Source organism: Crinia signifera, chromosome 11, assembly GCF_055691185.1.
Source record: "Crinia signifera chromosome 11, ASM5569118v1, whole genome shotgun sequence".
Lineage (NCBI taxonomy): Eukaryota > Metazoa > Chordata > Amphibia > Anura > Myobatrachidae > Crinia > Crinia signifera.
The window spans coordinates 99,116,001-99,260,179 of record NC_139227.1 but is presented as its reverse complement, the minus strand read 5'-3'; the positions used below and the strand labels follow the sequence as shown (position 1 = coordinate 99,260,179).

The 144,179-nt window shown below is 47.6% G+C and overlaps 3 protein-coding genes across 3 annotated transcripts in view; 2 read left to right on the top strand and 1 right to left on the bottom strand.

Annotated features, from left to right (window-relative positions):
• Window positions 1-10,162, top strand: part of EHF (ETS homologous factor) — a 15,339-nt gene extending 5,177 nt beyond the window's left edge. Inside the window, exons 5-9 of the mRNA XM_083163893.1 lie at window positions 2,206-2,265; window positions 2,448-2,516; window positions 6,816-6,881; window positions 7,816-8,011; window positions 9,199-10,162. Coding sequence (XP_083020019.1) covers window positions 2,206-2,265; window positions 2,448-2,516; window positions 6,816-6,881; window positions 7,816-8,011; window positions 9,199-9,298 — 491 coding nt within the window. The 3' untranslated portion in view covers window positions 9,299-10,162. The remainder of the gene's footprint in view (window positions 1-2,205; window positions 2,266-2,447; window positions 2,517-6,815; window positions 6,882-7,815; window positions 8,012-9,198) is intronic.
• Window positions 10,163-57,501: 47,339 nt separating this feature from the next.
• On the bottom strand, window positions 57,502-70,724 carry APIP (APAF1 interacting protein). The gene is given in 8 exon segments (XM_083163892.1): window positions 57,502-60,242; window positions 63,229-63,339; window positions 63,341-63,394; window positions 63,488-63,623; window positions 64,079-64,196; window positions 67,132-67,180; window positions 69,767-69,867; window positions 70,180-70,724. Coding segments are annotated over 8 exon segments (708 nt in total). The 5' UTR covers window positions 70,219-70,724; the 3' UTR covers window positions 57,502-60,142.
• Window positions 70,387-128,291, top strand: PDHX (pyruvate dehydrogenase complex component X). Its single transcript, XM_083163891.1, has 11 exons — window positions 70,387-70,640; window positions 82,883-82,966; window positions 85,816-85,916; window positions 98,788-98,963; window positions 103,463-103,561; window positions 113,333-113,513; window positions 114,011-114,158; window positions 117,085-117,143; window positions 119,236-119,394; window positions 126,918-126,982; window positions 127,752-128,291. Exons 1-11 carry the CDS (start codon window positions 70,523-70,525, stop codon window positions 128,014-128,016), a joined length of 1,455 nt encoding a protein of 484 aa, XP_083020017.1. The 5' UTR covers window positions 70,387-70,522; the 3' UTR covers window positions 128,017-128,291.
• The last annotated feature ends 15,888 nt before the right edge of the window (window positions 128,292-144,179 follow it).

Below are 144,179 nucleotides of genomic sequence, written 5' to 3'. Positions count from 1 at the left end.
ATAAAAAATATCATACATAAAAGAAGAACAATGACTGTTGGTGAAACTGACATTCTAGAGGGAGATGACAATGCTTATAGGAGCTACTGGGGTAGACTTGACTTGGCACTGGTGATGGAACACCTGGATGGGGTAGGATAGTATACATACTCTATAGTGAAGTTTGGTTAAAAGGCTGAATGTTAAGGGAGAGTCTGGTCAGGCTACAAGGCTGGTCAAGAGTGAAAAGAGAAAAAAGGAGGTTGTAGGTGTTGGGCACACACCTAGAGAAAATTTACAATAATATTTAACTTTTATTTATTAGCCATTAAAAAATCCCTTTGTTTCTTTCTATTCCATGAAACAGTGGAGGGACTAATATAAGGGTGAAATATAATTGTTAAAATCACATACAGTACATAAACAACACACATATGTGCTCTAGAAGAAAAAGAAGTGTTAGTGTTAAAATCACTGGCTTTGGATCTACAAAAACGCCACTTTAATAAAATGATTGTCTTTAGCAGGGGATTCTTGCTACAGTGTCACCTGAGTTAATTATTGTGTTGCAATTTGCATTGCTCAGGATTTTTGGCACTGAGCCCAGAGAGCTTCTTTAGGTGGATACAGTTAAATTTCAGACTTTGAGTTCATTCAATTGTATTTGGAATGTGGGTTGAAATTAACAGTTGGAGTTTTACACAGATGAGCATGAGGGACTTGTGTCCTTATTTCTTCTTCAGGGTAAGGTTGGTTTCACTGTTTAGATCATGGGTCTTCAACCTATGGCCCTCCAGATGTTGTTAAACTACATGTTCCAACATGCATTGCCAAATTTTTTCCTATAACAGCATGCCAAACCTGTCAGGGCATGCTAGGACAGGTAGTTCCACAACATCTGGAGGGCCACAGGTTGAAGACCTGTGGTTTAGATCCTTATCCCCCACTGGGTTCTCCTTAGCCTGAGGTTCCTGTCTGGACCGGCAATCAACCAAGGACCAAGATCCCCCAAGCCTTGAAAAAGCCCTTATATGTGGTGAAACACGTGTCAGGCGGCTAGGATCTGCTAAACACCTTATAGAAATTTATATTTATTTAACCGAATGAAATGTGTCATGGGGATCGAAAAGTTACATGCAGCATAGCACTAACTGGGGGAGTGAGCGCCAATATTAGGAGCTAATAGGACTGAGCTGACTGATTGATATAAAGCCGATTGGGATTGGGATCTTGGTCCTTGGTTGATTGCCGGTCCAGGCAGAAACCTCAGGCTAAGGAGAACCCAGTGGGGGATATTGATCTAAACAGTGAAACCAATATTACCCTAAATAAGAAATAAGGACACAAGTCCCTCACCCACTTCTGGGGAGACACTGTAGCAAGAATCCCCTGCTAAACACAATCATTTAAAGTGGCATTTTTGCAGATCCAAAGCCAACGATTTTAACACTATCTAACACTTCTTTCTAGAGCACATATGTGTGTTTATGTATGTAATTTTAACCCTTATATTTCACCCTTATATTAGTCCCTCCACTGTTTCATGGAATAGAAAGAAACAAAGGGATTTTTTAATGGATAACCAATAAAAGTTAAATATTATTGTAAATTTTCTCTAGGTGTGCATCCAATACCTACAATCCCCTTTTATCTCTTTTCATTCTTGTATACATTTTTGGTTGTTCTGGACAGCACCTCCGCAATAAATATGATAAACTGCGGAACACAAGCTTAGATTATGAGGCAGAATAGAAAGTGTTCAGACTGATCCTATTTTTCTCTGCAAGGCTGGTCAGGATGCAAAGGAAGTTCCACAGGTGAGGAGCACAAGAGAAGTCTTGTAGGTGTAAGTGAGAGCAGGTTACCACAGAGGAGGAGAGGTGAAGGTAGATCGAAGACCACATGAAATGACCCATCTTGTAAATATCGGAGACAACATTTCATAGATTATGACTACTCAAGGAAATAGAAGAATCTCTTAGACGCAAGACCTGATTTAAGTTCCTGATGCACTTGTTATTCTAACAATGAACGCTTTGTCCTGTTTTTATGTAAATTTATGAAGAGCGGTAAATACTACCTGTCCTATTAGAAAACCCTCTGACTGGTGTATGATGACATTAGTTTGATATTTGAAGCGACACAATGAATGTAAGCTCTGTGAGCAAGTTTAGGTATTGGGAAATGCATATCGCTGATCATTGCTTGGTACCCAATCTGTCCTAGATCCCAGTTCTGTCACTCCCTGGAAAGAAGAAGCAATTCATTATGACAACAATTATGATGGTAAGGGCACGGCACCATCTCTATCATTTATTTGGCAATTATGGTTCCATTGTGTGGACTAAACCAATATGCCGGTGATGTACTAGTGACATCGCCATAGATGTTGATTCAGGCTCCACTGTCTCTATATACTGAGTGTACGTTACTGTACCTGACTCTGATACACAATTTTTGTGTTCTAGACTTGTATGATATTAAACCCTTCTGTCGGAATCCGCTGTCAGTGACGACTTCAAACCATTACACTACAGGTAAGTGTCTGTGGCATGGGCCATTGTGGACTATTATTCCACTGGCCTCAAGTAAATATATCGGGCTAGACATAATATATCCACATTTAGGTACAACTACAAAACCTCCACTTTCCTGAGAGCTAATCTAATGTAGGTTCAGGTTCCAGTGGGTTCCATCTTCCTAGGCCCTGTCCATTTGTAGCCTCTGCATTTATAGAGCTGTGTGGTTATCGTATCTCTTCCATCTCTCAGTTGTCTATTTCTGTGTATGGTGAAGTTGATGGGGATAAAAGTTCTTTATGGTTTGGAAAAACAACTTTCTATGGCCATAGGTACGCTACCCTTGGTGGGTCTGTAGAACTTGAGGGACTACTAAGTGCCGGAATGATACAGTATGTATTCTTCCAACTGAATGCTCACCCTAGTTCTGTCTTCCATGAGAATGGGACATTATGGGGACAGAGATGAAGATATTACACCAGAGATCTCTGATTTACCATGCAGCAGATGAAAACCACGCACAATGGCTGGTGCAGGTCTGTCATTGCGTGTTGCGATGTTCCATCAGCGTAGTCCTACATTATCCCTTCCATGACAATCATGACTTGAAAAGGGGCAGAAATATTCGGCATTATTGGCTCAATAGACCAACAATGGTCTACCTGTTATACATGGCTTCAATGTTAGTCCAGCAGGGGTCGCATCACTAAGGAGGAGATGTACCAATGTTACTCCAGCAGGGGTCCCATCACTAAGGATGAGATGTACCAATTTTACTCCAGCGCGGGTCCCATTACTAAGGATGAGATGTACCAATGTTAGTCCAGCAGGGGTCTCATCACTAAGGATGAGATGTACCAATGTTAGACCAGCAGAGGTCCCATCACTAAGGATGAGATGTACCAATGTTAGTCCAGCAGGGGTCCCATCACTAAGGATGAAATGTACCAATGTTAGTCCAGCACGGGTCCCATCACTAAGGATGAGATGTACCAATGTTACTCCAGCAGGGGTCCCATCACTAAGGATGAGATGTACCAATGTTACTCCAGCAGGGGTGCCATCACTAAGGATGAGATGTACCAATGTTAGTCCAGCAGGGGTCCCATCACTAAGGATGAGATGTACCAATGTTAGTCCAGCAGGGGTCCCATCACTAAGGATGAGATGTACCAATGTTATTCCAGCAGGGGTCCCATCACTGAGGATGAGATGTACCAATGTTACTCCAGCAGGGGTGCCATCACTAAGGATGAGATGTACCAATGTTAGTCCAGCAGGGGGGCCATCACTAAGGATGAGATGTACCAATGTTAGTCCAGCAGGGGTGCCATCACTAAGGATGAGATGTACCAATGTTAGTCCAGCAGGGGTCCCATCACTAAGGATGAGATGTACCAATGTTACTCCAGCAGGGGTCCCATCACTAAGGATGAGATGTACCAATGTTACACCAGCAGGGACAAGAAAAAATGTGAATATGATACAGCGCTAGGGTTTTTCTGAAATAAATGTATTTATTACAATACTAAAAAAGTAAAATGCAAGTCATAACAATACATTTCATATGAGAATTCTCACAAAAAAAATAGAATCAATGATAATAAAAGCTGGGTGTTTTAAAAGGATAATTTCCAGCTAGCATTCAATGTTGGAGCAAAAAAGATTTTTTTTGGGGTCCAAATCAACACCAAGGAGTATAATTACCATATGTTTGTGGATGACCTTATTTGGAAAAGGGTTTTCAATGTCCCGAAGATTTCCCAGTGGAGGATTCCCAAAAGTCACGTGAAATGGTGAAATATGCAGTCCTTAAGGTATGGCAGATACCAGATTTGATGGCTGCAGGTTTTGGGGATCCAAGGTGGTGATACAATAAAACTGGTCCGGGTGTGGTGACCTGTGGAATTCCGAGGTTTTGGATGGAAACAGGTGTGAGATGGAATGCTCTCACATGATATGCTAGGACAGGATGCAGTGGCTCAACGCGTTTCAACGTGTTCACACGCCTTCATCAGGAGCTGGACCCATCACTAAGGAGGAGATGTACCAATGTTAGTCCAGCAGGGGTCCCATCACTAAGGATGAGATGTACCAATGTTAGTCCAGCAGGGGTCCCATCACTAAGCATGAGATGTACCAATGTTAGTCCAGCAGGGGTCCCATCACTAAGGATGAGATGTACTAATGTTAGTCCAGCAGGGGTCCCTTCACACCTTCTATCATTTTATAGGATGTACATGATAAATTATAGCTAGGAGCTGATCAGTGGCTAGGGGTGACTTCTCCATTCATCCTGCTTAGAAGACTTGATACATTTCTCTCTAATGAGGAGAAAGGGGGTAGGGGTACTTTATAATAGGAGATGGAAAATTGTTATTCCCCCACCCAAGGTCAGTCTCACTTACCTGCATTTTCAGGTTCCTCCGATCTGGTGGGTCCCATGATGCATTTAAATATGTGGGAATCTTCTCTTCTGCTGAGGTTGGGGTGGGATTTTCCCCAAACTGTCAATGGGGCTCTCCCCATTCATGTGGAAAGCTAATGGGTATATTAGCCAATCAGAATGACACTGTTGGGCCCTATTCTGAATGTTGCAATAATATTAGCATGATACACAAAAATAAAGGGCAGTGAAGAGGGAGAGTCGGGGTAATCCAACTCCAAATTTCCACTGGTGATGACCATATGTTATCCCTTGAGCATAGGCCGGTACTGCAGCAAAAGGCACATATTTGTGGGAGGCACAAAAAATATTTAGCATTTTAGAATAAAGAGAACACAGCTGTTGCAGTCCTCTTATTGACCACCTATATCTTTGTTATAAGTGGAAGGTTTCGTACACACCAGGCAGACATGTCAATGGCCACGACAGAGGGTAGTATTCAATGCAGCCGGCGAGGGGGTTAAACAGTGAGGATTGCAGAAAACCAGCGATCCTCACTGTTTAACCCCCGCGCCAGCCGCTTGCTCTATTCAACGTTCTGGGGAAATCCTCACAGTCACAGGACGGCGAGAATTCCCCAAAACAGCGAGACCCGCGGCTAATGCAGAAAACTCACTTTATTTAGCCACGAGTCTCGCTGCTTCTGCAGCCGCATACGCCAATTCCCCCTCGCTCAAAAAATGGAGCGAGAGGAAATTGGCGTATGAGGGGGGTGCGTTGAATACTGTCAGGGTGAGTGGTGACAGCGAGCAGGAAGCCCTGCTCGCTGTCGCCACTCACCCACGGCATTGAATACACCCCAGTTGTTTAATAGTTGTTTTCAGTTTTGTTGTTAGCCTATGGGTGAGCATAGGGGCATGAGGTTAGGAGAGGGGTATATAGGCAGGTCCTGACAGGAAGTATTTCCTTTTGGAGAAGTTCTTTCAGCCCCACCCACCTTCCCTTGCCATTTCGGCATGTCAATGTATAGTCAATTATGGTGCATTTGCCATATCTCTGAAATTAGGCAGTATAGCGTCCTGGTCCAGCAATCACTTGTGGCATGAGCGTTGGGAGGCGCTGCCCCTGGAAAAGAGGGCGGGTGTGTCCTGCCTTTTGCGGGGGGACAATTTGGGCACTCCTTCACAGGAGTGTCCACACTGGCCAGATAAGGGGTGGTGAGACTTCCCAGCGTTAGGTTGTGCCTTAGTCAGATAGGACGTCTCAGTTGTCACCATGTTAATATCGCATAGTTGGGGCGTTTAAGTCACCGCCATTTTGATGTGACTAGAGCTGGACATCACGTGGTGCCTTATTGCCAGCCTTTTACGAAGAGGGGTCATACCACGTACATAAATATACATATGACCTTTAAATCTAATTCTTTGGTGTCCGTCGTGTCTTTATTGCGTCAGTGTGAGTTCTTTTTAGTTAAGCTAGCTGAAAGTGTTAAGGTTCAAACCTAATAAATGTATAGATGCCTTAAGGTATCTGGGCACTCAATGCCAGGACATGCAGTAGGGCGGGCAATTCATTTGCCCACCCAGCTGTGATGTCGTCCCCTGTAATAAGTGATTGGGCGGTCCGCTGTACACACAGCAAGATGCAACGTTATATCTTTGGATGGGCTTACGATATATCGGTCGTTAGCGTGAACAACCAATACATTGCCAAGTCTGTACCCAGCTATTGTATAGAATTCATGTACTTTTGTTATGACTTGTAATGCTGATCCTATGAGTGGCCCATGAAGAGGCTCCGGGAAGAGGGCGGCTTAGTGGGCACACCTGAAGCGGTCTATTGTTTGCATTCTATATGAAAGTATTCACAGTCACTATTGCACTATCGCTGGCACAGACCCATCTTACACAAATGCTGTTTTGTCTTCCCAGCTTATGTAGAATCAGAGGTGCACAAATCCCCGGAGCATCCCCCAAAAGCCAGCACAAAGAAACACAGTGAGTAGTTGGTGATGTGCCAGCAGCCGGGGAGAGGTTGTCAGCGCCGCGAGGGAACACCGCTTACAGCCCAAAGCTGTATTGGCTCAATAGCTCTCTACTCTCTAAACATCACTGATAGATCTTTCCTGTCCTGCTGTGGCATTCTGCCCATGAGGGGGAGATGTACCGGTTTATAATAACTCATGCTTATGATAACTAATTTGCCTAGGGATGGCCATCGACCATCGATGGTTTGAAATCATTGATGGTTTATGGGCGATGTGAAATACTTTTGCCATCGATGGTTCTCCCGCATTGATGGCATCAATGTTTTGCTTCTGTTTTTTGTTTTCAAAGTGCCGGGACACGGAGCATAGCTCCAACCCCGACACCGTGAAGCCCCGCCCCCATGTTTTGATTGGCCCATAGGCTAATCAGTCAAAGTAAATGGAAAACCATCGATAGGTAAAAATATTGATGGTCATCCATTGCATAGTTTAACACTATCGATGGCCAGTCGCACTATTGTCATCGATGGCAATGGCAACAATGGCCATCCCTACATTTGCCTAGCACAGTTTGGTAAATAAGAAGTGGAGGAGGTATGGCCAGTGCTATATGGGTGGGGCCGTTGCCATGTGGGCGTGTTCACTCCCCACACTATCATTTTCCCTGGGCCACCAAAATATGTAGATATTTATTTTATTGAAATAACATTGTAACGATTTATGGGCGGCCATGTGGCTAGTTGGGTGACTGGTGGCCACCAGACCATCATCGTGATGGGCCTAATTTTATCGCAGAAGGGAGATGAGTCACTGGAGATGCCCAATCCATGTGCTATTCTGGGAAAGATCAGGTGCTTCCGTCCTTAAACTCCCATCCTAAGACTAATGATCTATGTGCTAACGAGCTAAGCTGGGCAGGCCTGACTGTAAGTCCTTCCTTGCAGACCCACGCGGGACTCACCTGTGGGAGTTTATCAGGGATATCCTACTGACGCCTGAGAAGAACCCTGGCCTGATAAGATGGGAAGACCGGTCTGAGGGAGTCTTCCGGTTCCTCAAATCCGAGGCTGTAGCGCAGCTCTGGGGAAAGAAGAAGAACAACAGCAGCATGACCTATGAGAAGCTGAGTCGCGCCATGAGGTAACAACAGTATGAGAGTTCTGCTCCCATGTTTTGTTCACACAAGAAAGACTTTAATAATGAGAATCTAAGTGATCACAGCTGGTCTCGTGGATGTCCGGATAGTGCTCAGGATTGACAAAACATTTAACATGATAATCCCCTCTACTATAGGCAGCTGTCTAAGGGCTCCAGAATCCGGGTGGTACCCCTGGGTCTGGCTATCACAACATTAAGGCTGTGTACACACGGGGGCGACTATGTCTAATATCGGGGGCACTATGGTCGCTGAGCGACCATCTCTGGTCGCTGATGCAAACGGGACACTGAGCGATATATCGCTCATCACGAGCGATATATCGCTCAGCGATATATCCCCCCGTGTGTACGGGGCTTATCCCTTTGAGTGCCAAGTGAATTTGTGAAAATAGGTGTGAAAATTGCCAAGCAAACATTTGTATTCCCCATAATGACCTGTAATGATACCTTGTATAGGGAATAAAACTTTTTTACTGAACATTTTATATTTGAAGTTATATAACAAATGTGAGCGACGCTGGCAGATTTAGCTGATATTTTAAACATCTCTCACATAGATGTTGGCAATTAAAGGGTTAAGGATGACTCAGAAACGTTGAACTCAATGCAAGCGGCAGATGTTAAAGCTCCATACATTCACCTGAGGTTGTGGGAAGTCAGTATAACAGCTCGCATCCCAGTGATTACACATAAAATAAACTATACTGTATTTCCCCGGAGGTAATTCACCTGTAATACTACAACGATCATTTGCATATGTTGAAAGAGCTACACCTAATACTGTCACATGCGGTATTTAATCAGCCTAATCATTATTAGTCACCTGGTGACTCATACAGGTGCAGGAGACTTTATTGCAACAGTTACCTTACCAAATAGATCACTCACGTGCTTCTCTTATTAATATCATAAAGCCAAAGACATTGAGCTGTGGTAGCTTTAGATGCACTTGAACTTCAGGAGCAATGCGTTTGGTGTCGCCCTCTGCTGTGGTGCTTGCAGCACAGTCTGGTCTGCGTCTCAGTGCTGAGATACAGATCGGACTGTGCTAGAAGCATCACAGCAGAGGGTGACGCCACAGACAGGAATGAAGACTACATACATAGGATGTACTTCACGTCACAGCAGGTGCGTGTGGTCATTGTTACCTTTTGCTGTTTTCTTGGCAGATACTACTACAAGAGGGAGATCTTGGAGCGGGTAGATGGACGGAGGCTGGTGTACAAGTTTGGGAAGAATGCTCGCGGGTGGAAGGAAAACGACAGCTGAGGCCTAAGCTGGCGCACTGCCAGTAATGACTCCTTTATTTATATGACAATATAAGAAGACTCCGGATGAAGCCTGCAAGGCTCGGTGTCAATGAAGCAATTTCTCTTCTGTTTATGGGGGGAAAGAAGGATGTACACAGTTTTCTGTGACTTGCAGCTTTTTATATTAATTGTGCTGGCAGTTGCTGGTTATTTACCTTACCGCCTTACAGAGCAGAGCAATTGATTGCAATAACATTAGCACATAACCTGCATAATGGCGTTGGGTGCCATTGCGCAATGTCCAGAACACTAAGGGATATCCCCTCATTCTATATGACAGATAATACTATAGAATCCCAGGAAGCAGTGTCCTAACATATCAAAGGAAACATATGGAAACGATGATATATTGTTATGCGATAGAAATTCTGTTGTCCTTATCGATGTTAAAGATGCTTATCGGAAGATTGAAGTCTCAATCGATTTCCCTTGAACTCTCTGGCAGTTGGCGGGCGGCAGGGTCACATATGATACACTGTATGCGGTAATTTCGTATATGATGTATCGTATGCAATCCCAGTCATGACTGTGGGATCCGACAAATCCTTGTCTTAACGGTCTCCGGGTCCGATCCGATGTGCACGGGACATCGCATCGGTTCGGATTAGGAGGTAAAACACATATAATTTTTCATGTGATTTCTTGGTCCAGTCCCTCGAAATCGTGTGAAAAGGGCCCAAAACACACTAGTGTATGGACACCTTTAGCAGCGATCTGTGAATCCTGCCTGTGTAATTTAAGGTGCCACGAGTATCGTTCTGCTCAATGGTGATCAACAATGTCCGCCTATCGCCATTCAACATGATAAAAAAATACCCATCCAATTGAGGGATCCGATATGTAATGCCGGCGGTCGGAATCCCGGCGGTCGGAATCCCGACACTGGAATCCCGACCGCCGAAATCCCGACATGGGGGGGACGTGGAGCACCCCCCCCCCCCTTGCGGGCTCGCTACGCTCGGCACGCTATTTTATTCTCCCTCTATGGGTGTCGTGGACACCCACGGAGGGAGAAAGTTTCGGGATTTCGGCGGTCGGGATTCCAGTGTCGGGATTCCGACCGCCGGCAAATTGACTGCATCCCCAATTGAGATCCCCCGTACTTGGAATAATAGAGGCTCGGTGAAGGAGCCCCTTATGCCTTCCCCATTATAAGCACTGTCTGCAGACTGCAAAAAACAAAAACGACTGCAAATAAATTACATAAAAAATGTATAAATATATATAAAAAAGTTTTACTTTATTAATAGTTTATTTTTCTGGTACCATGCGCTATGAAGTAAATCTGGTCACCTTGCAGTAAACATCATTATTACTGACTAAGTGACGCCTACTCAGGGGACAGCGATTTCCATGCAGAACCAATGTAATAATTAATCAGCCATCCAGCTAACTAGAAACGAGCAACATTACGAATTCCGAGTGTACGGTTGCCGCTGGTGACAGTTACAGTTGTGATGATAAGCAGAAAGAATTATTCACTAGGAATAATCAGGCGCTTTGACAGTGAGCTGATCCTACAATGTAAGCAGCTGCCTGGGTGTGAGGGTAGTCACTCCCCACTGGTAGAAAAGGAAAAAATACTCGCACAAGGCGTGTTTAGGCAGCGCTTATATCAATGAACAAACCAAATTACTTATAAAGGTATAAATTTTTACTGTTAAAAATGCATATATATACAATGGTACAATCAAAAATGATACAATAAATACAACTTAATAAAATTGAGAAGGTGGGGAATAAAAGTAAACTGGAATTAATAAATCAAGTAAAAAGGGGATATCCCGCCTCAAACGACATTATATTGTGAACATATTTGTGTGATCACTTAATTGTGGAAAGCAGGTAAGTGCACTTTACCAACAAGGAGTTCTGGATCTTTCTGAAGAACAGATATTGTAGCTGGAAAATCCTCACGATGTGTGCGGCTGCTTTTTTGTGTGCCGCTGGAGGGGTCAGGGATCGCTAGATGGAATCAGTCCTCTGTAGTGAGGTGTGAGACGGATGGTGAGTGTCTCAAACACCGGAGGGATGTTACTGTGGCGATATGACCAAAAAAGTTCCAGAAATGGATAAGATGTGGCTTCCGTGCCCAAGAGTGTGACCTCACTGGTGTAGATGTGGTTACCAGCGGTGTCTAGGAGCACGGTGTCCGCCTTTAATATGATGTCCAGATAAGCAGTGATGAATGGATGTCCACAATGGAGTCGATCTCACAGCTTTGTCCTGAGGCAAGGATAGGGGTAGAAGTTCACCTAACGCGTTTCACTGCGTCCTGCAGCTTTATCAAAGGTGCAGGACGCAGGTGTCTCCTTGTTGGTAAAGTGCACTTACCTGCTTTCCACAATTAAGTGATCACACAAATATGTTCACAATATAATGTCCTTTGAGGCGGGATATCCCTTTTTACTTGATTTATTAATTCCAGTTTACTTTTATTCCCCACCTTCTCAATTTTATTAAGTTGTATTTATTGTATCATTTTTGATTGTACCATTGTATATAAATGCATTTTTAACAGTAAAAATTTATACCTTTATAAGTAATTCAGTTGTGATGATAATATACAAATATTTAAACTGTGAATGACAGAGAGAAGGGGGAGAGACCTGAGAGGTTACAGTAACCCCTGGTTCTGGTTGATAGATCTGTTGTGGTCAATAGGTCAACTCCAAAGGTCAACATCTACAAAAGGTCGACACACACTAAAGTTGACATCGAGCGAAGAAAGTCATGTGAGGGTATGCTCTATGTCCATGTCAACAGACACCAAGAACTCATAATGACCGTTTTGTGTGTTGGCCTTTTGCTCATGTTGATCGTTTGTCATTGTCGACCTTTTCTTGTCGACCTGTTCACTGTCGATCTTGACTCAGTAGACCTTTCCATCGTACAGAAAACATTTCTACACCAAAATTGGTCTACGGTCAAGAGAGTAATAAGAATCTTCACAGAAGCTATTGGTAAAATAATTATATATATGGTTTGTAAATATTGTTTTTCTTTTTTTTATATTAGCCGAGTAATGTGGTTACTGATTCTGTTATTATTATTATTATTATTATTATTATTATTATCATGACTTTGTTACACTTTTTTAATTTTAGTACATGGTAATGGAAACCCTGCAATGTTTTGCCATTGAGATAATATGGATAATTTCTACAGAGAGGCTATGGGGATTTATTTATTACGCATTAATTATTGTTTCTGTTTGAGCAATTAGAGATTAATCATTTTAAGGATACAAAAGGATACACCCACGGGGCATGGGCACCGCCTCTTACACCCTCGTGATCACTAATGTGATACCTACTCTTCACCCTCGGGAGCCGTGTGCACTACTGTGCATGTGTGATCTGCTGATCCAGGGAGGGATCCTGCAGATTCCTCTCCTTGATGGGCGGAGCTCTTCTTTCAGCTCACACAATATATTTGTAGCATAAATATCAGAGACTATTCAGCATGTAAATGCACAATGTATAACCTTTCATATCGTTCTATTCATTGGATAAGCTGGAAGCTGCGTTATCTAATCAGCAAGGGATGAAACTTCTCAGTATATTCCACCATGAAACAGGGATCAATGGGACCAGAGGAAATATACTGACTGTAATTACTGGAGCAGCAGATAATGCAATATAGAGATGTACACAGCTGTATCCTGCTTTATTTGGGTGAATAAAAAACAATTCACTGCCTGAAACTAATGAGAAAGATGCCACTTTTACATCCTTCCAAGCCAATGTTGTGATCAGCAGTTAACGAGTATTCAGCCCTTATACAGCAGCAATCGCATGAAAAATTCAGGCAGCTATTTACTCCTTATAAGTATATCCAACATCATTTGCTACCATAGCAACCACAGTCACATGGCTTATGATGTTTTTTTTTGGGCATGCTACTCTGAGCTCTGTCGCCAGTGCGACAACTTTCCTCTCACTCTCCCCCTGCTGAGAGTCTAAAGCTGGGTGCGCACTGGACGATAGGTCAGACATTCAAAGGAACAGCCAATAGATCGCTAGTGTGTAGGCGGGTGTATGCAAAGACATATCTGTAAACAACGTCACTCACAGATATATCGGTGCACATGTAATAGCGTCCAAATTTGTCTCAGGTGCGGGGCTGATATTTAAAAGTGAACATTAAATTAAAAAACAAAAAAAATATTTTGTACCCTTAAAACATATTTGTAGACTGTTAGTTTCTTTGCAATTAAAAAACAAACAAAAAATTTCAGAAAAAAACACTGTGAATATTAATGTGAACTGATCTCATGTTTCTAATGAGTAGCTTACTGCAATATCCCAATGGGTCAATACGTTTAAGCCAGTAAGTGTTCTCTGAGTGCCAACGTCATCCTGTATAATAACGCGGCTCCTCATCTCTACGTTGGGGAATTCAAGTGTTGTGTATACGGGCGGCCACAAGATGACGCCCAGCTGAGCAATTCAAGTCCTGCTCCATTCGGACGCGCATGGCTGACAACGCAGAGATTACTGTTACGTGGCTCTGTCATTTTGGATGGGCCGAGAACTAGTGAATTTATAAAGACAAAACTTTTAACTGTAATTTAAGTGTAGAGATGAATAATTATTTTGGGTTTGACGGGTTATTATTCAGATGTAGCAGTTATGTTATGATTGGGAAAACAGGGCTCATATGTTTCTACTTGTATGAATAAACTTTGAGATTTGTTATTTAATCCGTTGTCCTGAAAATGTTGTTTTACTAATATAATCGTGGGTCACATTTATCTGGAAATAGAGCGTTGGGTCACCTGTGTATTAATGCCAGGGCAGTAGAGAACCTTGTCGGGCCCAGGTACTTTTCAGGGTGTGTGGCCTAATAGCATGAGGCGTGGCCATGCACCCATAGAATAAAATACAAAAATAGTTGTACTTTAAGCACCTCTCCGGCTGGACAGCATCTCAGCACACAAGAGGGTCACCAGTGTATTGGGTTGAGAAGGGCTGAGTCAGCTGCTGTTACCAGGTAGCGGGGGCCTATCAGACATGGGCCCAAGTAATTAGTACCCCCTCTCTCTCGGCACCACTGATTAATGCTCCATCAGACCTGGGCCCGGGTAATTATTACTCACCCTCTCTCTCGGCACCACTCAGTAGCGCACGCAGGGGGGGTTTCCGAGTACCCAGAAACCCCCCCAGGAGTCTAAGGGCCCTAGGCTGAAAGCTGAGGGTCCCCTCTTTCCATGAGTACAAGAATTTTTAAAATCGGACCTTGGGAACCGGAGATATCTGACTTCAAAGCAGTGGTCCCCATCCAAGCCTGTTAATTGCTCTTCCCAGTCAGATATTTCAGGTTCTGTCTGACATAGGCCCTTATTCTGCTCTGTGCGGATTTTTCCGCATGCGGTCGGACCGCCGATGGTTTCCGACTGCGCATGTGCAGAGGTCACTCTGCGCATGTGCAGGCGGTTTCTCCGTACCTATTCTTTAGACGCCGCACAGGGGGCGGAGAGGGGCGTGAGGGGCTACTTTGCCTCATTACCCTATGCATACGCCCCGCGTTTCATGGGCGTTCCCATGCAAACGCGGGGCGTATGCATGGTAATGAAGCCGTGACGCTTGTGTAGGGGGCGGGCATCTGACATCGCCGGATGTCAGCTGCCCGCCCCCATACATGATTTCATACGGACAAGTGTCCGTGTGGTCTAGGGTGGCGGGAGCTGGTGGAGCGTGCGGCCCTGCATTCGATGTTCAGCGACCATCGAATGCAGGGGCTGCTCCCAAGATGGAGGAGGCGTATCCCCGTCCACTTTCATGCGGACCGCCACATATCCGCGTACGGACGGAGGTGGCGATCCGTATGGAAGGCGGGGATTCGCCTGCACGGTCCTGGCCGCATATCCTGATCGGGCCGCACCGATCAGAATAAGGGCCATAGAGTTTTTCTGAGGATATATTCCAAAAGCTGGGACTCTCCCCCTTTGATGAACACTAGAAGCTTGTCTCTACTGTTCCCAGAACCAGAGATATCAGCCTTCCAGCAGCTGGTTACTGCTCCAGCTCCACACACCTGGTATGTAGTTTTATATACTTGTTGGCAGATTGCTCTGCCTCCTGAACTCTGATCCCCTAGTCCCCAATACCATTTTGTAGGTGGGATTCTCTAGTTTTTAATTCCATTAAAATCTAAGAAATCTATTTCCAGGAACTGGAGATATCTGCAGTCAAGCAAGCTGTCCTCCCACCAGAAAATTATGAATAATAAGCCCACTCCACTATACACCCCTCCTCTGCGTATTAAACATCCTCTACCACCCTGGAAGTTATGTATCAGGGCACCTTCATTCAGCCCAATGCCCCCTTCTCCCACCCCATCTCCCACCATCTGTGCAGTAAAGGCGTAATTAGTGGAAATTACTGATCCAGTCCCTACATGCTGAGCAGTTGATATAATACCCCCTACCACCCGCGGGACATCAAAGCATATACTGGGTCACCTAAGTGTCCATTTCCGTGCTTTGCTCCGCCCCTCTGGAAACCCCCTTCTGAAAATCCTGCGTTTGCCCCTGCCACTGATTAATGCTCCATTAGACCTGGGCCCGGGTAATTAGTACTCACCCTCTCTCGGCGCCACTGATTAATGCTCCATCAGACCTGGGCCCGGGTAATTAGTGCCCCCCCCCCCCCTCTCTCTCTGCACCACTGATTAATTCTCCATCAAACCTGGACTCTTGTAATTAGTACTCACCCTCTCTCGGCGCCACTGATTAATGCTCCATCAGACCTGGGCCTGGGTAATTAGTGCCCCCCCCCCCTCTCTCTCTGCACCACTGATTAATGCTCCATCAAACCTGGGCCCTTGTAATTAGTACTCCCCCTCTCTCGGCGCCACTGTTTAATGCTCCATCAGACCTGGGCCCTTGTAATTAGTACTCCCCCTCTCTCGGCGCCATTGATTAATGCTCCATCAGACCTGGGCCCTTGTAATTAGTACTCCCCCTCTCTCTCTCTGCACCACTGATTAATTCTCCATCAAACCTGGACTCTTGTAATTAGTAGTTCCCCTCTCTCGGCGCCACTGATTAATGCTCCATCATACCTGGCCGGGCCCAAGTAATTAGTAACCCCCCCCCCCCCTTCTCTCTCGGCACCACTGATTAATACTTTTATACTCCATCAGACCTGGGCCCGGGTAATTAGTAATTAGTACCCCCCTCTCTCGGCGCCACTGATTAATGCTCCATCATACCTGGGCCCAAGTAATTAGTAAACCCCCCCCCCCCTCTCTCTCTCTCTCTGCACCACTTTATGGGGATTAATGGGGACTCTCGGGGAACAGACCCACCTGACGTCAGTATATTTTTTCTTATTGCAGCATTTCGTAAGATTTGTTATAAACATAAGCGACTTGATACAGGAATGGGGTTCTAGATTCCAAAAAACCCTTTACTGGGGAAAACCACCCCATAAGGACACAAAAGATGCCGTATCATTATAGATGATAGAATAGAATTATTTTATATATGATTACAGACCACTATAAATTATATTCATTATCATTATAAATTATATCTCAGAATTGAATCAGGGGCAAAGGGTTTTACCCAATAAATACCGCTCCAAAGTGAACCATATTGGGGATTAAGGTATCTGGATTACTGCCAGACTGGGCATGATTCTGGTTCACTTGCAAAAGCAAATGCTGTCTCTAATGGACAAAACCATGCTGCACTGCAGGTGGGGCAGATGTAACATGTGCAGAGAGAGTTAGCTCCTGTTGATCTTTTTCCAGTGTCGACCTTTTGAGGTCAATCTAGACTTTGTCTATCTAATATACCACTCCCACACTGGTGGGAGAAGAGCTGCCTTCAAATTGTGGGCAGAGGGAGTGGGGGTGGCATTGTCATGTCAGGGGGTGGGGTTGGACGGGTTAACAGAGGTTTCGCAAGGTGACCCACAATACTCAGATAAATGTAACATACAGGAAATGAACCCTCACAACGATCAACGTCACAAGAGCATGAGAAATCATATAACTACATGGCAAAGAGAGGCAGTAAGATTGGCAGTGAGAGGCATGAAATGGGCAGCAAGGGATATAATGAGACTGGGCAGTGACTGTGGCAGTGAGAAGTAGGGAGGGAGACCAACGGAGGCATGGAGTGGGCAGAGAGAGTGACAATTAAAGGAATAGAGTGGGCAGAGAAAGGGATAATGAGATTGGGCAGTAAGATTGGCAACGAGAGGCATGGAGTGGGCAGGGAGGTAGCATCGAGAGGCATGGAGAGGGCAGGTAGGTGGCATTGAGAGGAATGGAGAGGGCAGGGAGGTGGCAATGAGAGGCATGGAGTGGGCAGGGAGGTGGCAATGAGAGGAATGGAGAGGGCATGTAGGTGGCAATGAGAGGCCTGGAGTGGGCATGTAGGTGGCAATGAGAGGCATGGAGTGGGCAGAGAGGTGGCAATGAGAGACATGGAGTGGACAGGGAGGTGGCAATGAGAGGAATGGAGAGGTCAGGTAGGTGGGAATGAGAGGCATGGAGTGGGCAGTGAGGTGACAATGAGAGGAATGGAGAGGGCATGTAGGTGGCAATGAGAGGCCTGGAGTGGGCATGTAGGTGGCAATGAGAGGCATGGAGTGGGCAGGTAGGTGGCAATGAGAGGCATGGAGTAGGCAGGGATGTGGGAATGAGAGGCATGGAGAGGTCAGGGAGGTGGGAATGAGAGGCATGGAGTGGGCAGGGAGGTTGCAATGAGAGGCATGGAGTAGGCAGGGATGTGGGAATGAGAGGCATGGAGTGGGCAGGAATGTGGGAATGAGAGGCATGGAGTGGGCAGGGATGTGGGAATGAGAGGCATGGAGTGGGCAGGGAGGTGGCAATGAGAGGCATGGAGTGGGCAGGGATGTGGGAATGAGAGGCATGGAGTAGGCAGGGATGTGGGAATGAGAGGCATGGAGTGGACAGGGAGGTGGCAATGAGAGGCATGGAGTGGGCAGGGAGGTGGCAATGAGAGGCATAGAGTGGGCAGGAATGTGGGAATGAGAGGCATGGAGTGGGCAGGGAGGTGACAATGAGAGGAATGGAGAGGGCATGTAGGTGGCAATGAGAGGCCTGGAGTGGGCATGTAGGTGGCAATGAGAGGCATTGAGTGGGCAGGGAGGTGGCAATGAGAGGCATGGAGTGGACAGGGAGGTGGCAATGAGAGGAATGGAGAGGTCAGGTAGGTGGGAATGAGAGGCATGGAGTGGGCAGGGAGGTTGCAATGAGAGGCATGGAGTAGGCAGGGATGTGGGAATGAGAGGCATGGAGTGGGCAGGGTGGTGGCAATGAGAGGCATGGAGTGGGCAGGGATGTGGGAATGAGAGGCATGGAGTGGGCAGGGAGGTGGCAATGAGAGGCATGGAGTGGGCAGGGTCCAGGATGTGGGAATGAGAGGCATGGAGTAGGCAGGGATGTGGGAATGAGAGGCATGGAGTAGGCAGGGATGTGGGAATGAGAGGCATGGAGTGGACAGGGAGGTGGCAATGAGAGGCATGGAGTGGGCAGGGAGGTGGCAATGAGAGGCATAGAGTGGGCAGGAATGTGGGAATGAGAGGCATGGAGTGGGCAGGGAGGTGACAATGAGAGGAATGGAGAGGGCATGTAGGTGGCAATGAGAGGCCTGGAGTGGGCATGTAGGTGGCAATGAGAGGCATTGAGTGGGCAGGGAGGTGGCAATGAGAGGCATGGAGTGGACAGGGAGGTGGCAATGAGAGGAATGGAGAGGTCAGGTAGGTGGGAATGAGAGGCATGGAGTGGGCAGGGAGGTTGCAATGAGAGGCATGGAGTAGGCAGGGATGTGGGAATGAGAGGCATGGAGTGGGCAGGAATGTGGGAATGAGAGGCATGGAGTGGGCAGGGATGTGGGAATGAGAGGCATGGAGTGGGCAGGGTCCAGGATGTGGGAATGAGAGGCATGGAGTAGGCAGGGATGTGGGAATGAGAGGCATGGAGTAGGCAGGGATGTGGGAATGAGAGGCATGGAGTGGACAGGGAGGTGGCAATGAGAGGCATGGAGTGGGCAGAGAGAGTGACAATTAAAGGAATAGAGTGGGCAGAGAAAGGGAAAATGAGATTGGGCAGTAAGATTGGCAATGAGAGGCATGGAGTGGGCAGGGATGTGGGAATGAGAGGCATGGAGTGGGCAGGGTGGTGGCAATGAGAGGCATGGAGTGGGCAGGGATGTGGGAATGAGAGGCATGGAGTGGGCAGGGATGTGGGAATGAGAGGCATGGAGTGGGCAGGGAGGTGGCAATGAGAGGCATGGAGTGGGCAGGGTCCAGGATGTGGGAATGAGAGGCATGGAGTAGGCAGGGATGTGGGAATGAGAGGCATGGAGTAGGCAGGGATGTGGGAATGAGAGGCATGGAGTGGACAGGGAGGTGGCAATGAGAGGCATGGAGTGGGAATGTAGGTGGAAATGAGAGGCATGCAGTGGGTAGGGAGGTGGCAATGAGATTAGGTAGTGAGTTTGGCAATGGTATGCATGGGAATGGATGTTGAGGAGGATGGCAATGAGAACTGAAGAGAGGTGCCTTAGGTTTAGCATTGGGAGCCAATGGTAAATATTCAATTTGATTAATTTTCTGACATACTGTGCATATGACTGTGAGGCGCTACAGTGGTGTCTCCTGCGATCCCATAGGTCACAGTGATATACCACCACCTGTGGTCCCATAGGTCACAGAGATATGCCTCCTGCGGTCCCATAGGTCACGGTGATATACCACCTGCGGTCCCATAGGTCACAGTGATAAACCACCTGCGGTCCCATAGGTCACAGAGATATGCCTCCTGCGGTCCCATAGGTCACGTGATATACCACCTGCGATCCCATAGGTCAAAGAGATATACCAACTGCGGTCCCATAGGTCAAAGAGATATACCACCACCTGCGGTCCCATAGGTCACAGAGATATACCTCCTGCGGTCCCGTAGGTCACATCGAGATACCATGTGCGGTCCCATAGGTCACAGTGATATACCCCCTGCGGTCCCATAGGTCAAAGAAATATACCACCAGCGGTCCCATAGGTCAAAGAGATATACCACCTGCGGTCCCATAGGTCAAAGAGATATACCACCGGCGATCCCCGTCCCATTGGTCACAAAGATAAACCACCTGTGGTCCCATAGGTCACGGTAATATACCACCTGCGGTCCCATAGGTCACAGAGATATACCACCTGCGGTCCCATAGGTCACAGAGATATACCACCTGCGGTCCCATAGTTCACAGTGATATACCACCTGCGGTCCCATAGGTCAAAGAGATATACCACCTGCGGTCCCATAGGTCAAAGAGATATACCACCGGCGATCCCCGTCCCATTGGTCAAAAAGATAAACCACCTGTGGTCCCATAGGTCACGGTAATATACCACCTGCGGTCCCATAGGTCACAGAGATATACCACCTGTGGTCCCATAGGTCACAGAGATATACCACCTGCGGTCCCATAGGTCACAGAGATATACCACCACCTGCGGTCCCATAGGCCACAGAGATATACCACCACCTGCGGTCCCATAGGTCAAAGAGATATGCCACCTGTGGTCCCATAGGCCAGAGAGATATACCACCACCTGCGCTCCCATAGGTCACAGAGATATGCCACCAGCGGTCCCATAGGTCACAGAGATTTACCACCTGCGGTCCCATAGGTCACAGAGATATACCACCTGCAGTCCCATAGGTCACAGAGATATTCCACCTTCGGCCCCATAGGTCACAAAGATATACCCCCTGCGGTCCCATAGGTCACAGAGATATACCCCCTGCAGTCCCATAGGCCACAGAGATATACCGCCTGTGGTCCCATAGGTCACAGAGATATTCCCCTTCGACCCCATAAGGCACATAGAAATACCACCTGTGGTCCCATAGGTCATGGTAATATACCACCTGCGGTCCCATAGGTCACAGAGATATACCACCTGTGGTCCCATAGGTCACAGAGATATACCACCTGCAGTCCCATAGGTCACAGAGATATTCCACCTTCGGCCCCATAGGTCACAAAGATATACCCCCTGCAGTCCCATAGGTCACAGAGATATACCCGCTGCAGTCCCATAGGCCACTGAGATATACCGCCTGTGGTCCCATAGGTCACAGATATATTCACCCTTCGGCCCCATAGGGCACATAGAAATACCAAATGGAAAGGTTCAACCTGGGTTGAAAAATAGAGCGCTAGTACCAGAGTTGCCCTCCTAAGAAGCAGCTGCTAGGATAAGGGGTGGTCAACCCTTAGAAAATACAGAGAAACAACAGGAATTTTAGCAGCGCTTGACAGTGAGAGACACTAAATAGTAAAAAATGTAACAATTTATTACACAATTAAATACAGTCTGATAAAAACATATCCACATAATAATGGGGGCAAATGGGGGGGCAAGTGTTGGTAGGACTGAAATGGTGAGGAGGACCAAATGATAATATAACCTGCTCTGATCCGTGAAATGAGTCCCGATGGAGTATCGTCCAAGATTGTCTGGAAAATCGCTGGAGGGATCGGTCCTTATAGATGTTGAAGTAGGACCAATCTTAAACCTCAACCAATGGTGCGAAAAGTGGTTCCAGTGGGGATGTATACTTTCCAAATCGGGTGGTGGGATGAAATAAACGGCAATCAGAAGAGTAGGCAGGAGATGGTCCAAAGTGCATACAGAGTCCAAACCAAGGTGTGTGGGGGGTTGTTAGCACCAACGCGTTTCGCTGGGACTGAATTCCAGCTTTATCAAGGTGACTGTCCTTTATCTGGGCACCCATATATATACCCAGACTCCTTTGCATCAATTTGCATAATTGGGCAATGGATATGTGTTACATAACATAAAAACAATAAAATATGGTGGAGACAGACATATAATTCATTCTGACTAATCTATTGATCTAAAATGGAAACATTCATAAATACAATTTGACATAAAAAGAACGAAAAATTTAATATATATAAATTACTTCCGGGTCAGGCTATGATGGCTCAGTGTTTAAACCAGGTTTTTAGAATCATATTATCATCTTATATAGGGCCCTGGGTAACAGAGACATCTACAATATATTTTGATTGTATTAGTACATATTTATTAAGAAAAGGCAGAAAGGTAAATATGAAGAATTTCACTGAGACGTAAGACCGGATGTGTAAAGCCGATATTCGGCCAATGGGAATGAGCGTGTGGTGCTTCCTGCTTATTGGAACGCACTCACGTGTATATGGTTCCACCGGTTATGATGTCCAGGAAGTGTCACATCTATTCTCCCCTCTTGCCGGAAGTGACGTATCGTAGTCACCGGCATACTATCTGTACAACCCGGAGGGCAGGATGCGATGTGTGGTGTTACATCCATCTACATCCCCCTCCCGGAAGTGACGTATCGGCAGATTCTTAGTCGCGCACAGTCAAGAGGTAGTGCATAGTGTTACATACGTCTATGTTCCCCTACCGGAACTGACGTATCGGCATGTTTATTGACTGTGCACCATTTATAATAGCTTGTGAAGGTGTGGGAGAATAAAGTGAAATTTGTCAAACCGGATGTGACGTTACGTAATTGATACTTGTGGCACATTTGTTATTCAATTTTTCACCGCATATCGCGGGTCGGTGTAACCGGAAGTGATGTATTTCCACCTGGTTTCACTAAGGGGGAACTATTTCGATGGACACTAACTTCCTTTAAAAAGGAGGAGGTTTGGTACTTCAGAACAGGACTGATTATGTGCAGGAGGCCTTAAGACAGTTGGGAGACACAAGTATTTATCTCCCCCTTGATTCGGACCCCACTTCCAAATTTACTAAAGAGCTAAAATCATTGTTGCATAATGCCCTAGAAGCAAATATAATCTCCAAAGAGGAATATCTTTTTCTTTATGTTGAACATTCTATCACTCCCGTTTATTATCACCTCCCTAAAATCCACAAGTCCCTCACATCACCTCCAGGACGTCCTATTATTTCTGGTGTAGGTGCACTTTCTTCTAATTTGTCCCACTATGTTGACACTTATCTTCAACCACGGGTGCCCTCACTGAGATCCCATGTAAAAGATACTACACATTTTTTGAATTTGATCAGTGAAATTGAATGGAAAGAAACTTATGCCTTCCTTACATTGGATGTTCAGAGTCTTTACTCTAACATCCCGCACCATCTGGGTATGACCGCAATTGAGAAGAGACTAATAACGGATGGAGATCTCAGTGAGGCTCACATTAAATTCCTTTTAGACTCTATTTCCTTTATTCTCAAACACAATTACTTTCAATTTTTAGGCCAACACTATTTACAGGTGATGGGGACGGCCATGGGAACCAGATTCGCGCCCAGTTATGCCAACCTCTACATGGTGGAGGTCGAAGACCTCCTAGTGTGGGGGGGCGACTGGAGCGCGAATCTGGTTCTCTATGGCTGTTACATTGATGATCTTTTTATTATTTGGGATGGGGATAGCACTTCGGCACATTCTTTTGTCACTCACTTGAATTCCAATTTATTTAATTTAAAATTCACCCATGTCTATAATGTTGAACGTATCGATTTTTTGGATATCAGTTTAACAATTGAAGAAGGTCAAATTCAGACCTCAAACTTTCGTAAAGAAGTAAATACTGATTCTTATCTCCACTATACGAGTGCACATCATCCGTCCTGGATTAAAAATATACCGAAAGGCCAAATGTTAAGGCTAAGACGAAACTGCTCTAAAATAGAAACGTTCGAGGAACAAGCTAGGGGTTTGGGACATTCCTTTAAAGTACGGGGATACCCAGACGGTCTAATAGAGGGTGCTATCAAAGAAGTTCGAGCCTGTGAGAGAACAGCACTACTAAAGGAAAAAAGGAAACCACATTCCCAGGCTCCTTCTGAGAGTGAAAATAAGAAACACCTTTCCTTCATCTCGACCTATAACTCACAATATGTAGAGATCAAAAAGATTGTCCAAAAAAACTTCCCCATTCTTAAACAGGATCCAACATTAAGGAGTATTTTACCCTCACATCCGACGTTCATATTTAAGAAAAATAAATCTTTCAAAACAATGTTAGCTCCTAGTGCCCTCAGGGAGGAAACTAAGATCAAAAAGAGTGTACATTCAGGAGACTCAACCCTGCCCACCATGTGGTTATCGCAAAGGGTGAATGGTTGCTACAAGTGTGGCAGAACTTCATGCATAACCTGTAGATTTATCGATAATAGGACTACAACGTTTACAATTGAGGGGGAGAGTAAACCGATTGAAATTAGGGGTCTAATTAATTGCAACACAGACTTCGTAATTTACGTTTTGTCTTGTAGTTGCAATCTCAAGTACGTTGGGAGAACAACAAGAGCGCTAAGAACGCGTTTCTTAGAGCACAGAAAAAATATTAAAAATAGAAACATGCTACATAGTGTATCTAGGCACTTTGCGGAACACCATAATGGTGACTCAGAGTGCTTAAAAGTACTGGGAATAGAACATATAAATACCAGCAAACGAGGAGGAAATAGATACAAAATATTATGTAGACAAGAGATCTACTGGATATTTAAATTCGACTCGTTGTTCCCCAAAGGACTGAACGAGTCCCTGGAGTTAAACACTGTCCTTTAAGTATAGTCTCATCAAAATATATAATTCTTATAATGAAGAATAACCCTTCGATATAGTTGTGCTTTTAGATTATTATCTGTATTTGCGTAGGATGGTTTTCTGAGAATACCCAACTGAGAGTTATTACTGATATTATGAACCATCACTAATAATGAATTATTATTGCGATATTACCTTTCCTGATCAGTATTGCCACCACTACCTATATGGTGATGAATGATATTATGTGTATCTAATAAGCCAGTTGAATGTCCTATATTTACTCTATATACTAATTGTCCAGTTATTATTAATTATAAAATTCTTCTAAAAATTAGTATTTTTCATTATTTATTATTTATTATTATTATTTTTTATATTTAGTACATTTAATTGTTTATTCATAGTTTCCATTATATAAATATTCTGACCATCATCATTTATTATATATTATATTCTATTGCTGTTGTGTTTTATATATATATTTTTATATATATATTTGTGTTCGAATGAGGTATATAATATTATTATTTATTATTTTTTTAAAGGAAGTTAGTGTCCATCGAAATAGTTCCCCCTTAGTGAAACCAGGTGGAAATACATCACTTCCGGTTACACCGACCCGCGATATGCGGTGAAAAATTGAATAACAAATGTGCCACAAGTATCAATTACGTAACGTCACATCCGGTTTGACAAATTTCACTTTATTCTCCCACACCTTCACAAGCTATTATAAATGGTGCACAGTCAATAAACATGCCGATACGTCAGTTCCGGTAGGGGAACATAGACGTATGTAACACTATGCACTACCTCTTGACTGTGCGCGACTAAGAATCTGCCGATACGTCACTTCCGGGAGGGGGATGTAGATGGATGTAACACCACACATCGCATCCTGCCCTCCGGGTTGTACAGATAGTATGCCGGTGACTACGATACGTCACTTCCGGCAAGAGGGGAGAATAGATGTGACACTTCCTGGACATCATAACCGGTGGAACCATATACACGTGAGTGCGTTCCAATAAGCAGGAAGCACCACACGCTCATTCCCATTGGCCGAATATCGTCTTTACACATCCGGTCTTACGTCTCAGTGAAATTCTTCATATTTACCTTTCTGCCTTTTCTTAATAAATATGTACTAATACAATCAAAATATATTGTAGATGTCTCTGTTACCCAGGGCCCTATATAAGATGATAATATGATTCTAAAAACCTGGTTTAAACACTGAGCCATCATAGCCTGACCCGGAAGTAATTTATATATATTAAATTTTTCGTTCTTTTTATGTCAAATTGTATTTATGAATGTTTCCATTTTAGATCAATAGATTAGTCAGAATGAATAATATGTCTGTCTCCACCATATTTTATTGTTTTTATGTTATGTAACACATATCCATTGCCCAATTATGCAAATTGATGCAAAGGAGTCTGGGTATATATATGGGTGCCCAGATAAAGGACAGTCACCTTGATAAAGCTGGAATTCAGTCCCAGCGAAACGCGTTGGTGCTAACAAACCCCCCCCCCACACCTTGGTTTGGACTCTGTATGCACTTTGGACCATCTCCTGCCTACTCTTCTGATTGCCGTTTATTTCATCCCACCACCCGATTTGGAAAGTATACATCCCCACTGGAACCACTTTTCGCACCATTGGTTGAGGTTTAAGATTGGTCCTACTTCAACATCTATAAGGACCGATCCCTCCAGCGATTTTCCAGACAATCTTGGACGATACTCCATCGGGACTCATTTCACGGATCAGAGCAGGTTATATTATCATTTGGTCCTCCTCACCATTTCAGTCCTACCAACACTTGCCCCCCCATTTGCCCCCATTATTATGTGGATATGTTTTTATCAGACTGTATTTAATTGTGTAATAAATTGTTACATTTTTTACTATTTAGTGTCTCTCACTGTCAAGCGCTGCTAAAATTCCTGTTGTTTCACATAGAAATACCACCTGCGGTCCCATAGGTCACAGAAATATACCACCTGTGGTCCCATAGGTCACAGATATATACCACCTGCGGTCCCATAGGTCACAGAGATAAACCCCCTGCGGCCCCATAGGTCACATAGAAATACCACCTGCGGTCCCATAGGTCACAGAGATATACCACATGTGGTCCCATAGGTCACAGAGATATATCCCCTGCGGTAACATAGGTCACAGAGATATACCCCCTGCGGCCCCATAGGTCACAGAGATATACCACCTGCTGCCCCATAGGTCACAGAGATATACCCCCTGCAGTCCCATAGGTCACAGAGATATACCACCTGCGGTCCCATAGATCACAGCGATATGCCACCTGTGGTCCCATAGGCCACAGAGATATACCACCACCTGCGGTCCCATAGGTCACAGAGATATGCCACCTGCGGTCCCATAGGTCACAGAGATATACCACCTGCGGTCCCATAGGTCACAGAGAAATACCCCCTGCGGTCCTATAGGTCACAGAGATATATCCCCTGCGGTAACATAGGTCACAGAGATATACCACCTGCGGTCCCATAGGTCACAGAGATTTACCACCTGCGGCCCCATAGGTCACAGAGATATACCACGTGCGGTCATATAGGTCACGGTAATATACCGCCTGCGATCAGACACACACCGGACCGTTGAGGTCACACAGTAATACCGTACCACAGAATTGGCATCACAGCACAATAAACATTAAGCCTTTCCGCAGAACTAAACCTTTCCATCACATCTTCCGAGGAGTCAGTCCTGTCTTGTGCCAAACCCACTGAACATGCCCAAAGGAAAATTCATAATAACAATGTTATCTGACAGCGTGTAATAACGGATGACACATAGCATGTTATCAAATACAATAACCGCCAGAGTGGGCAGGATAAACAGTGGCGCAGTATCGATCCACAGAATACATTTATTCTCAGGTGTCCTGTAGGACAAAGGGCTGTTATTCATCTGCATATTGAGAAGCTAAGTCCATTCCAAACAGTGACAGATGGTATAAATATAATCAGACCCATGCTGTAATGTGTGACAACAGGACTACATGGAGCTATATCTGCAAGTCCTTAGGGAAGAGGGATACAGCGCCCAAAGTAACGAATAAGCTTCTAACTGTCAAATTTCAAAGACTGTGCTAGATAAATGACAGAAGCTGATTGGTTGCAGCCACAGTAGGACCATAGACAAGTAGATCTGCAGGTCCTGGTTCTACAGTAATATATATATATATATATATATATATATATATATATATATATATATGACCTGACGGAAGTGGTACCTAAATAATAAATGGGCATTGAAACGTTGTCGCTATCATCTGTCGGAGCACCGGCAGTCGGGATCCCGATGACGGGATACTGACTGTCGGGATCCCCCCTGTCGGAGCGTCATCTGGCACCCAAGTATAACAGTTGTACAAAGGCGAGTTCTAAAAACAGAAACCATTATCAATACTCTTATCAGAGCCATGCGAATCTTGTACATTCTGCTTAGTCACATTGTCTATTGGATGATAGTACAAAGTAGTAGTAGTAGTAGTACGTTTATTTATAAGGCGCCACAAAGTGTCCGCAGCGCCGTACATAGCAAACAAAAAAAAACAAATTACAAGGTAACGTACAGGGTGTGTAGGAAGATACAGTATAAATAGGGGTATAGCTGGTAGTACTAAAATCAGCATCAGTTCAGAAGTAGGTGTCAAAATAGTCAAGGAGACCGAAGATGAAGTAGAGGAAGGGAAGAACAGGACAGGAGCACAGGTGAGGTAATGAGGTAGGGTGAGTACGTGAGGAAGGAGGGCCCTGCTCATAAGAGTTAACATACTAAAAATAGGTGGGTGGACGAACGAAATACAATAGGATAAGTAGGAACGGAGGGGAACGGAGGCAGGATAGGAGGATCAAAAGAGGTTAGGAGGAGGGATAGGCTAGTCGAAAAAAGTGGGTTTTGAGGGAGCGCTTGAAGGAGGTAAGGGAATCAGATAGCCTGATGGGTGGCGGGAGGTTGTTCCAGTGCAGGGGGGCAGCTCGAGAGAAATCTTGGACACGGGAGTGGGAGGAGGTGATTAGGTGAGAGGTCAGTCGGCGGTCAGCGATGGAGCGAAGAGGACGGGAGGGAGTGTGGATAGAGATCAGTGAAGAGAGGTAGGGAGCTGTGGAGGAGGAGAGAGCCTTGTAGGTGGTGGTGAGGAGTTTAAAGAGAACTCGGAAAGGAATGGGGAGCCAGTGAAGAGATAAACAGAGGGGGGAGGCAGAGGTAGAGCGGCGGGAGAGGAAGATGAGCCTAGCAGCAGCGTTAAGAATGGATTGGAGAGGTGCGAGGTGGGTGAGAGGTAGCCCAGAGAGAAGGATGTTGCAGTAGTCAAGGCGGGAGATGACAAGAGAGTGAATGAGAATTTTGGTCGCGTCAGTGGAGAGGAATGGTCTGATGCGTGAGATGTTGCGTAGGTGAAAGCGGCAAGACTGTGAGAGAGCACGAATGTGGGGGGTGAAAGAGAGGGAGGAGTCAATGATGACACCGTGACTCCATACAGACTACCGTGAGAACAGAGCTAAGTCTGCAAAGGTTTGCGAAATAATGTTTCCGGTTTCCGCAGCAGCCGGCAGTGAAAGAGTTACCAGGGAGAATAACATTATTACCTGCCCACATTACAGCTCTGCAGGACAGCATGTCAGGGTCCCAGACAAACAAAACTACACAACTAGCGGATCCTATGTACATTGTCTCTGTTTACTTATATAGGATTGTGTACAGTACACAGTGTTCCTTGCGAATATGAATTGAGATTGCTATGGCACAGTTCCACACCACACGTTGCGCAATTTCATAACTGAAAGTGACAATAATACCATGATAGCTTTGTATCCGTGCCAAGAGACTCTGAGTGACGATCTGGCACTGGCGGGAATAGGGAACTTCATATGGAGTTCTAACGTTAAAGTCAAAATCATGTATAGCTAAGGGAATATAAGGTGTCAGCAACATATTCCACAGGACCATTCAACCTTGTAGTCGCCTGGTTCCAAAATTATTACTGCTTGTATACGAAGAAGATTCCTGGACCCCTTAACAATGTCTATAACCACTATTAGTTATTAAAAGTGGCGTACAAGTGTGACATAAAATAAAATGGAGGCACCATAGTGTGGTATTAAATGAAGTGGAGGCATTATAGTGTGGAATACAATGAAGTAGGGGCACTATAGAGTAGTATAACATGAACTGGGGCACTATAGTCTGGCATAGTATGAAGTGAAGGCACTATTGTGTGGCATAAGATGAACTAGGGCACTATAGTGTAGCATATTATGAACTGGGACACTGTAGTGTGGCATAATATGAACTGGGACACTATAGTGTGGCATAACATGAACTGGGGCACTAAAGTCTGGCATAATATGAAGTGGAGGCACTATAGTGTGGCATAAGATGAACTAGGGCACTATAGTGTAGCATAATATGAACTGGGACACTATAGTGTGGCATAATATGAACTGGGACACTATAGTGTGGCATAACATGAACTGGGGCACTATAGTCTGGCATAATATGAAGTGGAGGCACTATAGTGTGGCATAAGATGAACTAGGGCACTATAGTGTAGCATAATATGAACTGGGACACTATAATGTAGCATAATATGAACTGGGACACTAAAGTGTGGCATAATATGAACTGGGGCACTATAATGTAGCAAAATATGAACTAGGGCACTATAGTGCGACATAACATCAAGTGAAGGCACTATAGTGTGGCATCATTTGAAGTGGAGCACTATAGTGTAGCATAATATGAACTAGTGACATAAAATAAAATTGAGACACTACAATGTGGCATAAAATGAACTGGGGCAATATAGTGTGACATATTATGAAGTGGAGTCACTATAGAGTGGCATAACATGAAGTAGAGGCATAATAGTGTGGCAAAATTTGAAGTGAAGGCACTATAGTGTTGCGTAATATGAAGTGGAGGCACAATAGTGTGGCATAATTTGAAGCAAAGGCACTATAGTGTGGCATAATTTAAAGTGAAGGCACTATAGTGTGGCATAGTTTGAGGTGAAGGCACTATAGTGTGGCATAATTTGAACTGAAGGCACTATAGTGTAGGCTAATATGAACTGGAACACTATAGTGTTGCATAATAATCTTCGGCAGCAGTCCAAAGAAGTTAAATCCGATACAGATGACAGGCACTGGGACTGGCACATGCACAGTAACAAACTAGGTACTTGGCATACCCCTGGTTCTATGGACTGCACACTATAGTTTGGCATAACGTGAAGTGGAGGCACTATATTGTGGCATAACGTGAAGTGGAGGCGCTATAATGTGGCATAACGTGAAGTGGAGGCACTATATTGTGGCATATCGTGAAATGGAGGCGCTATAATGTGGCATAACGTGAAGTGGAGGCACTATAGTGTGGCATTACGTGAAGAGGAGGCGCTATAGTGAGGCATAACGTAAAGTAAAGGCACTATAGTGTGGCATTACATGAAGTGGAGGCGCTATAATAGTGTGGCATAACGTGAAGTGGATACACTATAGTGTGGCATTACATGAAGTGGAGGCACTATAGTGTGTCGTAACTGAAGTAGAGGCACTATAGGGAGGTTAAGGTTGGGCTGTGGGGAGGGATATTTAGGTGTAGGCACTTGGAGGGGGTTAGGCTGTGAGGCAGGGGACTTAGGTGGTGGTTATTGGGGATAGGAACTAGCAGAGATGGTTAGGGTCAGGCTGTGGAGGTAGGGGGAAATTAGGGTTAGGCTGCAAGCAGGGAAGGTTATGGTTAGGGGTATAGGGGGAGAGCTTTAGGGTACATACAGTGTCAGTATTTTCTGTATCGGGATGCCGGGGTTGGTCTTTTGACCACTGACATGGTCACCAACACGCTATTGTACGTATCCCGGTAAAACTCTTTCGCCACAACTGCTTCTAAGTCTCCGGCATTTACCAACTTTTTTGTAAAGCCAAATCTCATTTTTAAACAAATGGGGATGAGCCTGTTTCCTACTGTATGCCAATGACTCTTCTATAATACAATAAGCCCCATACAGGGAACGCAGCGCGGATCCTGGAGCAGCCTCTTCCTTTGTGTGAGCTCTTGTTTGTTTCCGCTCACTCACATAATCTCCCAGTGTCTTGTTTGCACTTTGGTTTTGCAGAATAAGGGCCTGGGTTCCATTTGCTTTGGGTGTCCCATTATTTGTGTGCCTGAGGATTAGCTTAATTCTTTTTTAATTAAACTTTTATATCACGTAATCACCATGATTAGTAGTTTATATTAGCGGTTTTCAGTAATAAAGCAGAAGTCCATGTTAGACTTACTATCAATGCCGAAAATACATATACATAAAGCAGGGGTGGGGAACCTTTTTTGTGCCAAAGGCCGTTTGTATGGGGAAAAAAATCCTTCAGGGATATATGTATTGTATTGTTCTTACAAATTGTCCTGCTGCAGCCGTCCCACGCTCCGGCGGCTGCTGCTGAATAGGACTGACAGTCTCCGGCTGCTGTTGATTAAGAGGAATCTCGCGACAATTGGGTGCCGGACGGGTTCCCGACAGTCGGGATCCCGACAATCATTTACCCGACGTCGGGATCCTGACTGTCAAAACGCTGACAGCCGGGTGCCCGACGGCCACCCGCTATTTTCCCTCGTGGGGGTCCACGACCCCCATCGAGGGAGAATAGAATAGGTGGCTCGCGTAGCGAGCCACCGTGCCCGCAGCGTGGCGAGTGCAGCGAGCCCGCAAGGGTCTTTTTTGCACTCGCCATGCTGTCTGACTCTGGCCAGTCGGGATCCCGAAGTCGGGATAATGACTGTCGGGATCCCGACTGTCGGAGTCCCATACCACACCCGCGAGAATTCCCCTGTGCTTGACTCCCGGCAAAGCCACCGGGTGGGTGATAGGGCCACTCAGACTGGCTGCGGGGGCCGCATACGGCCCCCAGGCCTGAGGTTCCCCACCCCTGACATAAAGGGATGTGTAATGGGCTTTTAATAAATGATTTTAAGACATTTTGCCTACATCGCATTTCCCCCATAGAGGCTTATTCGCGCATAGTAATCCACAAGCAACGACGATGCTAGTTAAGAGGGGTATGGGCAATTACTGTAGGTCGACCAAATGAAGGTTGACATACATGCATTGAACTCTGAAGGTCAACAGGCCTTCGGTCGACACAGACAAAAAGTCAAAAGTGGTTATTTCCCAGTGGTGTTGTTATCAGGTCTGACAATATAAGAAATATGGTGGAAAAGCGATGGGCATTCTGCGGTAAATAGGAGGTGGCTAGTAGCGCACGTGGGTGAGTGTCTGGGGTGTGTTAGTGCCACCGGCTGCATTCCCTGACACACAGAAAGAACACTCCGGGCCGACCTGAGTGAGTCAACATTGGGCCCCGTTCCCAATACATTGGCTCGCAGTCTAACGGGAGCGTTTAAAATAGCCGGCACAGCTCTCCGCCAGGCTGTCACAGCTTAACAATGTGTGCGGCTGGCGGCTGTCTAATTTCCAGAAGCGGATGGCACTAGTTCTGCAGAACCAATAGCACATTAGCTATCGGCTGTGCAGAACTAGTGCAGACCGGCTGAAACCCACCACTGCCCAAATCTCCAGCACACTCCAGTACATATTATAAAACCTTCCCTTCCCAAAAGCTGACACAAGCCACCAGTTATATCGTGTGCAAATCCTCTTCATATACGGAGGTGATAAATGCATTTCTTATGAGTATGGCTCATTTCTCTCAGAACTGTGGCCTAATGTAATGATTAAACGTCACAGGAACAAACACTATAGGGAACGTTACTCAATGAATACCTGTTCTGTATCTGGAATATTTCCCAATCTGCGCACTTAAACAACTGACTATTGTGCTGCACTGAGTACACTCAGCACCTTGGGCCTAATTCAGACATGACTGCAGTCCTGCAAATACCACGGCCAGCATTCAGCTCAGCCACCGCCCCACTAGAGTGAAATTCTGCCTTGCGCATTACTGTGATCGCTGCACGAATGGTTGTGTACAGCGATACATCCATTCGCAGACGTGCAAATATGCATAACTCCTAACGGTCCCGATTTTCCTGTGACCGTCCCGTTTTCTTTTTTGGGATGGTCCCGCGTCCTGCCCGGGGCCCGGCACTGTCCTGTGGTGGGGACAGTTGGGAGACCCCACTTCCTGGTGCTGCTCTGCGGTGAATAGACGCTGTGCGCATGCACACAGTGTATATTCCTGGAGACAGAGGGGCTGGGGGTATGGCCCCAAAGTGGCAAAAATGGGGGTGTGGTCTCACGGGATCGTTGCAAGCAGGATTGCCTACCTTTCCAGAATGGCCGGGAGGGTCCCGGAAATAGGTCATGCCCCAAAAATGTTGGGGTGTGCTGCAATGTATGGGTCTAATTCAGACCTGCATACAAGACACCCCTCCCCCCACCTGCGCATTTGCAGAATCCCCCCAATTGGACGGGGCCGAATTCAGCATCATCCGGTCAATCTTGAATCACCCCCTATGTGTTCTGTATTACAAGGCATGTGGCAGCAGCCTCTCCCCCGGCCCAGCGCATGCTGCTCTGTAGTGTCCTAGAGGGCGCAGAATGTGGGCGAGTGCGGCAGGTGCACAGTAAGCGGCTGGCACACGTTTGCATCACTCAGCAATTTCAATACACACATTACAACACAACAGCAGCAAACACATGGAACTAATTAATTGTGCAGGCAGTAATTAGAGGATGTCATGTGACGGATGCAGTATGATTTGCAGGAACAGGAAGCAGCACAGCTGTCAGTCAGCTCATCCCTGAGGGACATAGTTACCTACCCTCCTGAATTCTGCAGGAGACTCCCTGAAATAGCAGCAATCTCCCTCTCTCCCTCATGTCACCTAGCCCACATTACACTGTTACATCATAGTTACCTCCCCTCCTGCATTCTACAGGAGACTCCCTGACATGGCAGCAATCTCCCTCTCTCCTTCATTAATCTAGCAATCTCCCTCATGTCACCTAGCTCACATTACACTGTTACATTTTTGGGGAAAAAAGGAATGAGAGTCAGATACATTTATATTGAATCATCAGCGCCATTTCCCAGCACTTTACCAAGTATAGTAGCTCTCACTAACTGCTTTGGGGATCATGTACATTTGGACATAAGTGATTTTACAAGATTCCCCTCAGATGTAGCAGTACACACCCACGCTTCTAGGTGCCACGTTCACAATCTCTTTTCACAATCTCTCCATATATGGAACTAGACACGCCCTTTGGGTGGAGCATGACACGCCCCCTCAGTGGGGCACTGTGCAAAATTCTGTTACCAATTATAATCTCTCTGAAACTAGCTTTCAAAAGAAGGCAAGTATTCAGAGGGACGTTGGCGGATTCAGTGGGCACCCGGGCACATGCCCCCCCTGTCATTTCAGACATAGCTCATTTTGTAGCTGAGGACCAGGGCTTTCCAATGAATCTTGTGTCGCTAGCCCCCCAGGAACTGGAGATACCAACGTTTTCCCCATAGGATAACATTTGACCTGCTAATTCCAAACCCCCACCCAGTTCCGACGGCTGCCAGTTCTCACTCTGGCATCACAGAAGTTTGTATCATTCGAATCCAAATTGCTGGGCCTTCAATTTGATACCAGGCTGGTCCATATGAGTCCATTGGTTCTGGAGATATTGCGGGTAAACCAATTTTATTTCTGAAATGTAATTTCATGGCTGTTCATGTTCTTTGAGGGCAGATTACTCTGGAACCAAACGGACCAGTTTCACGTGACCAAGATCATTCAAAGGCCACACAAAAGTTCTTCAATATAACACTGAACTCATGTTAATGGGTCAGTTGGTTCCGAATATATAGCTGGTTAAACAATATAGCCGGTTAATGGGGCAGAGGAGAAGGGGGTGGTTTTCTTTCCCCTTCACACCAGAAAACGCAGGGACTAGGCTGGTGTGAAAGGGGCCAACCCGGAAATTATCCTGGGACCATATTCCCAGGTAAATCCCTGCATTTTCTGGTGTGAAAGGGGTATTATTTCAAATAGACGGGACCTGCAATGCTCTGAATACAGCTGGTCAGCCTCCCAAATTATGCTCGGCTGTCAATGGCTGTCACGTCTGCCTGGCGGCGGCTGTCCCCCAGTAACCATGAGCATGTATTCCCCCTTGGCAATGAACATGTAATCCCACATGGCAACGAGCATGGAACCCTGCAATGAGCATGTAGGTAAGCATCACTTATGTAGCATAATTTTTAATAGGCATTATGGTGTTTGGCATAATGTGTAATGGACATTATGATGTGTGGCTTAACAAGTATTGACATTATGGTGTAAATTTTTAATGTGCGCCTTGTCCCTGTTTATGAAGCATATTGTGAATTTTGGCTTAATCTGTGTGGCATTATGTGAATTTTGGCTCTATCCGTGTAGCATTATGTTAATTTTGGCACAATCTGTGTGGCATTATGTGAATTTTGGCAAAATTCGTGTGGCATTATATGAATTTTGCCGAGAGACTGCATCTGGACTTCAATGATGATCGTTTCAACTGAAGAGGCTTTCTCAAGGTGTGCATCGCAGTCCAGATGCAGTCTCTCTGCATTTTTCGCATCCTTCGCACTCTTCTGCTTCTCCTCCCCGCTCTCTCCCCCAGCTGCTGTTTTCCTCTCCTTTTAGGATGGGCACCAACCTCGATCTCTCCTGCATACTCCACTGTCCCTGTCCTCCTTCACAGCCGGGCTGCTGGCCATGTGCCGCTCATCCCCCACCACTACGACATTGTTGTATGTGGAGGACAGCAGCGCACATTTGACCACCAAAAGGGCTGTACCTGCGCTATTTAAGCTTTGCTATTTGGAAACACTCATCCACCCTGATCTGTGCAAACCAACCCTGTGCTGGAGATTCCTCTATTCAGGGGGCAGCCAGACCAGAGGGGACAGCAGTTTTTCATAACTTTCCTCCTAATAATTCCCCCTGCAAATAGAGCACGCTCACCCACAATACCTAATTGGGTGACCTCTCAAAGGGGTGTGGTATGGGGTTCCAACAGTCGGGATCCCGACAGTCATTAGCCCAATGTCAGGATCCCGACTGCCCAGACTCAGACAGCATGGCGAGCGCAAAAAAGCCCCTTGCGGGCACAGTGGCTCGCTACGCGAGCCACCTATTCTATTCTCCCTCTATGGGGGTCGTGGACCCCCACAAGAGAAAATAGCGGGTGGCCGTCGGGCAGCCGGCTGTCAGCGTTTTGACAGTTGGGATCCCAACGTTGGGTAAATGACTGTCGGGATCCCGACTGTAGGGAACGCGTCCGGCACCCCTCTCTTAGATGGAATGCTAATCCCCTACTTTTTGTTACAGGTATATATAGTCGGGCAGTAGCAGCTCTATTAGGGAAGAACAGGATTTTTTTTTTTACTTTCATATCCCCCCCAAATCCTAAATAAAATGTGTTTTCCCACAATACCTCAGAAGCCCACTGATTGACAGTGGAAGCCGACAAGTCTTATTAAGGGTATTTGACTAAAGAAACAGGCAAGGGGACTTCCCTGTAATACATCAAATAACCCTTTCTTGCCATAGGTATATAAAGTAGGATAGAAAACACACATCCAGGACCAACAGGGATATTTCGACCTATACTTTATCTCTCTCCTGTACTATCTCTCTCCCACTCTCTCCTTTCTTCTCCTTTTTCTCTCTCTGACCTCCTTTTTCTCTTTTTTCTTTTCCGTCTTGAGGGTAGGAGAAAGAGCAACCCTTACTTTATGATTTCAGAATTATTCAAGTTTTATATACCTGTACCTGTACATGCACCAAGATTCTTTAATAATGGTTTTCATATAAATTATTTGATTATCCTCTGCTGCGGAACAAAACAATGGTATATTTTAAGAGCCATAGACATTAATTTAAAACTGTCTCACTTGAACTAAACATGGTAAACTGTAGATATCGCTTCATATAGGGTTAAAGTATACTTTGTGCTTAATTATTGCTCTAATAAACACATCTAAATAATATATTTTCTTTGCCTCATTAAATTCAAACAACAGGCTGCAGTTTTATCTCTCATCAGACGCAGTGTTTCTTCACAATAAACTCTGTGGTAGCCGCTATTTGATACATTTGTTATTCATACCTTGTGGAAAACTGATTTGTTGTTACATTTGTTACAGTCCTCTAGGCTGAACCAGACACCTATGAGAAAAAACTTACTCTAGCTAATAACTTAATATTAGCATAGAGATTGGAGGCAGAACCACTTAGAACCCTATATTTGTGGCATCCCAACGTAACAAGTGTTTTTGATTTATATTTAACTTTTGTGTGTTTAATATATATGGGGGAGATTCTCTAAAGCAGAAATGCGATAAAAACCCCGTTATCTGGGTTTTTACCGCATTTCTGTATGCTCTATGGCCCCTCCGCAGTGGTAGCGCTGCGGAGGGAATCGCCAGCAAAAGCTAGCGATTCCCTGCAGAAGCCTATGGGCTTCTTACCACAGCGCTACTGTGAGGGATCCGTCACGGATCCCTCCCAGCATGCACCCTGCCGTCCCCGTCACTCTGCACATGTGCAGATGGAGTCCCGAGTCACAGACCTGGAAGTTCAGTGCCGGCACCAAGAGCTGTTCCTTTGCGTTAATAACCGCATATGTTACAGCATATGCCGTTATTATTAATGCGGTGGCCGGCGAAGGGGGGCGATAATGGGCAGCAGATGTTAGAACATCCCGCTATATGTCTGTCTAATAATAAAAGTTAATTCTTAATACACTTAACTCTTATCCTAACACATTCCCATTCCCTTATGTTGTGATACTAGCATTGACTGCTGAATCAGGGGCATTGACAGAGTCTTTTGCGTAACCCTACCTACCTCCAATTATTTCTCATAAATTAGAAATTACGTTACATAATTTCCATATAAGAGTGCCCCAACAATAAAAGAGTATTTTTCTTCTTTCTTTGCAAGTATAATGGGGTCTAGTATTTTGTTGCATAATGTGTAGATATGTGTTGTATATGGTTTGGTACACTACACTCAAGGGCATGCCCCTTTTGAGTGACCACGCCCCATTTTGAGTGGCCACACCCCTTTTCCGGAGCGCGCCTTCAGCCATGGCCTATTATTAATCCCATTCCCGCCCTCTCTCTGCTTTCCTCTGTCTCGCCACTTTCTTAGCATGTACACTGGCACCACAATTGCCAGTCCCCCCTGTCCCCCGAGAATAGACGCTGTGAGCATTCATGGGGTACAAACTGCGACCATTGGGGCAGGGGCCTAATTCGGTGAACCATAATCAGCCCCTTTGTGGCACCTGAGATGGAAAGATCAGGACAGCGTTGGGTGCTTCTTCTTCTGTGGCAATGCACAGGGTGACACAGTGACATGGGCTTCCATATTCTGTGCCTGATTCTGTGAGGGATGCAGCTCTGTGTATGTGCGCAAATACCGCGCTGTATCAAAATGCTCTTAAGGCCCCCATACATCGAGGCTATTTGGTCCGATTTCGGCCGATTGCGACCAATCGGCCTGTTAAATCGGACCAAATCGCCTCTCCTTGACATGCAGTCGGGTCCGATGCGCGGTCCCGTGCGCATCGGACCTGACTAGGTGGTCGGACTGGCTGGCCGTCCGACCACCCGTTCTGGGGCGGGCGGGAAGCAGGGACGCATGCGATCCATCACAACGGATTGCATGTGTCCCTGCCACCGGGAAGGTTCCGGCGGCTAGCACTCTGTCGGGTGTCCGTACACTGCTGCGAGACGTCGCAGGCAGTGTATGGGCACCTTTAGTTTATACAGACAGATGGTGGCTGCATAAAACTGGGTTTTCAGTACGGGGTGGGCAGCGGCCCCACGCAATAGTCCCAGCACACAGGAGGTTGTGGGCGGGTAGCCTGAGTTTTGAGTTGTGTGGTCATTATGTCAGCAGTGTCTACAGGTAAACACATGCATTAGGGTGACATGAGATTTCATGGTTTTTTTTTAAACCAACTTGGACATAGAGGGAGAATATAATATTGTGCCAAGGGCAACGAGCCATGCGTGGGACACGCTATATGGACTATTACAATGTCCATGTTGACCTATGCCGCCATAAACACACACACAAAAAAAAAAATGAAAAATGAATGTCAACCTTTTGTCCATGTCGACCAAATCATGTTGTCCTCTTTCATGTGTTGACCCTCTGCCTGTCGACTAATAGTGGCTGACCTCTGCTCCAGCCAATTATCTCCCAACTGACATGTTTAATAATAGACAATTGTCTGGAGATGATTGGCAGGAGCATCATCTGTCATACATGTTCTAAGTAGCTTTGCAATCACGGACATTACTGCAAAGCCACGCCCCTTTATCTGCGGCCACACCTACTTTTATGGAGTCCCAGCTGTGGCCCCTACAAAGTTCTGATTATAAATTACACCCAATCAGAGCACAGCATTCTCTACCTGCCTTCCAGCCTGCAGCCAGACAGCGAATGGCTGGCAGCATGCTGATTGGTGGATTGCCAGATCTATGCACCAATCAGAGTGAGTGCTGACAGCCATTCAATGTATGAAAGCATGCGGGAAGGCGGTGCAGGGCTGTGTGTAGATGCAGCAGTGCATGGCCCTGTATATAGAGTTCTCCTCTCGTTCTAGCATGTAGTGCTCAGTACATTAACCTAGTTATGCCATATGTGAGAACAATTGCACAGGAGCATTTGTATTGTTCTGCAGGCTGAATGCCAGTCTCATATTTCCTTATCCTGTACGCTGTATGAAATGTTTTCCAGGAAATAGTTTACATACAATAGGCTGGTGCTTGGCTGTTGTGCCTGGCGGTGGTACACTGCTCTTAAGCAAACGTGTCACGGAATTTACTATTTCCAATACTGACAGATGCAGATAGAGGAGACTATGTTATTGCCCCAGTAGGAGCTTTCCTATTGCACCCTAGGTAATATGGCTGTATGTTAGTTTGCAGGTGACAAACTGCATCATGGGTGTACTATTTATAATTGCAGTGAAGCAATGTAATGTAATGGGGGGACACAGGCCCCCCTTTATGTGCCTACATCAGTATGCTGATTGGTTCTTGCATGGCCTTATGTTTTCTAGAGGTGAAACAAGGGGAAGAACGAGTGCGCAAGCCCAGGCGGTATAGTAAGGGGATGCCTGTGTGATTGTGACTGACGGAGATGCATGTAGACCACTCAGTAGCTGTGTCACTCGCAGACACTTCTGATTGGTTATTTAAGGATGGTTGATTGCGGATTAATCTCTTTGTGGGCACATAAATAAATAGCATCTGTCATTCATCGCCATGAAGGTAGATTATGCTTTACAGTGAAGATGGAGGGGGAGGTTCTGACATCCTTAGGCCACACCCTTAGTCATGCCTCCAGATGGCCTGACCGGCCCAGAGATGGCCATGGGAGTGGTCACCATCGACGGTTGACATCGCTGCGGATATTGAAAGGGGTGCTTTCAATGTTAAATGGGTTGATTTTAGATAGTGTGGGCTGCGAGCGCGGTGAGGGGACATGGAATACATGTAAAGTAATACACGGCCCCTCATGGGGCTCGCTGCGCTTGCCACACTTCGGGCTCGGTGGCTCGCTGCACTCGCCACACTATATAAAATCAACTCCACGCCGACGTGGATAGTGGGGGTATGAAAAGGTCGGAGGACGCACTCGCTATGCTTCGGGTTGGCGTTGATAGTGGGGGTGGCGTGGGGGTGCATTTAACATTGTAAGCAATCATTGCCTCTGATCCCAGGTCCCAGCACTTGTTTGTGACCCGATGACAAAATCCTAAATAATCACAGAAATCTTTTTTATAAATTCTATTTTAATCTTTCACATCATTTCCTACTCCCTGTGTAATCAGGCCTTGCCTTATAAAGCCTTTGCCTTCACATTCAATCAATATCATTTAAGAATTAGTGAGCAGAAGCTGTCAAATTTAATTTCCCGTACAATACCGCAGCCGTATCTATGTAAATCCCAAAGTACATATTTGCTAGACAGAATAATTCATCAAAAATAACAGTGAGGGTCATCATAAATAAGAGAGATACGATTTGGAGAAAATATAATGCTGCTGTTTGTAATCGCTGAATAGTGGCTCATATTCCAGGAAAGGTTAAATAAATCAGAGGTGACAGATAATTGGCCCTCAGACACTGCCCTCTGCTGCCCTTTTTACAGAGTGCTAGTCACCTACTGTACATATATTCTACATCATGGTTTCCAACCACTGTGCCGTGGCACACTACTGTGCCTTGTGCTGTTCTCAAGTGTGCCCCCAGATCTAGAGATACCCAAACCAGTTTATAGCCACCACCAGTTCAACTGTTATTTCTTGGTCTCTTCTTTTCATGTAAAGGGCCAATGTATTTTTTTTGTTACCCGTGGGGACCCGTGTGATTTTTTTTATATGGGAGCCAATAAGTTTGGTTTTTATCCTGTGGGGGCCAATGTCTTTTGCCCTGTGGGGATCTCATGGTGTGCCTTGACAATTTTTAAATCTTATTTAGTGTGCCACAAGGTAAAAAGTTTGAAAATCACTGTTCTACATTATGGTTCCCTACACTTAAACTAATTGTGTTTCACTTGTTTACTGAAAAGTAAATGCTTTGTTAATATATCGTATATACTCGAGTATAAGTCGACCTGAATATAAGCCGAGGCACCTAATTTTACAACAAAAAACTGGGAAAACTTATTGACTCAAGTGGGACCCTCACTCGAGTATAAGCCGAGCGGGGCTTTTTCAGCATAAAAAATGTTCTGAAAAAGTAGGCTTATACTCGAGTATATATGGTATATGTGTAATCATTTGAAAGCCGGATAACAGAATTTATCTCAGATATCTGCTGCGGTAACCTCTTAGTACTTAATATTTGCAGATACCCATAAAGAAAGGTGTTTTCAGTGGATATCTCAAAATTATTTATTGATGAATATGCTGTTATTTATTGATGAAGATGCTTTTATTTAATAAAAAATATGTGTCACACCAGGGGTCTGAGTCGCAGAGACAAAGACCTCTGGTGGGGACCTGGACCGATACCGAAATCGAGGAGGCTGTAGAGGACACTTACACATATTCTATGCGGGACAGTGGGCGGATTGGCCATTATAACTACCGGGAACTTTCCCGGGAGGCCGACACTAGTGAGGCCGCCGAGCACGCTGACACAACTTGACAGGGGCTGAGGGCGGGGCTGCTCAGCCGCTCAGCGGCAGGCGGCGTCATTGGAGGTGGGTGGCCGCAGTCAGATCTAATGGCCCCGCCTCCTCCTGCCCGCTGTTCTATAATCTGAGCCTCTCCTAATGCTGGGGCGGGAGGTGCGCAGGCACTAGTGGGCACAGCAAGGAACCGCCTGCGCAATGCACCCTTTTCAACACCGCTGCGGCTGGGAAGGCGAGTGCGCCGGGCTTAGCAGCTAGGAGAATAGGAAGTTGAAACTGCCCTGTCTCCTGCTGTTCCGGACCCCTCCGTCGCCACCAGCGGGGACTGCAGCGGCTGCAGGCTATAAACACAGCCTCTCTGTGTAACCGCGCCTCCTCCCACAGGCCGAGACAGGAGCGCACGGCGCTTAGCTAAAATGGCGCTGTGCTGAGCGGCACCACAGAATCACACAGAGGAGAGTACCCCCCAGCTACATGGCCCGGCCGCCAGCAGCTTCAAGGATCCGTCAGCAGCGGTATAGTAAGTGCGCTGGGAGGTGCTGGGGGGAGGGGGGAGGGGGGGGGTGTAGGGGATTGGGGCTACGGGCTACTTTCTGCCATAAAACCTTTTTAGCATGGGGTGGGGGGTGGTATGGTACTGTTTGCCATGGGAATCTGCCACTGTGTTCCCCATACACTTTTGGTCATGTTAATGCATATGTATATGTATGTAATGTGACTGAGACCCCATGTCTGTCTCTGTATGTCTCCATATGGTGCTCTTTTGAACCATCTATGCTGCCCCCTGTCTGACTGTCTCTCCTACTCTCCCTCCCCAACACTGTCTCTCTCCCTTCCCAACACTCTCTCTCCCTCCTCAACACTGTCTCTCTCTGACTTTGCATCTCACTGTCCCTGTCCCTCATTGTCTCATTCTCCTGCTCTCCTTCTCTCGGCCTTAGGGGGGTATACAATCTCCGGTGGCATCTCCCGTTGGGGAGATGCCCGCCGGGCCCTATTCAATGCTGTCTTCCCCCGACAGCATTGAGCAGGGTATCTCGGCAGAACGAGCTGTCAGGCCGGGAAGTGACGAGGAAGACGCCTCTTCCCTGCTGCAACACGCGGCCACGCCCCCTTCTCGCTCCACGGCAGGCAAGACATTGAATCCCGCCTGCATGTTCCAGTCGAGCTGACCGAGAACAGGACTGGGTCACGGCGGTCGAGCAAGCTCGACTGCTGTGACCCTCACATTGAATACCCCCCTTATTCTCTTGTGCCCCTCTATTTCTCTCTCTGTCCCTTATGCACTTGCTCCCGCTCACTTCCCTCCCTCTCTCCCGTGCTCCTCCCCACTCTCTTTGACACCCTCTCTGTTTCCTTGATGTCCTCTCTCTCTCACCACCCTATCTCTCTCTTTATATTCTCCATCTTTTTCCATGAAATTCCCTCTCACTTTCTGAACCACCCCTTTCCCTTTCTTACTCCTCTATCTCTCTCTCCACCTGATACCCTTTTTGTCTCTCACTCCCCTCACTCTCTCTCCTGCCCTGTTTAGCGACATTGTAATGGGGGTGGCCCTGAATGTTCTAGTTACGCCCCTGCCTGCTACTGCCTGTAGCTCCCGCCACCGGACTCGCGGCCTCATCTTCCATGGAACATGCCGCCTCAGTCTTCTCTATGTGACCCACTGCTGCTCCCTCCACACAGAACAAGCCGCCACTACCACGGGACCTGCCGCCTCTGCCTCCTCTACAGGACCTGCCACCTCAGCCTCCCACAAAGGACCCACCACCTCAACCTCCTCTATGGTACCCGCTGTTGCCCTGACCATCGAAACACCTGATGTTGACCTGCTGCCAGGTACACTATATTGCCTTGTATATTGAAAGTGAAGAAGGAAGGGGGGGGGGGGGGGTTGCTGGGTTATGTACAGGGGGGGAGGGGGGGGGCACACATACCATTTTCAACCCTCTCCCTTTCCCCCACTATTCCCTCTCTTTCTTTCTCTCCCTCTCTGCTCTATCTCCCCTCCTTTTATTTTTCTCACTTTGCTCTCCTCTCTCCCTGTACTCCTCTCTCTCTCTGCCCTGTCCTGGTCTCTCTCAGTGCTCTGCCTGGTCTCTTTCTCTCTGTGCTCCCCTGGTCTCTCTCTCTCTCTCTCTGCGCTTTACTGGTCTCTCTCTCTCTGCGCTTTCCTGGTCTCTCTCTCTGTGCTTTCCTTTTCTCTCTATCTCTGCGCTTTCCTTTTCTCTCTATCTCTCTCTCTCTGCACTCTCCTGGTCTCTCTCTCTCTGCGCTCTCCTGGTCTCTCTCTCTCTGTGCTCTCCTGGTCTCTCTCTCTACGCTCTCCTGGTCCCACTCTCTCTCTCTCTGCGCTCTCCTGGTCTCTCTCTCTGCGCTCTCCTGGTCTCTCTCTCTGCGCTCTCCTGGTCTCTCTCTCTCTCTGCGCTCTCCTGGTCTCTCTCTCTGCGCTCTCCTGGTCTCTCTCTCTCTCTCTGCTCTCTTCTGGTCTCGCTCTCTTCTGGTCTCTCTCTCTCTGCTCTCTCCTGGTCTATCTCTCTCTCTGCTCTCTCCTGGTCTATCTCTCTCTGCTCTCTCCTGGTCTCTCTCTCTGTGCTCTCCTGGTCTCTCTCTCTCTCTCTGTGCTCTCCTGGTCGCTCTCTCTCTCTCTCTGTGCTCTCCTGGTCTCTCTCTCTCTCTCTCTGTGCTCTCCTGGCCTCTCTCTCTCTCTCTCTCTCTCTGTGCTCTCCTGGTCTCTCTCTCTCTCTCTCTTTCTCTCTGTGCTCTCCTGGTCTCTCTCTCTCTCTATGCTCTCCTGGTCTCTTTCTCTCTGTGCTCTCCTGGTCGCTCTCTCTCTCTCTCTGTGCTCTCCTGGTCTCTCTCTCTCTCTCTCTGTGCTCTCCTGGCCTCTCTCTCTCTCTCTCTCTCTCTGTGCTCTCCTGGTCTCTCTCTCTCTCTCTCTTTCTCTCTGTGCTCTCCTGGTCTCTCTCTCTCTCTGTGCTCTCCTGGTCTCTCTCTCTGTGCTCTCCTGGTCTCTCTCTCTCTCTCTATGCTCTCCTGGTCTCTTTCTCTCTGTGCTCTCCTGGTCTCTCTCTCTCTCTCTGCGCTCTCCTGGTCTCTCTCCCTCTGCTCTCCTGGTCTCTCTGCTCTCTCTGCTCTCTCTGTGCTCTCCTGGTCTCTCTCTCTCTGCGCTTTCATGGTATCTCTCGCTCTCTCTGCGCTTTCATGGTCTCTCTCTCTGCGCTCTCCTGGTCTCTCTCTCTGCTCTCTACTGGTCTCTCTCTCTTCTCTCTCCTTTTCTTTCTCTCTCTCTGCTCTCTCCTGGTCGCTCTCATTCTCTCTATCCTTTTTCTCTCTCCCTTTGGTGTATGTATGAGCGGTGGTGTATGTATGTATGAGAGCGATATATGTTTTAATACAGGATTACGGTAAAAAAAAGTCTGCAGTAAATTGCTTTGTGGGCTAGCAATACACTAACAACGGTTCTTGCACGGCACTGCTGTAGTGTAGTCATTATTTGGGGGGGCCCGGCACCAGCAAGCCTGGCAGGCCATTGTTGCAATTGGTATACTATGTAATGGGTGTGCGACGTGTAATAGGCATTACAGTGTGGATTTGCGGCGCGCGCCTGCGGCGCGCACTATCCCTGTTGTCGCTATTTTACAAAAATGTGTAAAGCCCTGACATGATGTGTAATAGACATTACAGTGTGAGGCATTAGTTTTGCCTTGCAGCAATGTATCTAAGTATAGTGATGTAATAATCTCGCCTACTGTAATGTTGGCTCCTCCCTTTATTGATTTGTCGCCGCCCACATGAGGCCACTTTCAGAAATTTTCCAGGGCCACTTTTAGTCCCCAATCCGCCCCTGAGTGCACCCAGAGACAGGAAACAGTTGATGATAAAATACAACCTGATTTATTGAATATCAGGAGGGTTGTATAACGGCAGGCAAAAAAGTATGCAGATGAAGTCTCTGGATAAAAGTCAATACAGTTTTTCAATACTTCACTGAGATGGGAATATGAGTTGATGTTGGAACATTGGAGTCCTGAAGAATATCGGAAACAGAATGGAACAATGGATACTTGGAAACTTGGAATCACAAATGATGACGGAACATCGGAATCACAATCGATGATGGAACATCGGACTCACAATCGATGACGGAACATCGGACGGGATCGATGACGGAACACCGGACAGGATTGGAATCCTGGAGCTAGGCTGGAACCGGTACTGGTGAGTCTGGCAGCGGACACTGGATCACAGGAGATGTTAAACCTGGATGGTCACAGGAGATGGAATTCCCGGATAGCCTCAGGAGCTGGACACCTGGAGGATCACACTGCAGCAGGGAGAGACATACACCAGCAGGCAACACTTGCATGTGAGAATGACAATTGAAGCACTAGCAATGAGACAGTGAACTCCCAGCATACTCATACCCACTGCAGGACCAGGATTGGGCGGGTAGGTATGATAGGGAGTTCAAACTGTGCATGATTGGTCCGGATTGACATGTGAATGGGAAGAACATGGCAGCCCCCATGTCAGGCTTAGGCGGGAAAGACTGTTTGTAGTTGCCATGCTTGTGGCCAGAAGCAATGGCGCCGAACTGGGAGATAACTGCGGGAGAGCCGCACTGCACACAGGACACCGGCTGCATTGGGACTTGAAGCGCAAACTCAGCCAGCGCAGACAATTAGCCGGTAAGAGAACTTGCTTCAGTACTCGGATCGTGACAGCACCTTTAGAGGTGGCCCCAGGACACCTCTTTGGCTTGCGTGGAAACTTGGCATGGAACGCTCATATGAGTCTTGGAATGAAAGCCATTCAGAGAAACCACAGTAACAAAAGTTCAGAGTAGGAACTTCCTTTCCTAGAATTCTTCCTGATCTTCGTCGTCAGAAGCAAAACTTTGACTATTAGATTGAGTAGACCACTCTGTATCACTGGAACCCCGACTCACCCCAGCGCTGAAGACAGAATGGCCAATTGCTGGATTTCTGACTTTATGGATAGAAACAGATCATGTCCAGAAACGGAGGAATTGGATGGATCCGAAGGAATCTTTGAATAGTTGGCTGAAACCGGCAGAGACTGGGATGGACCAACCGAATTGGGTCCAGACAAGCTTGGTCCGACTGGAATCAGTGAAATCTGTGGATCTACGGGTGACACCGGACCAAATCCATAGACTGATGCGTGTTCAGATAAACCAACTGGGGGTTGGACTATGCTAAATGCACTTGGAGTCGTTGACAAGCAAGAGTTCATATCTTTGTTTGCAACACTGAATACCCAACATGGGAACTTGATCCTGGATACTCCTTTTGGGGAACACTTGCTGGAAGTCCTTTTAGGGGTTTGTGAGTCCAGTACCACTTTTGGAGGACTATTGGTAAAGATTCCCTTAAGATTGTAACTCCAGTAACCCACTTGAGGTTAACAAACTGGATGGCTCTGATGCAACTTCTCGAATCTGAACCATATCACTCTCCTTGTCCAGGAGGCGAGACCTAGGAGAATAGACCATTTTCGGGGCTTGCGAGTAGGGCAACCTTCAATAAGATGCTCTGGACTTCCGCAATAGATGCAGAGATGGTGCCTTCTGCAAAGTTCTCGTTCCTCCTTAGAGAGCCTGCAGCACCACATGGTTCGAATCCCTCATTCGAAACAGGGGGCAAGACGTCGGCTCTGGATTTGCTGAAGACATCTTTATACCCTATATGCTGAGGGAACAGGAGATCTACTGCTTCCGTGACAGCTTTGCGAACTGGGAGTGTCCTTTGGCGACAGGTGTCAGAGCAGGAAGGACCCCAGGCGAGAATCTGCGAAGTCTTCCAATCAATTCGAGGATTATGCAGATGGAGCCAGGGCAGGCCCAGAACCAGAGGGTGAGAGGCTCTAGATAACACAAGGAAAGACAACTGTTCTTGGTGCCAACCTCCCACTTTGACTTGAAGGGGCAATGTTCTGCAGGAAACCGTTGCATCGGAAATCCTACTGCCATCCACAGCAGTAAGATGGACAGCGTTAGAAAGGGGTTCAGTGGGTTACGCCCACTGCTGGACCAGTTCAGCTGTTACAATGTTCCCAGCAGCACCGGAATCAAGTGCAGAAACTGTTTTGAAATGCTGGCCAACTTGTAATGACACTGGTAGTACACAATCGGACAAAGATGAAGCGGTTTTGATTACTCCTAGCCGACCATCTTCTTGATTGCCTAGGAGATGGAGTCTTTCCTTAAGGCAGGCAGATATCATGTGGGAAGGAGCTGCACAGTAAAAGCATAACTGCGACTCACGGCAAAGTCGATGTTCTTCTGGAGTCAGGTGAAAGTGATTAACCTCCATGGGTTCTTCCTCTGTCTGAGGTATCGGAGAAGGAAGTATAAGGAATGTAGAAGACGGCGTCTTGACATGATCATTTTTACCTCGTTCAACTGCCCTTTCTCTAAAACATAAGTCCACTTTGATACATAAAGAGATGAGATCATCAAACTTAGACGGTAGATCACGGGTAGCAAGTTCATCTTTGAGTCGCTCGGATAGACCATGCCAGAATTCTGCATATAGGGCCTCGTCACTCCAGGAAAGTTCAGAAGCCAATATTTGGAACTGAACTAGATACTGTTCAACGGAATGGGATCCTTGCCGGAGACGGAGAATCTCAGTGGAAGCAGAGGTTACACGCCCAGGCTCATCGAAGACAGGAGCGCATCAGACCTCTCCCATAACGGTGAAGCCCAATCCAGGGCAGATCCAGACAGGAGAGATATAATGTAGGCAGCTTTAGTTCTTTCTGTAGGAAAGTTGCTGGGCTGTAACTCAAATTGGATTTTGCACTGGTTCAGGAAACCTCTGCAAGCTTTTGGGTTACCATCAAACTTGGTAGGAGTGAATATGCCGCTATGTACAGTATTGATGAATATGCCGCTATATTGATGAATATTTGGAACTATGGGGCTAATTCTAAATCAGACGCAAGTGGAAATATCAATCTAACCTCCAGACATTGTTTTCATACAAATCACAACAAAATGCCACAGCGCAGATGGCAATGTCTCGTGCTTTACCAAGACTTTGCAGCTGTGCCAGAACTATTAGATTTGCATTGTGTTTGCTGCTGCAGGATATATTCGATGCCTCGAAGGGATCCAGGTATCAGGAAGTAATGGACTGTACAATAAATACATTTTTAGAATAGTAATTGTTTTTCCTCTCTCCTGGACAGCTGCAATTAGTCTATGCAAATCCCTGGCCCTGTGTCTGAGGGTCCGTAACTGTGCCCGGATCCCCGCCACTGTGTCTGAGGGTCCGTAGCTGTGCCCTGATCCCGTCCCTGTGTCTGAGGATCTGTAACTGTGCCCTGATCCCTGTCCCTGTGTCTGAGGGTCCGTAACTCTGCCCTGATCCCCGTCCCTGTGTCTGAGGATCTGTAACTGTGCCCCGATCCCCGTCCCTGTGTCTGAGGGTCCGTAACTGTGCCCTGATCCCCGTCCCTGTGTCTGAGGGTCCGAATCTGTTCCTTGATCCCCGTTCCTGTGTCTGAGGGTCTGTATCTGTTCCTTGATCCCCGTCCCTGTGTCTGAGGGTCCGTAACTGTGTACTGATCCCTGTCCCTGTGTCTGAGGGTCCGTAACTGTGCCCTGATCACCATCCCTGTGTCTGAGGGTCCGTATCTGTTCCTTGATCCCCGTCCCTGTGTCTGAGGGTCCGTAACTGTGTACTGATCTATGTCCCTGTGTCTGAGGGTGCATAACTGTGCCCTGATCCCCAGTGGCGTAGCTTTGTTTGGGGCGCCCCCCCGCCGTTAATGGGGGGGCGCCCCCCCCTCGGCTGCCCGTGCCCCCCATGCCCCCTCCCCCCATTGCTGCAGGCTTACCTGTCCGCCGCGCGCCCCGGCTCCCCTCCTGGCTTCAATTAATTCTATGCAGACGGACCACGATAAAATGGCCGCCCCCATACCGCAGACAGTTTCAGAGAACAGTCTGCTATATAGGGCGGCCATTTTATCGTGGTCCGTCTCCATAGCATTGATTGAAGCCAGGAGGGGAGCCGGGACGCGCGGACACTGGACAGGTAAGCCTGCGGGGGATGGGGGGCGGGGGGATTACTATAGCACCGCAGCCCCCTCGGCGCCCCCATATGCACAGCGCCCCCCCGCGACCGCCCTGCGGTGCTATAGCTACGCCACTGCTGATCCCCATCCCGGTGTCTTAGGGTCTGTAAATGTGCCCTGGTCCCCGTCCCTTTGTCTGAGGGTCCGTAACCATGCCTTGATCCCCGCCACTGTGTCTGAGGGTCCGTAACTGTGCCCGGATCCCCGCCACTGTGTCTGAGGGTCCGTAGCTGTGCTCTGAAGCTCTCGCTGGGTATTGCTGGCAATCCTGTGTGTGCCGTATTTTATATTGCATCCCCAGCATTATTGTTATGCTATAATGGTTTTATAGCCATTTATGAGATGTTTATATAATAACTAACTTGTGTTTTATAAATAAAGTTACAATTTTGTGATCTGCTTAATGCCCCTTTCCCTTTAGCTAAAAAACGGTAAATTGCCGATTTTCAGCGCAATTTACCGTTTTAAGGCTGCAGTGGGAAAGTGCCAGAGTTGAAATACCGTTTAAAGCTAAATGGTATTTCAACTACGGGGGTTAGGCACTCTTTACACTTGGGAGGGGGAGGGATTAGGCACTCTTTACACTGGGGGGGGGGGGGGTTAGGCACTCTACATTTTACACGGTTCACTGCAATGGGAATGGTACTTAAATGGTATTTAAAACGGTAATCTGCTGCAGTGGGAATGCTAATACCGTTTTAAATACCATTTAAGATTACCAGTACTTTAAACTGGTCTGCAGTGGGAAAGCAGCATGAGTGTGTCAGAACTCACAGCAACAGTCCCTGTAATGCTATTGGTGCGTCTGAGGGGGCAATGGCGTACAGTAAGCATCTGCTAGGGCATGTAGAATGGACATTGCCACTATACCAGTTGTATTAGCCAGTTAGGAATTCTATTAATGATTTCCATCAGTGGTAGCAGTGACCGGTGAGAGGGAGCGGGAACTCGCAGGGGGCCTGTCTGAGAAGCCTTTCCTAGGATGGAGGCTGGGACCAATGACAGGTTAGAAGGAGCCCAGGACATGGAGGCTTTGAGAGGGCCTGTGTTAGGAAGGAGGCTGGGAGCAATGACAGGTGAGAAGGATCCAGGACATGGAGGCTGAGAGGGCCTGGACTAGGAAGGAGGCTGGGAGCAATGACAGGTGAGAAGGAGCCCGAGACAATAAGGCTGAGAGGGCCCGTCATAGGATGTAGGTTGGGAGCAAAGACAGGTGAGAAAGAGTCAGGGACATGGAGGCTGAGAGGGCCCGTCCTAGGAAGGAGGCTGGCAGCAATGACTGGTGAAAAGGAGCCCAGGACACAGAGGCTGAGAGGGCCCATCCTAGGAAGGAGGCTGGGAGCAATGCCAGGTGAGAAGGAGCCCAGGACACAGAGGCTGAAAGGGCCTGTGCTAGAAAGGAGGCTGGGAGCAATGCCAGGTGAGAAGGAGCCCAGGACACAGAGGCTGAGAGGGCCCGTCCTAGGAAGGAGGCTGGGAGCAATGCCAGGTGAGAAGGAACCCAGGACACAGAGGCTGAGAGGGCCCATCCTAGGAAGGAGGCTGGCAGCAATGACTGGTGAGAAGGAGCCCAGGACACAGAGGCTGAGAGGGCCCATCCTAGGAAGGAGGCTGGCAGCAATGACTGGTGAGAAGGAGCCCAGGACACAGAGGCTGAGAGGGCCCATCCTAGGAAGGAGGCTGGGAGCAATGCCAGGTGAGAAGGAGCCCAGGACACAGAGGCTGAAAGGGCCTGTGCTAGGAAGGAGGCTGGGAGCAATGCCAGGTGAGAAGGAACCCAGGACACAGAGGCTGAGAGGGCCCGTCCTAGGAAGGAGGCTGGGAGCAATGACATGTGAGAAGGAGCCCAGGACACAGAGGCTGAGAGGGCCCATCCTAGGAAGGAGGCTGGGAGCCTGCCACCACCTGCCAGTAGCCACCCAATTAATGAATGAAAGTTCCGGGCTGCTGATAGCACTATTCGCACTGAATTGCATCATCCTTGCCCCGCCCCCACTTGGCATTGCCAGTAACCACTGCTTTCTGTGGCAGGAGTGCAGCCATGGTGAAGCAATCACGTCACCACTGGTCCCACCCTCTGTCCAACAACACGTCCCCTGCTGAGCTGGCATTGCTGCTCCGTCCTGGAAGTTGGCAAGTATGCCGGCAAATCATAAATGTGACACCATGTAATGGATAGACCTGAGCACCAACAGAGAGGTGCGGAAAACATGCACTGTTAGAAGCACAGTGCTAAAGCCCACCCATATTGTTCATTATTCATTCTGAGTGAGATACACTACCCAGCGTATAAGGAGATCAATGTGTAAATATCTTTCCAGGTTCTTCTGCTCCTCCCCCAGACTTGTGCCACCAGCAGGGACTCGGATTGTGGGGCAAAGTGTAATCTTGTGAGCAGGGCCCTCTTACCTCTCTGGCTGCTCTGCCTGTAATTAACCTGCCCCATCTTATTAATGGCATGCTCCCTATTGCACAGCGCCATGGAATATGCTGGCGATATATAAGTGCATGTTTGTTACACCATGTTACAGTGACGGACCCGCTAATAGGACCCTTGTGGCTGGATGCATGGTGCAGCATTAATGCTATTATCTGCCCGGGTTGGGATGTGCTGGCCGCACTCATCTCCTGCACCTGTCTGCTTGCTGCCTTGTTGACACTGAGGGAGATGACAGCCCTGGCTGAGCTCCGGTTTGTATAGTTAGGTGGAGCTGACAGCACGATGGAGATTTATGTCTGTGTAGGGTCAGTGCCAAAACTTGTAGACCCAGAGGCCTCCAATGGTCTGAGCCTGTGCCAGCAGCCTGAAGACATTTCCTATGGGAGGGTTCTGTCAGCTTGTCACACACACAACCCTACTAATGTCCTGGTACATCTCCACTCACCACCACCCAGGGCAGGGACGGGGGGCAATAGATGTATGGTACCTTACACAAGTGACTGTCCTGCCTCCTGTGTGTGTGGACACCACGGGACAGACTTATCGGGGTAACTGGTGCTGTGTGCATTTGTATTTCAGGGTCACTACACCTGTATGTCACCGGTGAGGTACAATATTCCGACATGCTGAAAGCAGCACCCCGACAGCTGAAATATAGACTGATATAAGAGCTACCTGCGCTGCCCTTAGACATCAGCGTTCATCTGCCCCACGCTGGCACGGGTGGAGAAAGCAGCAGCATTAAGCCTACAGGGGTTAGCGGGAACCCTGGAGACAGTACACTGCCAGCGGCCAGACAAAAAGGGGCCCGATTCCTGACTGCACACTACTCCTCCGCTTAATATAAGGACATGCATATCCCGACCACTTACTCGACTAGTAAATACTAGTGGTACTAGGTGATTCATCGTACCCTACGGGCGCTCTTTACACCGTCGCATGGGGCTGCACCCCCTTAATTTGTGAACGTTTGTATAGTGAGAAATACAGTATGGTTAGAATTGTATGTAAGATGCCTGTATTGCAACTTGAGTTATAGGTGAAATGTGTTAAATAAAGAGCATATGATTTGGAAGGGGGTGTGTATTGTTTTGTTTTGTTTAATTAAAAAGCGGTTGTTTAGGTGTGTGTGTGTGTGTGCATGTTGTTTAGGTGTGTGTGTGTGCAATAGTATAGTAGGGTGTTTTTGAGTCAGCGGCTCCCCACTGGCGGAGGTCACGACACAGGAAAACAGGAGGCTGGGTAGTGATAGGGGTGTGTGGGCATAAGGGGACTAAAGAGGAGGGTGGGGGACACTGTGCAGCTTCTGCCAGTGGGTGGGGGTCCAGCGTGGCAGCATAGGAGTACAGGACGGTGGCCCTGAGTCAGTGTCTCCTCCTACTGGGTGGGAGTTAGGGTGCATGAGAGCAGGAGGCTGGGTGGTAAAGCATGATAAGGGAATGTGGGCAACACAGGGTGCGAGGGTCCCCACTGGTGGAAGTTACGGGGCAGGAGAACAGGAGGCAGGGCAGTGATAGAGGTGTGTGGGCATGAGGGGTGGTAAAGGTTTTTGGCTGTTGCAGAGTAGGGATGGGCATTGGTGCAGACGCCATCGATGGTTAGCATTGATGGCGATTTTGCACCCTGCCATCGATAGTAATAACATATTACTTGGATAACCATCGATTGTTGTAGCTATCGATGGTCATCCATTATATCTGACTGAATAGGCCGTGGGTCAATCAGAACTCAGTGGCGGGACTTCCGGGTGTGGGGGGCGGAGCTATGCTGTGTCCCGGCACCTTAAAAAAATTTGAAACTTGATCGGTTGTCCTTTGCCATTGATGTAGGGAAACTATCTGGTCCTCTCACATCGATGGCAAAAGTATTCAACATCGGCCATAAACCATCGATGATTTGAAATCATTGATGGTCGATGGGCATCCCTAGAACTGGAGGAGGGTGAAGGACAGTATGCAGCTCCCGGCATGGGTGAGTGTCTCCTCCCACTGGGAGGGAGGGTACATGAGAGCAGGAGGCTGTATAATAGTGGTAAGTGGGCAAGACATTGATAAAAGTTGTGGCGCTGGTGCAGAGGACCGTGGGGACACTTCTGGCAGTGGGGGAACCTGCAGCGTGGCAGCTAGGGCCGGATATCCCAACTAGGGGCGGCACCTGCCTGTGGCGGTACAGGATCCCCCATTCTCACAGGGATATGTGAAATGCTGGAGCGGGGTCGCGGGGGTCCGCTGGGGGGGGGAATTGCCGGAAGGGAGTCAGGGGGGTCTGCAAATTGCAAGGGGGGGGGGGGGTGCGGGGATCTGTGATTAGCGGGAGGGGGTCCGCAAATCGCGGGGGGGGCTTGAATCGCGGGAAGGGGGGGTCCGCAAATTGCGGGAGGGGGGTTGTGGGGGTCAGTGAATTGCGGGAGAAGGGGTTATGGGGGTCCATGAATCGCGGGAAGGGCGCAGGGGGTGCCGTGAATCGAGGGGGGGGGGGTGCAGGGGTCTGCAAATTGTGGGAGGGGGGTGCCACAAATCGCAGGAGGGGGGGGGGCGTGAATCGTGGGAGGGGGTCTGCAAATTGTGGGAGGGGGAAATCTCGGGGGAGATGTGTCACAAATCGCGGGAGGGGGGCGCCGGAGGTGCCGTGGGGGTCCGTGAATCGCGGGAGGGGGCGTGGGGGTGCTGTGAATCGCGGAAGGGGCGGGAGTCCGCAAATCTCGGGGGTGCCGCGAATCGCATGAGGGGGGCGCGCGGGGTTGCCATGAACCGCGGGGGGGGGGGGGGTGCCGCGAATCGCGGGAGGGGGGCGCGGGGGACCCGCAAATCGCGGAAGTTCGCGGGAGCCCCGCGAATTGCAGGAGGTCGCGGGGGCACACCAATCGCGGGAGGAGGGGGGTCCCACGAATCGCGGGAGGGGGGTTGCGGGGTCCCGTTAATCGCAGGGGTCTGGCGAATCGCGGGTGTCTGGGAGGGTTGCTGGAGAGAGGGGGGTGTGGGAGTAATGATGGATGGTGGCTGTGGAGAAATGGTAAATGGTGGGCGTGTACTGTAGCCCTGGCTGGGCAGGGGGAGGTGATGTCAAGGGGGTGGGGTGAGTAGAACACTGGTCTTTGCCTTAGGGGGGTGGGTTTGTGTATAAAACTGGGCGGGAACGTTATACACATAAAACACTGGTCTTTTCCCTAGGGGGGCGGGTTTGTGTATCCCGCTGGGCGGGAACATTATATACACAGGGGATGAGTGTAGAGCAGAAATATTTTATGTTGGAGTGTAACTGAAATTGTGCATGGTACTCACGGACATAAAGCAGCCCATACACGTCCCGATGCTTGCGTGCGTAGCAGGGATCACATTGCATTGCATGTACATACGTTGTGCATGCAATGCGATGCAATTTGACGAAACCTAAAGTACAAAAAGTATGTGCAAGCACATACTTTTTGTATTGTGCGATGAGGTGCGCGGGAGCGCGCACCTCAAAGCACACATCGGCTCAGCACCCTTAGCAGCGTGTATGGGCAGCTTAAGACCACCGGGAGTGATAAAACGAGTTGTGCAACATCTGTGTGCGACTGACAGGCATAGCCAGCTGTGCGAGCACCCGCGACTCTTCCTTACGCCATGTTCAGTTTTGCATCATCTGTGACTTTTTACATGTGCAAAACCAATTCCTGTGAGGTTAAAATCGTGCGCGGTGAACGTGGATTCGCTGCGCCTGCGGCGGGACTGAGACACTAAATGTAAACCGTATTCCTAGTTTGGGTGTAACGGATTTGTTGCTCAGGCGTCAGAACAATGCATTGAGGCACAGGGAAGAGATAAATCACAAATGGTTTATTAATTTGTGAAAGCTCAGGACACAGTGTTATCATACAAACCATCATGCACATAAAACGCCGGCATGTCCCTCTGCTAAACAGGTGAAGAATTGGGAAGAGATGAATACCCAGACCCAGACGTTCTAATCTACTATTACCCTATTATTATTATAATGTGCTTCAGTTCCTGGGGTGTAAGAGCGGACACCTCGGCTGGTGGTAAATGCTCTGTTCTCTAGAACCATTATAAGAAATCACAGTTCATGCTGGACTCTCAGTCACTGTACCGGTATGTACTAGCATAGTCCAAATTCAGAAATATTAAAGCCTCATTTTCACACGAGCAATCACATGGAACTAACAAGGCTTTTTACAGTACACACCGGATGGAGCATAAAGAGCGCAAATAATGTGTTACAAAGATAATAGGAGTCACTGAGGAGTTCCCTGATCACATGGATGTACGAAGAGGACAATGGGACGTCACTGGGATCCGTATATTCCATCTCTTATAGATCACTGGTGACATCACTACTGAATATATAACTACATTATCTACTGTAGGGTGTGTATAATTCCTTCTTATACATATATCACTGATGACATCACTACTCACTGATTATATACAAACATTATCTACTGTAGAGCGTGTATAATTCCTTCATATATATATATTCTTATATATATCACTGATGACATCACTTCTCACTGATTATACACACACACACGCATTATCTACAGCGGGGCATGTGTAATTCCTTCTCATATATAAGTTATATCACTGATGACATCACTTCTCACTGATTATATACACACACATTATCTACAGCGGGGCATGTGTAATTCCTTCTCATATATAAGTTATATCACTGATGACATCACTACTCAATAATTACTTACAAAAATGATCTACAGTAGGGCGTGCTAATTCCTTCTCGTATATAAGTTATATCACTGATGACATCACTGCTTAAGAATTATACACACACATTATCTACAGCAGGGCCTGCACAATTCAGTCTCACATATATCACTGATGACTTCACTACTCGCTAATTATATACACACTTTATCTTCAGGAGGGTGTGTGTACAGTAATTTGTTTTCATTTAGAGGTTATATTACAGATGACATCACTACTAATTTATTATATACACATTTACAGTGCGGCGTGCATAATTCCGGTCACTGATGACATCACTACTCACTGATTATACACACACACACTCATTACCTACAGTAGGGCGTGCATAATTCCTTCTCATTCAATAGTTATATCACTGATGACATCACTACTCACTGATTATACACACACATTACCTACTGTAGGCGTGTGTAGTTCCTTCTCATTCATTAGTTATATCACTGATGACATCACTACTCACTGATTATACACACACATTACCTACTGTAGGGCGTGCGTAATTCCTTCTCATATATTAGTTATATCACTGATGACATCACTACTCACTGATTATACACACACACACTTATCTATAGCAGGGCGTGCATAATTCCTTCTCATTCATTAGTTATATCACTGATGACATCACTACTCACTGATTATACACACACACATTACCTAATTAAGGGCGTGCGTAATTCCTTCTCATTCATTAGTTATATCACTGATGACATCGCTACTCACTGATTATACACACACACACACACACACACACACATTAGCTACTGTAGGGTGTGCATAATTCCTTCTCATATATTAGTTATATCACTGATGACATCACTACTCACTGATTATACACACACATTATCTACAGCAGCTTGAGCATAATTCCATCTCATATATAGTATGATATCACAGAACACATACAGTAACATATACACACATGATCTACTGTTGATAATGCACACAAATGATAGATCCTTATTCCGCCTTAGAACACTATCGTTTGGCACGTGCAGTTCTGTAAAGTGTATTATATACAAAGCTTCATGATTGTAGCCTTGTTCTGTGCTTATCGGACACTTTTCCTTAGAGTGTTGCATAATTGGATTGCCTTTAAAAAGAAGTTCTCAGGATACAACTGTATGGGCGGCCGTCTCGCACTCAAAAGCGAACAAAAGAATGCTGCATGATTCTATAAACACATGGCTTAAAAGCACAGACAGAACCCGAAAGCTAAAGCTTAGTAAAAGCTGCAGGAAGGTCTGTCGATGGAAATAAAGCCATCAGAAAGTTGCTTCCCCATTAAACTGCAGTGTTTAAGTTCTTAGTAAGCGATGAGGAGCTCCCGTTAGATTGAGGTAGGTTATTTGATGAAAACCTGGGGGCTGCATAAACTCATTCCGCTAAATTACATCCTCAACACTAGCTATAAAAAAAAAAACACCTCATAGCATTATATTAATATTTCCAGATAACCAATAGCAACAGACACCTAATTACATAGTTTATAAAAAATTAAAAAAAGTGACCGTCCGGATTTCAGGACATAACACTAGTATAGGACTAATAAATGGGTCGGGCACCCACACATCTGGAATCCTATGGTTCAGATCGATGGCATCACAGTGAGAAATGAATGGAGGATGTGCTAATAACGCCACAGGATCATGGGAAATGTCTCAGGTTTGCTAAAGTTCTGTGGGTTTCTGGACAAGTTTCACCGCTCTGGGGAGGTTTAAACGATTCCCTTTTCTTCAGTGGGAAGAGACGCCGGGTCCAGTCCGAGCTGCTTCATCTGCACAGCCATGTCAAAGAGGTAATCATAGCACTCGCACCTGCGGAGTCAGGAGAACAAGGAGACCGTTATTATAACAAGGAGAGAGAGACATCGTAATGAGGAGACAGGATATATTCGGCTACATCTGTCACTCAATGTGTGAGTGTGTCTATAACGCTGGGTGGAGTCATAGGCTAATAGCCTATCAGAGCTCTGACTCCGCCCACACACACTCACATATTGACAGAGAACCAGCCCAAAGTGCCAGACACCCTCTGTCTCCTCATGCTGTCAGGCAAAGACACTGCTACTCCACAGCCACCAGGTAAGCACACACCATCCCACCCTGCGATTCGTGGCACCCCCCTCCCACGATTCGCGCCCCCCCCCCCGCGACCCCCCTCCCGCGATTCGCACCCCCCATCCTGCGATTAGCGGCACCCCCCGCGATTAGTGGCCCCCCCTCCCGCTATTCGCGACCCCCCTCCCGCAATTCACGGCACGATTTGCGGACCCCCGCGACCCCGCTCACGCATTTCACGTACCCCAGTGAGAATGGGGGATCCTTTAACGCCACAAGCAGGTGCAGCCCCTAGGTGGGAAATCTGGCCCTGGCTGCCGCGCTGCAGGTTCCCCCACTGCCAGAAGTGTCCCCACGGTCCTCTGCACCAGCGCCACAACTTTAACAATGTCTTGCCCACATACCACTATTATACAGCCTCCTGCTCTCATGCACGCTCACTCCCTCCCAGTTGGAGGAGATGCTCACCCACTGCTGGGAGCTGCATACTGTCCCCCACCCTCCTCCAGTTCTAGGGATGCCCATCGACCATCAATGATTTCAAATCATCGATGGTTTATGGCCGATGTTGAATACTTTTGCCATCGATGTGGGAGGACCAGATGTTTTCCCTACATCGATGGCAAAGGAGATTTTTTTATGGTGCCGGGACACGAAGCATAGCTCCGCCCCCCCCCCCCCCCCCCCACACCCGACAGTCCCGCCACCGAGTTCTGATTTGTCCCACGGCCTATTCAGTAAGATATAATGGATGACCATCGATAGCTACAACAATTATAGTTATCCAAGTAAGATTTTACTACTATCGATGGCGTCTGTACCAATGCCCATCCCTACTCTGCAACAGGCAAAAACCTGTACTACCCCTCATGCCCACACACCTCTATCACTGCCCTGCCTCCCGTTCTCCTGCCCCGTAACTTCCGCCAGTGGGGACCCGCTCACCCTGTGTTGCCCACATTCCCCTATCATGCTTTACCACCCAGCCTCCTGCTCTCATGCACCCTAACTCCCACCCAGTAGGAGGAGACACTGACTCAGGGGCCACCATCCTGTACTCCTGTGCTCCCATGCTGGACCCTCACCTACTGCAGAAGCTGCACAGTGTCCCCCACCCTCCTCTTTAGTCCTCCTTATGGCCACACACCCCTATCACTACCCAGCCTCCTCTTTTCCTGTGTCGTGACCTCCGCCAGTGGGGAGCCGCTGACTCAAAAACACCCTACTATACTATTGCACACACGCACGCACACACACACACACACACACACACACACACCCACCTAAACAACATGCACACACAGCCCCCCCCCACCCCACAAAATGTCACTGTACCCTCCACACTATCAATGTACATCTTACTCTGTAACCGCTTTTTAATTAAACAAAACAATACACACCCCCTTCCACATCATATGCTCTCTATTTAACACATTTCACCTATAACTCAAGTTGCAATACAGGGCATCTTACATACAATTCTAACCATCTTTCTCATATACAAATGTTCACAAATTAAGGGGGCGCAGCCCCTTACGACGGTGTGAAGAGCGCCCGTAGGGTGCGATGAATCACCTAGTTATTATAACAAGCAGACATGAGAGTCACAGCACAATATACATATGTAAGCAACAGTTGCATCAACAGAAATAAATGGAGGTTATCCAATGCTCTATAAAGCGTAGAACCAGCACTGGTGCTATTAGGGGCTGTTTATACAGAACAGGTATTTAGCAGCTGTATTGCTTTAATAAGGGGTAAGTGTTGGGGAAACTAATGCATAAATGGGGAGAGCCAATGTCAGGATTATGAGACGTTGTACGTGAGCCGCTACAGCCACTGTCACTTCCCTGTGGCACAGAGAGACCTCCATATCCTTCCCTACAGCAGGGGCGGCACAGGGAGTTGTCCCTCTCTTCCCGTAAGGCAAAGGAGGCACAGGAAGCCGAGTGTAATATCTCCTAATAGGCTGAGTGTTTTACCATTTCCAGACAATTGGGCATCTGGGGGAAGACAATGTACCAGCCAATCACCTCCTGGGGGAAGACAATGTACCAGCCAGTCACCTCCTGGGGGAAGACAAAGTACCAGCCAGTCACCTCCTGGGGGAAGACAAAGTACCAGCCAGTCTCCTCCTGGGGGAAGACAAAGTACCAGCCAGTCTCCTCCTGGGGGAAGACAAAGTACCAGCCAGTCTCCTCCTGGGGGAAGACAAAGTACCAGCCAGTCTCCTCCTGGGGGAAGACAAAGTACCAGCCAGTCTCCTCCTGGGGGAAGACAAAGTACCAGCCAGTCACCTCCTGGGGAAGACAAAGTACCAGCCAGTCTCCTCCTGGGGGAAGACAAGTACCAGCCAATCACCTCCTGGGGGAAGACAAAGTACCAGCCAATCACCTCCTGGGGGAAGACAAAGTACCAGCCAGTCTCCTCCTGGGGAAGACAAAGTACCAGCCAATCACCTCCTGGGGGAAGACAAAATACCAGCCAATTACCTCCTGCGGGAAGACAAGTACCAGCCAATCACCTCCTGGGGAAGACAAGTACTAGTCAATCACCTCCAAACGTATTTTGAACACAGCCTGTAACATGACAGGAAGTGAGTGGTTAACACTTAAGCTCTCTAAAACGTTTGGTACATCTCCCCAAAAGTCCTAACAAACAGTCAGTAAAATCACTTATTTTGCAGCCAATTTCTTAATTTTCCTCCAGACATTTTACAACCAAGACCAGTAAACTGTCATACATAGTCTTTGCTTTCTCCCACGTGTCTCCCCAGACGTAGACCCCGTGGCGACGAACCAGCACCGCACAGGAGTCCGGATATTCTGTCATTGCCCTCGCCATAGAATCTTCAGGTCTTTTCCTCAGGGGTATTTTCTACAATAGGGACCACCAACATATCATCGTATCTGCCAAATAAGTCAAACACACATGTTACTATCATATGGGTTCAGTAATCTTTGTAGAACCAGTGACGGGAAGAGGAGAGGGTTGGGGGGTACCTGTAATATCCCCCAGTAGTGCACTTCTTAATTCCTTTGATCATTTCTTGGTGTGTGATCCGGAATTCCTTCCCATGGAAGAGAAGAGTGACGAGAACGGCGGATTTGGAGTGAGTGTGGATCACCGACCCCGCTCCTGGAAGTACAAAGCAATGACACGGTAGCTGGAATACAAGCTCCCCGGTTTCAAGCTTATGCAGCAGAAACTGTACTTGTGGATCATCTAGTACATGCTTTACGGTAATAACAATGAAGGCTATGGAGATATCTAGAGGGGAGAGGCGCCGGGGCCTACCGACAGATTGCGGCACACAATGTATCAGCCTAGAATATTTGAGCGATGCAGCTTCTAGATTTAAAGTAACAATTTCCTTAGAACAAATTGCCACCTTAAGTCCGGCAGCTACATCGCCAAAATCCCGCCATTGCCTAATGGCTATTTTATTTGTCCTGCTGTGGGGCAACCGGAAGGAGCGTGCGAGTAATATTTAATTATACATAAATTCAGCAAAACAATCAATTGGAGCAACAACTTATATAACTGTATAATAGAGTACACCGATGCCGTGAGGCTGCACACGGTCGCCGTACCTCTCATGGTGTAGGCGTTCATAAATAAAGGGGTGCACTGGCTCTTCTTCAGATTCTTATAAGGTGGGGGGCAGCTGATGTCTCGCTCATCAATATCGCAGATAAACAGGTCATCCGGCTGCAGAAAAACAAGAGATTTAGGATTGTATCATTGTAGCTTGCAAACAGTCTGGTTTAAATTATTAATTGTAAATTTATTTATTTTTTAATTAAAAAATTGTCTACATTTAACGATGTAAAACGATACAGACTGGGCGACTATGCCCAGCGTGTATGGACAGCAATGATCGCGTTCATCGCTGGGGGGGAAAGCCGCTCAGAGCATACACACTGAGCGGCTTTCCACCTGCTCGGTGCCGACGGAGGGGGGAGGGTGGCGTTGCATAGTGCAGAGCTATGCAAAGCCGTCCTCAAAGCCGCTCATCTGCTTGTATTACCAGCAGATGAACGGCTTTCCTGGCAATGATGCGGGAGTGCACAGCAGCGCTCATTGCTCATCGCCGGGCCATACACACTGGGCGGCTTCGAGCTGAAAGCCGCTCAAACAGGCTGTTTTAAGAGACTTTCAGCTCAAAGTCGCCCAGTATGTATGGGCCTTTAATGTTCTTATTTTAAAGTGGCTCACCATCGGATCTGCTATTAGTGCTAGGGCTGTTGAGCCTGACTAGACGTTGGACTTGAAAGGGTTAAAGAAATATTAAATGCGCTTATAAAGCGTAACACGTTAATAATCTGTAAATATATGGAGAAGGCACAAATTTATTTATAATCTATAGGACAGAAACCATTGTATTTTGCTTCTAAAGGTGCCTACACAATGGGGAATTTTGAAACAATGATCAGATATGATCGCAGTACAAATTTGTTCTCAAAATGGGCAAAAAAAACCATGTTCACTGCAGGTGGGGCAGATGTAACATGTGCAGAGAGAGTTAAATTTGGGTGGGGTGCGTTGAAACTGAAATCTAAATTGCAGTGTAAAAATAATGCAGCCAGTATTTACCCTGCACAGAAACAAAATAACTCTCTCTGCACAAGTTACATCTGCGGTGATGTCGGCTGCCAAGCCCCCCCCCCCCCCCGCGTCACCGCCTCATTACCATGAGAACACCAGCATTCTCATGGGAACGCCCATATGGTGATGGAGCTGGCCCCCCGCCCTTCTCCGCCCCCCCCCCCCAAGTTCGCACGCACCCTACGTCTGCACATACGCAGAAACACGCCTGTGCAGACGCACATCGGTCATCCGTGCAGACCGAATGAACATGAATAACCCCCCAAAAGTTCAAGCTTTCAGAAGGCTCGTGTCCCAACCCAAATCTATAGTGCAGTGTAGGAATACAGCTGTCCGGCATGTGTGGGCTACATGCACCAGCAGCCATTATTTACCCTGCATACAAACACAATAACTGCATTTTGCTCCCTTGCTGCGCAGGGTGTGTTCCAAATACAGAGTTACTTGTTTTTTGCTTTGATTCCAACTTAGAATCAGCCCCTTAAGCGATAATTAACTGTCCCTGTACTGTTGGTAACTGGGACAGAGTGTTGGGAAAAGGACACTGCCTTGCAGTCAAGGATTTTTTCTCTGCCGCTTACTCCTGCTCACAGACTGAGATGACGTCTGATAACAATATAAAGTACGTGGATAATCCAAACAGAAAGCATCTACGTGAAGATCTATCGCTGGGAGCCGCGTGAACTTGTCACTATATATTACCCTTTCCAAGGTCATCAGCCAGTCACAAACCACCTTTCCATCACGGCACATATATTTATATCCGTCCTCTAATTTATGTCCTACAGACATCAGATGCAAACACGGAAAGAGAAAGTATTCCTATTTGGGTACACTTGCTGGACGGCTGCTTAAAGATTTACCATATCCTACAGGGCGTCAGTTACATATAAAGAACAAAATGTAACTTATTAGTTCACGTGTGAAAAAAGCTGAAGACCAGCGGGATATAGGGTGTGATGTGCAAATTTAAAAAAAAAAAAAAAAAAACTGGAAATGTGAAAAAAAGTGTGTGTTAGAAAATAAAAAAAATGTGTGCGCTGTGTACAACAGGTTCTAATCTGTCCTAGATGTTTCATTGTTAGTTTATTTGTAGTGATGACATTCCTCACAGATAGATGATAAAGTGAGTGTTTCTATATTAAACAGTATAATCCACAGTGGACAATATAATAATATAAAACACTCACTTTTTCATATGTTCAGTTATTTGTTACATCTGCCCCACCTGCAGTGCAGCCCTAAATCCCATCCCTTCCCAGTAACATAGTAGTTTCTCACTGGGTGAAGAACAGATTAGGGAGGAAGGTGACTGCTGGGGTCCCGGGTAGGGATGACCATAGATTAAAAAAATCGCAAAACACATATTTACGAACATTTAAATAGATATAGGGCGGTATTCAATCCTGTCCGGTCCTGTTCTCGGCCTGCTCAACTGCATCACGGCAGGCAGGATTCAATAACCCGCCTGCCGAGTGTCGAAAAGGGTGCGTGGCCGCGAGACAATTCACGGCCGTTCTCGGCAAAACTAGCCCGATTGCTTTTAAAGTCTGGCTTGCTTTGCCGAGATGCCTGTCGGGAAAGAAAGTATTGAATAGGCGCTCGCCGCTATTCCCCCGTCGGAAATAGTGGCGGCGAATTGAATACCTCCATAATCTGTTAGTAAATGGGTGTTTTAGCTCTGGAAGCCTAACATTGATTAAAATCAATCAAAAACTACCTTTAGTGGCAGGTGGGGAGTGTGACTGAGGCGGTGTACCTGCCCAACCCTAACACAGGTTTCCTAAGTGCTACTCCTAACCGGTAACCACATATGGCAGTGCATCAGTGGGAATGTATGGGGAGCGTCTAACCCAGCCCTGGACAACCTGTGGCTCTCCAGCTGCTCTGAAACTACAAGTCCCAGTAAGCCCAGCCACATATTTACTGTTAAAACTGTGGCATGCTGGGATGTGTAGTTTCACAACTGCTTGGGAGTCACATGTTGGCAAGGTCTGATCTATCCAGTTACTCCAGGAGCTGAGCAGAGTTTTCCTACCTGAATTCGTTCTTTCTGGACTCCAGATGGGGCGATGTAAATTTCATCCCTGCGCACACAGTCAGCAAGGACATCCAGAGAATGAGACATCAAAGACAACAAGAGTCAGAAATAATGGAGACCATGGTTACACAAATACAATGGAAGATTGGTGTCATTTATGTTATGGTAGAGATATGGGGGGAAATTTACTAAGATGATTTAGTAGAAAAAAAATTTCCTACGAAAATACAAATTTTTTGGGTGTATTCGTATTTTTGGTATTTACTATGCCAAAAATACAAATATTCGTATTCATATTGATGGGACATTCGTATTTGTATTTACAAATACGAATGTCTACACCATCGATAGAATACGACAGGAATCACCATTCAAAAGAATGGTGGTTCCTGATTTACTAAGCAGCCGTATTGAAAATACGGATGCTAATTGGCGTGAAACAGCCACGAATATACACCTTATTTTCCTGTCGTATTTGGCTTTAGCCTGCACGGATCAGTTAGATCCGTGCAGGGTTTAGTGTAAAAAAATAAATAAATGAAAAAAATCAGCGTGGGGTCCCCTCTACAGCTGTAACCAGCACCAGGCTGAAAGAGCCGGGGCCGGTAATAAAAAAAATCAGGGAACCCGACAAATAGGGGTTCCCCGATTTTTTACAACCAGCCCAAGGCTCCAGGTCCGGTTCCCAAAATACGGGGGACAAAATGACTAGGGGTACCCCGTATTTTAAAAACCAGCCCCAGGCCAAACCAGCCAGCAGGGTAATGACACTTATTATATAAGTTCCCGCGACCAAAACATCACCCTACTGACCAGTCAGCCTGGCCAGGGGCCCTGGGGGAGTGGGGACCCCCCCCCCCCAATAAAGGGGTCTCCCCCCTCCAGGACTTACTTGACCAGGCTGAAGCCTGGTGCTGTCCCCGGTGGCCCTGTGCGGTGGCCACCGGGCTGATTGAAGTGTAAAAAAAAGATGAAAAACTATTGTTTAAAACTGTGGAACTATGAGTCTTGCATTTATCTCTTGTTAAGGCTTAATACATCTGTGAATCATTGATTTAGGAGTTGTCCACTTTGGAATAACACAACGTGTCTATGTCCTACCCCCTATTTGTCTTTTGGGGGGGGCTCCCCACTCTGAGATGTACAGGTAATAGAGCGGTCATTAACAGCCACATTCTGAGATTATGCTGGAACTGGGGCATGTTTTTGTGCAGGCCCTCATCGATGCATAGAGTGTTGATAAGAACCCTCCAGATCACAAATCCCTCAGGAAGTCTCACTGATGAAACGCACATCAATCAGAACTCACACAGCTGAGAACATCCCTACACTGTTCCCTTACTCATCTACAAACCAAAGCATGGACAACTAGGAGACAGCCTTTTGGCGGTGCGTGTTCCAAAGCTGCCAGCAAGATCTTAGTGTGTCACGGCTCTAGGATGCCTACTGAAGGTACAAATAGACCAGAGATTACATAAGAACATCTGGTACTTGTGAGTTATCTGGGCTGCCGATTTTTTGATTGTATGCCTTAAGTTAAGGCATACAATCAGATGCGATGCGATGCGATATCGCATCGCATCGCATGCGATCATCGGATGCGATGACCCGATTTTTCCATAGGAATCAAAGTATAAAATGGACTGAGTCCATTTTAACATGGAATTCAATGGGAAAAAGGGGTCCTTTTCATACCCCTACTATCCAAGTGGGCATGGAGTTGGATATAAACCTGTGGCGAGCGTAGCGAGCCACCGAGCCCGAAGCGTGGCGAGCGAAGCGAGCCCCGCGAGGGGCCGGTATTCTGTGTACGCTCGCCACGCTTCGGGCTCGGTGGCTCGCTACGCTCGCCACAGGTTTATATCCAACTCCATGCCCACTTGGATAGTAGGGGTATGAAAAGGACCCCTTTTTCCCATTGAATTCCATGTTAAAATGGACTCAGTCCATTTTAACATTGATTCCTATGGAAAAAATCGGGTCATCGCATCGCATCCGATGGTCGCATGCGATGCGATGTGCCCGATCCGACCCGATTTAGAAATCGGCAGCCCGGATAACTCACAAGTACCGAACATCTAACCAGCATAAACCCATACACATAGACCATCTCACACCGCACTTCCCAAACATCATATCATACTTTTTCCACTCACTAATAACCAGTGAATGGAACCTCCATTGCAGTGACTTTAACCCTATATTTCCTGCAAACCCATTTAGTGAATGATACATCTCTCCAACCGAGACACAACCCCAAACAGATGTGAACAAAGTATTCACAGGAAGAACAACAAATACAGCTTTTATCACACCACCTACATTATTCTTATTGACTTATATAGCGCTGGCTTATGCACTTTACAAACGGACTATGAACAGAGCAGCAGACTAGTAAATTAGTTAAAGAAGGATGCTCCACAGTCCACTACCCCATCTCCAACCCCCATGGTGGCGGAAACCACCTGTGACAAGGACTCTCTTGTGAAACGTGCAAAACGCATGGGTTGACGCACTTCTAGGCCTCACTGCACAAGGGGGTTAATGTACACCCTGCGTTGAAGCAAGATGTACATTAACCCCAAATACCAATCTGGGATCGCTTATGGATACACAACAGCTGACAACTCACCCGCATTTTATGCTGACGCCGCCTCCGGTCCCCGTCACCCATCCTAAATTATAGAACTGCCGACACAGCTCCGGGATCAGGTTTCTGGGGTGTCCTTTGTCCTAGAAAAGAAAGGTGGGCACAGAAGAGACATCAGCACCCAATACCCAGCAATGACATGCCATGCAGTGCCCTGCCCCCCCCCCCCCATACCTTGGCATTGTCAGTCTGGTTGCAGTTGTCCCCATTGCAGTAATACATGTCTGAGGTAACTGTGCTGTTCTGAGGGTGTATTGCTGAGGTATTGCTGTGCTATAGGGCTGTATACTGTGCAGAATGGCAGCCACACAGGAGGAAGAGCCAGGGGCTGATAATGACAGGGAACAGCACAGCCAGCAGCACACTGATGACATGAAAGTGGAAATACAACTCACCAACATCACTTGGCTATCAGTCTCCTCTCCACCGGCCATTTCTTCGTAGGCTCCTCCGTTCTCTTACACTGGAAACTGGTCTTCGAGAAAATGGAGACAAGCTAGAGAATGATAGTCCGGGACCGGAGACAGATGTTATATAAAGTTATATGTACGGTACATTGTCCCTAGTGTTGTGTTTTGATGTAGTTTTATACCCTTTATGCGATTATAGGTTCATAATAATCTATAAAATCCTCTCTGCAGCAAGTTATCTCCGTTTGTTTGGCCTCTCTCCTGGGCCGCTCCCTGACAGGCAGTGTGAGGGTCGGCCGCTGGTGGGGGCCTGAGGTGCTGCAGGAAGATGGCGGCCTCCTTGAGACTCGGCTGTCAATGGATCGCTAGGTCACTGGTGGCGACGGTGGCTCTCCGGGGTCAGGACAGCGGGCTGAGACTGCTGCACACGGCTGGGAGGCGATGGGGTGAGCGGGATGATGGGTGCTGTAGTCCTGTCCCCTGTACCCTGGCTGGCAGGGAGTGCTGGTATGGGCACCTCAGTCTTGCTGGGTACTACCCCCCTTCCCGGGGGTATCTAACTGCCCCATACCCATTCCCTCCCATGGGCCTCTCTGTTCTCCCTGTCTGACCACTTTTATTGTGTCTGTGTTCACTCCTTAAAGTCTCACCCCCCTGATACGGTGTCCCCTGGTGTCACCTCCCTTATATTGTGTTGTCCGCCCCCGCGCCCACAGTGTCACCTCCATTATAGGATTTGTCCCCCCACTGACCTGGTGTCGCCTCTATTATACAGTGCCCCACCCCCTCCCTGGTGTCACCTCGCTTATAAGGTCTCATCCACCCCCTGGTGTCTCCCCACCTTCTCTAGTGTTGCCTCCATTATACAGCCGCCCCCCCCCCCCCCCCTGTATCACTTCCATACGCCAATTACTTTTATGCTGGTAGCTGAAGATAAATATGAGAAGAAGGGTTGGTATTGCATGTTTCTGGTGACCATGGCAATGTAAGTGCACCTGTCCAGCACTGTGGTTACCGCTACTGTGGGTGTGTAGTTTGTATGTTATTTCTTTTGAACAGTGGTGGCTGAGGTTAATCGCCAACTAGCTGATACCAACTGATACAAGTCCCTCCGATATGATCCTCCCTCTGGGTATAGGAAGGAACTTGATAGTTTATTAGCAATGGGTGTAACTAATGGATGGTTGCATGACGTGTGATTATTTTTTTATTTATTTTTTCATCACAAGTTCATCCTGTCACCCCATTGCTATACATCCTACCAAAAGTACAAGTCCCTCCTTAGACCACTGGGGAGACCACTAATTTCCTCCACAGGATCTCTGTCAGAATCCATCCCAATATTTAGTTATTTACTTATTATTTATTACCAGTTTCTTATATAGCGCATACATATTCCGCAGCACTTTGCAGAGAATATTTGAACACTCACATCAGTCCCTGCCCCAGTGGAGTTTACAATCTATATTCCCTACCACATGTAAACACACACACAGACATTCTAGGGTTCATTTTGTTGGAAGGCAATTGACCTACCATTATATTTTTGGAATGTGGGAGGAAACCGGAGAACCCGGAGTAAATCCGTGCAAGTACAGGGAGAATATACAAACTCTGCACAGAGCCATGGTGGGAATGGAACCCATGATCTCAGTGGTGTGAGGCAGTAATGCTAACCATTACACCATCCATACTGACCCGATATGTCAACTTTTTTCTGCAAGCCATTATATTGAGTATAGATACAATTCTTAAGGATACAACAGATTTTTTAAATTGTATCAAATCCTTAGACACTGTGCTTTCTAACTAGTCTATACATCATTAGCCATGAAGCAGGACTAGAGGCCATAAGGAAAGTCATCACATCTAATCCAAAATACAAGGGTCCCCCTGTCGAATTTCTACTGTTAATGATTCATTTTATTTTACACAAAAATTATTTTTCATTTGAAAATTCCTTTTATTTACATTTACAGGGCACATGGCTATGGGCTCAAACATGGCCCCGGCCTATGCCAATTTATTTATGTATTATTATGAAACTTCGTTTATTTGGAATAACAGATTATTTTCGTCCTTTATATCATCATATATTTATATTTTTTGTTGTTGGGACAGGGGGCCCCGAGTTGTTGACTTCATTTATGAATCATTGAATAAATTGCCAGGCACCATTAGGTTCTTGCATGTAGGCAGTCCCACCAGCATTACTTTTTTTAGATGTTACTGTTGAAGTGTTACATAGCAGGTTTCATACATATATTTACAAGAAACCGACTGATGCTAATTCAGTCCTGTTGGCTGAGAGTCTCCACCCATTGCCTCTTAAACAAGGTCTTCTGTACGCCCAACTTTTACAGGTGGTACGGAACAATTTACTGCAAGCGTTGTGTGATATGGGTAATGACGTTATTCAGAGAGGCTACAGCAAATCAGAAGTTGAGACCATTCAAAAATGTCTATCTCTGGAGAGGGAGAGACCCTTCTGCATAAAATCGAAAGAGACAAAAACATGAATGGGATGATCTTACCATCTACTGTATATATTCTATTTCATCCACCAGACTAAGGGACCTTTTTCTTAAGCATTGGCATCTTTTAGAATCTGATCCCATCATGTCCCAATATTGTAAAGCAAAAACTTTTTTTTTTAAATGCAGTAGCAATGTGAAGGACTTGGTTACTTTTTCCGATATTAGCCCAGTGCCTAATCATACGACTTGGTTGAATCTTAAAAATGGGGCTTTCAGATGCAGTGGATGTATTAATTGCCAACATTTATTGGTTGGTGAATCTTCTGTACATCCTAAAACCATACATAAATACAAGCTCCGACAGCAGATGACCTGCAAAAGCAAGTATGTAGTTTACGTAATTACATGCCCGTGTCCATTATTATACATCGGAAAGACTATTAGGAAGAATGTATCGGGATGCTTCGCTCTTCCATCAAATAACATACTGTCCCTGTAAACTGGGACACTGATGGATTGCACCAGTTCTGTGGCTGCTGACCTCATACCTAATTTTTATCAGCCACAGAACCTGTGTAATTCACTTTAGTATATATTCAGTGAATGCTATTCCTGTATTTCCTGAGTTACATTGATTCAGACTCTTCAAATTCTTGTGGCGAAGTGGAAATTGCAATAATATATCTTTTAAAAAAAACGTGTTTTGTTCTTTAGGGTCATTTAGACTTGATCACACACTTCTGATCGCAGGCTGGGTGAGTATCTGTAGACTGAGTATGGTTCGTCATGGTACGTATGCGTGAGGCCATCCTGCCATCAAATTTTGCTATTTTTTTTATTTTTATCACTGGCCGTATGCAAGTTGATTGAACGGAAACCAGTGGTTACGGGTGATACCCGGCTATTTTCTGAGAATGTAAGGGAAATCGCAGGCATGCTCAGGTCTTTGAGTGGAAGGCAAGTGATGGCTGCTCCGGCCCTCATCCGACTGCTTCTAATGCAGCCACCAAGTAAGTCCTGGGCTACGCACAGACTGCACATGCTGGGGAATCATTACATGGTGAGCGGCTGTTATCTGGAAGTCATGTGATGTCAGCTCCGCCCCGATCAGCCTGATTTTATCACAGCTGCTGAGTAAGTCCTGGGCTACGCACAGACTGCACACGCTGGGGAATCATTACATGGTGAGCGGCTGTTATCTGGGAGTGTCAGGGAATACGCAGGCGTGGCCAGGTGTGTGAGGGGAATCATGTGATGTCCGCTCCGGCCCTCACCCGACTGCTTCTAATGCAGCCACCAAGTGAGTCCTGGGCTACGCACAGACTGGGAACTCATTCCGTTGTGAACGATTTGCAGCTAATCCCCGATCCATCTGATTTTCATAAAGGCGTGCTAACTAATTTGCATGCTTGCATAGGGTGGAATTTTGCTTTGTCTGGGCCCCTGTACACCTGATCGCAGGGTTCTGCAAATTAGCAGCGTAGCGATCAGATCTGAATAACGCCTGTTGAGACTAAATCAGGGATACATCTATGGATTGCAAGAGCTCCAGGTGGTTTGTTAATGGAGGAGGCTCTATAGATGTATGTTAAAGCTGAATACAGATGTATCCATCCTCATCTAGCCCTTTAATAGGATTAAGTGAGTAATAGGATTACTCTGCAAATCCCGTACTGTATTGTTCTATGTATTTTATTGCAGCTGAGAACAAATAGGCCTTGGTGAGCCATGGCTCACCATGGCTATCCAGAGATGGCTAGATGTGGATGGCTCCATCTGTACATTGTTTCCCAATTATGAATGACCTCTTAATTTTTTGTCATAACCTATACAACCTTTTCAGGTATTAATGATCTTTCTACTGTGAGTCAGTTCCCTTGGCTTTGTAATTATTTCTGGTTGCAATAAAGGTTTTAATCCAGAAATTTAATATAAAAAAAAATTATGATCTGGCCAGCGGCCTATCCGGGCGCTAATGAAGGATTGCCTACTGTGGTGCCCCTAGGCACGTGTCTAGTGGGAAATCCACCACTGGCTAAACCCATTCTGTTTGGGCACAACAAGCATGATGATTAAAGGGCGTCCCGAATAATTAAATGCTCAGACAACCATTCATCATCCTGTCAGGACGTATGCAGTCCTTGCTGTAGCTTATCATTCGCTCAAGTCTCCTTTCTCTTCCTCTGCAGAATTGTTCTTCCCTCTTGTTTTATAATTGCTGTCACCTAGGCTGAATCCATCCACATCAAAGGGGGATTGTAGCAATTCTGATACAGCCTGTGTGGCAGCAGTTGGGAATCGGTGCTCAGTGGTGCATAATGATAGAGCGATTGTGGTGAGACAACGGTACAGCAGCGGTGTTATATGGTAGCCATAACATATCCGTTTATTGTAAAAGTACATATAAAGGCTCTCATACACCAGGGGTGCATTGAACAATCCACGGTTTCCTTGAAGGTCGCATCGGGGATCGGAGATATTAAACATGCATAAAAATCCTGATTGCAGGATCCTGGCGGGGATAGATGAATCGGGATTTAAAAAAAAAAAGCTTAATTTCCCCGATCTGCCGATGTATCGACGCTCATCGATGGCCACCGATCGGCGCACCTGGTTATCATATTGTAGCTTCCAGCGGGATGGTAAATCGCTCCCACTGCTGTATGGGCCCGTTTACAGTTGTGGTCATATGTGTGTTCCTGGTTATGCTTCGGAGTCTGGTCACGGTACGATGTACGTGGGATTCAGATTTTCTCTGCATTTTCTGGCTAATTCTGACTTTGTCTGTAGTTGGGAATATAGGTTGTAAGATACAATAAGGATCGATGTGAATGGCTATGTACTGTTAAAGTTGTGTAATATCATTGGCTACAAATTTACAAATAACCCCCCCCCCCCCCCCCAAATAAATGAGTCTTGTCGACTTTTTGACATGTCAACATTTTAAATGTTGGCATTTTGGCCTGATGCATGTTGGCGTTTTGAACCTGTCGGTATTGTGACTGTTGACCAATGGTTGGTGGTATTTTTATTGTCTGTAATATGACTGCGTTCCCGCTGGAGAACATTTGTATTCTGTTTTTTTTTTTTTTTTTTAAGTTGATTAATAAATAAAACGTTAACCCCAAAGAAAACAATCAAGTCTTTTGGATGTAATTTATCTATGTTAAATAGTGTTCATTCTAGCATCCGCTATCTTTGAAAATCCATGCAGTTCCTCTTCCATGCCTGTTGTGCCGCTGTCTGCTATGGTGTTTCTAGCACAGGTCTGGTTTGCATATCAGTGCTGATTTACAGACCACACTGTGCTAGAAGCACTACAGCATACAGTGACACCCCAGGCAGGGAAGAGGAACTGCATAGATTTTCAAAGATAGCGGGTGCTAGAATGAACACTATTAAAATAAGTTGGACTTGCTGGGTCCTCTGTTGCTTCAGTTGTCAAAGCCCCTCCTTGTCGGAATTAAAGTTCTGGGGGGAGGAGCTCTGACAACCTAAACAAGTCCCCTCTGAATAGGAAAGATCTCCCCTTGGTGCATATAAATAACAGTAATTCCATTGTTAGTGTTAGCTGCTTGGCTTATGCCGAGTACCCCCTCATTTCTCCTAGTGTTCCTATACCCCAAGATCTGTATTAGTACTGGGCACAAATCTTTCATTAGATGTAAACTGCTCTCCTGCTTGGAAGCTGAGAGAACCATAGTTCATGGTAGACTGGAGCCACGGACTGACCGTTACTGAAGAAAGCTTTATCGGCAATGATTGCTTTGATATTTGCATGCCATTAAATAGGCCTCTGTCAGAAGCGTCTCCCTGAGCTTTGCGTCAATCTGCATTATAGTGCGCGCTCTATAGATCTTTAATGCACATAAATAAATAAATGGAAATTGCTTATTTTCTGTCTGGTGTTTGTCGGTTGATTGTTGCAGGTTTTCTTATTGAGGTGACAAGTAATCCTCCTCCTCCTGCATAAGGCTGCCTACAATTACTGTATGTTTTCAGGTATTAATGTAGGTAAATCATTTCAGTATTGTTATAGGACAGTAAAGGACTGATGTCAGCGTTTTGTACATACCTAATGATTTTTTTTTGCCTCTGGCGCTCAAGACTACATACCCTTATAGAGGGGAAATGGTGGAGGAAGACGGTGTGCAAGCAATGGGCCTCATTCAGCATGGATCGGGTATGCTTCTCTGCTGTGAATCTTAGCAATGCAATTGTAGGAAACGGTGCATACCCTCTCCCTGCCTGTGTACTACCCCTCCCCCCTCTCCCTGCCTGTGTACTACCCCCCCCCTCTCCCTTTCTGGGTACTACCCCCCCCCCCCTCCCTGCCTGCGTACTACCCCCCCCCTCTCCCTGCCTGCGTTTTACCCCCTCTCCCTACCTGCGTACTACCCCCCCTCTCCCTGCCTGCGTACTACCCCCCCCTCTCCCTGCGTACTACCCCCCCTCTCCCTGCCTGCGTACTACCCCCCCTCTCCCTGCGTACTACCCCCCCCCTCCCTGCCTGCGTACTACCCCCCCCTCTCCCTGCCTGCGTACTAGCCCCCCCTCTCCCTGCCTGCGTACTACCCCTCTCTCCCTGCCTGCTTACCACCCCCCCGCCTGCTTACCACCCACCCTCCCCCCCGGCCTGCATACCACCCCCCTCCCCCTGCCTGTGTACAACCCTCCTCCTTCCCCCCTGCTTACCACCGCCCCCCCCTGCCTGCGTACTACACCCCTCTCCCTGCCTGCATACCTTCCCCCTGCCTGCGTTACAACCCACCCACCCCCGCCCGCCTGCTTACCACCCACCCTCCCTCTGCCGGTGTACCACCCGCATCCCCATTGCCTGCATACCACCCCCACCTGCATAAACCCCCCCCCGCCTGCATACCATCCGCGATAGCTGGTGTGCGATTCAGCAACTGTTTCTAATTGACTGAGCACTTTGTTGCCCCTCCCACCAATTACTATAATTCGCTTTGGTTTTGTGGTCACAATATTTTTGATTTGCGTTCAGTCTGTCACATAGGAGATTTTTGTGTCATTTTTTTGTACGTCTAGTACCGGTATGTATTTGCATGTGATTTAGTTGTACCATACACGGTATGTGCAGTAATGCACGTGGGGCAAAATCAGGCTGCACTGCTAGGGGATGGGGAGATGTAACCAGTGCAGATAGGTTTAGATTTCGGAGAGGTGTCCTATTACTCTAAATTGCAGTGTAAATATAAAGTTGCCCAGAATTTGTGGGCTGCATGCAAAAGCAGCCAGTATTTATCCTGCATGCAAATAGAATATAAAATAAATATTCCCCCTCCCTCATATCTGCTCCTGCATAAATCTAAGGCATATGTTTCACGCTCTGCAAAATGCACGGAATGCATCCTTTGTTATTTTAATGTGCATCTTTAGTGTAAATGCATCATATACGCTGTTTTGCAGTTTGTCAACCTCCTATAACATTTGTAACCACTAGATGGCAGAAGCCGACCAGGTAATGTCAGTGGAATTCCGTTATCTGTGTTACCTTCTTGCTTCAGGGAACGTGATTTAATGAGGTCAGCCCTCAGTAGGTTGCTGGGATAGCGTAGTGTTGGGGAAATATTAAGGTGGTGAGAACAGCGGACTGTCAGCCGGCAGACCTTTCATCTGTGATACACAGCGGCCTGCGGTCCTCGGATTGGGGCAGGATGATGCCTGCACCAACGAATAACTGTTTTTATATTTATTATTCACAACAAAGTATTATGTATACTGTGTAGTGCTGAGCGCAGCGAGCCATGAGCGGGCATTGGGTGCTACGTTTCAGTGTCCATGTCGACATTTGGGACAAAAAAAAGTGAAAAACTCCATGTCAACCTTCCTGCATGTCGACCTAGTTGCGGTCTGTCCAATGATCCATACCTGAGAATAAATATGAGAGCGAGAGACCCTGCTAGTGAGACCTTACAATCTATAGGGGTAGTGAGTAAACCCCAAAACCTGCATGTGATAGGCTGCTGCTTGCAAACCCCAACGTGATTCCGATGGACGCTCTCTTTTTTTGCTTTGTGACAAATTGCTGCTGTCAGTCTAGTGACCGTCTCGCCGTCATCACGCTGGGTCCATACATACAAATCCTGTTACATATGAGCCAAAGATGCTGGGAACTAGGAGACGCGGTAGGCTTCAGAGAGAAATGACTTGTAAGGGCGCTGGCAGCTGGTGGCTGGTCTGTTTGAGCATACTAGGGTATTTTAGTGGCAGAGAGTGGGCACCATCTATTGTGCTATCGATGCTTTATGTCAGCACCAGAAATTTATCAATGGGCATCGCTGCTTGTGTGACACGGTGGGTAAGTGGCATGTCCGGAGGAGGGGGAATGTACCAATCAGGGAAGGGCACAGCCACTAAGTGGCAGAGCAACATGCCCTGTGCCCCCCAGGAAGAGAACATGATCATTAGGACAGTCATCTTGGCAGAACGTTAAAGGGTGCGATCCCGAAGATGAGTTTGAATTTGAAAAGGTCGATATGGAAAGCGGTAGACTTTTTTATTTTTTTTACCCACTTGTTCATCCTTTACCATCCTGGGGGGCATAGAGGGACCTTTTTACTGTCGACCTAGACCCTGTCGCTCTAGTGATCCGCTCCCGTAGAATCCGCAAGAGCCCTGTATCACTCAGGCAGACTATGGGGGGAGCTGATAACATTTTTTTTTTAAGTTATTGCAGCTCATAATTGTCCTGTACACTGTAGAATGTGGTTGCCAGGGGTAACCGCTCTTTCCCTTTAGAAGCGCCAGTAAATGGACCCACTTGGTCAGAAGATAAATGAGGTCTCGTGTATTATGTTTCCGCCGTCACAGTGGATGGAGCTCACCTGTGCTCAGTACAGGAATGCGTGCCGCGGCATCACTCGCTGCTCCTGCATCCAGCTGACATGTTCAGCCATTCATTCACTAGAACCTGCCAGGAGCAGCGTGAGCATTCTCCTCTCCGGCCTCCGGTGATGTGTCGTTCCTGCCTTACACGTGGGGCGCAGGTGCTGTCATTACATTACTGCATACCGGAGCCACATTGTGCTACTTTCTGACTTGGTAGCACAGTCGGTTACACATGTCAATTATAGGTGTATAATATAATGCACGGGGAACCCGATTCTCCATCCTTCCCAGGTGCTCAGAAGCCTTGGAGGTCTCCCACAAGCATTGCAGGTCTGAGGTCCTCCAGTGCTTTTGGCTGTAGTTTGTAGGTCACACCTATATTTGCATCTGTTCTAAATCTGGATCAGAATGAACGGGGGAACACCGGATTTACAGGTGTCCTAGTATTTCTGTTATTCTAAGTAGCAAGACTTCACGCCGTCTGCCCAAGTTACAGCTACGGATGACTCGAGGCCTCAGGGCTGTATTACCGTATCCATGCCCATCCTGGCTGCACTAGGTGTCCACCTAGTGCATGATCTTCTTATCCGGCGTACCAGAGACACAAGCCAATGGTAGTCCTGGCAGGCCGGATTCCCCAACAGCACTGATTGGTGTCACACGGGTTATTAGCCGGCGTCACCCTGGTCTGATCGTGCCAGAGATGATAATTGTTCTCATTAGCAGCGTTTAGTACTTACATTCTCACCGTTCTGGTATAAATGGTTGACAATCACTAGGTCGGCCACAAATTGCTGATAGTGATTAGGTCGACACCTAAAAATGGTCGACCTATTCTATGTCAACAGTGACTGAAGGTCAACACAAGCAAAATCTTGACATGAACATGGACGACACATGATAAGGACAACACAAAATTTTCATGATTTTTTTGATGTCTGTCAACATACAGTGTGTCGGCATGGACACAGTAGAAGTCTATGCTTTGGGCATGGTACCACACTGCTCTCAGCACAGTGAAACCCTAGTGGACATGGTGGGGGGGATATATTAAAGTATGAACAAGTCGGTGAAAAACTAATGTCGACATTTTGCTTGTGGTGGTCTTCTGACAATGTCCACCTAGAGTATGTCAACTATTTTTAGGTGTCAACCTACTCATTGTCGACTGGGTATGCATTCTTGTTTGTCTGTGTAATTGGAAAGGTTTTATTTATTTTGTTTTCAGAGATTCTAAATCATTGTAAATGGTGTAATCAGAACCTTATAAACGACTGGGCCTGTCCAACCGCCGGGAAAGGACCTCTCTGGCCAGGGAGCAGTGAAGGTCACCCTGATTCCAGCTTGTACAAGCTGCCTGGCCTGTGGCCTCCCCCACAGAGGCAGATAGCAGACAGGGGTGATGAGGGGCAGTTCCTGAGGGGGGGTAGAACAGATAAGAGCCGAGGTCACTAATAACCCCACATAACAGGCCGTGCAACGCCTCTCCTCGCTGGCATGTGCCATCCCTAGGAGATCCTGTGCTTTTGACCTGCTAAGACTGGTTACATATAATCTTGGTAATCCAATTAGTGTTTTCTCAGCAGGTGTAACACTTGGCATGCTTCTCCTAGGTGCGGACAGTCCACATAGCTGCAACAATATGGGCGGGGGGCACTGTGCAAGGGACAGTCTGCTAATTACACACCCCTTCTTGTTAAGCAGAAATCCCATTATCCGGGTCAGGCAGACAAGGCATTGATGCTTCTGCAGTTAATAGGCACCACGTGATGGGTTCAGGGCACAACGCGGATGGTACACTACATGCACCAATGCCAATCACTGGCCTCTGTGTATTGCACGCTGCAGCATTTCTGACCAAGCTTCTGACTTATTGCTGAAGTTTTATGGGGTTTTTTTTTTGCCATTTGTAAAGTACAGGGCAAGAGTTTAACCCTTTCATGTCTGGGCTCTTCCTCTAGCTCTCAGGGGGTGCAATGGATAATTTTATGCTTACAGGTTTCATTATTGGAATATGCTAATATTCTAGACAAACTATTTTTTTACCAGGTGTTTCTATAGCGCACACATGTTCCGCAGCGCTGTACAGAGACTATTTGTCCATTATCAGTAGTCCCAGCCCCAGTGGAGCTTACACTCTACCACATATATATATATACGCACATTCGCGCTAGGGATAATTCTGTTGGGCGCTTAATTAAACTACCAGAATATTTTCGAATTGTGGGAGAAAACAAGAGTACCTAGAGCCTTGATGGCTATCCTTTGGCCCTCCAGATGTTTTTAAACTACACATCCCAGCATGCTCTGCTCCAGTTTTTCTATTTTGGCCATGCTAAATCTGATGCAGAGCATGCTGGGATGTGTAGTTAAACAACGGCTGGAGTGTCAAGGTTAGCCATCAAGGATCTAGAGTTAACCCATGCAAGCAGAAGGGAGAACATACAAACTTCACACTGGGCAGTGGTGGGAATTTAAAACATGACCTGAGTGCTGTGAGACCAGTAATGCTAACCAATTAACCGCCCGTGCTGCCCATAGATATGTATAGATAGATACATATGGTGCCAGGGTACTTGCCCCCTCTAATAAAACAATGTAAATGGGGACACTTGTCCTCCTCAGCTGCTGACCAGAAACTGTAGAAAAAAGAAATAATAAATAAATATCAGTCCAATGACAGAGGCACAAAGACAATGTAGTCATTTCAAAAATTCTAAAGTGTATTGGGCATCGCATAATCGATTATGCAGTGTCTGTGTGCACTCCAAATTCCAATATATCAGTCCAATGAAAGATTGGACTGATATATTGGATTTTGGAGTGCACCAGACCAAAGATGTTGTCATATTGTATAATTACAGTTGTTAGTGTAGGACTTGCAGTGAAATGGGGTCCCTTGGCGATGGGCTGCAAGCTTGAATGCATTGTTCAATTCATGAACTAAAACCCTATTTTTTATTTAATTGATTATTTGAATGTTAAGGTGAGTTTATTATGGTGCGTGCTGGGCTCCCTGTATGTACTAGAGTGCGTGGTCACAGGCCACTGCACCCCAGCCTGGGAAGTGTGGGTGCTGTTTGCACCACATTCTTAGAAATGGTGAGTGCGGTGGTACATCTGTATCTATCTATAAATATAATATACCATACCTTCTAAAGAGAAAGTGGAGAAGATGAACACTACAACCAATCAGCTTTTACCTCTATATTCAGCGCAGTTTGTATAATGACTGCTAGAAGCTGATTGGATGCTTCTCTTGATAAGATTGGGCACATTTACCCCTTGTGCAAAAGCAATGTCTGCATGTCTGTCACTGGTGTCTGGGTATCTCACCCCATCTGTTTGTCTTGCAGGGGCACCCTCGGCCCAAGTCTTCATGCCAGCGCTCTCTCCCACCATGGAGGAAGGCAACATTGTGAAATGGTTGAAAAAGGAAGGTGAGCAGGTCCAGTAATACCCTCTTTCATGGGTAACTCATGGTTATTCCTATGCATGGTGCCGATTTATAAATGAGAATACCCAGATATGAGCCAGTTGATTCTCTATGAATTGACTATTTTTTTATGAATCTGGGTTAAACATGGTTATGCCGCCTGCAGAGGCTGTGACGCACCAGCAGAGGGCACTGTAACATAATAGAATCAGCCTCTTCTTGGTTCATCTATTTTGACAATTTCAGAACATTTAACCCATAGTATAATGTTTCATGTGTACACAGAAAAGCACAGTCTGGGGATGAGAGACAATCGTTTTATGGTTGCAGGGATTCGATTTCAGGTCTCGCTTAAATTGCAGACGCAGTGCCCTCAGCACGGCATGCCCAGTCCTGCCCCTGTTTAGAAGTGGCTAACCAAACATGCGCACGGGTCCAGCCACATGGACGCTGGGCCCATTTACTGCGCTCGCCCTTCAGCTGCGCACCAGATACTGGTTTGGGTGATGTTCTCCATCATTAACTGTATTATTGGTTGTTTTGGTCCTACACAAAACAAATATAGGTGCAAATCTGACTATAACAGACATAGTGGCTGCCCAAATTGCCCTGCATTGGGTTATAGGTTATGATGGAACATAGTTAGCTTTACAGGTCTTATATCTTTGTATGTTTTATGTATTTGCTATTTTCATTCTTCCAATTCTGCTAGTGGCTGACTTGATGGATTAATATCCCTTCCATAGGGGGGGTTTCTGCTGGTGTTAGACTAATAGACGGCAGACCAACTCCTGTGTACACACAAGTGATTATGTTGCACTTCTGCTCTTTTAGACATCTTACATGTACTGTGCATGCAATGAAAACATAATATTATTATTATTATTATGCCTCATTTATATGGCGCCACGACGGATCCGCAGCACCCTATTACAGAGTATATAACCCAGGAGACAGTGACTGACAGCTGTATACAATAGAGGACAAGTACAGGGCACATACCCATAGCTGCATCAGCAGAGGACACTGACATAAGTATCGGGGCAGAGAACAAGGGATCTGCAGCTCCCTATTACATAGTACATAACCCAGGAGAAAGTGACTTACAGCTGAATACAAAAGAGGACAAGTACAGGGCACATAACCATAGCTGCATCAGCAGAGGACACGGACATAAGTATCAGGGGGCAGAGAACAAGGGGTCTGCAGCTCCCTATTACAGAGTATATAACCCAGGAGACAGTGACTTACAGCTAAATACAATAGAGGACAAGTACAGGGCACATAGCCATAGCTGCATCAGCAGAGGACACTGACATAAGTATCAGGGGGCAGAGAACAAGGGGTCTGCAGCTCCCTATTACAGAGTATATAACCCAGGAGATAGTGACTTACAGCTGAATACAATAGAGGACCAGTACAGGGCACATAACCATAGCTGCATCAGCAGACACCAGTGACATAAGTATCGGGGCAGAGAACAGGATTTGGTGCCATCAAAAATGGTTCGTCAGAAGGACAAGTGTAAGAGGGCCCTGCTCGTGAGAACTTACATGATATTGATGCCATTGGACACAAGGTGCTTTTATCTATCTAGTGAGCAGCCCAAGAGCGCAGAATCTCCATTAATGTTAAGGACCAGTGATCCCTATGGCAGTGACGTGAATGCAGGTGACTTGTTCACATTGTACAGACTCCGCTCCACGGTTTATTTCTCTTATTGCTGACAACGTGTGGGAGCTAAACTTCACATAAGGAGACAGCTTGTGTGAGCTTGTTGTAGAGATGCTTGCATGCTAATTGGGGAATCTGGATGGTGTGCAATATATATTCACTTACTACATTTCCATAAAACATACAAAAGGTTCCCTCTGTAGTCCTATCACACAAACAAGCGCAGGGAGAGGCTGATTCCCGGTGGGGGTGGGGGGGGGCGGGGGGCTGTCAGATGGTTTATGGAATGGTGCTAAGTATTCCGCTCTGTGCGGGTTCACACATCCGCTGCGGTTATTGCCTTCTCAGCCGCTAACTAACAAACATCTGACCAGCGCGCTTCAAGTAGAACACGTGATTTCTTCTGGATTCATTCCCACCTTGCCTTCAAATCCTTTACACCCGGATTTTGCAGAATCGCTCAGTGATTTTCCCTGTCGCATTAATGCGTGACCAGTGTAACCAATCGTTTTCCTGAAAGTGCAGCTCTAAAAATGCGTCTCTAAAGCGCACGTCTTCACTTCCGCTCTCCGTTTTCCCATCACGTGTGTGCGATAGATTTCTAAAGCGCGGCTGCGGAGGTATGGGCTAGTAGTGTCTAGCGTAGCACCCTGCATATTTCACAACCCTGTGCAGCTCCTATTCCCTGCCTGTGATGTCGCCCTCTGCTGAGGTGCTTCTAGCACAGTGTGGTCTGTATTTCAGCACTGATATACAGAACAGACATGTGCTAGGAGCACCACAGCAGGGAAGAGGATGGGTTTTCAAAGATGTTTTAGTGTTAGTAAAGGTCTTGATATATGGGTTCCATGCAGATGTATGTACAGCATGCCTGTGTATAAGTCTACCATGCCGTAATGAGACAACATGGGGTTTATCCGCTACGAGAGAGATGGCAGTTTATCGCCCGGGTTGGAGACTTATAGAAATGATCAGTCGGGGTTGTTTCTGAGAACTTACTACTATGTAATGAATGTCATGATGCAGAATATATTTTAAATGAGAAGAGTCCCCTGGTCACAGACCCAAACCCCCCCCCCCCCCCCCCATCCAGCATCACTAGAAACCAGTAGTATATGTTGGCACTGAACCTTGGTTCTAGCCATCACCTATGCTGACACTTTTTCCATCTTCTCGCAGGTGATCTGGTAAATGCAGGAGATGCGCTGTGTGACATCGAGACGGACAAGGCCGTGGTCACCATGGAGTCCAGTGATGACGGAGTACTGGCCAAGATTCTGGTAAGCGGCATTGCGTCTGGAGCGATGCAGTTACCCCCGCTCCCTTGCTTGGCCTGGCTCTGATCTCAGGCTTTTTGTCCTGCCTCTTTGTTGCTGCGAGAGGTCTCCTGTTCTACCCGGCTGCTCTGTCCCTGCTGGCTATCAGCAAAGCCTCACACTAGCCCAAAGCAAAGCCCTTCTCCGAGGCTGTTCCTGCATGCATCGAAGGATCTGACACTGCCGGGACAGCCCTTAAAGTACAACAGGCCTGGACAACATAAGCTTCTGTAACACAGCATTGCTATTCTGCGTGGGTTGGGTCTGTGTTTGCTGTGCAGAGCTGGGCTTTCAGCATGAATACCATTACAACCCCCAGAAGGGGAATCTGGATTATGTGGCATGTGCTATGTGCATTACGCCCCACTACTGGTGAACACCATCCTGTACCTCTATGCAGCGACCGTTCACCTCGTCTGTCTGGAAGCTGGTGTATTCTACCTGTGTTATTCCCCAGACTGTGCGATCTGGCCATTTAAATCTCGTTCTGGTGTCAGGCAGCAGAAACCAGCCCAGTGTTATTGACGCAGTCATTAAGCCTTTGTAGCCTTTGAGACTTGGAGAACGCATTGATGTATAGTCCTGCGTATCGGCAAATTGCGGTCAGGGGTGATGTATAATAGGCAGCTAGGATTGTAGTGCTTGCTCTTAAAAGGAATCTTGGCACGTCAGCAGGCTTCACTGTCCAAGGCGACCATTTTTGAGGGGTTTTACGTAACAAAACAAAAACAAATGACCACCAATAACATCACTGTGATGGAAAAGCGTTCATACAATCGTGCGAATATCCAGCAAGAGAGTGACATGTCAGCTTCTACTTATTAAATGTGTATATGCCGTGAATATATAAATAATATGTAGATATATTTATAGAAATAGATGTGACATTTGCTGAGATCCCTACTTCTATAAGAGCTGTGATTGCCGCTGTTAGATGTAACAAACGAGCAAAATTACTTTAATCCTGTTAGTGCCAACATCTGTGAGAGATTGCTTAAAATATCCACTAAAAATACCAGCGTCGCTCACATTTGTTAAATCCAAATATAATATATTTTTAACATAACATTCTTGATCTCCATTTTATAAAGTAAACTTTACAGGTCGTTTTAATAAATAACAATGTTTGATTGCCAATTTTGAAACCTATTTTGACAAATTCCCTTGGCACTCTAAGGTTTAATCAATATGGCAGCATCCAGAGAGCAACGTCTGCTTTTCTGCCTACAGCTGCAGGATACAACGGAGGAAGACAAGTAGACTTATAGTCCAAACCGAATGTTGTTTATTCTTTCCTGTATTTGCCTCTTAGCACTCCCCCCCCCCCCCCCCCCCCCCGGGCTTGGAGCGTCTCCATGTATAACTTAATGCGGATCCCAAATAAGCTGGTGGTGAAATCCTCTGGCATTGCCTAGCAAGGAAAGCATAGCTCCCGGGGACTACCCCAGCACTGTTGGGAAACACATCCTCAGGTTGTAGCGGGCGGGCAGGGGGACCTATCTCAGGCACGTCGGCTCGGATGACCCCCTTGTCCTTGCCTGGGAATGGCACTGGGAGTTCTGTCACTACGTATCCCCCGGAGAGGGGAGGATCTCCTCCTGGCATCCTGTTTTTTTGACACTTGATGAAATATTTAGTGTACGGCTGACATTACCGCTGCTTGCTTGTCAATCAGGGTGTAAGATGAGCTGCAAATGGAAACAAAATCTGTCCTTATTTAAAGAGACGGAATGTTGGGGGCAGGGGTGTCAGCATTTGATCTTTCAGGGGAACATCTTGTTAAAAAGCGGCTAACTTATTTATTTGTCCCTCTAAGTGCCTTTTCGGATGCTGATCCTTCTGTTGCTCACTGCCATACATGCCGCGCTGTGCCCGCTAGGTTGTAATGGAGCTGTCCTGTAAGATGAAGCCGCTGTAATGATGCCTCTGCGTGTATTGTGGCACCGAGCTATTGCATATATTATATAGTACTAGAACTGTACTTGTAGCTAAAGCTGTGCTTTAGGGGGTTGTGCTCTCAATGTAATGAGGACAGTCACCTTCTTGACCAGTTGTTAGTTATGTAGCAGTAATGGGAAGGTGCAAATATAGGACCGGATTCAGGAAGCATCATATAGTATGCTGAGCTGCTCACAGCAATTCTTAGCAATGTAAATGTAGGAGGAGCTGCACACCATCCTCTGCCCAACCCTCTGCCAGCATACCACCCTCTGCCTGCATACCGCACTTACCTGCACACCATCCTCTGCCCAACCCCCTGCCAGCATACCACCCTCTGCCTGCATACCGCCCTTACCTGCACACCATCCTCTGCCCAACCTAACCTACCGCCCCTCCTGCACACCATCCTCTGCCCAACCCACTGCCAGCATACCACCCTCTGCCCAACCCCCTGCCAGCATACCACCCTCTGCCTGCATACCGCCCCTGCCTGCACACCATCCTCTACCCAACCCCCTGCCAGCATACCACCCTCTGTCCAGCCCCCTGCCTGCACACCATCCTCTGCCCAACGTCCTGCCTGCATACTGACCTCTGCCCAACCCCTCTGCCTGCATACCGCCCTTACCTGCACACCATCCTCTGCCCAACCTAACCTACCGCCCCTGCCTGCACACCATCCTCTGCCCAACCCCCTGCCAGCATACCACCCTCTGCCTGCATACCACCCTTACCTGCACACCATCCTCTGCCCAACCTAACCTACCATCCCTGCCTGCTCACCATCCTCTGCCCAACCCCCTACCAGCATACCACCCTCTGCCTGCATACCGCCCCTGCCTGCACACCATCCTCTGCCCAACCCCCTGCCAGCATACCACCCTCTGCCTGCATACCGCCCTTACCTGCACACCACCCTCTGCCCAACCCCCTGCCAGCATACCACCCTCTGCCTGCATACCGCCCCTGCCTGCACACCATCCTCTGCCCAACCCCCTGCCTGCATACCGCCCTTACCTGCACACCATCCTCTGCCCAACCTAACCTACCGCCCCTGCCTGCACACCATCCTCTGCCCAACCCCCTGCCAGCCTACCACCCCTGCCTGCATACCGCCCTTACCTGCACACCATCCTCTGCCCAACCTAACCTACCGCCCCTGCCTGCACACCATCCTCTGCCCAACCCCCTGCCAGCATACCACACCTGCCTGCATACCACCCTCTGTCCAGCCCCCTGCCTGCACACCATCCTCTGCCCAACCCACTGCCAGCATACCATCCTCTGCCTGCATACCGCCCCTGCCTGCACACCATCCTCTGCCCAACCCCCTACCAGCATACCACCCTCTGCCTGCATACCGCCCTTACCTGCACACCATCCTCTGCCCAACCTAACCTACCGCCCCTGCCTGCTCACCATCCTCTGCCCAACCCCCTGCCAGCCTACCACCCCTGCCTGGATACTACCCTCTGTCCAGCCCCCTGCCTGCACACCATCCTCTGCCCAACGTCCTGCCTGCATACTGACCTCTGCCCAACCCACTGCCTGCATACCGCCCTTACCTGCACACCATCCTCTGCCCAACCTAACCTACCGCCCCTGCCTGCACACCATCCACTGCCCAACCCCCTGCCAGCCTACCACCCCTGCCAGCATACCACCCTCTGCCTGCATACCGCCCTTACCTGCACACCATCCTCTGCCCAACCTAACCTACCGCCCCTGCCTGCACACCATCCTCTGCCCAACCCTCTGCCAGCCTACCACCCCTGCCAGCATACCACCCTCTGCCTGCATACCACCCTTACCTGCACACCATCCTCTGCCCAACCTAACCTACCACCCCTGCCTGCACACCATCCTCTACCCAACCCCCTGCCAGCCTACCACCCCTGCCTGCATACCACCATCTGTCCAGCCCCCTGCCTGCACACCATCCTCTGCCCAACGTCCTGCCTGCATACTGACCTCTGCCCAACCCCCTGCCTGCATACCGCCCTTACCTGCACACCATCCTCTGCCCAACCTAACCTACCGCCCCTGCCTGCACACCATCCTCTGCCCAACCCCCTGCCAGCCTACCACCCCTGCCAGCATACCACCCTCTGCCTGCATACCGCCCTTACCTGCACACCATCCTATGCCCAACCCAACCTACCACCCCTGCCTGCACACCATCCTCTACCCAACCCCCTGCCAGCCTACCACCCCTGCCAGCATACCACCCTCTGCCTGCATACCGCCCTTACCTGCACACCATCCTATGCCCAACCCAACCTACCGCCCCTGCCTGCACACCATCCTCTGCCCAACCCCCTGCCAGCCTACCACCCCTGCCTGGATACCACCCTCTGTCCAGCCCCCTGCCTGCACACCATCCTCTGCCCAACGTCCTGCCTGCATACTGACCTCTTCCCAACCCCCTGCCTGCATACCGCCCTTACCTGCACACCATCCTCTGCCCAACCTAACCTACCGCCCCTGCCTGCACACCATCCTCTGCCCAACCCCCTGCCAGCCTACCACCCCTGCCAGCATACCACCCTCTGCCTGCATACCGCCCTTACCTGCACACCATCCTATGCCCAACCCAACCTACCGCCCCTGCCTGCACACCATCCTCTGCCCAACCCCCTGCCAGCCTACCACCCCTGCCAGCATACCACCCTCTGCCTGCATACCGCCCTTACCTGCACACCATCCTATGCCCAACCCAACCTACCGCCCCTGCCTGCACACCATCCTCTACCCAACCCCCTGCCAGCCTACCACCCCTGCCAGCATACCACCCTCTGCCTGCATACCACCCTTACCTGCACACCATCCTCTGCCCAACCTAACCTACCACCCCTGCCTGCACACCATCCTCTGCCCAACCCAACCTACCGCCCCTGCCTGCACACCATCCTCTGCCCAACCCCCTGCCAGCCTACCACCCCTGCCTGGATACCACCCTCTGTCCAGCCCCCTGCCTGCACACCATCCTCTGCCCAACGTCCTGCCTGCATACTGACCTCTGCCCAACCCCCTGCCTGCATACCGCCCTTACCTGCACACCATCCTCTGCCCAACCTAACCTACCGCCCCTGCCTGCACACCATCCTCTGCCCAACCCTCTGCCAGCCTACCACCCCTGCCAGCATACCACCCTCTGCCTGCATACCACCCTTACCTGCACACCATCCTCTGCCCAACCTAACCTACCACCCCTGCCTGCACACCATCCTCTACCCAACCCCCTGCCAGCCTACCACCCCTGCCTGCACACCATCCTCTGCCCAACGTCCTGCCTGCATACTGACCTCTGCCCAACCCACTGCCTGCATACCGCCCTTACCTGCACACCATCCTATGCCCAACCCAACCTACCGCCCCTGCCTGCACACCATCCTCTGCCCAACCCCCTGCCAGCCTACCACCCCTGCCTGGATACCACCCTCTGTCCAGCCCCCTGCCTGCACACCATCCTCTGCCCAACGTCCTGCCTGCATACTGACCTCTGCCCAACCCCTCTGCCTGCATAACGCCCTTACCTGCACACCATCCTCTGCCCAACCTAACCTTCCGCCCCTGCCTGCACACCATCCTCTGCCCAACCCCCTGCCAGCCTACCACCCCTGCCAGCATACCACCCTCTGCCTGCATACCGCCCTTACCTGCACACCATCCTCTGCCCAACCTAACCTACCGTCCCTGCCTGCACACCATCCTCTACCCAACCTCCTGCCAGCCTACCACCCCTGCCTGCATACCACTATTTGTCCAGCCCCCTGCCTGCACACCATCCTCTGCCCAACGTCTTGCCTGCATACTGACCTCTGCCCAACCCCCTGCCTGCATACCGCCCTTACCTGCACACCATCCTCTGCCCAACCCAACCTACCGCCCCTGCCTGCACACCATCCTCTGCCCAACCCCCTTCCTGCATACCACCCTCTATCCAGCCCCCTGCCTGCACACCATCCTCTGCCTAACGTCCTGCCTGCATACTGACCTCTTCCCAACCCCCTGCCTGCATACCGCCCTTACCTGCACACCATCCTCTGCCCAACCCAACCTACCGCCCCTGCCTGCGCACCATCCTCTGCCCAACCCCCTTCCTGCCTACCACCCCTGCCTGCATACCACCCTCTATCCAGCCCCCTGCCTGCATTTCACGCTCTGCCCAACGTCCTGCCTGCATACTGACCTCTGCCCAACCCCCTGCCTGCATACTGACCTCTGCCCAACCCCCTGCCTGCAAACCGCCCTTACCTGCACACCATCCTCTGCCCAACCCAACCTACCGCCCCTGCCTGCACACCATCCTCTGCCCAACCCCCTTCCTGCATACCACCCTCTATCCAGCCCCCTGCCTGCACACCATCCTCTGCCCAACGTCCTGCCTGCATACTGACCTCTGCCCAACCCCCTGCCTGCATACCGCCCTTACCTGCACACCATCCTCTGCCCAACCCAACCTACCGCCCCTGCCTGCACACCATCCTCTGCCCAACCCCCTTCCTGCCTACCACCCCTGCTTGCATACCACCCTCTATCCAGCCCCCTGCCTGCATTTCACTCTCTGCCCAACGTCCTGCCTGCATACTGACCTCTGCCCAACCCCCTGCCTGCATGCCACCCTCTGCCCAACCTAACATACCACCCCTGCCTGCATACCACCCCTGCCTGCATACCATCCTCTGCCAAACCCACTGCCTGCACATCATCCTCTGACCAACCCTCTGCCTGCATTCCACCCTCTGCCCTACCCAACTTACTGCCCCTGCCTGCATACCACCCTCTATCCAGCCCCCTGCTTGCATTCCGCTCTCTGCCCAATGTCCTGCCTGCATACTGCCCTCTGCCCAACCTTCTGCCCGCATACTGCTCGCTACCCAACCGTCTGCCTTTATACCGACCCCCTGCCTGCATTCCACCCCCTGCCTGCATACCGCCCACTGCCCAACCCCCTGCCTGCATACCACCCTCTGCCCAACCCCCTGCCCGCATACCGCCCGCTGCCCAACCTTCTGCCTATATACCGACCCCTGCCTGCATACCACACTCTGCCCAACCTCCTGTCTGCATTCCACCCCCTGCCTGCATACTGCCCGCTGCCCAACCTACTGCCTATATACCAACCCCTGCCTGCATACCACCCGCTTCCCAACCCCCTGCCTGCATACCACCCGCTGCCCAACCTACTGCCTGCATGCCTCCCTCTGCCTGCGTACTGCCCTCTGTTCAAACTCCTACCTGCATACTGCTCTTTTCACAACCTCCTGCCTGCATACCGCCATCTCCCTGTATACAACCCTCTGCCCAACCTCCTGCCTGCATGCTGCCCCCTGCCTGCATTCTGCCAGTAAGGCAGAGGCATTCACTTGATAGTGATGCAATTGCAGGATGGGTAGAACACTCCTGCGTATACACAGTTCCCTGATAATTTGGGTAATGTAGACACTGCAGTCCGTTCCTTCCCAGCCGCTGCTGGTCACTGGCACGCTGCTGTGGGAGGTGCCATGATGCACCATTAATGTCACCTGGGTGGATTTGCATAGTAAACCGCTTAAGAGAACGAGCACAACTAATTTTTTTTTTTTGTTGTTGTTGCTACAAACTTGGGTGTCTTTCTGAATAACACAATAGCCGCCATGAAGCAATCTTTAAGTGGCTGTTTGGGCATTTTTAAATGTTTAAGTGCAAAATCCCCCTTTAGAAATGACTTCGCTTTGTGGCCCGCACATACCGAGGTAATTGCACCTCATGCCTCACTGAAGTCCCTAATGAATTGCTAGGTTGCATTTGGAGGCGGAGCATTGTTGTGCCGGTGAAAGCTGCCATGACAGTCTGGCCCGATCTGCTCATTTGTGTGTTTTAGTTATTCCTCTCCATAATTAGTTATTCCCCGCCTGCTTCCAGCTGCTGTGCTGCCTCTGTACTTCCATGTGTGAGGTTCAGCGCCATACTGAAAGCTGAAAGCTTTGGGATTGTTGTTGCAAATTTAATGTCTGAATTCCTGCTGCACATTTTGTGTGTGTGTGATTTAATGTGCCGTCTGCCGCTGCGCGCCTCGCTCTTCTGCTTAATCTGTCCCGGGAGACCTGCCTATTGCTCCTGATATACTGTGTTGTGCTTCTGCTCGCTTCAACATTTCCCCTCCTTATTATCTATCATTTGCACGTTGCCGCAATTGGTCCGCTGCGGTGTTCATAGTGGGCGAAGAGAACCATATTAAACAGGCGACAGGTGGCGAATAATACAGAAATACTCTGTACAATATTTATATAATGGCTGGCGTATAGAGCCTTCCTGACCCGGCAAATGAGAACCAGAATCCATTCTTAATAGTACTAGACTTAGATTGTTGCAGTGGTGATGCGGCAATACCCGTCACTGCAATTTCGGCAAGAGGTGTCGTCTTCAGGCGTCTCCTGCTACATTGCATATTAATTAGTTGTACCTCTGTGGCTGTGTGATACTGTATAGCTATCGGACACCTTGGTAATCTATTCATTGATGGATAAACCTTACACGTGGATATTTAGCATGGTTTGTTCTGTGATTGTTGCGTGCGCTACTCCAATATGTTGGCGCGATATCCACAGTTCTGGTTTCTTTAGTAAGGTGATAGCTTACATAAATACCTGAGATACTTGGCCAATAGCGTTCTCCCCAATTATAGCTTTGCATTAGTGTTGTGTGTGATTGATAGCAGTGCCGCCAGTCTGACGGAGTGTTTGTCCATATAGGATAATCTGCAGCCAGTGTCACTAGATCAATAGCACCTATTCATCAGATCTGATACCAGGCCAGCAGCACAACGATCAATACAGTCTCATCCCTGCCACAATCTGCTCATCCTGTGGATCCTGCAGATCTCTACAAACTCTCCCCCAGCTGCTATCTATACACACTGTACCCAGATCTGGGCAGATGGTCTCCTAGCCGGGTAACTAGATGCTAATGCATACATGTGTGTTACGCTACCTGTGCCCACAGCCAACACAGAACGGCTTCTGTTCCAGCTCCAGGACTGGGGATCATGGGAAATGGAGGAAGAATATCCGCTTCTGACGCTGGTTCTTTAAACATCATAAATATACAACTCATTTTTTTTTTTGTGCACTTAAGAAGCTTTATTCCAATACAATCCCAATAATGAGACAAATGGCAATTTAAACCTTTCAAGCAATAAATTATTTCTTTATAATACTTTGCATTTCCCAGCTGTCAAATTAACATTTTGGAAAGCACCGGTTTCAACCAAATAACCACGTGGCAAGGGGGAACGGCGGGGTATACGGGTAACGGATCTCCCCAAGTGTTCTTGTAGCAGAAGTGTTGTCATTTTGGCGCTGCCATATTATATGCGGGTAATGGCCAGACAGTATGGGCATGCATTCATGTTAGAATGGTTAGCGCTTCGTCATGTGAAACATGCAATTAAACATCATATGGATGGAACTCGTCATTCGCCAGATTTTACAGAACGATCATTTCATAGGAGCGCGCTCAGCATTTTAATTGTTTAGGGACTGAAATGGCTCAGTGGGCTTAATGTATCCCCCACCCCCCAGTTCTCTTCCCTTTTATCGTATGATTGTTTGGAATCATCACTTTCAGAAAAATTCCGATTCTAAACCGCAGGGGGGAGGAGGAACCGTTTCTGTATCATAAACTGCAGAATCGCACAAAGCCTCAGAAATGCTAAATTCAAGGATTGCATTCAGTCGGGTTACTAGGCCGTATTCATAAAGCCTTGTGTGTGTTCACCGCCGGTTCTATAGCTGCGTTATACATTAAAGAGAAGCATTGAAGATCTATACCATGAAGGTAAAAAGGTATAGGGGAGAGACGCTGTGTGTACTCCTGATTACAGGGCTAGTATAGGGGAGACGCTGTGCACACACCTGATTACAGGGCTAGTATAGGAGAGACGCTGTGTGTACACCTGCTTACAGTGCTACTATAGGGGAGATGCTGTGCGTACACCTGATTACAGGGCTAGTATAGGGGAGACGCTGTGCGTACACCTGCTTACAGGGCTAGTATAGGGCAGATGCTGTGCGTACACCTGCTTACAGGGCTAGTATAGGGGAGAGACGCTGTGCGTACACCTGCTTACAGGGCTAGTATAGGGCAGATGCTGTGCGTACACCTGCTTACAGGGCTAGTATAGGGCAGACGCTGTGCGTACACCTGCTTACAGTGCTACTATAGGGGAGACGCTGTGCGTACACCTGATTACAGGGCTAGTATAGGGGAGACGCTGTGCGTACACCTGCTTACAGGGCTAGTATAGGGCAGATGCTGTGCGTACACCTGCTTACAGGGCTAGTATAGGGGAGATGCTGTGCGTACACCTGCTTACAGTGCTACTATAGGGGAGATGCTGTGCACACACCTGATTACAGGGCTAGTATAGGGGAGAGACGCTGTGCATACACCTGCTTACAGTGCTACTATAGGGGGAGACGCTGTGCGTACACCTGATTACAGGGCTAGTATAGGGCAGACACTGTGCACACACCTGCTTACAGGGCTAGTATAGGGGAGACGCTGTGCGTACACCTGCTTACAGGGCTAGTATGGGGGAGACGCTGTGCGTACACCTGATTACAGGGCTAGTATAGGGGAGAGACGCTGTGCGTACACCTGCTTACAGTGCTACTATAGGGGAGACGCTGTGCGTACACCTGATTACAGGGCTAGTATAGGGGAGACGCTGTGCGTACACCTGATTACAGGGCTAGTATAGGGGAGACGCTGTGCGTACACCCGATTACAGGGCTAGTATAGGGGAGACGCTGTGCGTACACCCGATTACAGGGCTAGTATAGGGGAGACGCTGTGCGTACACCCGATTACAGGGCTAGTATAGGGGAGACGCTGTGCGTACACCCGATTACAGGGCTAGTATAGGGGAGACGCTGTGCGTACACCCGATTACAGGGCTAGTATAGGGGAGACGCTGTGCGTGCACCCGATTACAGGGCTAGTATAGGGGAGACGCTGTGTGTGCACCCGATTACAGGGCTAGTATAGGGGAGACGCTGTGTGTGCACCCGATTACAGGGCTAGTATAGGGGAGACGCTGTGCGTACACCTGCTTACAGGGCTAGTATAGGGGAGACGCTGTGCGTACACCTGCTTACTGGGCTAGTATAGAGGAGACGCTGTGCGTACACCTGATTACAGGGCTAGTATAGAGGAGACGCTGTGTGTACACCTGCTTACAGGGCTAGTATAGGGGAGACGCTGTGCGTACACCTGCTTACAGGGCTAGTATAGGGGAGACTCTGTGCGTACACCTGCTTACAGGGCTAGTATAGGTGAGACGCTGTGCGTACACCTGCTTACAGGGCTAGTATAGGGGAGACGCTGTGCGTACACCTGCTTACAGGGCTAGTATAGGGGAGACGTTGTGCGTACACCTGCTTACAGGGCTAGTATAGGGGAGACGCTGTGCGTACACCTGCTTACAGGGCTAGTATATTGAGACGCTGTGCGTACACCTGCTTACAGGGCTAGTATAGGGGAGACGCTGTGCGTACACCTGCTTACAGGGCTACTATAGGGGAGACGCTGTGCGTACACCTGCTTACAGGGCTAGTATAGGGGAGACGCTGTGCGTACACCTGATTACAGGGCTAGTATAGGAGAGACGCTGTGTGTACACCTGCTTACAGTGCTACTATAGGGGAGACGCTGTGCGTACACCTGATTACAGGGCTAGTATAGGGCAGACGCTGTGCGTACACCTGATTACAGGGCTAGTATAGGGGAGACGCTGTGCACACACCTGATTACAGGGCTAGTATAGGAGAGACGCTGTGTGTACACCTGCTTACAGTGCTACTATAGGGGAGACGCTGTGCGTACACCTGATTACAGGGCTAGTATAGGGGAGACGCTGTGCGTACACCTGATTACAGGGCTAGTATAGGGGAGACGCTGTGTGTACATCTGACTACAGGGCTAGTATAGGGGGGATGCTGTGTGTACACCTGATTACAGGGCTAGTATAGGGGGGATGCTGTCCACACACCTGCTTACAGGGCTAGTATAGGGGAGACGCTCTGTGTACATCTGATTACAGGGCTAGTATAGGGGGGATGCTGTGCGTACACCTGATTACAGGGCTAGTATAAGGGAGACGCTCTGTGTACATCTGATTACAGGGCTAGTATAGGGGGAGAGGCTGTGCACACATCTGATTACAGGGCTAGTTTAGGGGAGACGCTGTACATACACCTGCTTACAGGGCTAGTATAGGGGAGACGCTGTGCATACACCTGCTTACAGGGCTAGTATAGGCGAGACGCTGTGCGTACACCTAATTACAGGGCTAGTATAGGAGAGACGCTGTGCGTACACCTGATTACAGGGATAGTATAGGGGAGACGCTGTGTGTACACCCGATTACAGGGCTAGTATAGGGGAGATGCTGTGTGTATACCCGATTACAGGGCTAGTATAGGGGAGACGCTGTGTGTACACCTGATTACAGGGCTAGTATAGGGGAGACGCTGTGTGTACACCTGATTACAGGGCTAGTATAGGGGAGATGCTGTGTGTACACACGATTACAGGGCTAGTATAGGGGAGACGCTGTGCGTACACCTGCTTACAGGGCTAGTATAGGGGAGATGCTGTGCGTACACCTGCTTACAGGGCTAGTATAGGGGAGATGCTGTGTGTACACCTGATTACAGGGCTAGTATATAGACAATGTGTGTACACCTGCTTATATTGGTATGGGTGTACAATACACTGTATTGGAGCAGATGACCTCTGTGTATCCTGTTAGCTATAGCATTTATAATACTGTAGATATTTGATATCTTCTCCCATTTGCCGAGGCCGTAGGTTAGATGTAAATGTAACCAATGTTTTCTGCTTAAAGGTGGAAGAAGGCAGCAAGAATGTGCGGCTTGGTTCGCTGATCGCGCTTCTCGTGGATGAAGGGCAGGACTGGACCCAAGTGGAGATTCCCAGCTCCCCTCCACCAATCACAGCTCCTGCCATGGCCGATGTGATCGTGACACCACAGAAGGCTCCAGCTCAGCCTGGGAAGCTCGGGTACGTGTTCCTCTTTGGCGCAGGCTATAGTCCGTCTAGTAGGTGGGTGATGCAGGGTCTCTGGTACCAACATGGGTGATCTGCTCACTGCTAGATTACAGTAACAACGTTGTGTATATGAGGATCCCTATATATATATATAATGTAGTGCCTCACCTTATATGTTCCTCTAATTACTGGGGAAACTAGTATTATTCTGGTAATACTGTATACAGGGCTAACCAATAACTGTGTATGCCACGGACCAACACCTGTACTCCTTCTTACAGGAGTAATATAGAGTGTAATATAGAGGTGAATATGGATCTGTATATGCAATCTCTAGCTATGCAAATGCAGGCGTGGGTTTCCTCCAGGTGCTCCGGTCCCTGACATACTGGGTTATCTCCCCTTGCTTGTGTGGGTTTTCTCTGGGTGTTCCAGTCCCTGACATACGAGGTTATCTCAACATGCTTGCGTGGGTTTACTTTGCATGCTCTGGTCCCTGACATACTGGGATTTCTCCTCTTGCGTGTGTGGGTTTCCTCTGGGTGTTCCAGTCCCCGACATACAAGGCTATCTCAACATGCTTGCGCGGGTTTCCTCCGCTTGCTCTGGTCCCTGACATACTGGGTTATCTCCCTGTGCCTGTGGGTTTCCTCTGAGTGCTCTGGTCTGACACTACTGGGTTATTCTCCCCGTGCTCGTGTGGATCTCCTCTGGGTACTCCGGTCCCTGACATATGCGGTTATCTCCCCATGCTAGCGTGGGTTTCCTGTGGGTGCTGCAGTCCCTGACATACTGGGCTATCTCCCAGTGCTTATGTGGGTTTCCTCCAGGTGCTCCGGTCCTTGGCTTACTGGGCTATCTCCCCTTGTTTGAGTGGGTTTTTTCTGGGTGCACGGTTCCTGATATATTGGGATATCTCTCTGTGCTTGCGTGGGTTTCCTCCAGGTGCTCCGATCCCTAACATACTCTTTTTTCTCCCCTTGATTGATTGGTTTTTCTCTGGGTGATCTGGTCCCTGGCTTATTGGGCTTTCTCAGTGCTTGTGTGGGTTTTATCTGGGTGCTCTGGTCCCTGACACATTGGGATATCTCCCCTTGCTTGAGAGGGTTTCCTCCCGTTGCTCCGGTACCTGACATACTGGACTATACCTCTCCGTGCTTGCGTGGGTTTCCTCTTAAAGCTCTGGTTCCTGACATACTAGGTCATCTCCCCTTGCTTGCGTGGGTTTCCTCTTAAAGCTCTGTTTCCTCCCACACTTTGGAAATGCTCTGGTAGGTTAATTGGCTAAAATGCCTTCCTATAGATGTATTCAGGCTGTTGGTCCCAAGTTACACTTTCTGATTAGCGCACGGCTGCAGCGAGGATTATATACTCAGGCTGTATCTCCCATGCCCAATGCTTGCCGCTTCCTTCCTGCTCATACACGCAAGCATCCAGCAGATCCGCCTCGTGGCCACCGAGATGAGTGAGAATCACAAGTGTTTATTTTAATTGAGGCCCAGAGCCAGCTCCGTGGGAATGGAGCGAGCGCCGCTAATGACGCGCATCCAACTGTCTTGTAGTTCATTATCCTCGGTGCCAGAGCACAGACTCCGCTAGCCCAGGGCAGCGCTGGCAAGACTGGAACCTAAAAATCACACTGAAAAGGTCATGTGCGTGCCGCTGCCAGTCTGTGTCACTGGTGGTGTGTACAGATTAGCGTCAGCTGCGGCTCAGCCTTATACCTTGTATGGCAGTGTATAATGTGATCTGACCATAGCGCTGCATCAGTCATGTTACGGGTTGATGTGATTATGAATGTCCTAAGTCTTCATTGCACAAATAGTGGATTTGGGGTTTATATACATTGACGGACTGCTGCTAGACCACGCAATGGGAACAATGAGGGTTGTAGTTCTGCCGTGGGTGGCATACTGAGGGTTCTAGACTGACCTTGTGTCTGTACAGAGAGTATGCTTGGCACAATTTTCTATTCTACATTCCTACTGGGATGGCAAAGTAGGAACAAGGCAGTTTAAAAAAAAAAAATATGAAAAACTCACGATTATACTTTTCCATCTCAGCCTTTTTTCATGTTGATCTTTTGACCATGTCGACCTATTGACCGTGTGTTTCTGTGTGCACTGTAGCGGCATCTCACCATAGAGATTAGTGTTCATTCTAGCACCCGCTATCTTTGAAAATCCATGCAGTTCCTCTTCCCTGCCTGGGGTGTCACTGTCTGCTGTGGTGCTTCTAGCACAGTGTGGTCTGTATATCAGCACTGATATGCAAACCAGACCTGTGCTAGAAACACCACAGCAGACAGGGACACCCCAGGCAGGGAAGAGGAACTGCATGGGTTTTCAAAGATACCGGGTGCTAGAATGAACACTAGAGATGGTTGGTATCTGTGATTATACCGCTCTTACACTGTAGCTGTGTATCACCATAGAGATGGTTGGTACCTGTGATTATACCACTCTTGCACTGTAGCGGTGTCTCACCATAAAGATGGTTGGTATTTGTGATTATACCGCTCTTACACTGTAGCGATGTCTCACCATAGAGATGGTTGGTATCTGTGATTATACCGCTCTTACACTGTAGTGGTGTCTCACCATAGAGACGGTTGTTATCTGTGATTATACCGCTCTTGCTCTGTAGCGGTGTCCCACCATAGAGACGGTTGGTATCTGTGATAATACCGCTCTTATACGGCCTACACACATGCCGATATTAAGGCATATTCTAAGCAATTTTGCTTAGTTTGGCAAAGTCGCTTTGAAAATGCCCTCACATCGGTGTGTGTGTGTGTGTGTGTGTGTGTGTGTGTGTGTGTGTGTGTGTGGGCTATATCGACAGCAATGCGCGTCTTTGTCGCTGGCCGAGATTGATGAACAGTGTCCATCAATATTGGCATCGGCAGGGTTCTCCCAGCGGAGAACACTGGCACTGTCTGCTTGCTTAGCACACAGAGCTGACAGCTCGCTCTGTGTGTGGGCTGTCAGCTCTGTGTTCTGAGCAGAACGGCCCGACATAGCACAACTAGGTCGACCTACACACATCGGCATGTGTGTAGGGCCCATTACACTGTAGCGGTGTCTCACCATAGAGATGATTGGTATCTGTGATTATACCGCTCTTGCACTGTGATTATACCGCTCTTGCACTGTGATTATACCGCTCTTACACTGTAGCGGTGTCTCACCATAGAGATGGTTGGTATCTGTGATTATACCGCTCTTGCATTGTGATTATACCGCTCTTACACTATAGCGGTGTCTCACCATAGAGACGGTTGATATCTGTGATAATACCTCTCTTACACTGTAGTGGTGTCTCACCATAGAGATGGTTGATATCTGTGATAATACCTCTTACACTGTAGCGGTGTCTCCCCATAGAGACGGTTGATATCTGTGATAATACCTCTCTTACACTGTAGTGGTGTCTCACCATAGAGATGGTTGGTATCTGTGATTATACCGCTCTTGCACTGTGATTATACCGCTCTTACACTGTAGCGGTGTCTCACCATAGAGACGGTTGGTATCTGTGATTATACCGCTCTTACACTGTAGCTGTGTCTCACCATAGAGACGGTTGGTATCTGTGATTATACCGCTCTTACACTGTAGCTGTGTCTCACCATAGAGACGGTTGGTATCTGTGATTATACCGCTCTTGCACTGTGATTATACCGCTCTTACACTGTAGCGGTGTCTCACCATAGAGACGGTTGATATCTGTGATAATACCTCTTACACTGTAGTGGTGTCTCACCATAGAGATGGTTGGTATCTGATTATACCGCTCTTGCACTGTAGCGGTGTCTCACCATAGAGATGGTTGGTATCTGATTATACCGCTCTTGCACTGTAGCGGTGTCTCACCATAGAGACGGTAGTCTATACTTAAAGTATGACCAGTCAAATAATGTATAATGTTCTAGAATGCACTTGATTAAATGTTACTTCAAAGCTGATTTTCCATGGGCACCTTCTCTATTCTTATCACTGAATAGATCGGTAAGAGACTAGGAAGGAGCTGCCGTGTACACAATTATTATTATTCTTATTGTTATCCTTTATTTATATGGCGCCACAAGGGTTCCGCAGCGCCCAGTTACAGCGTTCACATAATCAAACAGGAAAGAACAGTAACTTACAGTTGAAGACCATACAGGACAACTACAGGGTAAATGATTATAGGAACATCAGCCAATTGCTGCAACATAAGTATCCAGGTGGCAGCAAACGGCGTGCTTTGGTACAGTCGAAGACTGCTGAAGTAATAAAGGATAAGCATCGGAGGTAAGAGGTCCCTGCTCGTGAAAGCTTACATTCTAAAGACAGAATGGCTTCCACTGGACAGGCGTCACCTTATTGGTGGTCATTCATAAAGAGGGGAAACACACCAAACTTTGCCTGAAGCTTAAGCGTCTGTTAGAGGAGTTCCCCATTCTGTAGGGAGAACGGAGAAGAGACGTTGCTGCAGAATCATCTAATTGTACACCGTTGTCATTTCAGGGTCCGAATAAGCCCAGCCGCTCGACACATCTTGAGCACACATGGGGTGGATCCAAAAGCTGTTGTTCCCTCCGGCCCCCGTGGGATCATCACAAAGGAGTAAGTGCTGTACGAGCCCGATAAAGGGGACCATGATCTGTATTAGAATTCCGCTCTCTGTGACAGACCCTCATGAATGGAGGCTGAGTGTGAATGTACCATATGAATGCACAGAATGATCTGCACTGGGAATCTGTACACAGGCTATGCACACGTAACTATATGGGTACCTCCGGGCAAATAGAAGTGGTCATCCTTTTCCTTGTATCTTCCTCTTATCTAACCGTCTTTCTTGAATACTATAAAGGCATTGCTGAAAACACAGAACTAAACCAGAAAGCTAAAGCTATAGTACTATATATGTAATGGTAGGAGGACGTAGCCAGACCAGTAACTCATTTGTCCGATTGAGAGAAAACCACTGCGACAGTCTTTCATACCATGTTCCGATGTGTCCACATACATCTAGCCTCCTTACGTGTTAAACAGCCCTTCTAGTAGTCATGCCATGGTGTGCATTTGCATGCAGTTTTTTCTACAGTCTCTTATTGGCAAGACCATGTGACTAGAACACACAAGCAGCTTCTGCTGATTTCAAATGATATGCGCTGTGCCTATATTTTGTGTGCGACGGCTGTATCTGAAATGCTACTTTGGAGTCAGTGGCTGCTTTCCAGCACAACACTGTAACATTGCATTTCAAACGCAGATACAGCCACACTCCCACACAGAATATAGGCATGCTGCATATTTTCATCAGCCGAAGCTACTTGTGCGTCCTATACGCACCAACACAACACAATACTCTTGCCAACACGCTTGGTGATAGTCACGCGTTCTAGGTAGCGCGCAGAGGATAGATGTCTGTGGACACATCTGTGCGTGCTCTACAGTATAAATAACGGTGATGTAACCGCTTCCATCCTCACACGTCTGGGAGGTGCCGACCACTTCTCTCCAACGCCGACAGATTTCTCCGTATTTTTAGATTTTGCCCTTTTTTTATGGTTAAACCTCATGGTGTGAATGTTTCGGTTAACGTCCCCAGGAAAGTAATGATGGAAGTGATATTTTATGTGATATATTATGAAACACTGCTTAAAATAACTTTTAATTATAGCGTTCTCAGTCTTGTGCCACTTTCCCATGCACAGTTTCTGCTGGATGCCTAACACAATGCGAGGCAAACATTCCGGAGTGAGAACTGGGTGTGTGGGGCGGCTGGGATAGGAAAGCTTCGGAAGAATAACAAATATGCCAGCAGCCTCGATAACATACCATCAGTGACGTCACCTCTGGTCCGGGTTATTGTGGCCTTTCTGCCGATGAGCCTAAACGTGCTTCTCCCCCAATCAGCCGCATCATCTGGCAGGCCCGCCTTTGTCATTCTGCACATCAGGTGGCACATTTCCTGTATAGAATACAATACCCATCGCACTGACTATTCTGAATGTGCCGTGGCCTCTGAATGAGAATCCATTCACCTCCTAACGCTAAGTAACTCTCATTGGCCCTTATTCCGGTTCACTCGCAAAGGCAAATTCCTTCTCAAATGGACAAAACCATGTGCACTGCAGGTGGGGCAGATGTAAGATTTGGGTGAGTTATTTTGTTTCTGTGCAGGGAAAATACTGACTGCTTTATTTTTACACTGCATTATAGATATCAGTTTTAAGTAAAACCCCACCCAAATCTAACTCTCTCTGCACAAGTTACATCTCCCCCCTGCAGTGCACATGGTTTTGTCCATGTGAGAAGGAATTTGCCTTTGCGAGTGAACCAGAATAAGGGCCATGGTTTCATCTCAGTCTTTCTAGTGTTGGATGGTTAGAGGTCCTAAATAAATTCACAATGATCCATTTCTTTATGATGGGCGTGACAGATTGGTTGGGATGTTAGGTCGGATAGCCCCCTTATTTCCTGAATGGTACTTGGTAATAACATCTCTTATGCTTGCTCTTCATGATGAAGCTTTGAGGTCTGGTAGACGGCACAGGGGTTGGGTGTTTTGTTTTTTTTCACATCTGTATGTGTGTATGTCGTCAGAGCAGCAATACAACCTCACCCTTTTAACTGCTGGTTTTCTCCTTGGATATATTTAGCCTCAGATTTTATATATACACTAGTATAAAGACCATTACAATGAAGGACAACAGCTGTATTCTAAAAGGAGGTGGGGAGAAGGGGGGCGGGAGCTACTCACACAGGAGCCAGAGGTGTCTAAAAGCGACACTGGTGTTGCCTCTGCTCGGGATTCCGGTCCTGTATTTTGAATGCCGGGATCCTGATCGCAGGAATAGTTACCGCATTCCATTATATAATATATTTATGTGCTCCAGTTTATGTAGAAGCTCTGCCTGGCTGGTGCATGGTGTCTATGGTAGGGTCACGTGGTGATGTTCCTATAGATGTGAAGACACTACATATGGGCTACTAGCAGATACAGCCATAAGAGACACTGATTACATCTAATTTCTCCTGGACATCCCTAGGTCGGGTAATTACCCAGCACACCATGCATTTCTACGGCCTCACTGCCTCCAGGTATTCATCCCTGCCGCCAAACAGTCACGCGGCTCGGAGCGATACAGGCGATCTCTCCCCGGATGGTTGCCATAGAAACATGCCAACTATTTAATTAGAAATGAGTCTTGTGATTTTTCTTTTATGTATCTCCACTCGTTGCAAATTAGCTGGTTTGAGTGTTTATGCTTTAGTGTGTGTGTGTGTGTGTGTGTGTATGTATGTATGTATGTATGTATGTGTGTGTATATGTATGTGTGTGTGTGTATATATATATATATATGTGTGTATATATATATATATGTATGTATATATATATATATATATATGTGTATGTATATATATATATATATATGTATATATGTGTATGTATATATATATATATATATATATATATATATATATATGTATATATATATATATATATATATATATATATTGTGTTTATAATATACGGTATATAAATAATATTAGTATGTAACACTGCTTGTGCTTCCCAGCACCTTGCTATTCCTGTCGCTGTCTCTTCTGCATAAACACACCACTAACCCTTTATCTCCCAGACCGCGGGATACTCGTTGCCTGGGATACCCCAGCTCTCCCGTTTCGCCGGCTGAAGGGTTAATGAAGACGCGATTCCGCAGAGGAATTGTGCAGCATTTGTTTTGCAGATGGGTGCGAGATTCTAGCAGAATAGAAAGCTTTCTAAAATGAGCGCCTCAGGGGGTCTAATGTTACTTCCAGATGAATTGCTAATGAGCATGGAAATGTATTTATAGAAACTGCTAAATGCATATTTCCCATCCTATTTATATGATCGGCGGTAGGTTATTTACTTGTGTGGCAGAGAAGTAGTCAGGTAAATCCATCTTCATGCTAAAGAATACTGCGGGCCTGAAACGAGGACAATGTGCAGTATAATGTGGGCAGTGTAACGTCACATACTGTGGTGCTACCCGTACATTATTTACCCTTCCAGTGACATGGTGCCTCAGTGAGGTGTGAATATATTGGTACCTCATTCAGTAGCCAGCCTCGCTCTGTTTTGCTGCACTTTGCAGTTGTTTGCTAAGCACAGTAGCCGTAGTCATTTTTGTTACTCTGCGATGTCTTCCATGTGGCTCCCCGTCACACATTGTATATAAGCCGTTGTATTTCCTCTCTATGTAGCAACTGCAATATGCGGCCAGGACTGACAGCCTGTGACCACTGTGTCCCTGCTCTTGTTTAATTAATGCCACCCGGAGGCCTTGGTGGGTGAGGGGAGGAGAGAACCACTGGACCCCAGCACCTGCCCGGGGGAGTTGTTCATGTGACCTCATTAAAGTGACAATTCAGGGACTGCGCCAGCAGCATTAACCCTGAATGTGCTGATCATAGTGGTTTCTGAGCTTTGTGCTTATTGGTGACTTAATAGATAAAATACAGTATTATGCGTTAATGGGCTAGAGATGTCGGGGTAGCGCACTGGGTAGTCTCCAATGCAGCATATCAGACTTTTAGGGATCTGGTGCATAGACTGTGCCTGAGCAAGGTGCAAGTTACCTGGTTTAAAACCTAAATTGAATTCACTTTTTGTTTCTGCACTTTGCCACTAGGTCTTCAGTGCTCATCAGTGCAGGATAGTCCTCGGGTGACAGGATACTGGGATATCGGAGCTCATCAGTGCAGGATAGTCCTCAGGTGACAGGATACTGGGATATTGGAGCTCATCGGTGCAGGATAGTCCTCGGGTGACAGGATACTGGGGTGTCGGAGCTCATCAGTGCAGGATAGTCCTCGGGTGACAGGATACTGGGGTGTTGGAGCTCATCAGTGCAGGATAGTCCACAGTGACAGGATACTGGGGTGTTGGAGCTCATCAGTGCAGGATAGTCCTCAGGTGACAGGATACTGGGATATTGGAGCTCATCAGTGCAGGATAGTCCTCAGGTGACAGGATACTGGGGTATCGGAGCTCATCAGTGCAGGATAGTCCTCAGGTGACAGGATACTGGGGTATCGGAGCTCATCAGTGCAGGATAGGTGACAGGATACTGGGGTATCGGAGCTCATCAGTGCAGGATAGTCCTCGGGTGACAGGATACTGGGATATCGGAGCTCATCAGTGCAGGATAGTCCTCGGGTGACAGGATACTGGGGTATCGGAGCTCATCAGTGCAGGATAGTCCTCGGGTGACAGGATACTGGGGTATCGGAGCTCATCAGTGCAGGATAGTCCTCGGGTGACAGGATACTGGGGTATCGGAGCTCATCAGTGCAGGATAGTCCTCGGGTGACAGGATACTGGGGTATCGGAGCTCATCAGTGCAGGATAGTCCTCGGGTGACAGGATACTGGGGTATCGGAGCTAATCAGTGCAGGATAGTCCTCAGGTGACAGGATACTGGGGTATCGGAGCTCATCAGTGCAGGATAGTCCTCGGGTGACAGGATACTGTGATATCGGAGCTCATCAGTGCAGGATAGTCCTCGGGTGACAGGATACTGGGATATCGGAACTCATCAGTGCAGGATAGTCCTCAGGTGACAGGATACTGGGATATCGGAGCTCATCAGTGCAGGATAGTCCACAGTGACAGGATACTGGGGTATCGGAGCTCCTCAGTGCAGGATAGTCCTCAGGTGACAGGATACTGGAGTATCGGCGCTCATCAGTGCAGGATAGTCCTCGGGTGACAGGATACTGGGGTGTTGGAGCTCATCAGTGCAGGATAGTCCTCAGGTGACAGGATACTGGGATATCGGAGCTCATCAGTGCAGGATAGTCCTCGGGTGACAGGATACTGGGGTATCGGAGCTCATCAGTGCAGGATAGTCCTCGGGTGACAGGATACTGGGATATCGGAGCTCATCAGTGCAGGATAGTCCACAGTGACAGGATACTGGGGTATCGGAGCTCCTCAGTGCAGGATAGTCCTCAGGTGACAGGATACTGGGATATCGGAGCTCATCAGTGCAGGATAGTCCTCGGGTGACAGGATACTGGGGTATCGGAGCTCATCAGTGCAGGATAGTCCTCGGGTGACAGGATACTGGGGTGTTGGAGCTCATCAGTGCAGGATAGTCCACAGTGACAGGATACTGGGGTGTTGGAGCTCATCAGTGCAGGATAGTCCTCAGGTGACAGGATACTGGGATATTGGAGCTCATCAGTGCAGGATAGTCCTCAGGTGACAGGATACTGGGGTATCGGAGCTCATCAGTGCAGGATAGTCCTCAGGTGACAGGATACTGGGGTATCGGAGCTCATCAGTGCAGGATAGGTGACAGGATACTGGGGTATCGGAGCTCATCAGTGCAGGATAGTCCTCGGGTGACAGGATACTGGGATATCGGAGCTCATCAGTGCAGGATAGTCCTCGGGTGACAGGATACTGGGGTATCGGAGCTCATCAGTGCAGGATAGTCCTCGGGTGACAGGATACTGGGGTATCGGAGCTCATCAGTGCAGGATAGTCCTCGGGTGACAGGATACTGGGGTATCGGAGCTCATCAGTGCAGGATAGTCCTCGGGTGACAGGATACTGGGGTATCGGAGCTCATCAGTGCAGGATAGTCCTCGGGTGACAGGATACTGGGGTATCGGAGCTAATCAGTGCAGGATAGTCCTCAGGTGACAGGATACTGGGGTATCGGAGCTCATCAGTGCAGGATAGTCCTCGGGTGACAGGATACTGTGATATCGGAGCTCATCAGTGCAGGATAGTCCTCGGGTGACAGGATACTGGGATATCGGAACTCATCAGTGCAGGATAGTCCTCAGGTGACAGGATACTGGGATATCGGAGCTCATCAGTGCAGGATAGTCCACAGTGACAGGATACTGGGGTATCGGAGCTCCTCAGTGCAGGATAGTCCTCAGGTGACAGGATACTGGAGTATCGGCGCTCATCAGTGCAGGATAGTCCTCGGGTGACAGGATACTGGGGTGTTGGAGCTCATCAGTGCAGGATAGTCCTCAGGTGACAGGATACTGGGATATCGGAGCTCATCAGTGCAGGATAGTCCTCGGGTGACAGGATACTGGGGTATCGGAGCTCATCAGTGCAGGATAGTCCTCGGGTGACAGGATACTGGGATATCGGAGCTCATCAGTGCAGGATAGTCCACAGTGACAGGATACTGGGGTATCGGAGCTCCTCAGTGCAGGATAGTCCTCAGGTGACAGGATACTGGGATATCGGAGCTCATCAGTGCAGGATACTGGGGTATCGGAGGTCATCAGTGCAGGATAGTCCTGAAAACCTACATATTGCCTGATGACCTATTGCTTGTTCTAGGCAGGTCGACAATAAATAGGTTGAAAGTTAATGAGTCAACCACAATTGGTCAACACATGAAAAAGGTCAACATGTCAAATGGTGGACACATACTATGGATTAGCCTGGAAAAAGTTTTACATGGTTGACATGAGTTTTTCAGGTGTTTTTCATACGTAACTATCCAAGTTAGCACAGAGGGAGAATATAACAATGTGTTTGGCGAGCATGGACCGGCCAGGGGACGCAGTAAGCTTATACGGTGTCTATGTCAATGTAGTCAACATATACACCAAATTAAGTGAAAAATGTCAACTTTATTCATGTCGACCTTTTGTATGTGGACCTATTGCTTGATTCCACCTTTCAACTCTGTCGACCTAAGCCATGTCAACATTTTTACTGTGTCGACCTTAATTGGCTCCACCGTATGACCCATACCCAGACTTTCTGACATGCTCATTCCGGTGTATCTAGCAAGCCTCAAAGATGTCCTCATTAAATCTGGGTACCATGTGCGAGGGAACATACTTGTTCAATAAGTGTGTGCCTACAATAAGCAAATATACTAAACCTTACAGTGGTAATCATATACTGTACGCAGAATATATATTGCTGTTATTATTTATCTATATTGGGCTTCATCTGGGGGACCTGCCTATAAATGAACATTCAGCATTGCACTTCTGCCCTGCGCCAGCAGATGGCGCTCTGCATGTTCTGGATAATTGACTGCAAGCTTTTAATTAACTCTGACAAATGAATTGTGATTTTTACTGTTTAACATCTGCGGACTGATCTGTAAATAATGCTGTAAATTAGCATACTAGGGAGGGGATGCAGGGGGAGGAGAAAAGAAAGCAAAGCACTCCTAGTGACAAGTATCTAATGCTAGTTACTATCAGAATAGCGTTCCGTATTGTTACTTACACCCAGAGAATGTGCATTAGCGCAGCATCAGACGCAACAGTGAAGCGCTTGCAACAGCAGCGACAATAACTAAATTAAACCACACCAGGGGCCTGATTCAGAGCTGATCGCTAATTAGTGACTTTGTGATTGGAGATTATTGAATGACTGCACAGTAGTCAGTTTGCCAGGAATATGGCGTTTGGGGTCAGTAAACTGACTTTTTGGGGGGGGGTCTGTCATTTGCAGATTATTGGCAGCCTCAGATCCACATTCCGCAAAACACTTACATCATGCTTGTCCAAACTATGGCCCTCCAGCTGTTGTGAAACTACAAGTCCCATCATGCCTTGCCACAGTTTTGCTATTAGGGAATACTAAAACTATGGCAAGGCATGCTGGGATGTGTAGTTGCACAACAGCTGGAGGGCCACAGTTTGGACATGCCGGACTTAGATGGTTTGGGAATTACATATGGATCTGCAAGTGATGTAGATTAGCGCCCCCTCTGTAATTCTCTTTCTGTATTGGTGGCGGCTTCCCCCATCGCAGTCCTCTGTGAGTTCACTGATTTTAGCAGTCAACTTTGAACCAGGCCCCATGAGTGGTATTCCTGGGGCGTTGGTTCCCCATTAATTGACAGGCTAATTTCTATGAACGCTCCAGTCCCCATTTTATCCCACTAATGCCATCTAGTACGTATTGTGCCTTTTCCATATGTGCGTACTGTAGTGTCCTGGATCTGCAGAACCCGACAGCTGCCTCTATGGTGTAATGTTCGGGTAGGAGGACGGCATTATCCTCCTATACCCACAGTGCAGTATATAATGTGCACTCGTCATATTCGTCTCCTCTCCGTGTCTGTGTGTACAGGCTTCTCCTACTGTATGTATCACACCATCCCTGGAGCCAGAAATAACATTACAGATATTCAGTGCGTCGGCCTTGCCAAGCCGTTGTTTCCGATACTCCTGGCAGCCAACAAGGACAGACTCCTGTTTGGGTACTTTGTATATTTGCTGTACATTTTGATCCAAACATATTGCTCCTGCGTTCCAGGGCAGCTTTGTTTTATGCTTCTGAGCAGCAACTTCGCAAGTTGTAGTAATTGCCGGCAATGCAGTAACTAATTGTTGTATTGTAATAATATAATGCAGCAAAGTCCTCTAGGGTGCGGTGGATAAATAGGGCCTGATTTCATACTTACATGTCATTCTGTGCCGGCATTTGAGCGATAACACATTGCAACCACGTGGAGATTGACACACTGAGAATTAATTCAGAAGTGCGTGACCGAACGCAACGTGGGAGGTAACTGTGAAAACACAGGAGTATTCAGGTGGTTGTTGGGGCGTGACTCAGGGGGCCTCTGCAATCCCTTATGCGCATAACATGTCAGTTACGGCGCCAATGCTGTGCGACCATAGACTGACCCTGGAAGCTAGATGCGGAGAGAGACAACCGCTCCGGTGGATGTCTCAGTGCAGGTTGCGGTAAGTTAGGAATTCGCACATTTTAGGAACATCCACTACTAGGGAAATCACAGCTGCGTCAGCAATGGCGTGAAATCATGAATCAGGCCCACAGATCCTTATTGCTGCTGCGAGCAGACGCGCATTATATCATATACTTAATATTCCCTAAACGAGTGGGTGCTGTAACCTCAACCTCGGTCCTCAAGTACAGTGCATGTCTTCCAGGTCTCCTCACAGAATCACAGGTGAAATAATTAGCTCCACCGGTGGATCTTTTAAAATGTCAGTGAGGAATGAGCGCACCTGTGCTCCTGCTGGGTGACCTAGAAAACGTGAACGGTTTTGGGTTCTTGAGGACCGAGGTTGAGAACCACTGCTGTAAGCCATCACTCCAGTGTTAACATGGCCTGCATGGAACCCTAACAGCGCATGTTTTCCACAGGTGTGTTAATAGACAAACACAGTAGATCTGCAGGTGATGCTAATTATTCCTGAGGATATCTTGAAAACCTGCACCGTCAGGGTTCCATGAGGACCCGGTTAGAGAAACACTGCTGTGGCGTATACACAGCCCCCGCTAGATCTTGTGATCCATGTGATAAAGTTGCAGATGGTGAGAGTTCTATGTAGGACTGTTGTATGACCTGTGTTCTGTACCCGTAGGGACGCTCTTCGTGTTGTGGCGCAGAAGATGGAAACCGGGGAGAAGGTGGTGCAGACCGCTCCCGCCGCCCTGTCAGAACCGGTGACGCCGGCAGTCTCACCACAGCCTGTTCCTCCGCCGTCTATCTCCCATCGCCCATCTGAACCCCCAATATCTATCCCTGGGAAGCCCCTCACTCCGGTAAGGACTGTATAATGGCTCATAAAGCAGTGATGTACTCTGTGTGTCTGCTTGGGTATCATCGTAAGAAGTGCATCACTGTGCTGCGGACATTGGAGGCATGAGGCATCGATGAGAACGGCTTCAATTGCTGACAGAAAAACATTGGGTGGTTCTAACCCAGGCATGAAGCCACGCAGATACTAGCGGTGCCCTCCTTGTGACACATTTCCCTAAACGGTTATGCAGCCTTCATAATCGTCCTGCTGTAAGCCACAGTAGCCCCAGCGCTAGATCACCAATGCGCCTTTGTCCCTGTTTGTCATGTGTCTGTCTGCTCTGATTGTGTTATAATGAGCATGTTCTGCCTGATGATGATAATCCAGCCTTCATTCCTCGCACCACCAGCAGCAGCATCTGCCCAAGGTGACAGCTGACCGTTTCGGTGTGACGTCCGTCCCGAATGAAATATCCCTGCTTATGAATGCATTATACTTAATGCCCACATCTTCTTGCAGGGAACGTTTTCAGAAATACCAACCAGCAACATCCGAAAGGTTATTGCCAAGAGGTTAACAGAATCCAAGTCCACCATCCCTCACGCCTACGCCACCGCGGACTGCGACCTTGGGGCGGTTCTCAAACTTCGGAAGGAGCTGGCCAAAGGTCAGTGAGCAAGGTCCATTGTCCTAGTTCTGGAGGCCACGGACATCATACTTATGTCTATATGGAATATTCTGAATAAAATAAACATGCAGCCCCCCAACCCAACATCATAGCTGCTCGTCCCGCTGAGCCCAAACGCGTCAAACTCCGCGGCAGAAGCTCTACTTAACGATTACCCATTAGCATTGCTAAAAGAAAGTTTATCTTATTTGGCTTTTCTGGCCACTGACAATGGTTAATACAGTACTTTGCCTTTACTATATTGACGCACTCGCCTTGTGATTATTACTAAGTACACAACATTATCTTTTACAGTTTCCTCCTTTGCTTCCCAGCCTTGTATTTGTGCTATCGCTCAGAATAGTGTTTTGTTGCTTGTTTTATGCTATAACAAAGTTCCTTTTGTGCTGTATAGGTCTTATTTACTAAGTAGCTCTGTGTGGTATCTCGGGGCAACCACAGTAAACAGCTCTGCCCAGTGATCAAACTGCTGGCTGCAAACCACAACAGGAAGCCAGACAGTCCTGTACTTAGAAAGTCGTGGGCTTGTACCAACCAATAAAATGCAGCCATTTGAAGGGGAAATCCCGTTTATATTGAAATCCGCCAACCAGTATAAATCCAAGGAGTTCCCAGTGACCACAGCTCTGCTTCGGTTCAGTTCCCAGTGACCACAGCTCTGCTTCTGTTCTCTAGTGCTTGACCCGCGTAACGAGAGCCGGTGGTCCGAAATATGACTCCAGAATACTGTATGGATGTCGTGCAGCATTTTTATCATTTGTAGCAATCCGCACTGAATTCTTCTGCAGCAATGCAGAACTTATACAGTCATTTATTTGCGGAAGTAAATATTGCAATCGCCGACTTTCAAAGCGACTTCTACATTCATTGGGCAACTATGACGAAAGGGTTAAGCTAATATAGATGTGCACAGAAATATTTTTAGATTTCCATTAAAAGCCATCAGATTAGGAAAAATAGGTTAGTCTTTTTTTTTTGTATTTGGTTTCTATAATCCGGCGAGTCGTGCTCAGCGGCCGGCCTCATTGTTAATGGACGGTTTAAGCGCTAATGCACCCTGCATTTGGTTATCGTGCCTCAGACAAAGACGAAGTTCTGGGTCAGAGGTCGCTGGTACAGGACGGTAGAGTTAGAAATCGGACTGCGGATATGGAGTGCTATCCTTGTTCTGGAACGAAGAGTTACACCAACATTAACTCAAAGAGCATGCCAGTTTGCATCCGAGTGAAATTGCCACTGTTAAATGTCATCGTTCCTCAAGGGAGGCTTAATTAGTGATCATTTTCCACCAGCCTCCGAATTTTCCTATGCCAACTGGATCTAAGTGAAGCCGCCCTATTAAATCTTTAACCCTTTGCGTTCTGTGAAAATTATTGAGGCCTTTATGTATTTACAGTCATTTTATCATGGATCTGAAAGAGGTCACTGGCTCAGCCTGACAGCTACTAAATAAAAAACATTTCCCACACGCTGGTCACCGGCAGCTGGGTCTCCTTGGTAGGGAGTAGGAGGGGGCGCAGCACGTGCGGTGTCAGATGATAAATCCGTGTAGTGTAAATGCACCAATGCCCCTTCCTGTCCAGATTGGAGATTAAAGGCTTCTGTTTATGCCCATTTTTGATCAGTTATAGGTATTTGTTTTTGCTGGTACTACGTGCACCTGGGCAACCCATTGCGTTGCAAGGGGTGAAAACGACATGCAGGGAAAATACTGGCTTTCTTTTGCATGCAGCGCACAGATACATGGGTAATTTTGCTGCCTTAGTCTCTGTAGTCTGCCCCATTTACCTCTGAAGTGAACAATAGAAGATTGGTATTATGACAAATTAAGTGTTGTTTGTAGCAAAGTTAACGTAAGCCTGGGTACATGAACGAATGGGACCTCGCAAAGTTTTGCACTCTCTGCACCGCTGCATCCCTCAGAATGCTGGAGGGTTGAGATGGGAACTCTGCTAATAAAATAACCAGTGACAAGAAAGAGGTTGCACAAATAATCAAATCTAATAATACTAGAATCAGTCAACTACCAAAAAAATATCAAATTAGATTAACTGGGTTGATCACTGCAGATATGCCTGTAAAGTGTAGCGTTGGACTGCGTACCACAAAATCAGCCTATCTGTCTCTGCAATGGTCCCCTTCCTCACACTCCTGTCGCCCAGACTCCTCCCGTGCTGTCCCACTTCTCTGGAACTCCCTCCCTCTATAAAGGAAAGGCTTCAGTAAACAGGAAAGTCTTGAATCTGTTTTAGAAGGATTCTAGAATGGGGGTCTCCTGAACTGTGTGGGAAAGTGAGTTCCATAGAGCCGGATTCGCGTGGCTAGAAGCTTGACCTCCCCAGATAAATTACGGGAGATTCTAGGTGCTAATAGTCATAAAAGCAGTAATGTGGTTTACAGCGAATTAGTGGGAACACCCTACACGGTGACTTGATTGACACTTGCTTATTTAATTGCAGGTGTGACAAATCCTGCTGGCTCCTGTAGCCAACCAGTAGCTCGTTGTGAAGTTATTGTACTTAGTTAGGAAGTTGACCCCCCCCCCTCGTCAGTATCCTCGGCTTTATAATTGAAGCTCTTACAAGCAGGGCCCTCCTGCTCCATACTCCCTACAACGGCACCTAGCTCTCAGTTTTGGCGACCCTAATGCTTATTTCACTAGCATAACCATAATGTAGCAATGTCTATATACTATGTACATGTCCTACATGTATTGCACACTAACCTACTTCCATTGCGATTGAAACGCACGTGACTCTGCGTTGGCTGTATTTACACGTACTGTGCACTGCGGAACCCTTGTGGCCCCATATAAATAAACTACAATAATAATAATATACGCTGTATAATAGAGACCGTTCATGCCATGAACTCCTCTCCTCATTGTCTGTTTTCTGCCCTTCAGATAACATTAAAGTCTCCGTGAATGATTTTGTCATCAAGGCCACAGCGGTAACCCTCAAAGTAAGTGCATTACATCCCATGCTCTGGTCTGTGTTTTGCATTGCCAAGTTTGCTTCTGTGCCCCCGCTGCGGATCGACAGGCGTTGCCGGTGGCACTGCCTTACAGTATTAAACCTCGCAACCTTTTTGTTTTTCCCATTTTTGCAACCACACCCATAATCTTATGCAACTATTGACCAATAAAATACAATTCCTACCTAACGATCAATCGGTCTGGTTACGTACTTTACGTATTATCTAGTAGATCATCCCTGAAGTTATTCGATGTTGCGGTGATCTCCTGCTGAGAGCTGATGAGTAATCAGGACTTAGAGAGGGGTGTACAGTAATTGGGAGTTGCACCCTGTGGCAGGTGATTAGCTGTGCCATACTGACGCCAGTGCCCTCTGACAGCAGAGTGCCGGCTGCAATACCTGGTGCCTTGGCAGGAGCCCTAATCATGTGTTGCTTCACGTTCGTGTATTACATCACATTGCGTTACTTAACCCCCCTCCCTTCCAGAACCGTGCCTTCCTAATTATTAACCTGTCATCCCCGATGTTTAAAGTGCACCGGCCACCATGATCGAGAAGTGGCACTACAGTGGTGAAGTAGGGGGCACCAGCCCTACCTGGCACCTCTTTCCCATTACGTCCCAATTCAGTTTTCTTATTTTAGCCGAGTCACCCAAATTGGCCTTGAGAATACCAGGGGTAGCACAGGTGGGTGCTGAGCCCTGGTGGCCCCAACAAGGCGGGAGCCAGTCACTGATGACACCTGTAGCCTAAAGTCCCATCGCTCGCCATTGATCCGTATGCCCACAGGGATGATACAGCAGCTCCCCAGGGACCCCATCAGGGAGGCGCTCTGTCACCCCAACCAGGGTTTGGATCACGTCCTAAGTTTGGTGACACCAAGCAGGACGCTCATTGGAGAGTATGAACCAAGAGCAGAGTAGGCATGGTACTGGGGCCCCTAGCCTAACAGGGGCCACTGATGCTGAAGGTGCCCGCACTTGTGAGCAGTCCATCAGAGACAGACAGGCGTTACGGTTCTAGTCCTTTCCTGAGATAGATGTGTGCTGTTGGCTGCGCTTACATTCATTTGCATGTCGAGCTACGGAGCATGCTCCGCAAATGGACATATACGTTAAGCTCTGCATATAACCCAATATAGCCACAAGAAAGAACCGATTTCCTCCATTCCTGTACACTCCTCTATAATATGTTACTGCCAGAAACCCCACCATATATGTTGCCAGTTACCAGCGTCACCCCAAGACGGGGTCATGAGCCATGTAGAGGAATGTGAGTTGTAGTATGGCCGCAGGTGGCTGCCCTCGGGGGGATTGCAGCATCTCTGTGTCTGTGTACAGCCGCTCCAGCCCCCACCTCTCCGCTTGAAGCCGGCTAATGTGAGCCAGGACAGCGCGGCTCCTCCGCCGTGTGTAGTGGATGGGAAAATGCATTGCACTGACACGGGGCATTTCACAGTCTACAGGAATCCAATGTATTCCTTCTGCCATTGTTTTAATTTCTAAAAGTTAATCTTTGGGGAGTTCCAGTTGACTTGCTCTTTTGTTCCAGTCGCTGGCTCTGTGTAAGCAAGGCTGTATCCCTCTCCTGTTACAGTATCACAGACGCTACAGCCAGGGATTTACCCTTCTGCTGCGCTTTGTGTTAGAGGAAGCGGGACCCTCTGTGATACACCGGCTGCTTCCTGCGTAATGTCTCTGCAATACAAATACGTGTATAAACTACTGTAATGTCTGTTATGTAAGCTCTTGCCCCCCCCTCCCCTTATGGTGCGCAGTGGCGCTGTCCCTTGCCCCCTACGGCGCGCCCTGGTTCTGTTCCTTGCACCCACTTGTGTTTGGACTAGGGCTTCTGGCTGGTATGCTGCCATTGTTCGGTTTCTGTAATTTGAAGAGCACATGACACTTCTACAACAAGAGGGCAGCCATCTTGTTGTATAAACCAGTATATATATGTATGTATGTGTAATAGAGAGATAGAGATCTATATATATAATCAGTGTGTTTTGTCCGTGTGATGAGCAGGATTCCCTGAAGGGATCGATATAAATAGATATGTATTTTTTTTCCCACCCACAGCAAATGCCTGTTGTAAACGTCACTTGGAACGGTGAAGGGCCTAACCAATTGGACTCCATTGACATATCTATCGCCGTGGCAACTGACCGAGGCCTAATCACTCCAATTATAAGAGAAGCCAGCAGCAAGGGAATTCAGGAAATTGCAGAGACTGCAAAGGTGAGATAAGGTTGGCCTCTGGTCCCAAAGAGCGTTACAGCTGCTTAACAGTGCCTAAGACCCAACATGATGATGTACAGATATGTCCACATACAGCTAGCCCCCTTGCGAAATGGAGCGAATAGTACACACAAGCAGCTTCTGCTGATAAAATTAATATATGGCATGCCTATATTCTGCATGCAATAGTGACTGTATCTGCATACAAAATGTTATTCTACAGTGTTTTCCAGCCAAACACTGTAATGCAGCAATTCTTATACAGATACTGTACAGCCACAGTCACACACAGAAAATAGGCATGCTGCATATCATTTTAATTGTTTGTTATACGCATCTGTGATTTTGCAAAGACTAATTTTAATAAAAATAGAGGTTTTTATAGCAGGTGTTGAGGACTTGCGGACCAGGGTGCAGCCCGGAAATTCCAAGCATCATCCAGGGCAGGTCCCTGATCCTTACTGTACACCCTCTTATGTCATTAGATGGAGGGTTATTTCTGGAAACGCCATCCACACTGTCCGCCACTAATCCAAGTTATGTCAGAAAATTGTGAGAACTGTTGTGCTTGAGGTGTTACTGCACTACAGCTCCCAGCATGCCCTTGAAGCATTGTGTGTTGTACAGATCACCAGCTCAGATGGTTCGTTCTGCTGGGGTTTTAAGTACCTACTTGGGCCATGCATTCCGGAGAGGGCTGTGACTGTAATTGGCACGGTGGCATACAGATGCAATACATAGGGATCATTGCGTACAAGTCACATATAAGACTGTTGGCTCTGTACGAAGAACTTGCCCTATTTAGGGACTGATTGGAGTAAGCATGAGGTCACTGGGTTCCATCTGCCCCACCTGTAGTGCAGCACGGTTATGCCCAAGTGCAGATTCGCTCCTCTTTCTCTGCTTTGCTTCTGATTTATCCCTAGTGGCGCGGGTTGTTTTTCCTGTTTACTGGTTATTTTTAAACCGTGACATAATGGGAACGAATTCTGTATAGAAAACTGTGCGCGATTCTTTTCTGGATTCCTCTGTTCCGCAAAGAAATCCCTCGTGATACAGAGTTTAATTTGGCCTGAAATCTTAAGTTATTTTTTGTTTGCATTATCATCTCATGAAGATTGGGAAGGGGGGGAGGGGGGGTTACATGCTGTATACCAGCTGATTTGGAGAAAAATAAAGAGCAATCTGTAGGGCCCGATTCAGCACTGTTTGCTTGGCTGCAAGTGATCAGAGCCCAGCAATCATGTTAATGCAGAGTGAAAGCTGAAGGTATAGACGGTCGGAGAGGGATGTAATGGATGTGCGAGAGAAGAGAACAGGAGGGAAGAGGGCCCTGCTCCAAGGAGCTTACAATCTAGGAGTGGCAGACACAGGAGACATGAGGTACAGGCAGGAAATGAGCCTGGCAGGGATGGGCAGGACATGTGGCGGCAGGTAGGGAAAGCAGCCTCGGTACAAGGTTACACAGTGATGAACAGGTGGGTTACAGGGCTGCCTGACATGTCTTATGTTCCTCTGTCTGCCCCACTTGTTTCTGCTGTAACCACACTCTGTAACTTGAGGCCCCTTATTTCTACATTTGTATTTAGTGCCCCCCCCCCCCATCCTTTTCACCATCCGACGCTGCATATGAAAGAAATGTAAAATGAGGAAGAGCCGTCTCCACCACAAATTACTTCCTTATCACTTATTTCTGAGTCAGAATATTACATTTTGTAACTTTCTATTTTTTGAAGCTATATTTTAGGTCTCTTCCTCGTCCCTCGTCATTCTTTTTTTCCTATCCCCACCTTCCTCCCCCGCACGCCATACAGACCCCCTCCATGATGTCACCGGTTCCCCCCTGCCCTACTTTATCACACACCCTGCGATGCGTCACAGTCCTCGCCCCTGGATAAATCATCAGAACGCTTCCCTTTTCTATACCGTGAGCTGGAGGATATAGGAACGCAGTCTGTGCCTCTGCAGCGGATGGGGAACCACACTGGGGACCAGGTGTGCTGGACCTTGTAGTTCCCCTTCTGCCTTCAGAGCCATGGTGTGTGAATTACTATAGGAGACCTGACACAAGGAAACGGTGTTGTAACCCATAGCAACCGTGCAGGCTGACCCTTTATTGTAATTGTATTAGACAAAGCATACAGAACGTGGGTTGCTATATAATTTGTGGAGCCTCCTGACAGCTGTGGGATGTATGGGGCGGTGTGTGTGTTCCGTGATGTAACCGTACAGTTGTACCGATGTCTGTGTGCTCAGAAGTCACTGACAGGGCGCTTGTGTAACTGTGCTAGACTGTAACCAGCAGCCAAACCCTCACCTAGAGGAGGGCGCGTCTCTATCTCATGACTGTGTTCTTGGCTGTAGTACAAGGGTGCAATCTCTGCCTCCTGAAATGGGCGTTATCCCTGATGCCATGCAAGGGCATGTTCAGGCAGCCCGCGCTGCTTGCTGCGTTCCTCCATCCACACCCCAGCATGGACTCTCTGTGGCTGCGGTGCTACTACCTGTTCCCGGATTTCATTCATCCCAATGAGTCATTTGCTCTGTGCTCAGGTTCCAGAATAGGGAACAGGTGCTCTGCAGTCGTGGCAGATAAACAGAGAAAATACGCAGCATTGCTAATTAGTATTATAGGAGTCTGCAATGTAATTTGAGGCACGTAACATCATTTTGGCCAAAAATATGGGTCCACCTACGGCAACCAGTTGGTCCCTAACACTTAAGGTGCCCACACACAAGAACGATTTTTTGGCTGATTTCCGATAAATCAGCCAATATATCAGCCGATTTTGGTCCGATGCGCGCTCCCGTGGATCTTTTGCTAAATCTTCTGATCTTACGTGCTGCATGAAAGATCAGAAGATTTAACAAAAGATCCATAGGAACGCACACGGGATCTTAAGAAAATTCTTTGGTAAAAATGTGCGCTGGCCTGATATCTGTTGTCCAGGATAGGCAAAAGATTTGAAGGCTAGTTTATGTGCACATCTTATGATCGCAGATCTTTCTAGTGTGTGGGCACCTTTAGGCTCAGGGACCCTTAGCATGTGTCCTGCACTATGGAATGATATCGTCTGAGCTCATGGGGGAACTATATAGTGCACATGTCTTCAACCTGTGGCCCTCCAGATGTTGTGAAACTACATGTCTCAGCATACCCTGACAGTTTTGGCATGCTCTTATAGGAAAAAATGTGGCAATGCATGATGGAACATGTAGTTTCACAACATCTGGAGGGCCATAGGTTGAAGACCCATGAATTATTATAGTGCATACAAACTGAACGATGTAGGTTATCGATATCGTTCAGGGACATCACTCGGCCCCCCTGCTGCCTTGATAACGATAGTCAACCTTGAGCATGGATGGTGGACAGACAGGGGTTGTGGCTGAGAGCGGGGGAGGGCGTAGTGGGAGCTGCCCCTCGTTATCGAGACACTCCCTCGTCTGTACATGCACATAAGATGGGACAGGTTGTTAACGACCGGCTGGAGTGCGCATTGTTTATCAGGCAGAGCATACACACTAGGTAATATAATAAGCGATATCGCTTCTTGTATTAACATTGTGATGTATAGTGAAACAATCCTTGGAATCGCCCCACAGTCTGCAGATGACTCTGTTTCCCTAGGTGTCACCGGCGTATGTAATATAAGTGATGCGTCCTCTCCTTCTGTTGCTTCAGGCACGACACGTAGCCCCGCTTAGTGCTCCAGGTCCCATGTGACTAGAATCGTGTCTGACTTGGTCACAGCATGTGTCTTATTTTATGAATAAAACTGGGATTGAGAAAATGACATCGCTGGTTAGTTTGTACATATGTATGCGGCTTATAGCCCGTATAGGAAAGGCCGCCGCAGCTTTTTGGGTGGGAGGTTCCGCTGTGCTCCAACTTTTGTATGTGCGCACTTAACGTTGCACCCTGGTGCCTGCAGCAAACTGACTGGTATATGTACGTAAAGCAACTCCTTTGCAAAACGTAAAGAAATGCTACCCACGGCACCAGGCACCTCGCCGGCGTATAGAAAATCCGCAAGTGATGAGCCGCCAAAACAAATGTAAATGCTATGTTCTGTTTTTCTCCCTATGTGGGAAACTTTAAAGTTTTGTAGAACCCCCCCAAAAAATAGTAAAAAATGAATCTTCACAAAACTAAATAATGTTTCAGTTTTTACAGAAAGAACTTGTGACTTATCAAATCACATAAATGCTCCATTGTCTGAGCCCCGTATTGGGTGATAAATTAAATAAGCGTCCTCTTACTTGGCACCGCATCCACGAGACGGCAATGAAAGACCCCCTGTGTTTGCAGCACCCCCCTTCCTAATGTGGTTCCCGGACTCCTGATCTAACTATGGGATGGCTTTGCATGGGAGTAGCGGGAGGTGTTCCCTGTAAAGTGATATTTGTGGGGATCTGGGTGTTCCCGCAGGCACGTGGTGATCCAATACTCTCCCCAAGATATAGGATTAGTCAGTCATAAGTCAGGAACATGACCGGAATGGATGCCAGCCATGAAACGCCAATTATCCACTGTAATATGTGCATCACGTTGTGATAAAGAAACACGCTCATATTATTAGGCCTAAGAAGGTATGCCAAAAATTACACCCTGCTCCGAGGACAGCCGCAAAAGACCGCAATGCGGCTTGTACAGAGCGCCCGCGTCCAGTGACGCTGTTATATTATAACTGGGTGCTAAAACCTTTCCGCCTACAGATAGTAACCTGGTTCTGCTGCCTTATTGCAAAGTTGGCTGTGGTGGTTCCTGGTTTTATCACCATATGTACCAATCAATCAACGCAAACCATCTGAACGCTGATTTATGCAATCATTGCCGGACTGGATGTTACCATAATCCTGACCCTCTCCTTAATAACCGCTATTATCTTTGCATTAGACCCGATCGTACAGAGGATGTTCCTCAGTCACGGCTTGGCACCACATTGCTGCTCCCAGTACATCTGGTATTATACTGATCGCCATTGTTAATGAATGTTTACAAATAGATTACACAAGTAATAGGTGTCTGTCTAAGCTGTTGTAGATACTATGGGGGTATGCAATGTGCCGCCGCTATTTCTGACGTGGGAAATAGCGGCGACTCCCTATTTAGTGCTGTCTTTAGCGACAGCATTGATGCGGGATCACGGCAGAACGGGCCCGACTACAGAAGCTGACGGGCCCATTCTGCCGATAACGACCGTGGATTGTCGCAATCCAGGCAGCAGATCGCTAATCCACGGCCGTTTTTGCGGCCACGCCCACTTTGCGAAGAGCGGCAGGCGGGACATTGAATCCCGCCTGTCGTTCTGCGGTCGATCAGACCGCAAACGGGCCAGGATCACGGCTGTCGGCAGGGATCGACAGCCGTGATCCCAGATTGCATACCCCCCTGTGTATGTAATTGGTGAGTACCCTTGGCCAAGTGAGCGTTTATTAAGGAGAATGCTTATTACCCCCCCCCCCCCGCCCCTCACAAACACACACAGGATGTTGGTGGTCAAAGGATCGACCCCGGCCTCCTGATGCAGGGGAATCCCAACAGGTCTCTAAGTAAGCTTACCTAGTGCCTAAACCTTATTATCCCCCCCCCTCCACTACTGCCTACACCTAACCCACCCTCCCCTCCACTGGTGCCTACACCTAACCCCCTCCACTAGTGCCTAAACCTACCCCCCTCCACTAGTGCCTACACCTACCCCCCCTCCACTAGTGCCTACACCTACCCCCCCTCCACTAGTGCCTAAACCTACCCCCCTCCACTAGTGCCTAAACCTACCCCCCCTCCACTAGTGCCTAAACCTACCCCCCTCCACTAGTGCCTAAACCTCCCCCCCTCCCCCTCCACTATTGCCTAAACCTCTCCCCCTCCACTAGTGCCTAAACCTCCCCCCCTCCCCTAGTGCCTAAACCTCCCCCCCTCCCCCTCCACTAGTGCCTAAACCTCCCCGCCTCCCCCTCCACTAGTGCCTAAACCTAACCCCCCCCTCCACCCGTGCCTAAACCTAGTGAGCGTTTATTAAGGAGAATGCTTATTAACCCCCCCCCCGCCCCTCACAAACACACACAGGATGTTGGTGGTCAAAGGATCGACCCCGGCCTCCTGATGCAGGGGAATCCCAACAGGTCTCTAAGTAAGCTTACCTAGTGCCTAAACCTTATTATCCCCCCCCCCCTCCACTACTGCCTACACCTAACCCACCCTCCCCTCCACTGGTGCCTACACCTAACCCCCTCCACTGGTGCCTACACCTAACCCCCTCCACTAGTGCCCAAACCTACCCCCTCCACTAGTGCCTACACCTAACCCCCCCCCTTCCACTGGTGCCTACACCTAACCCCCCCTTCACTAGTGCCTAAACCTAACCCCCCCTTCACTAGTGCCTAAACCTACCCCCCCTCCACTAGTGCCTAAACCTACCCCCCCTCCACTAGTTCCTAAACCTACCCCCCTCCACTAGTGCCTAAACCTCCCCCCCTCCCCCTCCACTAGTGCCTAAACCTCCCCCCCTCCCCCTCCACTAGTGCCTAAACCTCCCCCCCTCCCCCTCCACTAGTGCCTAAACCTCCCCCCCCTCCCCCTCCACTAGTGCCTAAACCTCCCCGCCTCCCCCTCCACTAGGGCCTAAACCTAACCCCCCCCCTCCACCCGTACCTAAACCCCCCCCCCCCCATTCACTAGTGCCTAAACCTAACCCCCCTAGTGCCTAAGACTTGGAACCTCTTCCCTGTGACTCAGACTCCCACCATGTACACAGTGTGGTAGCCCCCTGTTTCTGTAGCTGCACTCACATCTGGCGCTCCATGTAGTCATGTAGAAGGAAGCCGCGGTGATGAGTGCTGCTGCTGAGAGGTGGGGACCCTGTCAGCAGGGGAGCTGTTAGCAGCATGATCTTCCCGCTCTTTTAGCAGCAGCGTGTGCAACAGATGTAGCAGCCTGACTGCGTCCCAGAGCTCAGAGCTTCATCCGCACCAGGTGCCAGCAGCTGACAAACCTCTCCCATGTTCTGCATTCTCCACATATGCAGTGACAGGACATTATAGGCCAGTGATGGCTAACCTGGACACTCCAGCTGTTGTTGAACTACACATCCCAGCATGCCCTGCACCAGCATGGCCAAATGATAAAACTGTAGCATGGCATGCTGGGATGTGTAGTTCAACAACAGCTGGAGTGTCAAGGTTAGCCATCACGGTTATAGGCTCTGTAACTAGTAACACAGTGCCCTCCTGTAGTTGTAGCCTCTATCTTGCTATGTGTCCGCACAGGCAGAGGGGATGAGACCCGCACATATTTGGCACGTTTGGCTGCGGAACTACAAATCCCAGCCAATGATGTACAGTGGCGGCTGTGTACAGGGATGTGGGTCAGAGGAAGCACTAGCTCCACTGACTGAACGTCCCTGGTCCCTGCGTGCCCTACCCTAGGGGTCACATCTGCTGGGAACCACAATTTGCTGAAGCCAGTACAGTGGAAACTTGAGTACAAAGTCACTGCTTGGTTTTTTTCCTCTCCGCAGGTTTTGGCCCAGAAAGCGAGGAATGGAAAACTCCTACCGGAGGAGTATCAGGGAGGATCCTTCAGGTATACGCGGATGTGTCGGCTACACCGATTTACTAGATGGCGCCCATCGCCCCCACACAACAGAGGCAGATAATTAGGTTACGTGGAAGTTAAACCCCCAAAATCGCAGCCTACATTTTTCACCTGGCTTACTAGTGATGTCACCATCACTGAGGGACACAAGACCACAAGTCTGTCATATTGATCAACATTGGCGAGAGTGAGGGGCATTTATCACTTGTGTAGTGTAGTCCGAACCTCTCGTGGCCCGTAGTGAAGGGGGGGGGTATCCTGGGTACAGTTACTAGCAGCAACTTCATTTTATTATTCACCCCTTCTTGGTGCACAACGGAACATCCAGTATTTAGCGATGCCACGTTAGTGCCACCCACACTAATACTACATAGATGAATAAATGCACATACAGGAATTTGTAAAGAACTCTGTTCCCAGAGTTGCAGATAAAGGGTACATTTATTATAGGTGCATATGCAGCCATTGGACATTAATTACAGTATGGAAGTGACACAAACGACAGAATCTGGTTGGTTGCTATAGGAAACATCCAAATGTTTCTCTTCGAGCTGCTTTAGTAAATTTACTCCAAAATGTCTAATTGGCTTCTGTGGTTTAACGTAAAGATGTCACGAATTACCCTTATAAGCCTCACAGGCGTTATCTGAAACTGCACCTCCCTAAATGTATGTGATCTGTCAGCTGACTTTATACTGTGTATATTATAATGAAATCGTTTTGTATTCTTTCTCTTTCATCCGTACACCGGTCACAGCATCTCTAACCTGGGCATGTTTGGGGTCACTGCATTCAGTGCGGTGATAAACCCTCCGCAGTCCTGTATCCTGGCCGTTGGGCGGTCCCGGACGGAGCTGGCCGTGTCGGCAGATGAGGACGGTAACCCACAGGTCTGTCAGAAGCAGCTGCTGAATGTTACCTTGTCCAGTGACGGGCGGCTGGTCAACGATGAACTGGCCTCCATGTTCCTGGATCGCTTCCGAACCAACCTGGAAAACCCAATGAATTGTGCCCTAGTGTGAGAGGTTGTACGTTGTGTTGGTCCATGAAGCTCCGCTAAGCCAGATGCCGTATGTGTGGATGACCGCCAACGAACAAATATTGCATCGGACGGATTAATAAAGCAAGTTAACTTATTATAACCCGTAATGTGGTGCGCGCCTTCCTTACAGAGACTTTCCTGTACACTGACCCGGTTATCCTACGCCAGCCAATCAGACTCTAGCACTCATTAGTCATAATTTGTATTGTGCCAGTAGCAGAGAATGATCTAGAATACACTTATGTTATTATGTAAGCGTGTCAAAGAATTATTATTATTTGCTAGTGATATGTGGGTGCGCGTAAGTAACCGCAATGAATGTTTATAGCCAGGGACAGATTTCTACTCATGCGTAATGTGTGTGGTAACAGGGACCAAGCACACTTATTTTATTTCATAAAATAGTTGAGCAATGAAAGGTTGAAGTGTCCTGTAGTGACCAGCTTATAAGTCCTGTAGTGACCAGCTTATAATTTAGGGAAAAAAACATCAGACCTCTTTCACCGGGCACTATACCACAATATGTGCTGGGGAGCAGTATTGATTAATGAACATGGCTACTATGGAGGGGGACTGTTAACAAGTCAATCAATGTGTAGCACGTTTAGTTTAGCTTTACTTCATATAGGTATTTATTTGACACCATTGCTTTCCTGTGGTTCTGTTTGATTGTAACCTTAGATATTTAGTCTGTGCTGCTGGGGACCCTGCTCCTCCCACTATATAACTCTCAGACTGTGGCTTCCTGCTGCCTCCATTCCCCTCCTCGGCCCAGTCACATGCAGCCCAGTCCTCACGAACACATCCCTCATCTCCTGATATACTATGTGCTGCTGGGGACCCTGCTCCTCCCACTATATAACTCTCAGTCTGTGGCTTCCTGCTGCCTCCATTCGCCTCCTCACCCCTATCACATGCAGCCCTGTCCTCACTGACACATCACTCATCTCTGTGATGCTGCTACTCCCATTATATAACTCTGTCTGACGTCATGCTGTCACTGCTCCTGTCACATTATTATTATTATTATTATTATTGTGTATTTATATTGCATCACAAGGGTGCCGCAATGCCTAACAATACAAAAATTAGGAAATAAAACAAATAACAAATTACAGTACAAGACAATTTAAGACAAGTAAGGGAAACAATTGGAAAAAAAACAAGAAACCACAGGTACAGTTAAAGCTGCTGCATAAGAATGTGTGTAAGGCTCCCTGTATTGAGTAAATAAAAAAGAGAAAAAGTATACAGCGCTAGGGTTTGACTGAATGAAAAAGCTAACAAAATTAACCAATTGAGTACATTTAGTATATAATAGACATAACAATTAAAATATTTATAGAATTCTCTTAAAAAATGGAGAATACAAATTAATAATGAAAAATCAATAAAAAATGGGAATTTGTTAAAAACAGTCTTTGCTAGCATAGGTTGCTCCAGCTCTGTTAGCAAAGATTGTTTTCAACAAATTCCCATTTTTTATTGATTTTTCATTATTCATTTTTTAAGAGAATTCTCTAAATAATTTAATTGTTATGTCTATTATTATTTAATAAATGTACTCAATTAGTTAATTGTTAGCTTTTTCATTCAATCAAAACCTAGCGCTGTATACTTTTTCTTTTTTTAAATTTAAGACAAGTACATGGTAAATAAGGATAGTTGCATAAGGGGACAGGACGCTGAAGCAGTTATCAGGGTGGCAGATATATATACTGTATATTCTAAGAAAAGTACATGAGGAGAGAGGGCCCTGCTCGTGCGAGCTTACATTCTAGAAGGTGCCCATGCAGCCCTGTCTAGCTGTTTGTCTGTTAGCAAATAACATGGATTTCTCAAAACATATATGCAGTTATTGTTGGCAAAATGCCCTTAACCAGAGTCTGAAAGGTGAGCAAGACATTGGGACTGTAACCATACAGGATGGTGTGATCCAGGTATAGGCAATTCGGCATTTGTAGTTTCACAACCTCTTTAGAATCCCATCTTGCTGGTCTCTTGCATGTCACCCTAACACCAGGTAAAATAGGATGACCATAAACTTTCCGATCTTTCCGGGACGGTTCCACCCTGATGCGGGTGTCTGTGGCGATGAGAGGTATGTGGCGGCCATCCTGCTATAGCTCATAGGAAAGTCAGGCCTGTGGGGAATACAAAGGCGTTTACACCAGTGTGTTTCTATTTTAATAAGAGACATATTTCTGTTGGTATTTAAAAGATGCCATTAATGTGTTCTATGTAGATGACAGATCTAGGTTACGTATCAGTTCATTCCACCTTTATCTCTGAACAGAATACATAAACAGCCTTTTTATTTGGGACAGGGAGATGCCTCTGGTTGATTTCCAGAGGTGATGGTATAATCACTGTAGGAGCAGTCATGTATAACTTATAAATATGTTGTTTAACAAGTTTGTTAAGCTGAAATACTCTGCGCTGCTGCTTAGGTTCTAGTTCTGTGATTGGCTACAAACTGGTTTATTCCAACCCAATTTTTGTACTGTCTTTCTGTTCTTCTTTTAACTACACACCTGATGCCAATCACTTCCCCCAGTGTTACTGTAGGTATTCTGGTGCGATGGTGAAACGTGCGTCGGCGTTCGTAACTAGCACACGTACGTTATTCAACAGGAATATTAAATAGAAATATCTTAAGGTTATAGAAAGACTTTATAATATTGTATAAACCCTGGAGTGTTTCATGCATTATATTGACTGCAAGGCTGATGGAAAACGTTCCCCACCCCCCCTGTGTGGGTATTATCTTCAGTTGCTGAAACGTACGTCGATCTTTGTGACTGACCTATACAGTACGTTATCCAATAATAAGTCTGAAGACAGTGGCTGCCAAACTCTGTCTGTTTTCCAGGTCACCCGGCAGCTGCACTGTGTATCACCAACTGTCACATTTTTTTAAATTCAGAGGTGACCTGGAAAACATGAACTGCGTGGGGTCGAGTTTGAGAACCTGTGCCTGAAGAGATTTCTATCTAATGTACTTGCTACAGAACAGATAGACCCTGGAAGGCTCCATGTTCTAGGTCTTTCCTTATTGGCTGCTAGTGTGATGCAGGACGCTTCCCTATCAATGTTACCGCTGGTGTTATGGTGCATTGCTGGAATGTGTGTAGGTCTATCATAGGTTTTACAGCAGATATATTATGTAACATTTTTATGCATCAAAATAACAATATTTGTATCCGTGTGCATCCTATGGCGTCTAGAATCGCTGCGTGGAATGCATGTTACAGGTTTAGGTGGTTGGATAGCAGAGTTAGGCTGCAGGTAGCCTAGCAAGATGAAGCCTCTGACATCTTGCTAGGCGGGGAAACGCGTCATCGACAAGTGCCTGTCACAGGAACCACCGTTGTTTGGGAGACCCGGAAGCCAGAGCAGAGAGTTCCAGACAAGGCTGGCGCTATCGGAGACACAGCACAGCCGTGAACCCGCTTGAGGCATGGGCATCTAACCCCTAAAAAGTGGATTACAAAACACAGCACTTTCGCAGCTACAGGAGAATAAGTATACTACTCCTTCTTTCTCTGCATTAATATATGCTAACAAGTTTGTGTATGACTGAGCTACTGTACTAACTCTATCTAAATAAGAGCCAATGGGGCAGATGTATTAAGTATGGAGAAGAGATAAACTGGAGATAAAGTGGAGATAACTTGGAAGAGATAACGCACCAGCCAATCAGCTGTGTTTGAAATATGACAGTTGGGATCTGATTGGCTGGTGCGTTATCTCCTTCCACTTTATCTCTTCACGAGGCTTAATACATCTTCCCCAATGAGTGCAGATTGGAATTCTTTCCTATGCTAAAAACAGGCAGTCTGCCTCTATAAATAACTGTCATTATTAACCCTTGCTGGACAGGAATATATGACTAACTCTTTGCATGCAAAAATCAAGCTAACAGCCATTTAGCTCTTTCTGCTTTGATCATAAGCCAGATCACACTAACGCCAAAAGCTGCTCAGTGAGCGACTGGTATCATTTGGAGAGTACTGCAAAAGTGTGCTATTATTTTATGTGTTTGCTATTGTATGTAATGTTTTGATATTTGGTCTCACCAGCCGGTGCCCTGTTTTTATTCAGAGATTGATAAAATAATAATAATAAAACATATATGTATTTTTAACAAAGATTGGATTATTAAGTGTGTCCATTAGCGCCGTCTACTTTTGTAATTTCTTTTTGTTCTTTAAGAAGGGTTGAGTATCCCTTCTAGACGGCAGCAAGGACCAACTGCTGGTTTCCTGCGCTTAGTTATATAAACTTGCCTTGGCATTTCAATTGAACATGCCCTTATTGTACTGGCTGTGTTGTCATGCCCCCTTCAGCTCCTGCCTGACCTCTTTGGTGTAAAATGCTGTGGGTGTCAAAGGGCCGGCTGTTGTAGCCTCATTATAAAATCGACACACCTATGTATTTTAGACATACAAATTGAACTAATGGCCCCCGAAAGGGCCAAAAGGTGGACACAAGCATAAGGTCAACAATGGGAAGTTCAACATGGGTTTTTCACTTTTTTTTTTTTTGAGCCGACGTGCCAACAGGCGATATTTCATACCCTCCCTCCACTAGGGCGTGGAGGGAGAATAGAGTAGTGTGCACTTTTTCAGTGTCCATGCCGACTGTGTCAATATTCGGGACAAACTCTTTTGGACCGATGGCTTGTGTTGACCTTTTGACCCTGTCGGCCTTTTACACGTGTCGATCTTTAGTGGTCGACCCAGACCCCGGCCTCAGCTAGACACTGTAGGTATGAGAAACTAAAGCATAAATACTTATGTTACTTTCTTTGTTTATTAAGTTATGAACCCAAACCATTAAAACCATGTCAGAAACTTGACCCGACGGAAGATCTTCCACTGTTCTTCATGATGAAGCCTCCCCGTACGTCACCAAACCTCAAGGAGAATTTTTTGCCAATTTACATTAGTCTTGGATATTGGATCACCTTAGGTCCTATTCTTAATGACTTTTCTTATTTCTGACTTATTGGACATACAGGGGGGAAGCCACGGTGCTCGGTCTGGTAGTTTTTGTTGTGACTTGTAGTCCCTCAGTGGCTGGCGGGATATTGTTTGATACAATGAGGGATGACAGAAGCTGTCCTCTGGGGTGTAATGTGTATCCTGTGCCTGATTTATGAGTGTATGTGGTCTTTTCTGCGTGGAGATTAGAGCGCACACCCTGACTCGTCGGTGAATGTCTCCATCCATGTGGAATGCATTTATATAATACAGATGCTGCCGTTCTCTCATTGCTATTTATATCATCTGGATGACATCCTGTTCAGAATAAATTAGCTACTTGGAACCTTGCCTGCACTTTAGCTCTGGCCATTGTTTAGAATATCTGCTCATGAATCCAACTCTTACTTGTACTCAGTGATCAGGTGCAGCTTGCGGTGTCAGGGAAGTGTGCAGACCGTAACCTCTTCGGGGTGGGGGCCAGGTGCTCCGGGAGGGAAGTGCGACTCGTTCGACCTCCGATAGAGTCTGATGCACATTCATTCATTAGCAGCAATTTATATAGCGCAGAAATGATTACATAGTGTATCATTGTTGTCCTTTTTATGGCGCTGAAAGGGATCCACAGCGCCGAATTCCAGAGAACATAGCTAAATAAGCTAAACTGGAGTCAATAACGGTCTGTACACACTGTGCGATATGCGTAAATATTAATGGCCCGCAGTAAACTTTAATAAACGATATCCTTCAGTGCCGTCAAACATGGGCATATCGATAATGATCCGTGGCAGCGTGCATCGTTAATGATATACTGGGTACGCACTGAACAATATACACAATGGTATTGTTATCATACATGGCGTTCTTAAAAATCATATAGCCTGTACACCGCTTAAGTTACAATTCAAGACCGTATAGGACGAGTGTAGGGTATATTTATTTATTTACAGTTTCTTATATAGCGCAGCAGATTCCGTTGCACTTTACAATTGTAGACAGTGATAAAACAAACTGTGTAACAACAGACAGACTTGGTGGTAGGAGGGTCCTGCTGCAAGCTTACAATCTATAGGGTATATAAAGGGGATGCGCTCAAAATCCCGACGCCGGAATTGCGACCGCCGCTATGCCTGCACTCTGTCCTACTATGGGTGTCCACGACACCCATGGAGGGAAAATTAAATTGGTGTGCCGAGCGTAGCGACGCACCGGGCCCGCTGCGTGGGAGCGTAGCGAGCCTGCAAGGGGGGCCGATCCATGGCCCCCCTTGTTGGCATTGCAACGGTTGGTATTCCGGTGTTGGTATTTCGACCGTCGGGATCTCATACTGATCCCATTCGGATGGTGTAATGGTTAGCATTACTGTATCACATCGCTGAGGTCTTGGGTTCTATCCCCACCATGGTCCTAAGGCCGGTTTCACACACTCCGGCTCCTGCCGGACGGCCAGGAAGACGTGCCGCACATATTAGTTGTGAATGGACACTGTTGTGTCCATTCACACGGGACGGCCACGGCCCGGCCGCACGGCTGCAGCCGGATCCCGCCACTGGAAGGGACGGCTGCCGGGCTGTGGCCATCCCTTCCATGATAAACTAGTGTGTGCGGCACGGCTCCCTGGCCGTGCGGGATTTCACCGTCCGGCAGGAGCCGGAGTGTGTGAAACCAGCCTAACTGTGCAGAGTTTGTATATTCTCCCTGTACTTGCGTGGGTTTCCTCCGGGTGCTCTGGTTTCCTCCCATAATCCAAAAATATATATACTGGTAGGCTAATTGGCTCCCAACAAATTAACCCTAGAATGTCTGTGTGTGCATGTACATGTGGTAGGGAATATAGATTGTAAGCTCCACTGGGGCAGGGACTGATGTGAATGTTCAAATATTCTCTGTAAAGCGCTGCGGAATATGTATGCGCTATATAAGAAACTGTTAATAAATAAATATAAAGTTATCTCCATCAGCAAGCAACACTGAAATAAGTACCAGAGGGTGAGGGACAGATAACTGAGGGATTCGGTGACATAGAATGGGGCAAAAGATAGTTTTGTACTTATGTAATATCTGGGCTCCCGTTTTTCTTATGAGACCGTGTCCCCTCGTGGGGCTCACTGCACTCGCCACGCTTCGGGCACGGTGGCTCGCTGCGCTCGCCACACTATATAAAATCAACTCCATGCATAGTTGGATAGTAGGGGTATGAAAAAATGGGGTGCATTTAACATGGGAGCCCAGATAATACATAAGTACCGATTGTTTAAATAAGAGTAGGAAATGCAAAGGCGGGAGAAGGGCCCTGATTGTGCCCAGTATATATGTGTGTATGACGCAGCCAATGAGGACATACAAACTCCACACTGATGGCACCTTGAACTCTAGACCAGACTGTGAAGCAGTGATGCTAACCAGTATGATAGAAAGCAGCTCTATGATGTAACCAAGGGCAATGGAAATAAACATTGTTTCCTGATGAAACCTAGACATGTCTGAAAACAACAGACTCATTAAAAAATGCTGCTTTGAAGGATTGCTACAAATGAGTAGATGCCTAATTATCATTGTCCGTCTTTATGGCTGTAGCGGGATTAGTTACTGCTATTTATAATTCCCACTGGTAAAACTGACGAACACCAGCCGCTTTGTACATCTACTCCGTAATGCCCAGCGGTCTCTATGAATATTCTATGCAGGGCCGTTATTTGTTCTAATTCATCACATCAGTATCGGCTACGACCACACTCCGAGCATGAAGACAGCCACAGGCTCCTTACTTCCAGCCGCTGAGACAGTCACTTCTTATTTACATATCGCATGAGCTTGGGGATCAATGCGAAGTGTTCCAAAATATTCATATTTATTATGAAGTTTGTTCCTTTTTTTTTTTTTGTACTGATAACCCGAGAACAGACAGCAGTTTAGTCTGCAGGATAAGATCCTTCTATGTGCCTGGAGGTGGTTGCTCGTCACTACGTCTGCCTCTGTAGTTACACTTGGTCATTCCCTGGAATTTCTATATTGGTGACGAGTCCCACGTGATAAACGGCGTTACAGGTGTTTTCTAAATTTAGGAGTTTTCAACAAATGACTCCACAGCCTTTTAGGGCAGGGGTGGGTAATATCTGGCACTCCAGCTGCTGTGCAACTACACATGCCAGCGTGCCCTTTCCTTGTCTTATTATGAACGAACAGCAAAACTGTGGCAAGGCATGCTGGGATGTGTAGTTCTGCAGCAACTGTAGGGGAATTCCCAACATTTTATGATCATCGTTTAAGAAACGCTGGGCGTTCCCCTTGAAAATGCAGGCGTGGCATTCCCTGCTCAGGGCTGGCAGTTGGCGTCATGTGACATCAGCACTTGCCCCTTCTTGGGCGGACTCAAATATTTTTTATTTCTGTAGGAGGAGGAAATTATTCGATGGTCGACTAACATTGAATAATTTCTCTCCCCTTCGGCTGTGTTCGCGTACATCCCCTCGCATGGTACCGAGGGGATTTGGGGGGGGGGGGGGGGCGGTGTTAAGCCAATCGCTAAGCAGAATTATCTCCATTGTGTGATAGGCAGACTCTATGGCGCCCCCAGATCCCAGCGCCCTAGGCAGCTGCCTAATGATAGAGCTGGCCCTGACTGCAGATGTCCACTAGGGACAACCCCCCTCCCAAGTGCAATGCTTTCTGCACCATTCACCTTTCCCCCCTTGCAGTGTATCCGCCGTAAGCACTTCTGCCGTCAGCGGTTCTATTGCCTTGCAGGTATTTTTATGCATGGTGACTCTGAAAGGATATACGCCTGGGATTTCCCTGGGCAGAACAGTGCTGATATCTTAGTTCTCCATTAAAAAGAAACTGAATGTGTGACCATGGATAGGGTCAGAACTGATGCTCTCTCTCCTCGTGCGTCCTCGCAGCAGGTTCCGTGCCAAGAACACGTCTTGTTGGAGTAGCTGGGGGCACTGGACGGCTGAGGAGATTGTGAAACCGTCTGTGTGCTGCATTGCTACATAGCGACAAGATGCAATGAAACAAGCGGCAGAGTGACTAATGGAAATATCAGATCTGGTTAATATAATGTGTTTATCATTTCCAGCTCAGGGGACTTTAGCGTGAAGACGTTATTTTTCCATTGTCCGTGGTTATATCCTGTGACAAGCGAGCTTCCGAAACCTCAGAACTCTTCTCAGCTGCCGACGCAGGACCCTGGGATGTGATGGTACTGGGCTGCCACTGCTAAAGGGCACCTTTTGTCTGTACATATTATTTACTAGCGCTTACCCTACCCGTTTCCAGAACCAGATGGAAGTTGCGGGAGAAGGATCTGAAGATTCCTCTCCTGTGATAATGACTCCATAAGCATTGGCGAGTGCCCTGCGTGTGAAATCTGAGTTGCGCATGTACAGTACCTCTGCATTAAGCCCCAGGGCGTGTCCACTTTGCACCAGTCCCCCCACCCCTGATTGCACCTTTGTATCAGCCGGGTGCCGGACGGGGTCCCAAAAGTTGGGATTCCGACAGTCATTTACCCGACGTCGGGATCCCGACTGTTAAAACACCGACAGACAGGTTCCCGATGGCCACCGGCTATTCTCCCTCGTGGGGGTCCACGCTCGCCACCGTGCCCGTAGCATGGTGAGCACAGCGAGCCCGCAAGGGGCTTTGTTGCACTCGCCCCGCTGTTTGAGTCCGGCCAGTTGGGATCCCGACGTCGGGCTAATGACTGTCTGGTTCCTGACGTCGGGCTAATGACTGTCGGGATCCTATACCACACCCGTATCAGACCACCCCCCACGTGAATTTTGCCTGTTCTAGTCATTGCCAGTAAATCATTTGAGCTGTGAACTGGGAACAATAACTGGATAATCTTCATTATTATTACGTAAAAGCCAAACAACTGGTTCTGCAACATGAAAGGTATCCTCCCGGATAATTGCACTTAAATAATACACAGGTACGGTCTTGTTGCCTGATAAGATCTGTATTTATCAATGGGTAGAGGTTTAATGAAATATTACATTTAGATTAGATGCTTTGTACTGCACTTTAGTAACCCTGCATTGTTTTAGCGTACCGGAGCAGGGAGGGATCTGGGGAGGCTGCGAGTTCCATTACAACTGATCCTATCCGCATGAGAGCTAGATAGATAGATAGATAATGTGATACAGGTCATTCCCAGTTGTTTCCAGTTGTGTGTTCCCCAAACCCTCACCAGACAGATATGCCAATACAGAGGGTGTGCCCCTGGTTCCTGCCTGGGGATTGTGAGCATGCTTGCGCTGGCGATCACCGGCGCAGAGGCGCTCCATCTGACTGGGACGAACGTGCATCTCACACGCACGCGTGTCCCAGTTTCCGGACAGCGCCGATGTAGGTCCCAGCCCATCTCAACTTCAGGGATAGGCGGGGCGGCGGTGAAAGCACCGTAGCCACGGGGCACGTGCAAGCGTCTCGTGTGCGCGCCCCTGGCGAGAGCTGGCGATAGAATCGCCAGCCCCTGCAGGAAAGAGGCCGGCTCCATCTGTCCATCCAGTATCCATTGCCCAGATCCCAAAGCACAGTTGGACGATGACTGCCGACATCAGGTCCCCTTATTCCTGCTATAAGGCTGGTTTCACACACTCTGGCTCCTGCCGGATGGCGAAAACCCGTAAGGCCAGGAAGCCGTGCAGCACACACTAGTTTATCATGGAGGGGATGGCCACAGCCCGGCAGCCGCACGCTGCAGAGGCAAGATCCGGCTGCTACCCGGCGACCGCGCCGTGACCGTCCAGTGTGAATGGACACAGAGCTGTCCATCACACACTGTAGGGGCGGCACGGCTTTTAAGCCGGACTGTGTGAAACCGGCCTAACCGTGTTTGGTGTTGGCTGGAGAGATACTGGTTACAGGGGGTATGGTTCATAGTATATAGTGGTGCCTGTACGTCAGACATATACAGAGTTGTTAATAAATAGCTCCACTAATATGATTGCTATACAGTCATTGTATGTGGGACGTGTCTTGTCCTCTTACAGTATAAGCACTATTGCAGCATTGAAGAAGGCTGAACACTAATCAGCCGCCTTGTTGTACAGCCGCTACTGGTGGTGCCCATTAACGGGATAAAGCAGATCCAGCGGGACTGCATTTAATATTAAACCCAGACATGATGAGTAGAGAGACGGCTGCGGTCAGGTGGGGAAAGGCCGGAGAGCTTCGGCCCCCACATGTTACAGCTTAGACCCATCGCAGGACTCCTGTGTTTCTCTTCCATGGATACAGTTGCCGCTTTGTAAACATTCCTTTATGACCTCATACATGTACATGGCTCACTGTATACAGTAACGCGCCCTCTGAGGGCCAGCACGTCACCGGCATACTCCTGCGGGGCCATTACTCGATCATCTCTGTGTTTCTGCAGAGTCATACAGTGGCACCCATCCCAGTTGTGATAGTCTGCAGGCCTCTGCAGCAGCAACTCAGGCCCCTCTTCCCAGGGACCGCAGAGAGAGAGAGAGAGATGTACTAACACAGCAGCATTGTCTGAGCCACATTCCAGGAATCTCCCGGATTCCCACATCTGTAATCTGTATATCCTGCTTTTTACTAATAAATACCGTGAGTCGGGCTTGTCTGTGATCTGGAGAACAATTTCCTCCTTCAGAGTTATAGCATCGCTGATCACCCAACCGCATCATAATTACTGCAAGGATTGCTAGCTCTGTGGAACAGTTTTCATTACATTATGGGCCTTATTCTGGTTGGAGCGTCCGGGCCGTACGCGTACGTCCCGGGGTTTTTCACGATCTGCGCATGTGCAGATACGCTAATGCGCCGGCGCGAACACTCCACAATGCTTACGGCCGGTGTCTCAACGTGCGAAAAAACCTGTACGCGAGTGTACGGGTAATGGGGCGGCATAGGGGCGTGTTGATGGGAGCGGCCGAAATAATGAGGGAAAATGGGCGTAAATATGGGCGTACACGGGGGTGTGCACCAAAAATGAGCGGTGCTACTACCGCACGATCGACTAAGGCACCGTTCATTTCGGACACCAAACAGGCGGCCGCCAACCGCCAGCTCAAACCACCCCTACAGATACCGCATGCCAGCGTGCGCCTGAGTTGGCTAATTAACGCTGATTACTACTCAAACACATACACCTGAATGTAATAAGCAATGCTGCAGTCTATTAACTCCAAACCATGATTTCACTGCCTGCAAGCCACACATACAGCACTCAAACACATTGGAAGCTTATGTTTCTATACTTCTCCACATTTAAAGGTTTGTTTAATTTAAGGTAAGAATCTTTTTATACGCTAAGGTAGGTATTTGCTAAACAGACACATTCACTACGTGCTTTCATAGACTTTACGCAGTAGCACACTCAATCTACACAAGTCGACATGTGTCAACGTGTTCACTCTAATACAAACATAGGTTTTGTATTTAGGATACAATAACATAAACCACATCTAACACCTACAAAGGATGTTTCAGCAATGTTTGAAGCCCATGACCACTATTTTCCACACAATCTTTGTATAGTACCCAAAATAATGACCTGTACCACTATCTCATCTGCTATGATTTGGATTTGACTACACTCTGGATGTAAGATGCCACCAATCACATTATTGCACTCTCATCTCTCTAACAAAGGATTCCTACATCTGCTTATGACACTGTCAAATCATATATATTTAAAAAGTTATGCATGTTTGTTCACAAGCTAATTTATCATGTTTGGCCCATTCACACATCTTTTTTTAGGGAGGACACATATGCATTCCTACACAAATGTACCTTTTCACCCTTGTTTGTCTGCCTCACCCACTCCATGAGGAAAGCATTGTTCTGGACCTGCTTTTACCTACTACTGTAGGAGCTACCTCACCTGCACACAAACTGCTTTCTCACCTATTAAGTTGCTCTGCACATGTGCTGACACAAACTAATTAGCAGGGAAAAGTTGGATAGGAACATGGGAATGGCCATGGAGAGGCTTACACATGGGAAACTTCGACCACACTTCAACAAATGTTCAAAAATACCCTGGTCAGTAAGTACACATAAATCTAGTATTTGTTTCACACAAGAAATTACACATACCACAATTTAGATTTAATTTGTAAAATAAATGTATTTGCTGTTCAGCATCACAGCTTGACACTTTAATGTGAGAAATCAAATAAACAAATAAAATAGACACACAAATAATAAAACAGCCAGAACAAGAGGTTGCATATCTCCAAACATGTGTTACCCTGCAAATGCAATGGTGAAAGAAATGGGGACACCAGAATACGTACTGCAACAACCAGGGTGAATACTAAGCAAGATACACACCACCAAAAAAAATATCCTGCATTTGTAGAGGTCAAAATACGAACTTTCATGCCCATGGCACGCAAATGGATCGATGGGCAACTCAGGAAGCGGATGTCCAGTGCAATTTAAACCTTTGGGCTCCAACCACAGAGGAAGTGAACCAGGTCTCATTTGGGCCCTTTTTTGCCCCTTTTAGATGGGGCCTTGGGGACAGGGGCCTTTGGCTCAGCTGGCTTTCGGCGTCTTCCCCTAGTCGACACAGGAGGGTCAGCCGAGGTGGAAGATTGGGGAGCAGCTTGGGGTGGGGCAGCAGATGGGGGATTGTCCCTTAGGGACCTGGCGGTGGACAGCTGCTCCGCAAGAAGTTCATTCTGGCGGCTGAGGTGTTGGCCAATGCTTAGCATGCCAGCCGCCAGAGTTTCATTAATGCGGTTCAAGGCCTCAACCTGCAGCTGGTTTGTGGCCTTCCACTCCGCCAGAAAATCCGCCACCTGCTGCTGACGGATCGCAGCATCCACCCCTTGCTGCTCGATCCTGTCCAGCGTCACCAACAGGCTCTCACTCCATGTCTCCTGTGGCTGGGGCTGGGGGCGACGTCTTGGTGGAGGCTGGACCACTTGCTCCACCTGTGGCTCTGCAGAGGAAGATGCTGCCGGTACATCCTGACTTTCTGCTTCTGCTAGGATAAGAATTGAAAACAATGTCACCATCACATACGCAATAAAAAATATCTTTCTAAATACAATGCATTACTGTGACTTACCATCAAAAGCAGCAGCAAAGACCTCCGCTGGGAGCTCACTGTCCATATTGGAGATCCCCCTGATCTCCCCCACATCGATCACGTCACAGGAGTCCAGCTCCAGGGGGGTATACTCCAAATGGTCAGGCATAGGACCGCTCCCGGTGGACATGCTGTGGTTGTACCGGTCAGTCATCTTCCTCTTCAGTGCACTTTTGAAGTCAGTCCACCTACAAGTTTAAAAATACAAATATCACCATGAGATATGTGCACCACTGTGCTACGTGTAGGGTTACCACCTAGTCCCTTTAATTCCGGACACATGTTACTTACACAGGTTCTGTGGCAGTTTAAAATTAGGTGAAGTGGAGTCTTGAAGTCAGCCAGCCACAGAACCTGTGTAATTAATATGTGTCCGGAATTAAAGGGACTATGTGGTACCCCTAGCTACGTGACATTTCCTAGTGTGGGTGATCTTATGTTTTTTTGCCATGTGTGGCCAAATATTTCTTTGATGGACAAAACCATGTGCACTGCAGGTGAGGCAGGTGTAAAACCCCACCCAAATCTGATTATCTCTGCACAAGTAACACCTGCCTCACCTGCAGTGCACATGGTTTTGTCCATCTAAGAAATATTTGGGCAGAAAGAGTGAACTAGAATAAGGGCCTCAGTTCCTGCTGGAGACTGCTGAAAAATTGCCCTGACAAACACACTAACCTTTTCTTCACCGCGTCCCAAGTTCTGACCACTGGTGACACCTGGTTCACTTCCTCTGTGATCTTGTCCCAAAGGTTTCTCCTTGCACTGGCACCCGGCTTCCTGGTTGCCAATTCAATCCATTCGCGTGCCCTGGGCACTAGAATTCGCATTTCGGCCTCTACAAATGCAGGGTTTCTCTTTTTGGAGGTGGTATCCTGCTCAGTCCTCACCCTAGATGTTGCAGCACGTTTTCTGGTGGCCCCAGTTCTCTCACCATGCACCTGCTGGGTCACACCTGTTTGGAGAGATGCAACCTCTTGTTCTGGCTGGTTGCTTGGCCCTTGTGGAGCTGGTGGAGGTTCACCAGGGCCTGTTACTGAGGGGCCTGCTTGATCTTGCAGGCTACTCCTCTCTTGGGCCCTCCTTCTCTGCTCCTGTTCCCTCTTGTTCAGTGCATCAAGCAGGGATTGTGCTGTAGCTCTCTGCAGAGCGTCCTCTGCTGCTGAATCGTCAGAGTCAGACATGTTTGCAGCAATTGTGGCCTGCATCTGACTGAATATTTATATGTTAATTTCCCGCCATGAACAAGGGGGCGTATATTTTTCCACGCAATCTAGATGCAAATTTACGCCGATATTTCCCGCCGATAATTCCCGCTTAAATTACGCAGGTCTCAACGCACCTGATCAAACACCTGTATATGCACATACACAGGTTGTGGAGCATTGTGCTACATCGTGAAATGTGGGCACCTGTCATTCCAATGACGAGTGTTGTCAGCTGGTATCTGTTGGAGTTCGTGTATGCTTTGTGAGTCACATTTCAAAACATCACGTTATAATGCTTTCCTTACATATGTAATGTGTAGGAAATTGTCATACAGCAACATGTTGCATTGTGGCCCTTTAAGCAGCGTAGTTATAAGTAGAGGGTTGCGTGTATTATTTTCCGCCTACTGTATATACAGTACTCCTCTCCATGCATAACGGTGTATCGTGCCCCCTTTAAGCAGCGTAGTTATAAGTAGAGGGTTGCGTGTATTATTTTCCGCCTACTGTATATACAGTACTCCTCTCCATGCATATCGGTGTATCGTGCCCCCTTTAAGCAGCGTAGTTATAAGTAGAGGGTTGCGTGTATTATTTTCCGCCTACTGTATATACAGTACTCCTCTCCATGCATATCGGTGCATCGTGCCCCCTTTAAGCAGCGTAGTTATAAGTAGAGGGTTGCGTGTATTATTTTCCGCCTACTGTATATACAGTACTCCTCTCCATGCATATCGGTGCATCGTGCCCCCTTTAAGCAGCGTAGTTATAAGTAGAGGGTTGCGTGTATTATTTTCCGCCTACTGTAAAAATAAATAAAATTAAATAAATTAAATAAAAATTAAATAAAAAATTAAATAAAAAT

What these genes read in the sequence shown, in the direction of transcription:
- PDHX (XM_083163891.1), top strand. Translation starts at nt 70,523, where the DNA reads ATGGCGGCCTCCTTGAGACTCGGCTGTCAATGGATCGCTAGGTCACTG. An exon ending in GAAATGGTTGAAAAAGGAAG is followed by an intron (nt 82,967 to 85,815) that starts GTGAGCAGGTCC and finishes ATCTTCTCGCAG; the next exon opens with GTGATCTGGTAAATGCAGGA. An exon ending in TCGGAAGGAGCTGGCCAAAG is followed by an intron (nt 114,159 to 117,084) that starts GTCAGTGAGCAA and finishes TCTGCCCTTCAG; the next exon opens with ATAACATTAAAGTCTCCGTG.